Here is a 138,864-nt window from a genome sequence, read left to right as displayed (position 1 = left end):
TCGCCATTCCTTCTATCGTTGTCGGTGCTCGGTCTTTTGTGGCTCACAGCCATCCCATCAACAGGATAGAGCTGTTGGCCATTCAACTGGCACTTTCATATGCTTCTGTTATGTAGTCCTCTGCTCCGACTCCAAAAGCGCCCTTGCGATATTACATAAACATACGCGTTCTAATGATCCGGTACTCACCGCTATTCATGACTTGTGTGACAGGTACTCCTACTCGGTGACTCTTTTGTGGTGTCCGGCTTATGGTAGGCAATGAAACAGCGGACGACACCAGTCTTCCGCGCCCCTCCAAGGTGTACTTTTCACTCCCGGCTACGCTCAGAACTGAAATCTGCGTGCACTGTGCAGTAAATTGGTTACCACTACTGGGTGGGATTCCTGGCAGGCGCGCGTCTCGTCCTACGCGCTCAGGGAGGCGAAACCTAATCCGGGCTCTCGCGAGATTATGCGGCTTCAGCTCCCCAGGCGGGAAGACACTCTTCCGCTTTAATTGGTGTAACTCAGATACCGCGGAGCACATCCTCCTCGACTGTCCATCCCAAGTTGCAGCACGGCGAGGTCTTCTTAGTACTTTGAGAGCGATTCACGCTGGATTTTCCGAAGTGATCACATCCACTTGAGTCATACTTCGCAACGCTGTTCGGACTTCATAACTATTCTGTTTTCACCTCACCTAGGAGGGGTTATACAATCATTACCTCTCCGAGGGGACAAAGTCCTCTAGGAGGGGTTATACAATCACCGTGTCTGTCTGTCTGCGAACGCGTTCGCATTTTCCGTGCAAAGGTTAATCAATGTACGCAATGTCTCGAAATTTCTGCGTTCGCAGTTTTTCGTAGTGTTGGCAAAACCACAGTGTGACGGTGAGCGTTAACGGATTATTTTGCGGTTTGGTTGGTGTTTTTTCGCTCACCGTCGTGACGGTTTGGTGTATTACGTTTTTGTAATGTTTATGCGTAGGTTGTGAATGTTGAGTTCGTGTTATGACAGTTGTGAGTGTTGAGTTTGTTGTGTTTGTGTTTTGATGGTTGTGCATGTTGAGTTCGTGTTATGTCGGTTGTGGTGTGTCTGTTTTATGATGGTTGTGGATGTTGAGTCTGTTGCGTTTGTACGGGCGTTTTATCTCCAACTTCTTCTTCAACTTCTTCTTAATGACTTTGGGATGGACCTTATGCAAGAGATTTACTCTAACCACTCAGCCACCAACGCTTGTTAAATTGCGGTGTTTTTCTAAAAAACAGCTTTGGCGAATGTCATTTACAAAGTTATAACGTTAGGTACTATAATTTATTTAGGGATGCACCGATATAGGTACAGCCGATATATCGGCCTAGAATAGCCGATATATCGGCCGATATTAACAAATTAACCTATCACAATATTATGCTTTTTTGTTTACTCTCGTAACCACCTGTTAAAAAATGATATGATCTTTTGGAGTCTAAAAACCACTTATGATTCCTGACCGTTTTGGACGCGAATAATTATTTCCTACAACAGCGATCAACTGGCATTTTTAAAAGGAAATGTAAGGTTGTAGCAATAAATGTTTTCCATTAATTAGTTAGTTGAGTATCGCCTTTTTTTAAAGTTTTTCCTGAAAATATTTTTCTAATACCAGAAGTATCGGCTAATATCGGCCTCGCTTAAGCCGATATTGGCCGATACCGATATTTGAAAAATTAGCCGATATATCGGTGCATCCCTAAATTTATTCTACTTCATTTTAAATATTTATAAATTATATTAATCTTATATTTAATTAAATATTAATAAATTATATTAATCTTATATTTAATTAAATATTTATAAATTATATTAATATTATATTTATAAATTATATTAATATTATATTTATAAATTATATTAATATTATATTTATAAATTATATTAATATTATATTTATAAATTATATTAATATTATATTTATAAATTATATTAATATTATATTTATAAATTATATTAATATTATATTTATAAATTATATTAATATTATATTTATAAATTATATTAATATTATATTTATAAATTATATTAATATTATATTTATAAATTATATTAATATTATATTTATAAATTATATTAATATTATATTTATAAATTATATTAATATTATATTTATAAATTATATTAATATTATATTTATAAATTATATTACTATTATATTTATAAATTATATTAATATTATATTTATAAATTATATTACTATTATATTTATAAATTATATTAATATTATATTTATAAATTATATTACTATTATATTTATAAATTATATTAATATTATATTTATAAATTATATTAATATTATATTTATAAATTATATTAATATTATATTTATAAATTATATTAATATTATATTTATAAATTATATTACTATTATATTTATAAATTATATTAATGTTATATTTATAAATTATATTAATATTATATTTATAAATTATATTAATATTATATTTATAAATTATATTAATATTATATTTATAAATTATATTAATATTATATTTATAAATTATATTAATATTATATTTATAAATTATATTAATATTATATTTATAAATTATATTAATATTATATTTATAAATTATATTAATATTATATTTATAAATTATATTAATATTATATTTATAAATTATATTAATATTATATTTATAAATTATATTAATATTATATTTATAAATTATATTAATATTATATTTATAAATTATATTAATATTATATTTATAAATTATATTAATATTATATTTATAAATTATATTAATATTATATTTATAAATTATATTAATATTATATTTATAAATTATATTAATATTATATTTATAAATTATATTAATATTATATTTATAAATTATATTACTATTATATTTATAAATTATATTAATATTATATTTATAAATTATATTAATATTATATTTATAAATTATATTAATATTATATTTATAAATTATATTAATATTATATTTATAAATTATATTACTATTATATTTATAAATTATATTAATGTTATATTTATAAATTATATTAATATTATATTTATAAATTATATTAATATTATATTTATAAATTATATTAATATTATATTTATAAATTATATTACTATTATATTTATAAATTATATTAATGTTATATTTATAAATTATATTAATATTATATTTATAAATTATATTAATATTATATTTATATTAATATTATAATTAATTAAATATCTGAGTATTTTACTTTATTTGATCGTGTTCAGGAATTGAACTCGGGTCGCATCGTTACAATGCAGATAGTTTACCGCCGAGCCATTGACTTCCCTTAGGAATATAAAAAGTAAAGAAACCATTATGATAAGGCGGGTTTTTTACCTTTTAATAACGCTTAGAAAAAGGATAATTATTCAAAACTCCCGCGGAAACTATATAAAAGTAATAATATAGTGCCACCGTGTGGAGAACTATCAATCAAACCGGGTAAAAAATATAATCTCTTAAATTTTTCGAACTTTAGTCAAATCTTGACGGGTCTAAAAAACATCAAATAATCGTATATAAAGCCGTTGCCGTGAATATGGAAGATAGGCTTTCTTAGTTCTTGGCGGTTAGACGAACCACTACAGGACGGGGTCCTGGTGTCGGTCAAAAGTTATGAGGTAACTTTGCGGTTTTAATTAGTATGTTCGGTCTTCGGTCATTGGAAGAGTTAAATTGTGTTTCGCGTTTGGAACGTGAGTGAATGGACTTAAGTGTATGAACAATGCGTGTTTAAGACTGAAAGTGTTAAAGTAACTGTGAACTAACTCAAGTCAGCTGTAAGGTAAAATTGATTGTTATTATTTTTTGAATTGGAATAACCTAATTATACCCTTGAAATTATCAACTCAACCTGTGAGGCTAATTAAGTAGATTGGAAGTAATTAGTAGCGAACAGCTCTCAGCTGAGAGTTTATAGTTAGGTAGTTTGAATTATGTTAAAATTACTCAGTATAATTTATGATATTTACTTAAGTGTAAGTGTGTTTTGGTTTATTTTTCAATCACGATGAACTAAGACAAATCTAGTCTTGGACACTTGAGTACCAGTTCTGCACAATTACGTAGGAGGGATATATATTGTTGGGTTATTGATGAAAGTTAAATCTAGAACGTTCCATAGACTGTTCTGAATAAAAATAAACATTTATAATTTTGCATAATTCTGGTTGCCAATTTATTTCTAATCACTCGCCCACGACATTACAGTTCTGGCAATCCCGAATCAACTAAATTTGCGATATAACGGCGACGGGAAATTATACTCGTAAATTTATCGCGCGGCCTTAGGGAATATTATTTTAACAAAATTTCGATAAACTATCGTTTAATTAAAATTGGCCCGATTCCGTTAAAATAATAAACCAAAAAGCGAACGGTCGATATAATACCCTCTGTAGCTATTTCTTTCATTAAAATTTGCTTTGTATTATATTCAACTGACAAACTTGTACTGGAAAAAAGGGTTTAATTCAATTGTGCATTTTTATAGTACGTCACACTCACTGTTGTAACTACTTAACTTATGATATTCTGAATAAATTAAAATTGGTCATTTCGTCTCAATTATTATAATTAAATTTTATACCGGGCGGGATAGAACTGGGATAACATTTGTAACAAATAACTCTAAATTGCGGAGATATATCTTTAAGGATTAACTCGAGAAATTAATACCACTAGGGACAATTCTTCCGAGGAGAGGTATATTTTGGCTTGCCAACTTGTTTGGTTTTTGTTTCGTCACGTATTTTAATCTTTTGTTTGTTTGTATTTTCATTTTCTTGCATCGTTCGCTATTAGTGTTTGTTAATTTTTTATTTTCCGATTTTGAATCTGGTGCGCATGGTGTGAAGGCACAATGGGCGAGTTTCATTTGTCCGACCATATAATACACGTTACGCCGACTGCTCATCTGGCGGTTGGACGATACTAGATGCGTTTAGCTAGGTACTGTCCTCTAGGTCGCGGTTTAGAAGGCCCAGCTTGGTTATAAAGAACGGGTGAAGTGAATGCCCGGCACCGTCAGGCGCCAATACTTAGAATACATTGCCCATTCTATAAGTCAACCTAACACTAAAGACATAGCATCGGACAGGCTATAGTATAACAGTCGGTCAAATGAGCCGTTCATTTGGCCGACTGAGTAGTCGGTCAAATGGGCTGCTCATTTGGCCGACCAGAATTTCAGCTAAAAGAGTAGTCGGCCAAATGTGCTGTCGGCCAAATGTGCTGTCGGCCAAATGTGCTGTCGGCCAAATGTGCTGTCGGCCAAATGTGCTGTCGGCCAAATGTGCTGTCGGCCAAATGTGCTGTCGGCCAAATGTGCTGTCGGCCAAATGTGCTGTCGGCCAAATGTGCTGTCGGCCAAATGTGCTGTCGGCCAAATGTGCTGTCGGCCAAATGTGCTGTCGGCCAAATGTGCTGTCGGCCAAATGTGCTGTCGGCCAAATGTGCTGTCGGCCAAATGTGCTGTCGGCCAAATGTGCTGTCGGCCAAATGTGCTGTCGGCCAAATGTGCTGTCGGCCAAATGTGCTGTCGGCCAAATGTGCTGTCGGCCAAATGTGCTGTCGGCCAAATGTGCTGTCGGCCAAATGTGCTGTCGGCCAAATGTGCTGTCGGCCAAATGTGCTGTCGGCCAAATGTGCTGTCGGCCAAATGTGCTGTCGGCCAAATGTGCTGTCGGCCAAATGTGCTGTCGGCCAAATGTGCTGTCGGCCAAATGTGCTGTCGGCCAAATGTGCTGTCGGCCAAATGTGCTGTCGGCCAAATGTGCTGTCGGCCAAATGTGCTGTCGGCCAAATGTGCTGTCGGTCAAATGTGCTGTCGGCCAAATGTGCTGTCGGCCAAATGTGCTGTCGGCCAAATGTGCTGTCGGCCAAATGTGCTGTCGGCCAAATGTGCTGTCGGCCAAATGTGCTGTCGGCCAAATGTGCTGTCGGCCAAATGTGCTGTCGGCCAAATGTGCTGTCGGCCAAATGTGCTGTCGGCCAAATGTGCTGTCGGCCAAATGTGCTGTCGGCCAAATGTGCTGTCGGCCAAATGTGCTGTCGGCCAAATGTGCTGTCGGCCAAATGTGCTGTCGGCCAAATGTGCTGTCGGCCAAATGTGCTGTCGGCCAAATGTGCTGTCGGCCAAATGTGCTGTCGGCCAAATGTGCTGTCGGCCAAATGTGCTGTCGGCCAAATGTGCTGTCGGCCAAATGTGCTGTCGGCCAAATGTGCTGTCGGCCAAATGTGCTGTCGGCCAAATGTGCTGTCGGCCAAATGTGCTGTCGGCCAAATGTGCTGTCGGCCAAATGTGCTGTCGGCCAAATGTGCTGTCGGCCAAATGTGCTGTCGGCCAAATGTGCTGTCGGCCAAATGTGCTGTCGGCCAAATGTGCTGTCGGCCAAATGTGCTGTCGGCCAAATGTGCTGTCGGCCAAATGTGCTGTCGGCCAAATGTGCTGTCGGCCAAATGTGCTGTCGGCCAAATGTGCTGTCGGCCAAATGTGCTGTCGGCCAAATGTGCTGTCGGCCAAATGTGCTGTCGGCCAAATGTGCTGTCGGCCAAATGTGCTGTCGGCCAAATGTGCTGTCGGCCAAATGTGCTGTCGGCCAAATGTGCTGTCGGCCAAATGTGCTGTCGGCCAAATGTGCTGTCGGCCAAATGTGCTGTCGGCCAAATGTGCTGTCGGCCAAATGTGCTGTCGGCCAAATGTGCTGTCGGCCAAATGTGCTGTCGGCCAAATGTGCTGTCGGCCAAATGTGCTGTCGGCCAAATGTGCTGTCGGCCAAATGTGCTGTCGGCCAAATGTGCTGTCGGCCAAATGTGCTGTCGGCCAAATGTGCTGTCGGCCAAATGTGCTGTCGGCCAAATGTGCTGTCGGCCAAATGTGCTGTCGGCCAAATGTGCTGTCGGCCAAATGTGCTGTCGGCCAAATGTGCTGTCGGCCAAATGTGCTGTCGGCCAAATGTGCTGTCGGCCAAATGTGCTGTCGGCCAAATGTGCTGTCGGCCAAATGTGCTGTCGGCCAAATGTGCTGTCGGCCAAATGTGCTGTCGGCCAAATGTGCTGTCGGCCAAATGTGCTGTCGGCCAAATGTGCTGTCGGCCAAATGTGCTGTCGGCCAAATGTGCTGTCGGCCAAATGTGCTGTCGGCCAAATGTGCTGTCGGCCAAATGTGCTGTCGGCCAAATGTGCTGTCGGCCAAATGTGCTGTCGGCCAAATGTGCTGTCGGCCAAATGTGCTGTCGGCCAAATGTGCTGTCGGCCAAATGTGCTGTCGGCCAAATGTGCTGTCGGCCAAATGTGCTGTCGGCCAAATGTGCTGTCGGCCAAATGTGCTGTCGGCCAAATGTGCTGTCGGCCAAATGTGCTGTCGGCCAAATGTGCTGTCGGCCAAATGTGCTGTCGGCCAAATGTGCTGTCGGCCAAATGTGCTGTCGGCCAAATGTGCTGTCGGCCAAATGTGCTGTCGGCCAAATGTGCTGTCGGCCAAATGTGCTGTCGGCCAAATGTGCTGTCGGCCAAATGTGCTGTCGGCCAAATGTGCTGTCGGCCAAATGTGCTGTCGGCCAAATGTGCTGTCGGCCAAATGTGCTGTCGGCCAAATAGGCATTCGGACACATGAGCAGTCGCCCAAATGCACGCATTTTTGCGTCTCATCTCTCACTTCCCCAAGCACGCATTTTTGCGTCTCATCTCTCACTTCCTCAAGCACGTATTTTTGCGTCTCATCTCTCACTTCCCCAAGCACGCATTTTTGCGTCTCATCTCTCACTTCCCCAAGCACGCATTTTTGCGTCTCATCTCTCACTTCCACAAGCACGCATTTTTGCGTCTCATCTCTCACTTCCCCAAGCACGCATTTTTGCGTCTCATCTCTCACTTCCTCAAGCGCGCATTTTTCGCGTCATTGCCTTCCCTCCCCCACAAATTTCTACAGAAAACAACCCTCAAAGTTCAAAATTTGTTCGAGCCCTTTTAAGTTTTTGGAGAAGCGCTTGTACATTATACATGACCCACTGACGAGAGGGTGGTTTTTTCAAGAGAAAGGTCCCGCTTAGAAGCTAGAAACACCCCAAAACGTTTATAAAGTGAAAGTAGGAAGATTCAACTGTCGGTTACCTATATTTTTTTAGCGAAAAAGATAGCCCCCCCCCCCCCTTCATCTTTTTAGCTCCTTTAGCTCAACCAGCCAGTAAAATAACTATTAACTTCTCATTCGAGTTCGCGAAGAGTCGAGTCTTCTCTTTGAAAAAAATTGTATACTTTTAACAATAGGAACTCGAGTCGAAAGGCTACCGGTTTATTGTAACTTTATTTTCGAGATTTTGTGTTATTGTTTGGATAGTGCGTATTTTTATTGAACGAGGTGTTGTTCGCGGGGCACCACAATGACGTTTACGTGACGTATCGGGATTACCCTCTCCTGCAAAGGGAGCGGGAAATCAATACAAATTGAACTCGTTTTCCAATTAACTTCTTCGGAGGCGGTGTGAAATTGACTTCATTATTTCAAGTTTAAATTGAAATTTAAGAAAATAGCCGCCGTCATGCGTCGATATTACATTCAACCTTCGGTTCCTTCGCATTTAATTTCCTTTTTACCGTTTCTAGATATTTGGAGGTAAGTTTAAATGCATGTTTTTTATAAATATTTGAATACATTTTTATGATTTTGAAATGGAAATCTTAAAATTGTCATCAGGGTAGGATTTTTTTTATTTTTTTAAATTAAAGTCAAAATAATAATCTTTTAAATTCAATTTAAATCAGCCAACCTTGATTAGACAGGTTAAGTCATCCGTCGAAACGTGAATAGGTAAACTTGTAACTGACAATATTGAGTGTAGACGTAGAAGTTCCCCCGTTCACGTTTTCCAGGGATGGCTTAACCTGTCTGTTGTCAAACTTGTTCTTTCATTGTTAAAGTCATTCATTTCTAAGCGAACCAAACCACAAGTCATAACTAAATTTAATTAATATTATCATTTATTTTAATTTGTGTTTCCGGTGCGCATGATTTTTATCAATCAAGAAAAATAAATGAGTTAAATATTAAAAAATACAAAAAGTACAAGAATTTGAAATCAAGAAAATATTAAAAACCATTTAAAATTAATAAACAAAGAAAAACATTTAAAATTAATAAACAAAGAAAAAACATTTAAAATTAATAAACAAAGAAAAAACATTTAAAATTAATAAACAAAGAAAAAACATTTTAAATCAATAAAAGAAGAAAATCAATTTTAAATCAATAAAAGAAGAAAATCAATTTTAAATCAATATAAGAGGAAAATCAATTTTAAATCAATATAAGAGGAAAATCAATTTTAAATCAATAAAAGAAGAAAATCAATTTTAAATCAATAAAAGAAGAAAATCAATTCATTTAAAATCAATAAAATAAGATCAATTAATTTAAAATCAATAAAATAAGATCAATTAATTTAAAATCAATAAAATAAGAAATCAATTAATTTAAAATCAACAAAATAAGAAACTAACAATTCATTTAAAATCAACAAAATAAGAAACTAACAATTCATTTAAAATGAGAAAATCAATAAAATAAGATCAATTAATTGAAAATCAACAAAATAAGAAACTAACAATTCATTTAAAATGAGAAAATCAATAAAATAAGATCAATTAATTTAAAATCAACAAAATAAGAAACTAACAATTCATTTAAAATGAGAAAATCAATAAAATAAGATCAATTAATTTAAAATCAACAAATAAGAAACTATCAATTCATTTAAAATAAGAAAATCAATTCATTTAAAATCAACAAAATAAGAAACTATCAATTCATTTAAAATGAGAAAATCAATAAAATAAGATCAATTAATTTAAAATCAACAAAATAAGAAACTAACAATTCATTTAAAATGAGAAAATCAATAAAATAAGATCAATTAATTTAAAATCAACAAATAAGAAACTATCAATTCATTTAAAATAAGAAAATCAATTCATTTAAAATCAACAAAATAAGAAACTATCAATTCATTTAAAATAAGAAACTATCAATTAATTTAAAATCAACAAAATAAGAAACTATCAATTCATTTAAAATAAGAAAATCAATTAATTTAAAATAAGAAAATCAATTAATTTAAAATAAGAAAATCAATTAATTTAAAATAAGAAAATCAATTAATTTAAAATAAGAAAATCAATTAATTTAAAATAAGAAAATCAATTAATTTAAAATCAACAAAATAAGAAATTATCAATTCATTTAAAATAAGAAAATCAATTAATTTAAAATCAACAAAATAAGAAACTGTCAATTCATTTAAAATAAGAAAATCAATTCATTTAAAATCAATAAAATAAGAAAATCAACAAAATAAGAAAATAAATTAATTTAAAACCAACAAAATAAGAAACTGTCAATTCATTTAAAATAAGAAAATCAATTCATTTAAAATCAATAAAATAAGAAAATCAACAAAATAAGAAAATCAATTAATTTAAAATCAACAAAATAAGAAACTGTCAATTCATTTAAAATAATAAAATCAATTCATTTAAAATCAATAAAATAAGAAAATCAATTCATTTAAAATCAATAAAATAAGAAAATCAATTCATTTAAAATCAATAAAATAAGTAAATCAATCAATTTAAAATCAATAAAATAAGTAAATCAATCAATTTAAAATCAATAAAATAAGTAAATCAATCAATTTAAAATCAATAAAATAAGAAAATATCAATTAACTTAAAAGCAATATGGAAAATCAATAAAATAAGAAAACTATCAATTAACTTAAAAGCAATATGGAAAATCAATAAAATAAGAAAACTATCAATTAACTTAAAAGCAATATGGAAAATCATTAAATAAGAAAACTCAATTAACTTAAAAGCAATATGGAAAATCAATAAAATAAGAAAACTATCAATTAACTTAAAAGCAATATAGAAAATCAATAAATAAGGAAAATCAATAAAATAAGAAAAATTATTAATTTAAATAATTTGATTTCTATAAATGGTTTTTATTGAAAAATCAACGCTTTATCTGATATTTTTAATTGATCAAAAATTTAACTTCATCAACTGGACCGATAACCTCTCCAGTGCCCAAAACGATGGGGGACCCCTCGCATAATAATTGTACATCCCCGAGTTACGTCGATTTTTTATGTTCAAACCACTTTCCCTAGCATTCCAACAACCCGTTTAACTCGGCTTAAAAAATTTATCTTTACCCAAATATCTTTATTTTTCTCTCCGACGCGATGTCATCGAACATGATAAAAATGGGGTCAAGCGCCCATATTCCGGGTCAGCCCTCGCTAGACCCAAAACGATTGGTAATAATGTCGACAGAGGGAACGTACTATAATGACAAATCGCTAACCGTCATCATACTTCTTAAAATACATACGGGAGACCAAGAATGTATTTATTTATACTCAGGGAGAATGAATATGTCGAGACTATCGACGGACATGTTCAGGCCCTAACCCCGTCACGCTAAGGGGGGGGGAGGGAAAAAGGAGGCGGTCTTATTTTTTGCGTCCTCGCAGCAGCGTTAATCGCGTCGAAAAACGTAATTTTTAAGAACCAATGAGATTGCAGTATTATTTGATTTTATTAAAGCGGAGGAGCATACCGGGGGGCACAACGGGTGGAATTAGAGAAACGCTAAAAATAATCTCAACATATTCATTCTCCCTGAGTATAAATAAATACATTCTTGGGGAGACATTGTAAATTATCTTTTAACGTGAAAGAAAGAATGGTACAATGATCTCTTGTCTCGTGCATTGTGGTTTAAAGACTAAAATTAACCCTGTCCTCAGCCATTTCAGAGTTTCCAAGGATCACGAAAAGATAAAAGGCATAAAGAGACAGGGTATTTTAAAATACACCTAAAGATCCATGGAATTTGTAAATGGGAATAAGGTTCAGGGAATTCGAAAATAGGTATAAAGATCCAAGGAATTTGAAAATGGGAATAAAGGTTCAGGGAATTCGAAAATAGGTATAAAGATCCAAGGAATTTGAAAATGGGAATAAAGATAAATGGAATTTGAAAATGAGAACCAAGATCCATGGAATTTGAAATAGGGAATACAGATCCATGGAATTTGAAATAGGGAATAAAGGTCCAAGGAATTGGAAAATAGGTATAAAGATCCATAGAATTTGAAAATGGGAATTCAGTCTATAGAGCCAGGGAATTTGAAAATATTTTTATGGAGTCCGTTAATTTGAAAATAGCTCTAAATTAGTTCAGATGTCTCAAGAGTATAACATTAGCAAGATGTTATATCATATATATATATGATATATACATTTATGTTTTATTTTTTAACTTTTTCAATATATTTTTATTTGTAAAAAATATTTTAAACTTTGGAATTTAAAATTTTAATTGAGCTTTTAGCTGTAGGTTCTACTATTTTGAATTTTTATTAATATAATGAATAATGACTAAATGATTTAATGACTCGTTTTTCTGCTGACTATACTATGTTATAAGTTGCTGGAAAATGTATTCTGTTTTATGGCACAATAAACTCAATTTCAATTCAATACATAATATATATATATATATATATATATATATATATATATATATATAGATATATATAAGCAGAGAGTTAAATCGCTGTTTTTTAAAAAAACACACTTAACCTTTGACACAATTTTAACCTTTAGAGTAGAATAGGAGACCTCTCTGAACATCCTCCACGAGTTATATTGATGCTATCTTAAAATTGCGTCCATTGTTTTACCTAACGTAATTCTAGCCTTTTTTCGTTAATTGGCTGAGTCAATGTTATACACCTTCGAAAACATTCAGTTTCGTTTACTTAAATTCCGGTACGGCATTTTCGGTGGTCAAACTAGTTGAACCATCCTCAGGTATACTTCCTCGTATTTGGTCCAAGGCCGACCACCGGAGACTCCTCCATCTTATCTCGAGGACTTGAAATATTTCATTATTATATTTTCGTATTGTATCGGTTTTGCGGGATTTCGTATCTCGGAAATTATCATAACGGAACCATTATTAATTAAACGCGAGTCCGCATTCCTCGGCCAATATTTAATACTAGTATTTAGTTGAATCAGAAGTACATAGCATTTTTGTTATAAGAGAAGGATCGTGGCGGTTTTCAATGGGCGCTAATAAGTATACTTATTTATCTGGCATAATTATTTTTATCAAAAGGTTAGTTATTTATACTTTGGCGGATTGACTGCGTTGAGACGACATTTTTAAGTTAAACAACAGCAATTAAATGAAATTAGGGTTAATTTTAAATTTTTCGTCGTCACATTTTCTTCAATAACTTTAAAAGTTCGATTCCGATTTGCAAAATGGAACTAGATCTGGTTTTTGAGTATGTTCACGCGGCGAACAAGCGTAGGCACGATATAATCAAGAATGTATTTATTTATACTAAGGGAGAATGAATATGTCGAGATTATTTTTAGCGTTTCTCCAATTCCACCCGTTGGGGCCCCCGGTATGCTCCTCCGCTTTAGTAAAAACAATTAATACTGCAATCTCATTGGTTCTTAAAAATTACGTTTTTCGACGCGATTAACGCTGCGGCGAGGACGCAAAAAATAAGACCGCCTTCTCCCCCCCCCCTTAGCGTGACGGGGTTAGGACCTCAGCTAGTGGTGTGTTTCGAGGCACTCTTTACCCCATAGTCGAACCCCCCCCCCCCAGTAAGGCCTCCTCCCCCTTTTTCCCAGGGGATAACTTCCATGGTACTCTTTCCCCTATAGTAGAACCCCCCCAGTAAAGCCTGCCTGCTCCCCCTTTTTCCCATGGGATAATTTCCATGGAACTCTTTTCCCAATAATAGAACCCCCCAGTAAAGCCTGCTCCCCTTTTTCCCAGGGGATAATTTCCATGGTACTCTTTTCCCCATAGTAGAAACCCCCCCCCCCCCAGTAAGGCCTCCTCTCCCTTTTTACAAGGGATAATTACGGCCAAAAACGTTTGATCGGGACTGTACCTGCGCAGGCTCCCGCTGATTTTTCAAATAAACGTTTGGGAAGAAAAATGAGTGTCGAGCTTGCGAAGGTGGATGTTTCATTGAATCATTTTAATGACCTAGATGGATACTTCTCTCGTAAGATATATATTATAAACTTCCGATACTATTTACTGGTTGAATCTACGTGTCCTTTGTACCAAAAACACATTATCTGTATAACCGTGAATATAACTTTAAAAGTTCGATTCCGATTTGCAAAATGGAACTAGATCTGGTTTTTGAGTATGTTCACGCGGCGAACAAGCGTAGGCACGATATAATCAAGAATGTATTTATTTATACTAAGGGAGAATGAATATGTCGAGATTATTTTTAGCGTTTCTCCAATTCCACCCGTTGGGGCCCCCGGTATGCTCCTCCGCTTTAATAAAAACAATTAATACTGCAATCTCATTGGTTCTTAAAAATTACGTTTTTCGACGCGATTAACGCTGCGGCGAGGACGCAAAAAATAAGACCGCCTTCTCCCCCCCCCCCTTAGCGTGACGGGGTTAGGACCTCAGCTAGTGGTGTGTTTCGAGGCACTCTTTACCCCATAGTCGAACCCCCCCCCCCAGTAAGGCCTCCTCCCCCTTTTTCCCAGGGCATAACTTCCATGGTACTCTTTCCCCTATAGTAGAACCCCCCCAGTAAAGCCTGCTCCCCCTTTTTCCCAGGGGATAATTTCCATGGTACTCTTTCCCCCATAGTAGAAACCCCCAGTAAAGCCTGCTCCCCCTTTTTCCCATGGGATAATTTCCATGGAACTCTTTTCCCAATAATAGAACCCCCCAGTAAAGCCTGCTCCCCTTTTTCCCAGGGGATAATTTCCATGGTACTCTTTTCCCCATAGTAGAAACCCCCCCCCCCCCCAGTAAGCCCTCCTCTCCCTTTTTACAAGGGATAATTACGGCCAAAAACGTTTGATCGGGACTGTACCTGCGCAGGCTCCCGCTGATTTTTCAAATAAACGTTTGGGAAGAAAAATGAGTGTCGAGCTTGCGAAGGTGGATGTTTCATTGAATCATTTTAATGACCTAGATGGATACTTCTCTCGTAAGATATATATTATAAACTTCCGATACTATTTACTGGTTGAATCTACGTGTCCTTTGTACCAAAAACACATTATCTGTATAACCGTGAATATTTATAAATCGCATACATAATTTTACTGGCATAATATACTATCATATGTAACATAATCACTCATAAGTATGCCATAAAAGCCTTTTCGCTAATGAAACCTTGTTCACGGGATATGACGTAAATTACGTCACTTACAACTCCGTGACGAAATACGCGTCATCAACTTTACTGACGGGAAACGGAAGTTAGTGAGAATTCCTCGCGCGTTTCTGGTTTTGCCCATGTCAAGTTTAGCTCGTGCCTCGCGATCACATGATTTCATTTCCATGGTAACCTCTTCAATAGCGCAAGGATTATAAGCATTTTTGCACTTTTGGGTCCGCTCAATGTATGTTCCGCGTGAAACAAGGTCTCATTGATTTTTTTTCAATGGAAATGTTATACAGAGGCATACTTATGAGTAATTATGTTACATATGATACTATGAATAACCACGGGCAAACTACTCGTAGTTTTGCCCATGGCCTAACTCTTACTTCAAACGGAAACTCCATTTTTCCAACTATCGCGCCATCTAGTGTCGGGTTTCAGAACGTTTTCTTTTACCTTTAGACTAAATTAGCATCCATAATTAATTAATTAATTAGTTTGAATTTATTTTTAACTGAATTTAACGGTTTATTTTTAATTAATCATAACTATCAAAATATATAGTAATTCTCAATTATAATCTAAAATAGTAATATCTAATAATAATAATAATAAATATTTTAAACAGATGGCGTTACTGTTTCTATTTGAATTAGTGTTACAGCATACCGACCGACTCGTACGTTCTCAGTAACATAGAGAGACTCTAGGTTCAATAACTTTAAAGGAAGTATGGAGCTCCATATTTACGGTGAAACAACGAATTTTCTCATTCCTGCCACCAGGTCTAACAGAAGCTAGGGGTGATTGGCGCTAGTTACGTTAAATACGAGCACACGATTTTTGAGTTTAGTTTTTACTCCCATTAAATAATTGTTTTGGCAAAAGGAAGCCTTACGTGTTTAGAAATAATAAAATTTTAAAATATTCCCCCGTAGTTAAAGGCGTCACTTTGCGCATTGTGACGCCAGGGGGAAATGGATTACCCAATTAAGTTGAGGTCCCCTTCTTCTTCATTTTTTGTAGCCAAAGATGACTTGGAGTTGAGGAAAGGGAGAGAGATATGAGAAAATGTTTCAGGAATGAAGAAAGTGACACCCCGAGAGACGAACAAAAGGGTTCAAACGACTCGCGACCCAAATATCAATTTTAATCTGAGTTGTTGAAAGCATAATACACGTATGTCTAAGATCGTATTTAGGTTTGCTGAGACTCTACGAGTCAATCTCTTTTGACTAATAAAAACAATATTTGAATAGGCCTTTCCTTAAACATTTCTACTTGCTTTCACTGTTTTTTTCAACGTCACCCACCACCAATTTCGCTAAAACTAAACGAAACGTTGGCTGTACTTTTTGCATTTCCCGGTAAGATTTCCCCAAACATTTTACACGGAGCTCGGGTTAGGCTTAGTGACTTCGGAGTTCAAACTGATATTAATTTATTTTCGATAATAACTAAATTAATTATTATAGCAATACTCATATCAACTCTGTGAAAGTATTGTTAATACTTAGATATTTATTAGCTGGTATTTTATGATAAACAACAATCTTTACCAGATACACTACTGTGACTGTCAATGAAATGTTCACAAGGCTATAAACATTAACTGTTAAACATCATCGAAACCGTGCTAAATTTTTCGTTATTTTAAATATTTAAAACCTCTCCTTTTATGATTAAAACAAATACTTTTATACTTTAATAAATTTGTTATATCAAATGTTTAATATTACTTGGAATATTCTTAATCCGCCGTGTTTTGTAAATACTTACACTCGGTAGCAGACGACATACCGAACTCAAGAGAGTCAAGACCATAGAGATAGAAAAGAAATAGAGGGGAATATTACCGCGTTAAGGCACCCCTGTTTTTGACCGGGAAAATTCATCCCCCCCACCGCGCATGTATGAAAGCGGAGATGGGCAGAATTTGCAACGCCATCTATCCTTCCTTTATTTACATCAAATGACAGTTGATTTTCAAAAAGGCATAATGTATTTCATTTCACCGCGCGTCTATGGCGCCACGTAATCTGCCCATCTCATGGCTTCCTACATTGGCGAAAAGGGGGTCGGCACTCGCGGTCAACTTCGCCAGATACAATAGTGCCTCAAGAGTCGAGCGAGGGTAAAAACAAGGAGTAATATAGCATATATAACGTTGATCTAAATCATCCTTGCAAAAACAGTTTTCCTTCCCCCTCTTACCGTAACCAGCTTGGTAGTTTGTCGATGCCGTAACGAACATTTTATTGAAAAGTCTATTTGTTTTTTGAAAGAGCTATCGTAAGTAACGTAATTCTGTAACTATGACAAAGAACGTATATAAGTTGGTGAGAACGTTAGAGTAGATCTGTTCAGACAAGTTCTATCATAATTAAGTAACATAATACCATAGTTATGACTAAGAACGTACGAGTCAATCTGTTTAGAGAAGTACTATCATGTGTAACATAAGTACTGCCTAGGCTTGACTGAAAATTACAATTCAAGTTGAAACCTTAGCGCCATCTTACGGGAACTGGTTTTAATTATTTTTTCATGAGACAATTAATATTTGAGGTTCTAACAACTGTTTTGCTATTATTGATGAATTTATAAAAATAAATAATAAAATTCCGCTTAAATTATAAATGCAGGAACTAAAGGAAAATATAAATTGAAATTTTCCATAACATTTTTAGTTAAAAGAAAACTTCCTTGCGACCGATACTAGATGGCACGATTCAATTGGGGAAAATAGAGGGTTTCCTTTTGAGAACGAATTTTAAGTACGTTCTTCCCCAAACGATGGTTTTTGGAAGCTCATCCATTAATTTGTATGGCATTTTTTAAAATAATTCGATAAATTTGTAAATATAATTTTTGCAATTTCTAACAAGTTTGTTTTTAAAATATAATAGTAATTTTTGTACGTTATTTACATTGTGTCCAAATTTATTTGTTTTCGAAGAAATTCCTGCATTATAATTTTGTTTATATAGAGCCACCTAGTGGGCAACGCTAGAAGCTCACTTAGATTTCTTCCGCTAAGCAAACGATTTGTGTGCTATCCACCAGATAATGAGCTTATCACCATGGCCACTACGTGGCTCTATATAAACTGAAAAAGGCAATTGGATAGCGAAATAAATTGTGTAGTTTTTAAATAAAAACAATTTGCTGTACACTGACAAAGGAGACTACTACTCATCGATTTTGTTTAAATTCAGGGATTAAGTAGACCTTCATGTAACTTAAAATACCCCAAAGGGAAAAAATGCGATGGGCTTTAGTTTTACCATGGCAACCGAAAACGTTTTTGACAACTAAAATATTATATTTATCTATGTAAATTAACCCAAAATTAGACATTTACCCAAAATTAGACATTTACCCAAAATTAGACATTTACCCAAAATTAGTCATTTACCCAAAATTAGACATTTACCCAAAATTAGACATTTACCCAAAATTAGACATTTACCCAAAAATAGACATTTACCCAAAATTAGACATTTACCCAAAATTAGACATTTACCCAAAATAAGACATTTGCCCAAAATAAGACATTTGCCCAAAATAAGACATTTACCCAAAATTAGATATTTACCCAAAATTAAATATTCACCCAAAATTAGATATTTACCCAAATTTAACCACCTTTGTTTTAAAAAAAAATATTTAAAATTTTGAATAATTTCATAGAATCTTCTTGTGCCATGTTAATTTACATAGATAAATATAATATTTTAGTTGTCAAAAACGTTTTCGGTTGCCATGGTAAAACTAAAGCCCATCGCATTTTTTCCCTTTGGGTTTTAAACCCTGAATTTAAACAAAATCGGTGAGTTACACCTCGGGTAGTCTCCTTGTGATTATTTATTTTAATTCGCAACTTTGCTAGGAAGTGTTATGCTTATGGCTCAAAGTCACTGTTACCTTTGACCACTACCATAAGTTAATGGCGGGGATTTTTCGGAAATATAGTCCGTTCAATAAAGTGATCTTTATATAAAATATTATTAGATTAAAGTTAGGTGAAATTTATTGTCTGTCACTAATATGAAATAAGAGCTTGAAAGACAATTAGTATTTCCATAAAAATATTTTTCCACAATAAAATTGAATTTAAAGTACCTCAACAACCGTCATTCAAAATAACATCCGCCTCTACATTAAAATGATCATGGCAACCCTGTTTTACAAGATTTTACAATTTGCTATCGATATAAAGACTAACAGAAAACTGCAAAATAACAAGATGATTTTTTCGAGCGAGCTTGAGTGCAAAGTACGTAAGTTGCGACATGGATTAAATAACCTAAATAGGTTATTTAATCCATGGTTGCGAGATGATGTTTTAACAGTTTTATCGGTGGGTGGTCTTATTTTAAAATTGCGCCGTTAAAAAACGGAAGAGGACTGCGGCCATCTATTGATCAGATAATGAAGTTACTCGGATGTTTATTAATGTTAAATAATGCTTTAGTTATCTCGGGTAACATTGATTTCGAGTGTAGTTTGTATTATATCACTTATAAGAGAAGTATTAGCCTTTGCCATTAACATGAAACATGATTACAATGGACACGAATTTCTAGCCGAGGGGTAAGACAGTCTCAGATAATCTGTACACCGAGTTCGTGCATTTAGCACTGTTAAAGGTACATATTTTCAAGAGTTCGCGAGTTCCATTTAGCACTGTCAAAGGTACGGCAGTGTACACCGAGCTTAAAATGTAGCTCCTGTATAATTACTTCGCCTAATGATGTAAAATGTAAAAATTACAACGCGTATTGATATTAACTTATTATATTGCCTTTTATAGTTATAGAACCTCAATATACGATGCATCTGAAATGTATTTTGAAAAATATACGAGAGTCGGCGAAAGTACATATTAATGGGAATAACATTAGAAGTATAGAGAAAATTATACTTACTTATGCCAAAACCGATACGTGGAAATATATTTAATAATAATAACAACAATTTTTGTGTTATTGTTAAATATTTTAAGCAGAATTTAATAATTCCTCTTACGACAAATTTTTTATTGTAGAAAGTCGATTGAGTTATTATTTCGTAAGTTAGCTTTTGGCTTATAGATGGCAGCCGTATCTCTACAATCGAATAAAATCAGAGTAAAAGACGAAATCTTAGCGGGCATACAACTTGTTTTTACTAAAGATTGTCTGTCTACCCGTCTGAACCGAAGGGATTTGGATTTCAAGCGATTTCTTTGTAGTAACCATGGTGATGGTTTGCGGAACCAATGCTTCATTTGGTCGCTTCTCAGAAAACAACAAATATACACTTTTTTAAAGATAATAATAATCAGCTAGGCTTATACCTAAGACACAACATTAGGCCCAAGTCATCTATCCGCCGCCGGGTTTCGTTGTTTCCATGGGTAGGAGGGTGGAGGTCAGGGGTCTGAGGGCAAACCCTTCATGCCAACAGCTGGACTCTTAACTCTTACCACTAACCTTAAAAAGTTTTTAATTTGTATTCGCTGACTGAAGTATTATAATTTATAATCATAAACACATTATAATAATAAATGATAAGAATAATATAATTTATAGACTGCATTTTCCACGACTATACGAAAATTTCCTGAGTTTGAGAATATATAATATCAGGAAACTATATAGGTATACACTTGGAATGTCTAAGGGAGATTTTTATGGCCGTGATGAAGCTCGTAGAAACGGGCGTGTCTTAAAGCGGGAAAACTCACGAGAAAAACTCTCGCGCCTCGCTACCCTAATTCGACGAAAACTCGTCATTAAGCCTAGTCATGGTTATAATATCATTAGCTTACCTGATTATCTCTTTTATAACCATACAAATACCTGAAATTAGGTATCACTACACTTCTTTTGCGAAGAACATTATAATTACTTCAAAATATTAAGTACGATAGCAAATTGAGGTTCTAAATCCATTGTTTTATAAGCCTTTTTAGCGCGGAAAGATCGCCTATTTGTTACCTTGACGACGCATTCTTTTCGCGTCAAACCTCGAGCCAATGAATTTGAAATATCGTGTTACGTCTTACACTAAATAAGTTAAGCCCCGCCTTTTTCTCGACGCGCTTTCGTATCACCGTCCCAATGGAACCTTAGACATTCCATGTGTATACCTCTATAGTTTCCTGATAATATAATAATATTTTCATAGTTCTTATTTACTTCTATAAGTTCTTGTTATTATGTAAAAAAAAATTTGAACTACAAACCAAATTCGACTCGGAAACAATAAGCCAGTTTCAATAATATCTGACACATGTGCGCAGTTAGACGTAAAAGCGGACGAGAATGTTACTTTGACGTCACACCTCCTAACCTCGGTGACCTATGACGTCAACTTAGGCTTCCCTTTGTTGTGACATGGCCAACTTTGACACTCTCGCAATAGCGGCCAACCACGAACAAGGATTTTCCCGCTATAAACCATGCTATATAAACTCTAGGCGTTCAGCGCCACGCTCGTTTTTATATTGACTTCAATGCAAAAAATATTCTAAAAATAAGTTTCCGCTAGGGGTGCTCAGAGCCGAGAGATATTTTTGTTTGTAGGTTAAAATAGAAACTTCAACGAATGGGCTGGTGAGTGTCAAAGTTGGCCGTGGTTGTGACAAGTATCATCCTAATAGTTATGTTTAAAGCCGATAGATGGCGGTGCGTTTATTGAAACTCTTGTATTAAGTTATTAAGCAAGAAAAATATATGTTATTTTAATAATTTTAAAATATCTCGGTTTCAGTCTGTTGACCAAGGCTCGGTGTATTTAAAAATCTGCCTCTGATGGCATTATATCTTACTTAACAAATGTGTATTTCTATATTTATTAACGTTACTGTGACGAAAGAATGCAATAAAATAAAATGTTACTTATTATTCCACTTATGCTTTTATACACAAGCCCAGTATTCCGAAATCTCGCCAAATTCATGGTACTCTATGGAAATGCCCTTATTGTAAAGGGTTCATCCACAGGCCACCATTCATCACCAGGTGTCAAAGAACCCTTTTTTCCCGTCGTTTCTCAACATATTTTGGGTTATCATAAGTAAGGGGGGTCTGGAGCGTCCCTTGTCATATACTTTGATCCATCGTCGTCATTTTACGCCCAGGCTCTTGGCGACTACATACATTTTTCAACGGACATGATTTAAAATGCGAGTACCGACAATTTTTAACCAAGGATTTATGATCTTTCAAAGAGTCTGTATTTTTGTCAGCTTTATTAACCATTGGTAAACCTTTTAAGTCCTTTCCAAATTTATGCTATTTTAGAGGTAGATTTTGAGCTTGGAGTGTTTAATATTAGTCAGGTATTAGGGGAGTAGAGGTGGTACTAAATTATCGACGACTTTCTAAGCCTTTAGCGGTGTTGGGCATTTTAAAAATATTCTATATCGACTCACAAAGTGGCTCGTGTTCATTTCGAACAATTCACGTTCACGCTCTTTTCAAAGTGGTTTTCATGTTATCGCTCATTTTTAGTTATTTAATCTTGCTCATTTTCGCCTTGAATGTAGCTAAATTTATCTCGTGCTCATCTTAATTATCTACTTTTAGTTTCTGCTCGGCTCTATGGCAAGCTCAAATTTCGTCAAACGGCAACTAATCATGCCAACATTATCGGAATATTAACTAATTTTAACATATTTATCGAGATATTTAAGATAAATAAGTGATTAATGTAGCAAAAAGAACTAAACTATTGGTAGAAATAAACTAATTTGGCTACAAACCTTTGGATAATTTGTTTATTTCTATTCATTTCATTTTCGTACTGCAACCATTTATTTTCGTAAGTTTGTAGCCCAGGTGCAAATAACATTAGTTATACGTGTGTGGTAGTAAAAATCAAAAGCTCATCATTTAAAACGGTTATGTGGCTCCACCCATACAAGCAATCGAATATTTATTATTATCATTAACAGCTCTCAAACCCGTTCCAAAACGAGCTACGCCAGCCTAAGCCTGGTCAATAAAAGGAGGATTGTAAAATGTAGCCGTCAATATACCGTGATAACAATAAAAGTGAGCTCGATCCTCATTAATCAAATTTTCCTAATGACAACGTATTAAAACAGACATAGTCTCACGTTGTAAGGCGTTCGTACTCACGTTAGTATCCTCCCCCTTCAATCTATTGTTAACACACTCCCACCCACAAACCATTATTATACTTCGTTAACTGGTTGATTCATTAATTAAATCGTCGATTTATGCGACTATGCGCTTGAGCCAGAGGCAAAAATTTTCGTTTTCGCAAATGTCGTTTTGAAAAATTAGGAATCGGGGTTTCCAGGCAAATTTTTCTAATTTCGTATTCACGCCTCCCAATTAAACAGGCAAATTTGAAAATATTTCTCCGTATCTAGTTTATAATCTTCACCATTCAATAGCTATGATTAACGATGTACTTTAATAATCTATCTTATACCCAATTTTTATTATAAAATCAAGGACGATTGAAATGTTATTGTAATTCGGTTTTAGGCCTAAGGACCAGAGGTAAACGAAATTCAGTGTTCAGGTAGTTTCTTTTCGCTGTTTAAGGGATTTCGGAGTGGGTAAGAAGAGTAATAGCGTTTTCCATTTGATTGCTCAAGATTCGCTCTGAATCTGTCTCTGACGTAGTTGATCTCGCGCCAATCGACTGAGTTAAACCGCAAATGGAACATTCCATGAACATATTCCCGCGATTTGTTGTTTTTCGTCTGCTAGGTAGTAATTTAAATTTTCCGGTCTTGGAACACGCGAAACTTGATTGGAGCAGATCCGAGCACGCTAATGGAACATAAAATGTTGATCAGAGCGATCTAGAGTGCTCGAGAGCAGTCAAATGGAAAACGCTATAAGGCTAGAACGTCATTTTACTCTGATTCTGTGGTGGTGAGTAAAAACGTTTTTCGAAAAAATGGTTGCCTGTGGCCTTTTTAGCAGATGATTTCTGGCTAGTAGACGACAAAATCCGATTTACTCCTTTACACCTCCTTTTCAGAAGGAGTAAAAAGAGTGGCCCTAATACTCCGGAACAAGCGAATAGATTATGGGGCAGAGTAATTCTAATACCCGGGGCAAGCGAATAAACGAGGGCAGGTCACTCCCATTTTGGGTGCATATTAATCATAGTAAAATGATTAAATCGGGGTAATCGTGATTAAATCAGGTTAATCAAGATTAAATCAGGTTAATCAAGATTAAATCAGGTTAATCAAGATTAAAAAATCTAGTCAAGATTAAAAAATTTAATCAAGATTAAAAAATCTAGTCAAGATTAAAAAATCTAATCACGATTTAATCACTAATCACGATTTAATCAGTCTAATCACGATTTAAACGAGATTTAATTATTCCAATCATGATTTAATCTTTTTAATCAGAATTTTATAATTTTAATAAGATTTAAACATTTTAATTAGATTTAATAATTTTAATCACAATTTAATAATTTTGATCACAATTTAATCATTTTAATCACAATTTAATCATTTTAATCACAATTTAATCATTTTAATCACAATTTAATCATTTTAATCACAATTTAATCATTTTAATCACGATTTAATCAATATAATCGGTCGAATCGAAATTTTATCGAGCGTGGTAAATACGAAATAATAATTCTAATCACATATTAAATTATTCTAATCAGCTCGTTCTAATCATGCACAATTATAATCATTCCAATCACCAATAAAATCCTTATGATTCTCGTTCTAATTTATAATCGCGATTTAATCATACTAATCACGATTTAATCATACTAATCACGATTTAATCATACTAATCACGATTTAATCATACTAATCACGATTTAATCATACTAATCACGATTTAATCGTTTCAATTAGGATTTAATCATTTAAATCAGATTTAATCAACTTAATCATGATTAAATTGAATTTAATCAAAATAATCACAATTAAATCGGATTTAATCTTTCGAGGGGTGCGTCGTTAACGAGGTCGTTAATCAAGGAAGTGACCTGCCTCTCGCGAATAAAACGATTTAGGGTAAAAAGAGTACACTTTTAGTTTGAGAACAGGCGAAAAGAAACCACCACTGTTCGAAAGTCGAAATTCCCATTGCTGGATAGTAAATTTCAAATTTATCACGAATTCGAACACCCCTATTTAGCCCCACCCCAACGAAAACCAACGGAAAACATACCATAATTTTAAAAACAATTTGGAAAATGAAATTTTTAAAATTAAATTTTTTAAGCTTCGTGCGTATGTTGGCCACAAGTATCGCCGCCTACCGACTGAGTTTTAAATGGAATGTGTGAAAGCTGTCTGCTCATTCAAAATTCTCTCGATCTAAAAGCTGAACGTTTCAGTTAAAAAACATTCATATTCAAAAGTCGTCTGCTATTTCTTCACACATTAAGTTGACAGGTATTAAAGTAGATGGCGCTATCTTTTCTAAGCTCGAAGCCTATTGAAATTATAATTTTTAAACATTTTGGTTGTTAGGCCTATACATTGTTTGATTGTATTGGGAGGCGCCTCCGTTATATTATTTCTAAAACCCCAAGATTCACGAAAATACACAATTTAACTGCTGATTAGATATATCAGTGGGTGAAAATTCGGTTCACCGTATCAGATCTTTTGAAGACTCAAGATTGAATTTCGGAATTTACCTATTTTTACTTAGTTTGAGTACACGCTTTGCGGTATAGATGGCGCTAGCTGTCCGTGAAAAACCGAAATGATGAGAAATTGTCATTTCTTTCTGCAATCAAATTTTCCTTCAACACACTGAACGGCCTTATGACATTCCTTTCGCGGTGAAAGAAAATCTGAGTAATTAAAGATAATTTAGAGGTTCCTTCCCACCCGAAAGAACTATTAGTATTAACTTTTTCCCATTTCTATTTTTTTTTTGCGTTTCGACGTCCCGGTTGCAATAACGTCTTTTTAGAAGACAAGTTTAAAACTGGGTCAGGACATGTTTTCACTTTCTACCTGTAATTTTATTATAATGACAAATAATTTTCAAGTACAGGGATCGAACGAAATGGTGTGTGACAAGTGTGATTTTTTTCCTTGCACGGGGGGGTGTATATTCTTTAGGGTACCCCCTTCATTCCTATTATTGGGGGGCGGGAATTGTAGAGGCGTAGCACTTTTCGATAAATCTGAAACGTTTTGATCTCCGGATGGTGGGTCTGAATAACCTTGAGTCGACCTTGTTAGTTTTTATGTTCTTTTTTAAGAATATAATTAATATTCTAATAGAATCACGAATACACAACGTTTACTCTATATAAACAAATTTAAGTGCTGTCCGTGATTTTACTTATCATGCATGGTCTTCCATTTTACCCATTCTGGAGCTTGCTCACAGCCGCTATAGAGTGCTTTCGTCTGATACGATTTTCAAAACTTGTAACGTCACAAATGTAGTGTTAATTGTGGCCGCCATGACAGTTACCGTTTTTTATCAATAGGCAAATTACATTGGTGACGTCGTTATGTTTTTAAGCTCAGCGTTTAAATGGTTAACACCACAACGACCAAATGGCTGTTTGGTTCAAAATTGTTGTACAGAAAGAATTTTGATCAAACAGTCGACTTTCCAACATTCAATTTAAAAATCGTTCACCCAGCGGCGGCACTTTTGTTGCGGAGTCTTAATTGATAATTCAACAAAATAACGGTCGAAAAAGCCGCCCCGACCAGCTAAGAAAATGATTTCGACGACGCAAAACTTCGCCATTTTCGTTGTGGATAAACTGCGTTGCCATGCAAACGTTTCTCAGATGGCCAAAAAAAACCAGTTTGCAGTGCAGACAAATTAAGCTAATTTAAATTAAAATGCAAAGAAAATGACGGACACTCGTTTTCCCGCCAAATATTATATAATTATTGATTATTATTATTATTATTATTATTATTATTATTAATATATTACTTATTATTATTAATAATAATCAGCTAGGCTAATATAATATAATACTTAAGGTAGTAGGTACCAGGTTGCCGGGTTACAATGCGTAGGAGGGTGGCGGCAAGCCCTTCACGCCACGCGAGCCAACAGCTCCCTACACTAACTATTACCGTTAACCTCAACAAGTTTTTATGGACGGGAAACCGAAGAGCTCGCGGGAAAACCCCTTAAACCAGTGGGCAGGAAACTTGCAAACTCAACGCGGAAGGAGTTGTAACGAGTTTTCACCCAATGCCACAAGCTGTGATCGAGCCCGGCTCCTCTTGCTGCGAGGCGAAAGTGCTAACCACTCCGTCACCCCACTTACTTATAGAGTGTTGTCGTCTGAAACCCTGCGACGTCACCATTGTAATTTGTCTATTGATAAACAAGTCGGCCCAGGCCGTAATATTAGTTCCACATCAGTGTATTAGAGTGGACAAATATATACACCCTTAGTAGACACAGGTAGGCAAACTAATACAAAAGCTAATGAGGCTACGTGATTTATTATATTTTTATAAATAAATTGCCACCCTAAGTGAAAGAGTGGATGCCGCCCACCATCAGCTGACCCGGGTGGGCAAAGTAATAAAAAATCTGTTGGGCCCATGTGATTTCCTATTGTTTGATATAAAATTCACCATCCTATGTTAAAGAGTGGCCACCGCCCATCCTCATGAAATCAACTTTTTTTTCGGTAACTCTCCCTTTAAGGGGGTTGGTCGGAGGGGGCGGAAATTAACGGCACTGCGTGCGCGTTAAAGAGTTCTATCGAATGAGACCAACTGTTTTTTTTTTCGGTCACTATCCCTTTAATAAGAAAGTGCCACACTTATTTATTACTTCTGACCATACACGGTTTCGATAAGAAAGTGCCACACTTATTTATTACTTCTAACCATACACGGTTTCGATAAGAAAGTGCCACACTTATTTATTACTTCTGACCATACACGGTTTCCATAAGAAAGTGCCACACTTATTTATTACTTCTGACCATACACGGTTTCGCTAAGAAAGTGCCACTCTTATTTATTTCTTCTGACCATACACGGTTTCGATAAGAAAGTGCCACACTTATTTATTACTTCTGACCATACACGGTTTCGATAAGAAAGTGCCACACTTCTTACTTTTGACCAAACACGGTTTCGATAAGAAAGTGCCACACTTATTATCCCCAGTCCGACCCGCAGACCGCACCGTCAGCGGGGGCTCGCGATTCAGGGGCGAGGGAGAAAATTGTCGGGCGAAAAAGCCTATGTGTTACGAAAAGAGAACGGAATATGGTTGTCCGCAAATCCCCAGTCCGACCCGCAGACCGCACCGTCAGCGGGGGCTCGCGATTCAGGGGCGAGGGAGAAAATTGTCGGGCGAAAAAGCCTATGTGATACGAAAAGAGAACGGAATATGGTTGTCCGCAAATCCCAAGTCCGACCCGCAGACCGCACCGTCAGCGGGGCCTCGCGATTCAGGGGCGAGGGAGAAAATTGTCGGGCGAAAAAGCCTATGTGATACGAAAAGAGAACGGAATATGGTTGTCCGCAAATCCCCAGTCCGACCCGCAGGGGGTCGAAATTAGGGCGGGGGGAGGCGAAGTTTGAGGTTAGCTTGACCCTAAAACGCCGTAAATATACGTAAAAAAACCCGGAAAAAGGAACGAGAATTGCGACAACTTAACTTGACAAATCCCCCCCGCGTTGCAAGGAAAGACTAGATTCCCCGAGTAAATTTTGTACAGAGCGGTGTGGCGCAGTTGTTAGAGGCGTCAACAAACACACAAACAACAACACTTATGGACAATCCGTCCATAGCAATAGTCCCACTTCGATATATATATCTCGATGTGGAACTAAAAACGGTAACTGTCATGGCGGCCACTATTAACACTACAGCTGTGACGTTACACGTTTTCAAAATCGTATCAGACGACAACACTCTATACTAGTATTAAGTATAATAATAATATTTATTATTATTATAACATTTATGATTATTATAACATTTATTATTATTATAACATTAATTATTATTATAACATTTATTATTATTATAACATTAATTATTATTATAACATTAATTATTATTATAACATTTATTATTATTATAACATTTATTATTATTATAACATTTATTAGCGTTTATTTAAGATTAATTGTCGAAACAGTTCAAAATAAATTTATAGAATACTTACACACTAATTTTTTTAAATGCCACATTTACAACTACAATAAATTACTAAAAGACTTGCAAATTGATCAATTATCTGTAACTCGCGAAAAATACAAGCTTATTTTCCTTTATAAATTGTTTAAAAATCTGATCCCCATGCAGTGAGGATTTACTTTGTAAGATCAACTTTTTTGTCCCTAACTATTATATAAGACATTTCCAACTATTCAAAACCTCTAAAAGTAATTTTAACCCAATTAACAGAATTTTAAAAACCGCAAACAATTATTCAAATGTTGTTGATATATTTAACTGTAAAATATCTGATCTGAAAACTTTACCAGCCCTTAACATATAAGTCATTCACTGTAATAACATTTCACTGACATTTCTCTATTCTTATATCATTACCTAATGTTATATAATTTATACCGCTAGTGCATCGACTAGCTGATACTGTAACAGGTGTTGTTTCATTATTATAATATTAATTATTATTTTAATTATTATTATAATTATTATTATAATTATTATTATAATTATTATTATAATAATAATATTAATTATTATTATTACATTAATTATTATTAATATTTCGCTCTCCAGTATCTACTAGAACTATATTTCAACTATAGGCACTAGTCTCTGATATTTTAGCTTTTTCCAAGTTCATCAACAAAACGCATTAAACCTTAAGTCTGATTTCGAAATCTGGTAGTATATTCCACGAAGTAACCTCGCTCGAAATGTTAATTCTCCGTCCAAGTTCTACGTCCTCGTAATACTTTTAAATATTAATTACGCATTTCGTAACACACCTCAGTTTATTTAAATTTACATTGTTCAACATCGTACACCCAAGAAGATTACGGTCTACCATTTTGCTTTTTTTTAGTAAATTTCGTAAAAGCACCGCAGAATTACGACTTAATGCTAATTTAAAACGTTCTCCGCGGCTCGTTATATTTACTCAAATGAGTTTCAATAGTACGACTAACTACGTAGAAATTAATGAACAATTACAGCGTAGTTACGTACTAGACGGGAAGAGGGTAAAGTTCGTTGCTTCTAATATAGAGGAGGAGCCCACCGCTTACATCTTTTCCAGTAAATATGAGAAATCTTGGGAAAGTACAGTCTATTTTTTTGGCAAGTCGTAAATTAGTAAGACCCCACCTACGCTTTACGGAATGAACTTTCAACCTTTTTCACTTTTCATACGAGGCGGGCTACACCCGAATTTCACCCCACCCTCCACCCTTCCACGTTTCAATGCCAGATTTCAGAAATTTTAATCCGTATTCCTGGTAGACACCCTAATATTCGTTACGTATCTTTATCACAATTGATTTTTGGGTGCCTTAAAAAGGGGGTAATTTATTGCTGTAGGTATTTTGGGCTGGATCTATCCTATTGTGTCGAAGCGCCCAGTAACCCCCATCCGCAGGGGCCAATTTTACAAAACGTCCCGTTGTTCAATCGAGGTTTTTTTTTTCATTATTTAGCGGTCGAAGAATTTTCTTGGCGTGGTCGATTTAATAATTTAACAACGTTCTTTTTGCGGGCGCTTTCAATCAATGTCGCCCCTTTTTGTAATCTCAAAGGGTGCCCGATTTCATTTTCACCCGGAACGTGAACGGATTACCTAAATTTTTCCAATTTAAATTTAATAATATTAATTTATCAAATTTTAAATTGATTTTGGTTTTTAATCGACTATGAAATATTAACAATTCAAGCCGATTGAGTATTACTTTCTTGATTATTCTAATTATATTCTAATGACCTACGTCCGACCATAAGTTTATAAGTATGTTTCACATAAGTATGTCCATACGTAAACTAATTACTCATAAGTGTGCCTCTGTGTAACATTTCCATAGACAAAATTTCAATGAGACCTATAAGTGGACCTAAAAACGGAAAATTCTTATTCTCCTTGTGCTATTGAAAATATTACCATTGCGCGTTTTCCAAAACCGTTTCACTAACTTCCGTTTCCCATCGCTTAAGTTGATGACGCGTTGGAAGTGACGTCATATCCCGTGGACAAGGTTTCAATAATGAAAATACTTTTATGGCATACTTATCAGTGATTATGTTCCCTAACTTGACCAAGGCAATTCTAGAATGACCATACATTTTTTTGATTTATCGTAAATTGTTTTCATATTTTTCTCGCTAGAGGCGCTATTATTTTGAGTATGACATCAATTTTAAGTCAAATACGAAGTCTAATTAGTCTTTTTGTATAACCCTTATAATTTTCATTACAATTGGTCTTATTATCTGTTTCAATTTACATAGAGTCACGTGGTTTTATTCGCCTGTTCCGGGGATGATAATTACTCCGGCCGAGGGGCTAACCACTCTCTGATAATCTGTACACCGATTACATAAATATGAAAATGAGTACAGCCTTTGGTAGTGCTAAATCTGTACTTACTTACGTAATCATTTTAGTGCAGTCAAAGCTACAGGCTTGTACACCGATTACGGGGAGTGATCAGCCCCTCGACTTCGGCCCATAAACTATTCGCTTGTTCCGGAGTGTTAGGCCTTTTTAGCAGATAAATCCTGCTTAGCAGACGACAAATCTGATCTACTCTCTTTACACCTCCTTTTCAGAAGGAGTAAAAAGACTATAGCCCTAATACTCCGGAACGAGCGAATAGTTTATGGGCCGGAGTAATTCTTATCCCCGGATCAGGCGAATAAAACGTTTTAGGGTAAAAATAGTGCACTTTTAGTCCGAGAACAGGCGAAAAGAAACCACCTATTATGTAACAAAAACAAAATTTATGTTTTATTTGCAATGAAATTATTTTACACACTTGTTAAAACCAAGGTTTTGACGGCAATTGAGCAGGGCGTAGCTGTCTCCAAATGTGAGGTGAAGTGGAAAAAAAACCCGGCAATTGACGAATTCCGTTACAGGTGTTGTCCAAAAGAAACGCAATTAGAAATTTACGGTTAAAGTTGACCAGGTTAGAAAATGTGAAATTACTGTCATCATCCGCGAATAAAGCGGGCATGCGTGTGACAAATAATATCACACTTTACAAAACGAGTTTCTTCATTTAAGGAAAAATAATTTCATCTCTGGCAAATGAAGCGTGTACAACTTTGGCTCATAACCAAAGCGTAATATTCCCGAAATTAGGTCCCCTTACCCCCCAAAAAATAAGAAACGAAAACTGGATGGAGGTAAAACTGGAAGTACATTTTAGTAGGCCTTATATACACGAAATTCTGAATAGGAAACTGGTTGTTGTCATTATCAAATTTACTCAACTAACGGTTATTTTATTTTCACTATAATATACCTGAAACTATAAGGATGTAAATTCACGTGTCAGATCCCGCGTGATCGAAGACACTTTACCTTTTCCATAAGTAACATAACATCTAAATGTAATAAGTATGACTAGGAACCAGCCAGATTTTCCAACGGTTTCTTCTTTTTTGCCGCTTAACAGTTCTAAAAGAAATAATTGTTTGTCACTATATTACCAGGAAATTATGTATGCATACACTTGCAATGTCTAAGGCCAAATAGGGTTGTAGTACTTCGTAGCTTTAGCCATGGCTACCATGTTGGTGTACATTTTTTATCTATACAGTGATTTCAGTATCACGTGACACGACGTCACCTATGCTTTTTCCCATAGAGAAAAAATCCCGCACAAAATGGCGGCCATAGCCAAAGCTACGAACTGAAACTACTCTATAGGAAAAAGAATGGGTGACTTTCTATGACCTCATAGTGCCAAGTATTATTGTTACCACGCTGTCAATGCAATTGGGTGGGGCTTAAATTACGTCGAATGTAAGACTTAACTCTGGGTCGTCGTCACTAACATGTAAAGCTTGTTTTCCACTGGCGCGCGCAACGACGCGTTTCTCAGCTTTGAAACGTTCAAACGTTTTTACGCGCGTAAAGAAAATAACATTATGACGCGCGCTAGTGGAAAACAAGCTTAAGAGTAAAAAAATGCTATTTATAAATTCTCGTATTTAGATGGAAGAACCAATTAGGTAAGTGAACGTCTATTCGAGTCGAGCTTAGCTTACCTCGGCGCGGAAATCTCAACTGTAAACCACTAACAATTATATGGGTATCAGCGGACATTCAAAAATATACAAATATACAGTTATTTTTTGTTCGAAAACTTAATTTTCTTCAAAATCTATAATCGGTAGAATTGAGTGCTAGCAGTTGATGCGTTTTCAAAAGTTAGTGACGTCACAGCCGTAGCTTCCGTAGTGGTTGTCATGAAAACTCGCGTTTTTTCTCAATAGACGTTTAACATTGGTGACGTCGCAGGGTTTCAAGCTGCTGGCACTCTATATTGAAATTTTTATGGTTCGTTATGCATGATGGGGACACTGTTTTCTGAAAACTCATCGATTTATTTCTGCAAATATTTTCACAATTTTCAAAATATTTTTTTCATTACTAGGTGCTAGATTAAATTTGCCAATGATAAAGTTGTAGAGCGTCATCGGAAACGTACGAATATCGTTAGTTCGATGAAAAAAGACCAATTTTTTCAATGACTTTTGGCTTGTCAATTCTTTTCGATTTCACACTTTTACTAAGAATCATTCTTTCAAACTCCTTTTTCGAGAGTCACTTAGCTATTTATTTTACAAATAATATTTGTGTTCTTATCGGTTATGTGGTTGTATTTTTCTTAAAACAACGACTCCTTAAAAGTAGGTATTGAAAAGTAAGTTCATGAAATAATGATATTGAATTTGATCATATACTGGAAAATCGTTAATTTACAATTTTCTTACAGCATTTTACAGCAATGGTTCAATTATCGGCCCATTGACTGCCACACAGGCTCGAGCTCGAACGATCATGTTATCAAAAGCACGTTCGATCATTTCTGGGGTTACTTCACGGCCAGCATCTTTGACGAAGTTCTTCTTGACTTTGAACCGGAGTTGCGTAAACCCTTTCTTCGAGAAATCCCCAAAGGAAAAAATCCAGATCTGTAGCCAATGAATGGCACCGTTTCTACCGATCCAACGTTGAGGGAACTCGTGCTTTAGGAAGTTGGTGACGTCTCTGTGATAATGAGGCGGGGAACCATCTTGTTGAAACCAAAGTCTTCACAGTTGAGCTAAAGGAAGGTCGGCGATTTCTTCTGCAAGAAAAGCCAGTAGTTCTGAACGTTGAGGTTTCGAGGTAAAAACACTTGACCAATGAGGCGATATCCCACGAGTCCAACCCAAACATTGAGCGTTCAAACTACACTTGGTGATGTTGTGTAAATTCCCAGTGAGGAATTTCGTCCTGACATTGGTGATTATTTTGATGATTGGAATTTCCATCTTTTGCAAATGAACATTCATCTGCGAACAAAACGTTACGGATAAACTTGGGATCGTTGTTAACAACATATTCTTAGTCGATAATAAAATAACGGTCAAAAACGCCGCCGATCAGTTTAGTAAGAAAGGGCCCCCTATTTTGTGAAAATGTAATGGGCCCCCCCGCGGTCGCGGGCTCTGCGGGTCCCTAGTTACGCCACTGCTGGAAGGCAGGCAAGGCTGCCAGATTTCGATAGACTGAAAACGGCCAACTCTCTCAAATGTTTTCGTTTTCAAAACGAAAATTTTGCGGCGTAGCTATCGACTAAGACTATTGAGTAACCATTTGCAGAAATTGAATCATCTTTCGAGATCTCCATCTCCTAGGCATTGGTGCAGCGTAGCTCTGTAGGGGTGGTAGTGATTTTTGCGTTATATTTTCCAAATACGAGATTGACTACAACCCAAATCATCACTGGCTGTGGACCAGCTACTACGAGGGTATGCAGCAAAATGCGCAAGTAGTGTTCTCAAAGTCAAATTCGTGTGGTCCCATTACCATAACGCTCAAAAGTCATTGACTGCTCGCCATACTGCGCTTACCGATGGTCTCCTATTTCAATGCCGTTCCAAAAAATTTCGCACACCGTGGTTAGATTTTTTCCACCCTCTACATAATACAGAGCAACTATCTCAGTGTGGTCCGCTCTATAATAAGGTAGCATAATTAGAAAAATTCATTCATTAAACACAAAATGCATACCATTTTATACTCAATTTACATGTTTTTACTAACCTTTAGATATTTTTTTCTAATTAGATATCGTTTTGAAAACTTTGATGTTTATTGGTAAAATAATTAGCATATTGACTCCCTAAAAATGGAAATCCAACAGGGTTGAGGAAAAACATGCTTTAAATAAAACAAAACCACCTGCAAACTTTTAAAATAAACCAACCTTTAAACTATGGGTTAAGCCACGCTACCCTGCTAAATTCCAGTAAAAGTATGCGACAGCATAGAATTAAAAATGTATTTTGGCTCGCCCAACTTGTCAATTTTTCAAGTCGTGTTTTTCAGTTAAAAATTTTTCTAACGATATTCGTACGTTTTCGATGACGCTCTACAACTTTCTCATTGGCAAATTTGATCTAGCACCTAGTGGTGAAAAAGTTATATTTTTAAAATTGTTTTTGAAAAAAATTAACTTTTCGACCATAAAAAAAACCCTCTGTATAATTTCCTCTTATTAATCACATTATAATCTATTATCTAAACCCAAAAACCTTATCCCGTCCAAGCATTTGAGTATTTTTACAAGAAATCCAATTGGGAAATCGTCCAATTGGCAGCTTTGCAATCAACCACTCCCGAAAGAATTCTTTCGGGATTGAAGAAGTAGTTTTCCGGGGTTGGGGGAGTTCGGGGTCTTTGTCTAGCCTACGTTTCTTTCGGTGACCCGTACGAAAGGAATCTCGGATTTTCCACGGTCCCGCTAGGATCCCCTCTGGCGTCAGCAGCTGGCTTTAGGGCCCCAAAGGGACTGACTAGTCATTTTCGGGACTGAGAGGAATGTTGACAAACAATAGGCCACTTTCTCCGACGGAGAGAGAGAGAGAGAGAGAGAGAGGGGGGGGGGAGAATTGGCCAAGAGTTCGTTACGAGAATTTAAGTCAGTGAAATATTTGGAGCTCATTTTGTCCTGGCTCGGTTTTTCCCGACAACGAATTGCAACGTAGATTAACCCCCCTTCTTACACCTGCAAATTATTTAAGTTAAGAATACACCATTTTCACTGGCAGCCATAATTGGCCTCCATTGCTGAGAGCCATGTGCCCTGAGACATGTGCCTACGGATAATGAATGGGAACCAAATCTGGAATCTGTTTAACACGTGTATGTCGCGTAAATAGTGATGGGTATACAAAGACCAATTTTATTTTCAAGCAGTAAAAACGCCTAAGCGATTTCATATAATAAGTATATTAATTACATTAAGTAAATAAATGTATAAAATAAAATAACTATATTTACATAATTTTCTGAGAAAGCATTTAATATTTTAAATTCTAATTTGTCAAAAAATAATCCCTCAAAAATAATTTAAACATTAAATATATAAAATTACGTACATTAAAAATTAAAACCAAGTAAATTATTTACATACTTAAGTGTTTTTAATTAAGTAAATATATTATTTCTTCATTAAATTAATTAAGCAACATGGCATATTGATAATACATATTTTCGCCGCTGACAAATAACAATAAGTAGATGGATTAACCAATCAATAAATCGTGAATATTTCTATCTAAGTGTTTTTTTTAAAATTGCTCAATCAAGAAGGTTAAAATAAAAATTGAAATCTGGCGTATTAAACAATTAACCCCTTTGAATATGTTTTCTCATTTAAGGACCTTATTTGAATATCATCATTTTTCTTCCACCAATTAAATTCTTTGCGATGTTTTTGAAAATTCTTTCTACGACTCGTATAAGAGCAATTAATTTTAATTTATTAAAATTGACGAAAATTCATCTGCGTACTAATGAAGCGAAATTCCAGAATAAGCAATTGATTCAGGCATATACTGTCAAGAACTTATTTAGGTTACTTAGAACGTGCCAATCTGCCAACCCGTCACATAGCATATGATCTATTACCAGAAATAAATGAACCGAGGTTATCGAAATAGCGCTCAGAGTCAGAGGGCATTTTCCTTATGAAAATGATGGAAAATGATGAGAAAATCGAGTCAAATAAAAGCTAATTTCCATCCCGGTCTTTTGACGCGATAAATTGCACTTGGGAATTGTGGTTATAGCTATTTCTATGTATAAAAACTGGTTTCATAAAAACAAAAAGTTTTTTTCGGCTTAGGAGCGCGCAAAATTTCAAATTCGAGTTCAAAATGTAAATTCAGTAAGGAAAACGCCTCCAACATGAGGAGTATAGCAGTCTGATAACTTCGGTTCATTTACTTCTGCTATTACCTAAGCTACACGTTCTTTTAATCTTTAGAGACAGCGTACATAATTTCTTACCGAAATTTGGAATTAATTTTTAAACTAGTTGTGCAACGTTAGTAAACACTGAATTTAAGTATTCAAATTCGATTTAATTTAATAAAAGCTGAATTTTACTATTTAACTAAATTTAATTTTTGAAAGTCTGAATTTAATATAATAGAAGGTGAATTTAATTATTTAATTAAATTTATTTTAATAGAAGATGAATTTAACTATTTAACTTATTAATTTAAATAATCATAAATAACGAAATAATTGGTGAATTCTCAAGTATTGCCTCAAGACGGCGTTATTATTTCAATTTTTAATTTGCTATTTCTAGTCAGACGTAGGTAGTACCTCTGGCACGTTCTCAGTAACCTAGGTACGTTCTCGCGTATATACCGTCCAGCCGATATCATTTGATTTAGAAAAGTGTATAAGCAAACTTATCCCAAAAAAAGGGAGGGCTACCCGCAAAAATGTTCGAGAAAGCTTGTGTTTAATTCCCGTGGACCGATCTACAATGTAAGGGTAGGGGTAACCGGGGGGATAAAAGAGATTTTAGGAATAATAAATTTTTACGTGTCCTCGGGCAAGGTCGCCTCTGTTTCTTGAGAGAGACCGTTTCTCGCCACTCTCTCTCTTGCTATGTCTTATCTCACGAACACGCCACACCCTGCTCGGAAACAGTCAAGAAAATATTAAAAAATATTCCGTAAAACCCATTGGACTGTAACCAGCAACTTTGCCAAATTGGAGAAATTTCGTATAAATATTGTATTTAACTTTTTTTGATATTAGAAAAATGAATTGAGAGAAAAGTAGTTTTAGCGTTATAAAATTGCGAATTTATATTTAAGGAAAGTAAGCAAATATTTTAACCGAGCGTAGTGATCGAGGACTACCACTAGACTCGAAATATTTGTCTGTTTGTGTGTTTCTCCGAAAAGGTGGAAAGTCTTAGTAAATACCATTCTTTGCTGTATAGTTTTTAGTGTAATTCTGTACCATACGTTTTGAAAAACTGAAATAAAACATTTGTGCTCGTGAGTGTAGCCTAGTTTCGTTGTCATGCTAACACGTTTGTGTCGGCCATGACCCATGGTGGGTCACGTGGTTAATTTCTAAACAGGATCGTGTGGTATTTTGCCTCGTGTTTGGTGACGTAGAATGATGTCATGGCGGGGGATTAGCAACGACGCTACGAACCAGCGTAAAAATAAGCTTCTTCGTCGTCGTAAGATCAAAGTGTAGTATCGTAAACATTTCCCATCACGTCCAGCATTAACAGTGGATCGATTTACACGATAGAAACTTTATCGTAGTAGCGTTGATTTAACTTAACCCTAATGTTAATAACAGGTAACATTGAGTCTCAAATTAAACAGAAAACGGTGAATTACTTTGTGAAAATTTTAAAACACATTTTTCTTACGAGTTTGTATGAAGAGTTTCGTTGATGATACTCAAAAAACCAGGGCATGATGGATGACCCTCTTTTTGTAAAATTTTGACACTCTTCATACCCTCGACATGCCATATAGACGGTTATACCGTCAACGATGGTTCAATTTCAACTTACTAAAATTCCTTTGTAAAATATTTTCCTGTTACTTCTCAGTGATAGGTGTTGAACTCATCTCTAATCATAATTCTATTGTCTATCTTGTTACTCAGAATTTCGGTGTTTGAAGTATAATTCTAGGCATAAATCTCGCTTAATAACAACATTCCTCACTCATTGTATTCCTTCAATCTCTCTAACCTCGTTTTTCGTTTATGAATTTACATTATTTAAAAAAATATATATAATAAGCTCTAGCCATTGTCTGATTCTCGGGGAGTTTCACAAAATTTCTTCTGAAATATTTTTAAGAAACATACGAGGAATTTCGAGGAAACAATAACCTTTCGCAGTCGTGAAAGTTGAACCGAAAAACCTTCGAATTTATCGACAAGACATTTGTTACGAGCTCGTTTTGACAGGGTCGATATCTTTAGCCACGTTTTCCTTTTCAATATCGATCCATCATCAAAATTACGTCAAAAAGGTTTTAAAATTGACATCGTTTTTCATTGTATTGGAAGGGGTAATAGATCTCTCATGTTCGAGATTTTCGTTTATTCAATTTATTTGAAAAATTCGACAACGCATATTTTAGATATATTTGGCGAAGCTTAATTTTAAAATTTTTAATTCTAATTTGAGTTTTGTGTGGCTTACAAATTTGAAAACTACCGCTTTAAAAGTAACCATTTTCATGATTTTGTGGATCAAAATTCAGTCCTTCTAATTGTTGTGTACGTTTTGGTGTCATTCTGCTATACTTTCATTTGTACAAAATAAATTAAATGTTTTTGAAATGTAAAACTAACCTTCATCGTTTGACTAAGAACAAACTGTAGTTTTTCCGTTTCAACAAAATAGATGACTTTGTTCGAAATATTTTTTTTGCAGTTCAATGATAGGCTTCTTCATTGTTTGGCTAAGATCAAAGTGTAGTAACTTTAGGTATATCTTGCCATGTAGATCTACACAATACTCGAGCCAAAGGTTATATCAACGAAAGCGTTGTAAATAGATTTACATGGTTTGTTCGACGCTCATTAGATGCGGGTAATATTTGGCCTTTTCCGTACCCTAACCCCCTAATTAAAATCGAAAAATAAGAACGTTTTCGCCCATGTTATTTTGTACCCTTTCATTCAATACAAACTCGAGATTTTTCGCTAATTTGCCCTGAGGAAGATAACGATCTGTTTCGTGAGCTTTTCGTATACGGTGTTTCTCTGAAATGGTAGCCATGGGCGAGCTTTCATTTTTTCCTCGTTCATAATACTATTCCGTTTCCCCTGACGACTTTTTAATTTAGTGGGTTTAAACTCTGGTCCGCGATTATGTAAATATTAATTTCTTCAACCTTTAAGAACGAAAACCATTAATTCATTTTTCGCCGCCAACCTTTTAAAGCGCGCACACACACACATATAGAACATCGTCTTTTCTTCGTATAGACGGAGCGACCTTGAACAAAAATTTCAAGGTGATACGAATTGCTTACAGCCTTCGCGAATACAGATCACCAAACGTATAACTGCTAATACTGATAGATATAATATCTAAACTTTGTTTCACGCCACAAAAGGTGGGTGTCGCCATTTTGAAAAAAAAAAGCGTGACCGGCAACGCAGATATGATAGTGGTGTTTTTACCTCTCCGAGGGGACTTTGTACCCTAGGAGGGGTTATACAACCACCGTGTCTGTCTGTGGGTGGGTCTGTCTGTCTGTCTGCGGGTCTGTCTGTCAGGCCTGCGAACGCGTTCGCATTTTCGAGCCAAAGGGTAATCACTGCGTACGCAGTTTCTTAGAATCAGGGAAAAGGTTTTTCCAAAAGCGCCCTCTCTTTGTCATTGGGTGTAGTATAATTTTTTAATCGGTCGGGATTCGAACCCGAGCCATCTTGCACGACAGGTGAGCGTTCTACCGCAGAACCACGGATACAGTTACGCTTCATTGAAAATTAAAAACTCTTCCGAGGAGAGGTATATTTTGGCTTGCCAACTTGTTTATATTGGCTTTCCACCTAGTTACAGAAGGAAAAACACCATCTCCTTATTTGATTTGCTATAGGTTCTTAAGAAAATTTACAAGAGGAATTGAAACTTTCAGAAGACGGTAAAACTATCTTAACGTTTAAAAATTATTGCTTTTGTTTAATGAACTTATGGTTAATATCTCAAGGTGAAATTTCTATTCCTCTCTCTACTTTCTATGTTGAATTTATCTCGATGTTCAAAAGTTAGTGCTTTTGGGATAGGAGCTTCCGGTTCTAAATATTTTAAAAGACGAGGTTTAATAGAGTAATATCGGCGTGACGTATGTCGACGTCACCCATGCTTTTTCCTATAGATAAAAAACTGCGCTCAAAATGGCGGCCATAGCCCAAGGCTACAGAGCGATACAACTCTATTCGTAGTATTACCGGAAGTGAGAATCATTAACTAAACCCGAGATGTTATTTCTATTCCTCTCTCTATTTTCTTCGGCATCTTCTAAATCGCCAACCAAAAGATCAATTTGTTTGTAAGGTGGCCTACGTGTAGAGAGTATATTTATAGCAATATTATCATAAGTAAGATAATTTCAAATAAGTATGACACTATCTATTGTTGCAGAACTAAACCTTGGTTACGCAATAACTCTGAAAATAAGTTCGATGACAATTTTGCTAATGGCCATACTTATTTAAGTATGTTACTTAAGATATTATGTTACTTATGATATTATGTTACTGAGGATGACTGTGACAGCCTTGGAGAGATGTCCACCAACAATCGGGTCCGGGTGATGGGGAATGTCCAAATCGGTTTAAAAAGTTTTCTTTTCCATATTTTTAACTTAACGGTTTTCATTGTAAGTTGAAATAAACGATTTTCTATTAGATTAACTTAATGCTTTTGATATCATTTTAATTTAATGCTTTTGATATCATTTTAATTTAATGCTTTTGAAATAAGTTTACCTTAATGCTTTTGATAAAGTTTTAACTTAATGCTTTTGATATAGTTTTAACTTTATGTTTTGATGAGTTTAACGTAATGTTTTTGATATTAGTTTAAATGAAGGTTTTCATAAGGATAAATGTTTTCAAAGGATTAAATTAATGTTTTCATAAGATTAAATTAATGTTATTGATATAAGTCTAAATTAAGATTTTCAGAAGATTAAAGTAATGCTTTTTACTTAAGATTAAAGTAATGCTTGTTTTACTTAAGATCAAATTAATGCTTTTTTACTTAAAATTAATTAAATGTTTTTTCTTTCGTAGCTATAAATAAACTTGTCATTTTTAAATAAAACAGTCGCATTTGGTGGTTTTTATTGAAATTTTTTCATTGGTTATTAGGAATATGATTATTTAAGAGAGATTATATAAAGCTTTAAACGATATTTATTTCCTATAGATTTCTATCGAATCGGAATCGAAAAAAGCGGTTACGATGATAAAAATAACTTCCATAAAACAGGATAAAAAGTTTAAAATTATTTAATATTCAAATAACCCGAGGCGGAAAACATTATCCCCAAAATTATGCTTTTTTTAAATAATGTGGCAAAATACCGATTAATCAATTTTTTCCAAGGGAAAATGAAAACGGGTTAATTTTTCCAATACAATTTCACCATTTTTCGTAAAAAATAGAAAGAAACTTTAGAAAAAGCTATCTTTAGTTTTTTTTAAATATTTTCATTGTTACAAGTTTGATGATTTTTTTGCGAAATCAAATAGCAAATAATGAAATTAGGTTTTATTATTATTATCGAAGAAAAGAACATTTTTTTTAATACGAAAGTTTCACGCCCTAGAAATCCAGAGCGTGCTTTTTACATTTAGCGTTGTCTTTGAACCGTATAGAGATAAATTATGGGTTTTATGCCTAGTAATATTTCGAAATGTCTCAGCTTTAATTTTTTCTACTTTTAAGTTGCGTTCTCCTTAATTTAAAGATTTTATTAAAATAGAGTGTTATTGGATCGACCATTAGCTTGTTTTCTCGCAATTAGCCTTTTCAGTTTATGTATAGGGCCACCTAGTGGCCAACGCGAGATTCTCATAAACTGACGAATTTTCGTCTGCTAAACAGACCCTTTTTACACACAATCCTAAGGATTTGTGTGTATTAGTCTCACGTACAGTGTAGCCGCCGCCGATGCCGCCGATGCCGCCGTGTCGCGCATACCTCTTCAACGGTTATGGCTAGAAGAGTCAATGATATCTCGTTCGAATGTACATATATCGCCATTGATAACCTTTTATAAAGTTTTCAAATCGGAGCCCAAGAAGTTGGGCATTTGCCCAATTTACTATTTTCGGTGATTTCCTTTATGTGGTAGATGTTTTCTTTAAAATTAAGTCCGATAACGTTAAAAAAAATATTATTGGATAGGTTAGGATTCAGTTGAACTACAACTTCGGTTATATCAGTAAATATTAAATTTAAGTATAGTTTTCGGGGTTATTTACCGGACCCCAATGTTCGTGGTTTTATATTTCCGCCTGAAAGTTGACATAACGTTCCTTACTTTAAGTCCGATTTTCATGAAAGTTATATTTTTGAATAGCTGTTTACATATAACCTAGGATTGCAATTTCGTTGCTTAATTTTAATTATTAGTAAGGTTTTTTGGACAGCGTATACGTACCCCCCTCCACTCCAACATTGGAAATACGTGTGATTATAGAGACTTTACGCGAATTTCCCTCTGGCATTTTCCAAGGCCGTTCTAATATGACCAAAATCTACAAATAAGTGTGACACTTATCGGAGGCCGTTCTAATATGACCAAAAGTAACAAATAAGTGTGACACTTATCGGAGTATTATGCTTACAACGTATCACCCGAAGTAACAATTAAGTGTGACACTTATCGGAGGCCGTTCTAATATGACCAAAAGTAACAAATAAGTGTGACACTTATCGGAGTATTATGCTTACAACGTATGACCCGAAGTAAGCAATAAGTGTGACACTTATCGGAGTATTATGCTTTCAACGTATGACCCGAACTAACAATTAAGTGTAGCACTTATCGGAGGCCGTTCTAATATGACCAAAAGTAACAAATAAGTGTGACACTTATCGGAGTAATACGCGATGCTTACAACGTATGACCTGAAGTAACAAATAAGTGTGATACGAAGTAAAAAATAAGTGTGATCAGAAGTAAAAGAAATCTTCGATGCTTTCAAATTATGAATAGAAGTAACAAATAAGTAAATAGGTGTTAATACAATTATGTGTGGCCGTGGATATATATTGGTTGTGATATCGGCGTTGCAGGCTGCTCTGAATAACTCAAACAAACTTAACACATTAGAAGGATTGTGTGTATTCTGACCGTCGTACGTCTTGTTTATTTATCACCCGCTAACAGACGAAAACCCAGCAGTTTATGTACTTCTCGCATTTCCCACTAGGTGGCTCTATTTAAATTGAAAAGGCTAATTGAAAATGTTAAAGAAAAACGTAAGCATTGTAACCCGGCCACCTGAATTAAAGGCTTCAAAAGTCGCTTGATGACTTAGGCCTAAGGTGGTGCCTTGGGTATTAGCCTAGCTGATTATTATTATTATTATTATTATTATTATTGCAGTTGAAAAATGTAAAAAAATGAACATAAGCTTCATTCTTTCTTAATTAATGAAAACTAAAATTTTACTGGATGGAAGTAAGCTTACTTCGTGAAAATTAAAAAATACCATAGCTAGAACTATAAGTTTTTCATACTAATTAAAATTTTCTATGTAAAAATGAAAGTTACCAGGGATTTCGACGCGCGTATACATAATTTATCATACGGATTTTGGTTGTCTGAATTTTATAAATGATCACTTAATTTCGAAGCAAAGCGGCCCCGGGGAGACATATTGTCTGCTCTCAATTAGAATCGTGGAGCTTCAGTCGGATTTTTGGCGATATCATATATATTCCACTAAACATCTCAACCTTGTTTTACGACACGTCTTAGACGCTGAGCCGCCTACATTGCATTTTTCCGATACGCTTTATTGTTTAATCGAAAGTTTATATTTTGACGCTGTTGTGTTGAACTTGCGCAGAATTGACGATTTTGAAATCGTAAGAGATATTTAGAAGCGCGATTTGCGTACGAAGTGTCGACTGCTTAAACTAAATAAATTATTTGAAATTATTACTAAAATAATATAATTACAAATATGGGCTTCTTATTAAATTAAAATTTAGTTTGAATATTAAATATTTTTATTATACACTAACAAGGAGACTACCCGAGGTGGTTATCTCCGATTTGGTTCAAACTCGGGTGGTAAGTAGACCTTCATGTAACTTGAAAATCCCTGAAAGAATGGACAAGAATGGGCTTTCGTTTTGCCATGGCAACCAAAAATGTTTTTCGCAACTTAAAAACTGATTTTCTCTATGAAAATTAACATGGGAAAATCGAAGATTTTAAGGGTCCCCCTAACAATATTTTTGAAATAAAATAAAAAAGGTTCGTCAATTAGATACATAATTCATATCATGGCTAAATCTGATACATTTGGACCAATATACGTCAATTTTGGAAAATATGAGTAAATATACATATATTGGGTAAATACGAGTAATCAGTTTTTAAGTTGTGAAAAACATTTTTGTTTGCCATGGCAAAACTAAAGCCCATTCTTGTCCACCTTTTTAGGGATTTCCAAGTTACATGAAGGTCTACTTACCACACGAGTTTGAACAAAATTGGAGATAAACACCTCGGGTAGTCTTCTTGTAAGTGGTATTATTTTCTTTCATTTATTTATTTATTTATTTATTTAATATTAAATATTTTATGAATTAATATGGATAGTTATATTTAAAAGGCACATTAAAAACTTACATTGTCGTAATGAATATTTTTAGTGTCGCGTTGGTGCCATAAGTGTTTTGAGTTATGAGTCATAACTTATGACGAGAAAAAGTCCCACTGGAGGTCTCTATCGAAGACATAAATATCTATTGGGACAAGTATGAGCGCTGGCGAATGTAGTAGCTTAACCGACTTGTTATTCCTTAATACAAGACACCAATAAATCTCAACTTTATTCTACGATAGCTGGTTATACGCAAACTTCGGGAAAGGTTTAGTATTCAAGTCCGCCTAAATTTTCCTAAAATATCAACATGTCTGGCGTTCTTTCGTTAATAGCTAGTTTTGGACACTGCGTTTGACGTGTTTTCGCAATTTTAGACTAAATTTCCTAATATTAATCATGGTGTAGCAGCTTCTTTTTACTTTGGCCAAAACGAATGGGTTTTTGTTCTGCGAGCGTGGTTGCAAAAGGGTTAACCGTGAGTAATATATTTCAATTTGAAATTTTTTACTTTCATTCGACAGGACCATCGGGGTTGGGTAGACTATGCTCGGAGATCGGAGGGGTCAGAACCTCAATTGAACCCGACGCCGTAGTTCAAATTCGGGTTTTTCTGATTTGATTTCTATGTAAAGACAAAAGTTTATCATATATTATCCATCTTAAAATGAAACACGCATTTTCACAGTCTTGAGACACTTTTTATTCGCCTAACGATGTAAAATGGAAAAATTACACTTATATGTAGTAGGGATATTTACTTATATAATATGCAAATTTACCATATTTGTTCGCGTAAAGTGGGGTGGCGGAGTGGTTAGCACTATCGCCTCGCAACAAGAGGAGCCGGGGACGATCCCAGCTAGTGGCACTGGGTGGAAACTCGGAACCACTCCCGCGTTGAGTTTCTAAATTTTTAAAGGGGCTTTCCCTCGAGTTCTTCAGTTTCTCCTTCTTTTTAGAGGTTAACGGTAATAGTGAGTGTAGGGAGCTGTTGGCTCGCTTGGTATGAAAGAAAGGCATGCCACCATTCTGGCCACATGTTTAAAGGCATTAAAAGTTGCTCGATAACTTTTGGGTATTAGCCTAGCTGATTTTTTCTTCCGAATCCTATTGCGAAAAACCGAATCTAGTTTTGCATTTCGCTTTGGCGGTTTCTTTTTAATACGATATAACTAATTAGCGAGTTTCACTAACCGCACCGCCATCTATCGGCTTTAAAAATAATTATTGGATTGGTACTTGTCACAACAAAGCGAAGCCAGTGTCAATTTGAAAAATGAAAGCGTCTATTGGAAAGGAAAGTATCCATAAGTTTCCCCTGGTAGGAATAGAGGCTACTACATACGTTTCATCCTAAAAATCAATCAACAGCGTTCCTAGCGGATAAAACGAAAATTCGTTGATCTTTCATTGTACGTCCCACTTTCTACTCCCTTTAATGTGATATTTATCTCAAATAACCTTTATCGGGACATTATGAGTGTTAAACAAACTAAGAATCATAATCGCATATTATACATGTATATACGAAACAATAGAAAGAGGCTTACGTTTAAAACAAATAGCTTCATCTAATACGTTATCATCGTGTTACAAAACACCTTCACACATTAGATAAAATTACTGTCATCACACTCCCCCAAACTTCCCAGTACAAAGACTAGTAAAATTTTTAAAGCCATTACAAAGTCATCTAGAGAGTAGGGGAGAAAATTATGTTGACGATGAAAAACCGCTTTCAAATGTATAATTTTCCTTCAAACCGATGTTGGTAAATCGTTTTAAACTAATGATGCCTTAAAATCTCGCCCTGAAAAGTGACACTTACTTTTTTGTTACTTTTATAACTAACCTCACCTATTTATTACCGAGTACGAAAAAAAAAGGTTTATCTAGATTTAATACAGCGTGTGTTTTTTTGGTATCCGTTCAGAAAATTTCCCCTCTGGGAAGGTCACCCTCAACTTTGGGCGTCCCGTTCGGGATATCAGCTCGTGATTGAAACCCTTTTTGGCAGCATCCTCTGCCTCTTGACGTGACACCAAAAATAATACTGAATAGACAGATTCACAAATTGCTTACGGGGAAACAAACATTATGTAGCCTATTCACACTAGCCAATATTTGTTGGCCAACATGCGTCGCGAATCGAGTGGCTCGTTGGCTCCGTGTGAATAGAGAAAATGTCCCATAACGTGCAGGCTCCCACTGATTTGTCAAAAAACTTTTGGGAAGAAAAATTAGTGCGGGGTGAAGACTGTCATATATTGATTTTATCATTCTATTTTATCGGTGAAAAATGGTTTATCAGTAGCTAAATATCGCTACGCGTTGAAAATTTTTCATTTTATATCTTTAAGCGAAGTAATTGACCCGGTAAATTTTAAGCCGTGATGCTAGATGGACACTTTCTCGGAAGAGATATTTTATAAACTTCTGGTCGCACTGACGTTTTTGTTGGGCAGGTCATGAAGAACATCCGGTTTTTCTGACCGAGGCTTAAGTGAAAATATTTAAATCTACTAATCATTTTATTACGGCAAACTCAATGATTTTAGTAATATAATACCTTTATTAATTTAAATTGACTTTTAGAACTATAGTTTTTTATAAGAATTACGGGTAATTTTCTTTTACCAGCCTACGCGGGAAATCTCGGCAACTTGAGGTGGAGCCTGTGAACTAAAACGTAACGAGTTTTGCGAACTCCAGTAGAAAGTGGAATTTGAATCCATGAAGTTCCATATTCTTGAGAACCTGAATTTTGTTCTTAATGAACATAAATTTAAATCTACCATTCATCTATTTTTTATATACAAATTATTAATATGAATAATTGACACTTCAAAAACTATGACGATTCAGGTCTGGTTTTAGGCTTTAAGCCGTGACTATAAGCGTCGACGAAAAAATTCCCCTTAGGATTAAGCTGTCTATCGCGAGCATGAACGCAAACAATTAATAAGGCCTAAAGCCCCATTTTCATGCTCGCTGGTAGCGGGTAAAAATCGACAAAATCCGCTTTCGCTACACACTTTTTCACTTTCCGCGTCGATCTGTTTCAAACAGATATTTTAGCTTTATTTTCACGCTTGCGAGTGGCGGATGCGAATTTTGACGATTTTTATCCGCTACCAGCGAGCGTGAAAAAGGGCGTTTATGCTTTTTTTTGAGATACACAAACATCGGTGTCGATCCGAGGCCTTAGACACCAGCACACACACAATAACTGATTAATCAGGGTGAGATATGTGTAACGGCCACGAAAACGGGGGATACATTTACTTGGGGACAGGGGTGGGGACTTAAGGCCTAATGCTTGTTTTCCACTGGCGCGCGCAACGACGCGTTTCTCAGCTTTGAAACGTTCAAACGTTTTTACGCGCGTAAAGAAAATAACATTATGACGCGCGCTAGTGGAAAACAAGCTAAGCCCTCTCCCCACTTGGCGCGAAATTTAGTTTTCGCGAGCCAAATTGACGTTTGCGAATAAAATTTACAAAAGCGTAAAGCTACGACGAAAACTAAATTCGTTGTGAAACCACCGTAAAGTCGCTGAGTGGGAACTAGGCTTAACGGAGATTTTTTTGCGTCAAATCTAGCCGTCGCGACTTTTTGATAAAGTGAAAACCAGCCTATACTACTAATATTTTTTTTCGCGTCAACGGTCGCCATCGCGTCATTTTAGTCCTAGTGAAAACCAGCCTTTAGGCCTAATACATTTTTTTTTCGCGTCGACGCTCGCAATCGCGGCATTTAAACACAAGGAGAATGCAGCTAGCCATTAAACACGCTAACGCAGTGTTGTGTTCAAATTTCATTGGACGAACCTTTACGCTGAACATTTTACGAAAAGGGGGAAGGCAATTTCCAAACTTTCCCCTTCCGACGGCAGCGGGTGCTAAAGCGTCTAACCAATGAAAACTGTACGCAAGAAAATGCACGACTTTTGACGGGTTGCGTTCTCCTTGTGTGGGGTGCTGTGTTTTATTACTCTCGTTAATTTTCTTTCCGTCGGGTCGAAGTACTATTTTGGGGCCCAAAAAATTGAAAACGCGCCTTACATTCTTAAATACATTTTTTTTAATCGAGAATACTTCAACGAATGTATTTCGTTTTTTAATAACGTCACGCGTCAGTTCTACGAGACTTTGGGTTCCGTAATTGAGAAAGGTGGGGATAGTTAAAGTAAGTCAAGGTTAACTGGAATCCAAAATTACTCTTCGCCACCCTTTTTACTCATTCTCTTTCTGTCGGTTACATATTCATATTTGTATTAACCCAAAGTGCTTCAGAAGTTTTGCTAGAGAAATAATGTTATTTGCTTGGAACATATTCCTTCGTAGGTTCCCGCTGATTTTTTATAAAGATAAAGTAGTAGCGGAAGTATATTATATATTTTTTTAAATTGAGAAGTATGCATCTTCTTCGATCTTCTTATACTGCTTGATTTTCAAAATACGTTTTGGTCTTTTGGAAAGAAAAATAGCGCAGTCGAAATACATTTCGTAGTGATATAATTGATATTAAAACTATTACAAAATCAAAATTTGGTTTATAAATAAGTAAATATGCAATAGGCAGATTAATTTTCACATTTTACACGCTTCCATTGGAAACTGTCTCGAACCAAGTTTCAGTTTTATGGCATAGACAGACAACTATTATACATTTTTTCTTTATTTATATTAACTTACCGCAGAAATATATAATATATTTCAAATGAGTAGTATAATATTATCTTCGGTAGTAGTATAATATTCTCCTGGGTAGTAGCATAATATTATCTTGGGTAGTTGTATAATATTATCTTGGGTAGTAGTATAATATTCTCTTGGGTAGTAGTATAATATTCTCCTGGGTAGTAGTATAATATTCTCTTGGGTAGTTGTATAATATTCTCTTGGGTAGTAGTATAATATTCTCTTGGGTAGTAGTATAATATTATCCTGGGTAGTAGTATAATATTCTCTTGGGTAGTTGTATAATATTCTCCTGGGTAGTAGTATAATATTATCCTGGGTAGTAGTATAATATTCTCCTGGGTAGTAGTATAATATTCTCCTGGGTAGTAGTATAATATTCTCCTGGGTAGTAGTATAATATTCTCCTGGGTAGTAGTATAATATTATCCTGGGTAGTAGTATAATATTATCCTGGGTAATAGTATAACATTATCGTGGGTAGTAGTATAATATTATCCTGGGTAGTAGTATAACATTATCCTGGGTAGTAGTATAACATTATCCTTTTTAGTAGTATATTATTATCCTGGTTAGTAGTATAATATTATCCTGGGTAGTAGTATAATATTATCCTGGGTGGTAGTATAACATTAACCTTTTTAGTAGTATAATATTTTCCTTGGTAGTAGTATAATATTATCCTGGGTAGTAGTATAATATAATCCTTGGTAGTAGTATAATATTCTCCTGGGTAGTAGTATAATATTATCCTTGGTAGTAGTATAATATGAATAAATATCCTTCATGGTAGTAATTTTTGTAGCCTTCGGCCTATTGAAACAGTAGGGGGCTTTGTTCTGAACTAAAACATAATGAAGTAATAGCTTGGAAAATCAGTTCAGTAAATTTTTTTAATAATGTCATACTTATCGTTATTGTGTTACTTATGAGTTAAGGCTATGAGTTTCTAAAAATTTGAAATCGAAACAAAATGTCAAAATGACGCAGTGTAATAATGAGCCATGATGCGGTGTACACATCCGCGGTTTGGCGGGAAATACGCGCTTAACAGAATCTACGTCGAGCCTACGAAGGAACACGTTTCATTTGAAAAGCCTAGATGGATCTAGGAATATGAATGACCAGTAACCATCCTCCTAGCGGTAGCGAGGTTTTCCTTTTTAAAAAAGTAACCTTTTACCACTGATTGCGCAACAATGAAATCTACAATTTCCGAAGTAACTTATCAGTGTTATTAAAGGCGGGAAAATGTCATTAGCGCTTTTAGGGAATCTAGAAAGTGAAGCTCAAATTGCCCCCCCCCGTCATGTTATCCTCAACCTATTTGATCACCTTTAGGCCGCGGGGTTAAGACACGGTAATTTAGAAGTAACCTTCGTCCTTTTCATTTTTAACTGTGGAAAAAATAGCGCGCCCCCCCTGAAGGGTGATCTTTCCCTGGCGACTAGTTCGGTGACTTTCCGCCGCGGAGGGAAAGTGCGAGTTGCGTCTGTCTCTCTTTCGAGGTTGCTTTCGCAGAGTCGTTCATCGCCCCAGTCTCTCTCTGGCAGTTTCGGACGGACCAGGGATCCGTGTTTCTTCTCTATTTTCCTCCGTCCGCGTCTCTTCCTCCGACGGTAACCCTCGGGATAGTTCGAGAAATGCCTGGTCCGATTTCCAACAACGCTAACAATAATGGATCTTCCAACGGTACCGCGGCCTCCAACGTCCGCTTTCAGGTCGGAGGTGATCCGGCTAAAGCCAACGGAAGGTAGGTTGACCAAATTCAATATTCGTTTAATTGTTGGACGCGTTATTCTCAATCTGCGGATTATTTATTGTCGTCTGTGTTCGCGTTGTGGCTTCAGTGATCCGAATTTTGTCATCCGTTTATTAAATGATGTGAGCTGAAGAAATTTATTTCGCGGTTGGTGATTTTGGTTTCCGGTTGATTAAGAATGTATTAATTTCTATTCTGTGGTTCCTGAGGGTCCGTGTGTGACCCGTAGGACCCTAGTCTGGATTTTTTATTAGCACGAATCCTCTGTCGGTGGGATGGCTATCTTTTTTTTGGTGAAAGGACCAATGCTAATCGCGTACGCGTAGAAATCTTTTAAAGGGTTTTAAATTTCTGCACGTTTGGATTATCTTACAAAGTGTCTTTGGATGACTAGCGGAGTTTTTGTTGAGGGTAAGAAATGTGAACTGGTGTCGCCTAAAATGCGCTAGTTTAACTTTGTCTTCGCGGTGACGTACGCGGTTTGCGTATCTTTCAATTTGGATTATTAGCTAGATTTCTGTAAAGCGTTAGAAACGTTAAACGTATACGCGTAGAATACCCTTTGATTAAAACTTTCTTCACGTAGGCCTACACGGTTTGGATTTCTTAAAAGTGCATTTTCTTTTGGATGTCTGAAGTGCTTGAAATGTTTAAAACACGTACGCGAAGAACGGTCTTATTCTAGGCGTAGACGGTTTTACTTCAACAATAATGATGTTTTAAAGGAATAATTAGGGATATGAACGGGATTCTGAAAATGCCCGATGTGTTCTATTGTGGTTATATTACTATTTCATAACTAAATTACAAATCTAATGAAAAATTAACTCAACCTTGAAAGACGATGTCTTAATCTTAATACGCGCAATATTGTAATTTTGATTAATTTCTAATTATTGCTAATTTAGGTCTAGGTGTTCCTTTACCCACGATCTCGCAACGCTAAGCCGCAATTTTCCTTCCTACGTGGATATTAAAACAAATTTACTCCGTTATAACATAATCCAACTCAGACGCGAATTAACATAAATGAAATTAAATCTAACGGGAGCTGGGCGTGCTTGGTTACCAAATTTTGTCTCTCTACTTTCGTCAACCCTGCACCTTTCCAGCGTTGCTTTAAATCTTTCTCAGCAACTGAAAAAAGATTTAAATTTTCGTAAAATTGTCCGGCGGCTCTATTTTAAAAAAAATTATCGGGAGAACGGTTTTAACGAGTTTGTCGCAAAGAGCGCTCTTTTCAAATTGGGTAATTTCTGTCGCAGTCGCCCGTTTAATTACTTCCACTTTTTATACGCCTCCTTTTTACCGAAATATGTAAATAAGGCGTCGCTAAGGCTTACGTTTTAGTCACGGTTGAAAGCGGCGTAGATTTTACCCCGTCGCTAAGTTTGTTAAAAGCGAAATTACCACCTGGTGTGTAATAGCAGAAGTATATAGTATAACTTAAAAGTATCCAGCTAGGAGCTGAAAATGAATATTGCGCTCCGTCGCAACCTCGAGGTAGCTTCCAAATAGCTGTTTCAGATTATATACAACCACGTAGCGGCCAAAGTGAGAAGCTTCTAAACTGCTGGATTTTCGTATGCTAAACAGAAGCTGGTTTTATAAGATGAAAATCCAATGTAGAGTTAATGAACTTATGGCGTTGACCGTTCCGTAGCAGCACTTATGTAAACAGAAGCGGATACCGCGTAACGGAGGAACACTTACTTCCGGTATTACTTCACCTGAGGATGTAATATTAAAAATTCCACAGCGTAGGTACATTTACTCATTTATAAATTATTATTTTCCCGATGTAATAGCTATACCAAATCGATACTCTGATGTATTTCTCATCACACTATTCTTACTTCCGATACGTTACGAAAAATCAGCCTGGGAAGGTACATATTTCAAGGAAATAATTTTAGCGTTAAAACTAAGCGAAAGTTTTAAGCGTGTAACATTAGTCATATAAGGAGATAGATACTTATCTAGTAAAAAGCATTTTATTAGTTTCTGTTAAGGGTAATTTGCATATTTGATTCTGGCTCATTTAACCGAAAATTGGGGAAAGTGAAAGAACCAGTTTTGTTCCTCGCGTCGCCCCATTTCAAAGATTCCACATCGCTTTTTTATTTTTCTATTTATTGTTACATTTCCCTCATTTCCCCTAATGTCTAAGCTTTGGCGTTGTTTTGACACACATTTCTAGCTAGCTTTAGAATTATTCTTATAGGTCAGACTTCTTGTCCCCAAAACCTTGCCATAGCGTAATGTTTAAGATGCTGACTGATTCCAAAGGCAGGTCGTGATGGCGGGAAAATGGTTGACATCAGGCTTCCACTGTATGGATGGTCACGTCACGCTAAAGCTACTTTTAAAATCAATCCAAAGAATCAAATTTCTTACCAAAGAAATTAATGTAGTTAATTGGAAAACGTTATTTTGATAAATTTAGAAATTTACACTTTTTAAAAAATCTAAAATACCACTTTTTAATTCTCAGGTAAATATATTAAATATATTTATAAAATATTTAATGTAATACACTTATTTAATGTAAATAATATACTTGGGTTTAATTTATTTGAAATAAATATTTAAATTTAAAAGAATATTATAAATATTTATGTAAAATGGTATATTTAGTTTTTGAGTGGATTAGGTCAATTGTTTAAATTTAGGCAGTTTGTGCCTTTGTGGATGACATTTTTATAATATTTTATTACGGTGGCTTTTTTTTCGTGTGAAAGTAAAATTGAACTATCTTTAGGGTTGCGTGATAAGACACCTGTTATACAGTCAAGATATGGTTCCCATTCAAAATCCGTAGGCACATGGCTCTCTACCATGGACAATGAAAGCCAATTATGGCTGCTAGTGAAAATCATTCGCAGGTGCAGGAAAGGGGGGGAATTCGTTGGCGGGAAAAACCGAGAGAGGACACTATGGGCTCGAAATATTTAACTGACACTTATTCTCGTTACGAACTCTGGATCAATTATCTTCCTGGAGAAAGTAGCCTACATATTGTCCACATTTCTCGCAGTCCGGAAAATTACAAGTCCCTTTGTGGCCCTAAGCCCGACCGCTGACACCAGAGGGGATCCTAGCGGGACCGTGGAAAATCCGAGATTCCTTTCGTACGGGTCACCGTAAGAAGCGTAGGCTAGACAAAGACCCCCAACCCCGGATAACTACTTCTTCAGTTTCGAAACACTTCTTTGGGGAGTGAGTGGTTGCCTGGTATGGTTCTGTAAGTCGCAAATATTTGGATAATGTTTCAGAGTTATTTCCTTTTTATAAGGTCTATTTTTTCATGACTTATTATTTCCCAGATATTGCCATAATTGTTTTAACCCAGCTCTCGAAAATTTCGAAGAATCGAATTGACATGTTCCGAACTCTTTTTTCTTGGCTAAATGAAACTAATCTATACAGCGTTATACAACGTCAGCATCGTAATAATTTACTAATAATAGCTGAAGTATATATGTTATCTTCGCATGCTCGTGGCAGTTTTCAAAGGAACGGATTTCCAAGTCACGCATATCACTGGTGAAATTTAACCGCGTAAAATTTAAATTTTGATGAAATAAGTCTTATAACTGCGAAGGTACGTAGTTTCAAGCGAATAATAATAATAATAAGTATAGTAGGCGTTCTGAGATATATAATTTTGTTAATAGCAAATACTCGTTTTAATATTTAACATCATTTTCCAATTATGTTAATATAAAAATATTTGCATGTATGAAATGCTGTTTCAAAGTTAGGCTTTAAATTACGGAAAAGCATCATTTCCACAATTTCTATATTCTGGAAAAGGCGTCGTAAACTAGGGTTATAATAAAATCGTTAAAATTAAGCGTAGAAATGTAATATTTGAATGGATTTTGGCGAACAGCACCTGTCGGATTTCCTACCTCGAATTATTTCCGAAATTAACAAAATATCTCAATACATTTTTTTAAAACATATTCCCGAGTTGAATCTGACGTGCTTTCAACTATTTGATTTGATCGTGGTTGAACAGCAGGGTGGGGTACAGAAAATTAGTTTCGGTAACATTTCCCCATTTCAGATGAGAGACGGAAAAAGCAAATTTGACTCTCTCTCTGGCGAAAAATGTTTTTGGGTGTTGGCTCCAATTCCAATTAGCCCGGGAAGGGGGGGGGGGGGAGAAAGACACGATTTTTACCCTAAGAGTTGATCTACAGATCCTTAAAAAAGGAATGTTATGTTTACTCACTCTAGTAGCCGTGGTAGTTTTATATTGAAATTAACAACACTTTTTCTGGGTATGAATTTTGGTGATTGCGCATATCTGTTATCACGAAGAAGCCACTGGACTATTGTAGAATTTTTCCAATGGTACAACGGACCTTTATAGGTCACCAAACATTGCCCTTCTGGCAGTAGCTTAGCTTTTATTAAATATACTACTGTTTAGGAGGTACTCTTCGTAATTTTGTAATCGTGGGGCACCCTGTAACGTATAATAATTATAATTAAAGTTTATTGTTTTCAATATTTTCTACAATAACACAAAATAATTCATTAAAATGGGTGATTAGTTACGATAATATTAGTCTCATTTTACAGCCATTTAAATTAAATTTGAAATATTTTCCTAGGCCATAAGACGGAGCTTAAAATGTTTTTAAATTTATCTGGCGACTCGCAATTTATCGTAAACTTTTAAAAGTATGAGACTGTGATGTATAAGCTATATTAAAACAAGGCCACCTTATTATAAACTCACTATATACTTGGTAAGATGTGAAACGGCGTATCGTCCTTGATCACAATTGTTTTCCTAAAATTTCGATATTACTAAATCCCAGTTCTATCCGGGAACAAGGGAAAGCAACATTTGGCTTCAGAACAATTAACGCTAAATAAACCGTTATTTCTGCCACGAATCTTTCCTGGCCGGTGCGAGGGGGTGGAAGAATCCCGTTAAACTTCTGTACAGCGTTAGAACTAATTTACTCCCCCCCCCCCCCGTTTACGTTTTTTTACTCCATTCGGGTTTTTAAAACATTTCCCTGTTTAATTTGGCTTGTGTTTTAGGCGTAATAAAATTTTTGGGGAGAAACGATTAACATAACTCAGTCTTTTCTCGATCGAAGGTGAACCAGTTTCGTTGCTATTTCCCATTATTTTTAGTTTGAAGGAACAGCTCCCCTCCCCCGTTCGACCTCCCTCCGCATTGCCATGATAACGGATCACCAGCTGCCAGAGGGGCATGAATTATTTCCATTTTCCTCCAACAGTTTTATTTTTAATTTTTTTTACCCGAAAATGTACCGCTATCGTAAAAGTTAATAGTTTAATCGAGTTTGATTAGAATATTTGAAATATGGCTGTAGGCATTTTGGCCATTTTGATATACTGTCGACATCTGGCGGCAAAATATCGAACGATAATGTATATGGGTGGGGCTATTCTAATTAGATACGTCCTTGGGACTGACTTTTGAGCGACAGTTTGTAATTTTATTAGCTTATGGTATTAATGATCTATTAAATTTTAAACGTTCCGTACCCGGTCACTAGTACTAGCGCCATCTGTAGATTTGTTTCTGAACTATTCTAGAATCGGTCGTGTGCATAATCGTGGTTTTGAAACATTTGAGAGATGGCGGATAATTTGCAATATTTCGTCTGCTATAAGACTAAGTATTTTAAGTTGGTTAAATCTCTCGAAGCTAAATAATTATTTAGATATTGGTCGGTGTTACACAATATTTAATGACTTATCAAGCATATATTTTAAACCGTTATTAGCTTTTAGAAATTAAAACTAACTAGCGGAAAGTAACGCGAAACATTTAGAATTAAAATTAGAAAAAAATCTTTCCGTTACGTAAAATAAGCGGCGAGCGTGGATGAAGTGTCAAACTTCTATTGAATTGTTTATTAACTTTTGGTTCGCTTAAGATAAAGGGTGGTAGAAAAAGGCGTTTCAATGTATTGCAATCAATACAAATTTTAATCCGGCTAAGAAATCATTTTTAAATAGATTTGAAACGTTCCAAATGTGAGCGTCAAATGGGCGGCCAACCCGAGCATTGTTCTAAATTCGCTTCCTAAAAAAATATATTTAAGTAGTTCACGAAATGATTTAAAAATTGGTCGCCCATTAACAGGGTGATTACGTGGGCGTTAGTGGCGATCTGACCGTTTCCGCCGTATTGGGAAATAGCGCTATTGTTTTTTTTTCTGTTAAGAGCCACATGTCACAGTCAATCGCGAGCGGGTTATTTCAAATATGTCGATTACGGAGAGCGACTGTTTTCGGCGCAAATCGGGGTACGGTGCCACCCTCATTCGCTCTTGGGTTTCCGGACACCGAAGCTATTGTCTGCGCGAGGATATGGGTCGGCAAACGCCCAAGTAATTGTTCGAAAATGAACTTTACGTAACGATGCGCTCGATTGCCTTCTTGGAGAAACCGAAAGTTACTTACTATTATAGCTTATTGGTCTAAGATTATAGTATTTCACACCCTCCCGATCGATACTAATATCGATTTTAAAGAGTTTACTTATCGATATAGATAACATAGTAGGACATGTCTGACTTATGGGATTCTTATGTTTACTGTTTTTATAAGGAAATCGAAGAATAGATTTTAATTTAAATCCGATCTGATTTTATTTATCTTTTTAATATTTTAAAGCTTTTTTCCCCTTGGAAGCTATTTTCATGTATTGTTAATTTAATTTGAATTAATATGAATCAGACTTAATTAGGAATTTTATTAACTTTTTAAATGTTTATTAAAAATTTAAATGCTAACGAAAAGCAAAATAACTTTTTCTTTGACAAAAAATTAAGTAAAATTTACTATTAAGACTAAGTTTTATTTCTGACAGTAGTAATTTTATAATTTTAAATAAGCTCGGATGATTTAAATAAAATCTAAAAATTTCCAAAAGTAAGTTATATCCAGAATAAAATTAGTTGCAAAAAATTTTTAATACCGAAAAATCTTAATACATTCTTAAAATCTACCTATTTTGAATACCAACTCTGTCAAAGGTAAATCTATAGGTTAGATCAGAGTTTGGAATGATAACCGGGGCTAGAACAAAACGCTTAAGGTGAAACTATAGGATTGTGGACGTAGTATCGTTGCATTATTTTTCTATAGCTCGTGCTTCACCCGACCATTAAATACCTGGTTAGCAATCGCGCGTAGTTGATAATTAAAGAGAACAATAGGGGTGTGACTGGCGTTATGAAAGCGTAAATATTAAACGACTCAATTGGGCATTTGCGAAATAATATTTCGCCGGAGAATTATAAATATTTGTGCTAGGTCCCGCAACCTCTCCGAGAGTATCAACGACCCCTATCTTCATTCCAGACAATTCGCGAACAAATGAGTGTAGTTTTGTACTGGCCCATTGCACCGCTGCCGAAAAAGGTCGAAAGATCAGAATTGTCTCGCTTCCTTTCACGGCTCCTTTGTTCTTTAAATTTGCTCTTGATTTGTTTTCATTAATTTAATTCCAACCCCCTTTTCCTTCCCCTCTGAGTCGCCCCCCCCCCGTGGACTGTAGCGAATTATTATTGAAAGTCTGATACAACTTGACAATGCAATGTGATAATATTTGATTGTCCATGAACCCGTATTTTCGTTATATGGGACGATCGTATTACTCGGGGAGGTTTTTCAATGAACTTATTCCCTCCCTATTTCTTATTCGGCATCCTACTTCTCTCGCGCCAAACGCGGACAATTGAAAGTAAATCCAAATATGAAAGAGTACAGAGCTTGTCAGCCGGCATTTTTGTTATCAATTTCTTTAATGATTTTGTTAATTGATAGTTGTTTATCAGAAGTGAGTTACATTTTCCAACTTGTGTTTAAAATTAAATCGTCCATTTTAAACATTTAATTTAATTTAATATTTTTTAAACATTTAATTTTATTTGATATTTTTCAAACATTTAATTTAATTATTTTTAAACATTTAATTTAATTTAATTATTTTTAAACATTTCATTTAATTGGATATTTTTTAAACATTTTATTTAATTTGATATTTTTTAAACATTTTGTTTAATTTTATATTTTTTTAAACATTTTATTTAATTTGATATTTTTTAAACATTTTGTTTAATTTTATATTTTTTTAAACATTTTGTTTAATTTTATATTTTTTTAAACATTTTGTTTAATTTTACATTTTTTTAAACATTTTGTTTAATTTTACATTTTTTTAAACATTTTGTTTAATTTTATTTTTTTAAACATTTTGTTTAATTTTACATTTTTTTAAACATTTTGTTTAATTTTACATTTTTTTAAACATTTTATTTAATTTTAACATTTTTTTAAACATTTTGTTTAATTTTACATTTTTTTAAACATTTTGTTTAATTTTAGAAATATACTTAAACTGAAAGAACACCGTGTACAAATCTCAAATGATACCCATAATCAGTATAATCAAGAATGACTCGGGTGTCGTGGTCGAATGAGGGGCGAGGACAAACGTCACCGGCGAGCGCTTCAATCGCGTCGGAAGGCGTAAGCTTCAAAGAACCAATGAGATCCCGGGCTAATTTAGTTTTTGGGTGAATTCGCGTATTGTTAGAAGCAACTCTAAAAATTATCTTAAACAGTCGTTCTCCTTAAAGGGACTTTCAAGGGAGAGCTGTTTGGGGGTTGAAATCCATTTAAAATAAGTCCCTTTAAGTATAAAAAATCTTGGTGTAATTCATAATGAAAATAACGGAATTTTTTCCCTTAGTAATAAACTTGAGCATTATCAGTTTTAACCCCTTTAACGGCCAAAATACCAAGATGACTCTTGGTCGCACCCAAATTTTGTAAGTCGATTTCGTCATTGTTGTTCCACTTTCCCTTTTTCCAAAATTTCATGTTGCCCCTCTTCGGGCTAATTGCTACTTCCTGTTCGTGAAATTTCACTTCGGAAGATTCCCTTGCCGCTCCCCCCCCCCCCCCTTCAGTGCAGCTTCCAAATTTCGGAGAAGATGACCCCTTTTTCGCGCTGGCTATAAAAAAATTGGGCTTGGTCCTTTCCGCAAGTTTTGATCCGAATTTCGATAAACTCTCGAGGAGAGAGTGATTTCAGCGGAATAGCGTAATCTCGACCTCGTTTTAATATCGAAAATATTTGGACCATCTTTTGCTCCTGACCAAATGTTTTTATTCCAATTCTCACTTCGGATTCAATCTCAGTTGCTTTCGGTTGAAGGAGTTGATCCAAGTTATATTATAAGGTGAGTTGAGTTACAATCAAATTGGTGTATCAATATCGATAATATAATTTTAGTTTTTTTTTCAAAATGTAGATTTGTTTTAATTACGGGTTGATGTTAATTTCTAATTAAGATTCAATTTTTAAACTGTAGCAAATGTTTAGATTTAAAATAAATTATTTCTTTCTTATCTATGCGGTAATGCACTTTTAATTAAAAATTATAATATTTAACCCCAATTGGAGTAGTTATAGATTTTTAATTTTACCTTAATTGTCGTGGTTATTTTTTGGGATTTTATTTAAATTTATAAATTAGTAGATAAAATGTCATTGACTTTGAGACAGTTAATTTAAATTGAAAAATATTACGCTACTCCGTTGAATTAAATGTAGTAGTTCCGAGAGTCTCCCGCAGATAGCGCCACGGTTCTCCTCTTGAAAGTACCCACCTGCCGTGGGTATTTGTGTCAAGCTACCTGCCACGGCTGTCGGCTTCTTTTTTAGGCCAAAGCGAAAGAACTTTTTCTTACTGCGTAGCTAGTAGTGACGTCACTCGTTACGTCGTCACTGTCTGGATCTAACTTCCAACCCCCCCTCCGGTTCCTACGCACCGTTGTTAACGGTTGAGATCCCGGGGGGCAAGGCAGATGCGCCAATTTCACTAGCGTGGTTAGAAAGGGGGGTGGGGGGGGTTGCCGCGGCCAATGGCTCCGGGACTGGCAACTGGTGTCAGTCGTCCGCTCATTTCAAGCGAGAACAGACGACGGTGGTTCGGGTTCTCGCGCCTCTCACGGTGTGCTTTTCATTGTTTCGTCTAATTCGTTGGTCGCAATTTGTCCATTGAACAAAAATATTTGACGTTATCGTATCTGTGCGCGTGTGGTGAACGGGGTCCCGAATGTCCCTTTGGATTAACGCGGCCGTGAACGAAGGATTTGTCGAGTCGGTGCGCGCTTGTTTATCCTAGCGCCGCTGTTGGGTCGCTCTTAAATGATTCGCGGTTAATTAACGCCGCTGTCGCCGAGTTGATTAGCCTTCTTTTCACTCCTTCTTCCTTGTGGATTTATTTATTCTAGCTTTTGTTTAGAGGTAAGATACATCGACCCCACGTTACTTCGGATTAATCCAAGATTTTGTTTACTGGTTGACGCCGGGTTTATCATATAGTGTCTGATTTATTACAATGATATCAACGGCTAACTCTTTAATGCCCAAAATTAAGGGGACACTGTTTCTATCGATGGTGGCTAAGTTTGCCTTCTAACAGATGCGTTAGAATATACGGATACTTTAAATCAACTAGTTTATTCGATAAACCCATATAGGTTGACAGATTGTAGTTAAATTCGTTTTGAAACCGATTGGGTGGTATATAAATATTAATTAGTAAAATCCTGGGAAATGTTTTAACAATCAGTAATCAGGTTTAAAATATTATAACCAGTGATTACACCCTCGTAGTGGTGGTATGTACAATGTTCGTAACCTATCTATTGACATATAAGGCCTTAAAGGGGCTTAAAACAACCTTTTGTGGGCATCTGTACCTGGTGGGCAGTTGTGGAAACTGACCGTTCTGAGATGGATATACTCTTACGATTTTTTATATAACGCTATAGGATAAACGTATATATTTTTTGCTAATGCCTGCAATGTTTTTTTTTGGTTTCAGTTGTGGCCCGGAGCCGAACGGTCCAATGATTAGCCGTCGTAAAATTCTGTCCCGTTCTCGAGATGAACTCAACAACGATTTCCTCATCGAGGACGAGGAGGACATATGGTACCAGAAAGAAAAACTATTTAAGGTAAGTCGGGGAGTTATTTTTGGCTCCATTGTTTTTATCCCCGGTGGCGGGGTATATTACAGCACCATCTGGAAATATTCCGTCATTCTAAACCTAATAGGTTCGGTTAAAACCGGAGATGTTAAATTGAACGGAAATTATTATTGATCAACAGTCTTTGGTCTCAAAAAGCGCGGTTGTGTGACACGGTTTTCTTGCTCCAGTGAGGTTCGCAGCGCGCCTCTTTTAGAAATTACATCCTTGGTAGAATCCCGAAGTGCAAAATTATCTTAAAAAAAAACCTTAATTACAATTTTCAAAACGATATCCCGAGAAGGTAAAGGTACGCTGGCTTTATTAGCGGCGTACGTATGACATTTATTTGGAAAGTAGCCCGCTGAGACTTAACCTAGTATAATACGCCTTCTTCATTTTATATAATATTTAAATATTTCCTCCTTTTAAATTATAGTACCGCCTAATGAAGCAAAATTAAACAAATGTTTTGGACACGTGCCGATATGTAGGGGTTTTTTAAACTCGTTAGTTTTAAATAATTCTCTAAAAAAATCCTTAATTTGTTTTATTTCGGGTACATTAACGTGGGTGATCTTGAATTTGTTGGATGGAGCTAAGAAAGTATTGTAGGTGTTTTGAGAATTCCTTTTGGATTTCCTTGTACGTCTACGTCGTCACGTATTTAAATCCTTTTCGGTTCTAAATGTTAGCTTAAGGTGACCCTTTGAACTCCCCCTTCTTTAAAAGTTTTTGCTTTGTCTGACTGACATAACGGTTTTCTTTATAACTGAATATTATTCTGGTAAATATAGTTACGTTAATTTTATCTTTTGTAGATAAATTTTCGGTGTATGTTATGATAGAATCAACCGGATCACTGAAGCGATACCTTCCCAGTTTATTCGATAATATTACGCGCAACTTCGTACCTCTCGTGTTTAGTCAATTTGGGTCATCGGCATACGGAATAGTTCAATATATTTAGTCTTAACATTATTAAGAAAAAAAATGCATTTCCCCATCGTCCATTTTCGCTAACTTCTATTTTTCAGCCTAAAAGAAAAATAAATGAACAATTTCTGCGCACTAGATTTTGGGTTTAAATTGTGACATAAACATGGACGTACGTTAATTTATCGGTACGAGAGTATTGACGATAAACAATAACAAACGGAAGCCCCCTAATAAGAGATTGAAGTAGGCGTGTCACCCAAAACAATGTTGCACTAATTTATATCGATGCAGGCTAATTTGCGGTCTTATCGGAGATCGAGGGCTGATCTCTTGAAAGTAATTATTCTTAAGCACCAAACAAATGGAAGCCTTCCTCTCTGCACAAAGACGTGCGCTGCTTTATTTTACTTTCTTTAAATCTGTTTTTTGGTATCTTCAAATATGATACTTTTTTTTAAGATAAATCTTTTTCCGTAGCTAACCCATTGCTTCTTTACCAAATATATCTTTATCAGATATATACATTTTGAAAAAGTAATAGTGATATACTTCAAACCTCCACCCACAATTTTGTTGATAATCTTGGCTCGTTGTCGTAATCGGGAGACCGTGTAAACTCGATGACACCTCGAGATAATGACCCTTCGTTTGGCGTTATCGCCTGGACGATTCGTTAACGGCGTTTACACGCTTGGGCCAACTGAGTCTTTGTCCCCCGCTCTTGGAAAGAATGTTACTGGTCAACCACGATTGTTTTCTCCAGGTATGGAAGTCACGATTATCCCCGACAACGTGTTTTAGGTCCCAGACATCTTTTAGCGAGATAAGCTTCGCGTGGAATGTAGTTTTACCGCCGACGCAACGACGGAAAAGCTTTTCCTATATGGTACATATCTCACTGGTTTCACTTTTGACACGACCACTTTCCAGCTGCCTGAAAAAGAAACTTCATGGGTCTAATTTACAACCCTTTTGTATTAACGCGGCTTTGTCAGGTCAGTCAACACCCATACGCTGACGTCAAAATTAAGAAAATTTTAAAACTGAAAAGATCTATAAAATACTAAAAAAATAAAATCCTTAATTCTCAATCTACGGGTTTCTTGATTTTTAATATTTTCGATGACAATGGACTTGTAGGGCTGTAAACTTAAGAATGGAAATTGAACAATAACAGGGTTCGTACAGAACCTGGATATCCTGGAAAACCTGGATAAGTCGGGGATCTGTAAAATGGAGGAAAAATGTTAGGGACAAGTCGGGGATTTTGACCTAAAATAATTTAAAAAATATCCAAAAATATAACCAAAAAGGTCAGGAATATTGGCAAAAATTGGTCAGGGATAACCTGGAATAGTCGGGGATTTTAGATCAGAAATTTTCGTACGAACCCTGAATGAGCTACGCTACACCACCAAAGGTTTCCGCTACACGTTTTCGAGGGTTGGCTTAGCCTATTGTCATCCAAAATAATCTGAATATAAATAAACATTATTTTGGGTTTTGGAAATAAACGTATAATTAACAAATATTGATAAATATCAAAATTAGAAAAACTCAATATGACAAAATTCAAAATAATCCGAACAGCATAAAATTATGAGAATAAATTTCACTGCTACTGGATCTTTATTAAAGAAAGTAGATCTTTTTCCGCTGCGGTTGACAATGCTATAAGCTTGTATGGCGAACCGGTTTCGCCCCCCCCCGTCCATATAAAAATAGTCGTTATCCGGTTTTAATTACGCCCCTCAACATCCCACCTCTTATCCCGTAATCGTGTCTTTTAGCTCGTATTTATTTCCACCCTCCTTAAGAAACTATCCCCCGTCCTGAAATCTGATGAGAAACAACAAGTTTTGTAGTTGTTTATTTTTCCGAAAAAGGCTGGGCGTTGGAGCTTTGGGAAGTATTGTTTCGTTGTCGCATCGCCTCCCTCCAAATTTTAATGTCTTCTTTAGCTTTCTCTCAACGATTATTAGAATCTGAATTTCCGTTATAGGAAAAAGAGTGAGTTTAACTTCGTGACTCTGTTGCTCTCGCTTATGGCGTTGGTACCCGAGGAACGGATAAACCAGTTGAAATTGCCCTACATTCTGGTCCCGTTACCAGTACACCCTTCCATTACGCGTTCAGGGTACTTTTTTCCACCAAAAACTTTCTTTTCACTGGATGTCCTTGTAATGCTAAAGTAATTTTTTTTTAAAGATTTCCCCCTTCTCGGTTACCCCCCTCGGGATTTTTGTTACAAAATGGGGGATTATTAAAGGACTAACGTCGCTATTTTGAATCCATAACCCGTATGTCTCGGTTTTACCTAAACAAAAGGAAAATCGTGTGAAAGGGAATTTCAAATTACCTGCGCGTTCAAATTGTTGAATTGAGAGGGATTGATCATAGCCTATATTTCGCAATGGGATGTCCAATACTCTGTTACAACTTTTGAAATTGCTTGTAAATAAAAGGCTGTTTACATTACTTATCCGGATTGAGATAAAACACTTAAACAAATGATATCTTTGCCCAAATTGTGCAAAATATTTCCCAATAATAAAGGTGTCTCCAAAGTCTTATTTTTAAAAAACTGAAAAAAAAAAGATGCAAATTTAGTATTGATGATCTAAAATTTCGAATACAAATTTCCGCATTCTGTCTTTGAATTTAAATTTGCTAAGCTATGATGGCTCTTTAAAATAGCATGGATATCGGAAAATATTTTGGAGAAAGCATGAGGGGTGGTACTTTGAAACACTTTGGTATTGGTTTTATTCAGATTTGATCTTGATTTTTAACCGTTAAGGGTGTCCCAGTAAGCATTTCATAATTTTAGTAAAGCTAGTGTTCACTTTACAAATCGTATTGATTTCGTAGCAATTTTTAAAATTTTCCTTCTTCAATACGTGTTTTGAGCAGTTGCGCGGACTGGCGCGAGCTTTATCGCTTCAGTACGTTTTCTGGTCGTGCAAGTATGCGTTGACCCGTCGACCTACGCACAATTCCATTCTTATGCAAATGATGTAGGACTTATCCTTAAAAAAGGAGAGATGAAGTTGAGTGGAAATCTTGATGACCATCGTCGTTTGTTCTCCATTTCCTGCGCGAGTCGTGGATGGTGTCAAACTGATTTGTCCACTGATTAGGTGAACGCCCTTAAGCCCCGCCATTGTTCCAAGCGATTCCTTTCGTGGTTATTACTCTCGAGTATTTAGGACGCGGTTAACGCCTTCCTCTCTCGAAGACCATATCATTCCGCGCTATCCTCCGTGGCCTCCTAGAACGATAGGGAAAACTATTTCATTAGAATCCTTTCTCGAATGTCGTGTATGGTTCAAAACGCGAAATCCTGCCGAAACGTTTTCAAGGTTCTACCGGGTTTATGGTGAAAGTTTAACTTAACACCCCATTCTAGTGAGTGAATAAAAACTACCATTAACGAAACATTACACCCCCGTTTTCTATAACCCATTGCGTATTTTTTTAAATTTGTATTGGGGAGTGTAAGTATAGGTACCAGTGGCTGAGAATGGGCGAGGTTCTTCGATTTCTAGAGGGTTAATACGAAGAAATGATAGCGTCGTTCTTCATTCTTCCGCGTATTATTTGATATTTAAAAGATGTCTGTGGGCTGACGAACAATATATCGTTAAGAGCGATTATAGTTACCCCGTAGGACTGTAGCTTTTTAACAGATGGTGGCAATCGAGCTATGGACAGAGTTGAAAGTCCCTGTAATGGTTATTTGTAAGCGACGCCGCGGGTGCCCTTTCGCTACTGACTAATAACAATGGGTATGCATATGTATACGTAGGAATCGAGGGACTTCCCTCGTGTATCGTTGACTCAGCCATTTACATTATTCGAAGACACCTAGTGTCGAGCGTAGGAAGTAATTTCTTAGGCGATTCCCCGAGAAATAAAGTATACGTCACAAAGTTTAAACTAAAGTTAATTCCCGCCTTATATAGTGCTTTGAAGATGAGTCTTCTCTTTCTTTGTCGGTTTGAAGACATATTTCTAAGGTTATAGGAGACTATGGGCGAAGTCACCATTAGGTGGTTTCTTTTCCTTGTTCTGCCACCAAGTTTTCACTTCATTACTATAAATCAGATGATAACAATATTGGTCAAAGCAGCGGGGATTTGGGCTACACTTCATTCTCTCGCTCAAAAGCAAAAGCAAGGAGTATTCGTATTGTAAAGTCTCTGCTTAAAGGCCGACTACATAAATCTTCGGTTTACTGTCTTTCACTGGAAGTCGGCTGACTGCATGGCACACGTGAATTGCAGTCAGTGAAAGACAGAGTAACCGAATATTTATGTAGTCGGCCTTTAAAAGTAGTGTGGTACACAGTTTATTTTAAAGGCACACTTTAGTCCCAGCCTCACTTATTCTTGTTGGGAATCTCCATGTTAAATCAACCCGAACTGTTTGCGAGGACATAATTAGAGTAGAATGACGTCAAAGGGCTACAACAGGTACACGCTGCCTCAAAATTCTAGAACAGCTGAAAAGTATCCACCTATCCTATTATTTAGTGTTCGAAATATGTTCGGGCTCCGGTTTTGCTTCTATATCTCGAGGGCGAAAATGAGCAGCACGATTTTCGCGTCCACTTCGAGTAAAGAATCTTCTCGCCCACGGATTTCTTCCCGGTTTTTAGCGTCCTTTCTAGACTGGTCAGATAGGGTCGTGACTCATTTTCGATCGCTCTCTTCCAAAAACGGCTGAGAATCGCTTGCCTTTTCGAGGTTATTGTTGCGGTAATCCTGCTTGATTACGGAGATATGCATTATGCGTTCAACGTTAACACGCGAGCTTCGTGAATGCTTTTCTAGACTTTGACGAAACAGCTTCGGCGGAAGGTTTCTTATTTTTGTGCCAACGTGTAGTACTAAATTTCGTTAACTGACGCGCTTACGCTTATATATGTATGGCGCTAACTATTTCCTTCAGCCGTTGTCCCTTGGACATAATAATAAACCAATAACCTTGGGCAAGATTTTTTTTAAATTTTATACAGTGTTTTGGTCAAACAAATTCAGAAATCAATTTTTTTTAATTGTCAACAATGCCTGAGTATCATTTCAATACCATCAATAATTGCGTGCTGAATTTGCAATACAGTAAACTGTCCATTTCAAGTTTTACTCGCACGCTTGTTTGTTTGTTGATTTTTTTGGTTCGTGAAACAATCGACCTACAGCAACTGGAACAATGGCCTCTTTTAGCATATATATTTTAAAATGTCAATTTTAAAAATACCAGACGCTTTTACCACAATTGATATTTCGAAAGTATACCGCGCTAAACAATAGGTATTATTTACATCGCTCTAAATATGTAACGTCGTAAAACATTTGACGTTGACATCTTTAAAAATATATTTACTTTAAACCCTAGCACGAATATATATTTTAAAAAGGCTTGAGTATAAAAACACGCACTTTCGATATCGACCAAAGAGACTGGTAATAACTGCCCTAATAACAAGACTTCCGCAAAGTGGGTCAGTCAGCGCCGCACAATGGAGTGAAATTGTCTTCGGATAAAAACGCGAAAGTTTAATTTTAAAAACTCTAAAATCAAAAATGAAAGTTTTTGGGAATTTTTTAACTAAATTAATATTTTTTCTTATGAAAGATTTTCGTTATTACGCAGGAGGTCGACGGAAAATAAATCTTTTGTTATCTCTGGTTTCGATCGGTTTCTCGTTACCTGACATTGACTACGATAATGGTAAACCCATTTCTGTAGAATTACCTTAACCGTCCGCTTACGTTAAAAATTCCCAAGTAGAAAAACAATGGTCGCTTTTGTGCGTATCGAAACGGTGCCCGTTGCTGACCCAAACAGGTACTCTGAGGTACCAAACACCTCCCATATTTTAGCTGTAACCAAAATTAACCGTTTCGCAGCGCGCGCCAAAAGCGGCACCCCGTGTTCCCGCGGGTCAGGGCGAGAACCCTATACACGCCCTTCGATAGAACGGCCCGTGAAAATTCCAACGCGGGAGACAATGGCGTGTTTAAGACCTTTAATTTATTAGTAAACTCGCTGGCTGCAATTTTTCATCGCATTGATGGAGACTTAACTTATGACTTATTCGCGTTTTGTTTGTTGTTGCTTATAATAATGGTTAATATTGGAACAATAGATAGTTGCTGAAGCTTTTGTTACTCGTTATATTTTAATACGTTAACGTGAGGTGTATTTTTTGTTTTCACGGATAGGTGTGTTATTACGATTTAGGGTGTTTTCGCCCGACGGAATTTTAAGGATCGAAAATGGTTAACCTTACGAACAATAGATTTCCATTTTTGTCGATATAGATATTAGATTATGTTTCGTAATATTTATCTGGTTATTAACCGATTTGAAGTTGATCTATATAGTCCGCGTTATAATTCGTAAAATGTTACGAGCGAAAACGCCTATTTTAATCTACATTTTTATGGGTGTGGATATGATTTTATTTTATTAATATTTTGAATGACTTCAAAGTACAACGGTATTTTCTTTTATTTGGCCCAGATTTTGACATTTTATTGTATCTGAAATTTGGCCTTTTTTACTTAATTCTACCCCCGAGGTATTCAATTAACAAGACAATGTTTCCCATTTTCTATTGGTTTTATGTAATGCTAGTTTAGCAAAACTAGGCTGTATATCAAATGTGTTGGTCTTGTTGAATAATTCCAATTTCAAACCTCTATTTTACAATGTCAAATCTGACTTAAAGAAAATAAATCAAGCTATAGCAGAACCTTCCATCTAGGCCACTAAATTAATAGGAATTTATAAAAGTAGGAATAGAAGCTCCTAAAGAGTTTTCATCCTAAAAGACAATCCTAGCAAAAACAGTGTAATTCATTGGCTTCCTATTTTACAGTAAAATGTCTTGATTGGGAATTTACACCCCAAACCCTTTATGTATAAGTAAAAAATGATATTTTGTAATTAGAGCCATTCATTTTAAAAATAATTATTTGCATTTGAAATAAATTATGGAAAGTAACTTTTAAATTCTGCAAATTTCTCAGTTGACCAGAAAACTAGTACGGCCCAACTTTTGTTATCGTTTTCGGTGCATCCCCAAATTTTGCCTCATTTCCAGTTTACTGGCAAAGGCCCCCTGAAGAAGACATACAGATAAATGACTTTCCATACCTGGGTCCTCCCTCGGAGAAAGCTCAGACCTCTCTTCCTTCTCTGACCCAATTCCGCCTGTAACAGTTTTTTGTAAAGTAATATTTAGCGACACACTGTTTAAGAAATGTAGCGAGCTAATGGCGAGAACACCTTCGGTTGACAGTCGTAAATAGAGAAACTGCGCTAGAAGGTACCTTCGAGTAAACAGTCAATTGAAACTTGGACTTCGTTTACGAGTAGACAGTATTGAGGGAGTTAAATTAGCGGTTTTTGGTGAGCGCGGAAGAGCCAGCATTAAAGATTTATCTTCATTGACGCCCCGACTTGGGCGTATTTAAGAAAATATTTTCTTTAAAACGTATATCCCTCTGTTTACCGTTTGGAAGAGCAAAAGTTCTAATTTGCTGGAGGGGGTGGGTAACCATGGTCACGATATTTCGGAAGAACGGGGTTACGTTCTTTTTTCTACGGATATTCCTTTCATTTGGACCAAAGAAGGCGACAATTACTGGCAGGCTGGCAATTATAAACTAAAATCTTAGAAAGAAGTTGACCGTAACGCTCGATTCGCTTTGATATTAGTGTGAAACTTAAAAAAAGCGACGCGCCCCAGTTCCGAGATACGTGAAAACATTTTATAAGTTTTCTCCGTTGTATAAGGTCTAATTAATTTACTCAACTCCTTTAACTTTTATCACGACTGATTAAATCAAATAATTTACCTCGGTTCTCTAAGTTAACACATTCGCGAAAGTATCTTTCATTTGGTTATTGCTCAAATACATAACACAAAAAAATTGTTAGAATTATAATTATTTTGAGCTAAATCAACGTGTTTTTTCTTAAGTGACAAATTAATACTTGCAGATTAATTTCCTAACGAAATGGATATGTATTTACATTACATAAATACTATATATACTATATATATTTTGTACACTTAAAATGTTAGCTCATTTCTGTGAAAAACTTTAAAATTTAATAAATTATCATTGTTTTAAAATTTAATTTATTTAAACAAATACTAGCAATAAATTAAAAAAAATAAGTTAATATATTTATTTATATAATTTTCCTGTTTTAATTTACCTAGATACCCAACACATTTCGGAAAAAAACTAGTTTCGCTTCTTTAAAATTCCGAAGTTCGAAAGCACCTTTTAACAGGTTTTACTAGCTAATTGCGAATTCAAAAAAGTCTAGTTGGAATCGACTTTACCATTTCTCTTGAACCATCCGCTATAGACAGATTATGGAAAAATGCTATTCGAAAAAGTACATTTTTGGGTCAGTGGGTTAAAAAAAGTCTTAACTTAATAGAAACTTTCCAAGACCCGAACTATACCGAACCGTTAGAATGAACGGTGAGATTTTGGCATTCTATAGAAGTTCCAAAATAGTCTTACTCCACCTGTATTTAGAATTAATTTTTTGGGAGTAGCGAAAAAATTGACAATTTTTCTTAGACCCAATTCTTTTGTTTTGAAAATAATCATTAATAACGCGTAGATTTTTTCAATTGTTTCATAGCTTGCTCGTAATTTTTTATTCAAAATATTTTTCTAAACTTAGTGGAAATTTTCAATGCCTTTCTTATATTGGGATTAACAATTTAAAAAGTTTTAATTAATGTAACGAATCTATTAATGTTTTTATCAAAGTATCCTAGTGTACGAAAAATATTCTGATTGAAATAACCAAGAATATATTTCATTCAAATTACGCGTTTCGAAGAGCTTACTCTTAATTAAGTGATGCTAGGGGAGAATGACTGGAAACGATTTATAGCGCTTCTCGCAAGTGATCTGACAGTATGCTAGTCCCCTTAAAAAGGAATCAAATCTGTTCCCTAAAAACTGAGGTCTTCTGACGCGATTGAAACTCGCGGGTAACAGTTTCTTCCCCCCTCCTTACAACTAAGCATAAATATATTATATATTAAACTTATTATTTACCATGGTGAATATTAGTAGAAATTATGTTTAATTCAGAGAAAACGGCATGGTATTAGAAGATAAAACTTATTTTATACAAGACGTTTCGAGCCGAGGCTCTTCTTCAGTCGTTCGTTAGTTTTAACATAAATATATTCTTGAAACAATTGTAGTAAATAATTAAATTATAGCTGTTGTAACATTTCCAGTCTGGTTGTGTTTATACCAACCTCGCAACAGCTAGAAAGTCTGATATCAACCTGTCTGGAAGGTATCAATTAAAATGATTCAACCCGTTGGAGGGGCCTTTATTAGCGCGGTGTTTTATGTAGGTTACTACAGACAAGTCCAGGATAATTAACATCATTTAGAAGAAGCTCGCGTCCGGACCCATCCTCGCGACAATTACCTCTCAATTACTTCCTCAACGTTCCAACCCACCCTTTTCAGCCGTCATCTCGTGTGTCTTATTGTGTCCGTTAGAAATTCAATTTCCTTTTAAAATAATTCGGTTAATAGCTCCTCCTGACGGTGACCTCAAATAGCGCGCGTTCTTTAATCTTTAATTTGGAAAAGACTTAATTGTAATTAAACTCCCCCTTTTGGCGATTATTAAATTAATAAATAGGAAAACCACCTCTTCCAAACGCTGTAGCGGACGAACGCGGTTACGTGTCGCGTGCACGAAACAATTTCCTTTTCCGGTTTCGATTATGTGGGTCAAACTGGTCGTATCAATCTACTTCTTTCGTTGGTAAATCCGCGTTTCCGTTTCAATGGAATATATGGAATTTTCAACGCGTGTTATGGCGGAACTTGTTCTTTTTGAAATAGAGGAAGATTTCTTTAGCGTCAATGGTAAAATATTAAGAGTCGGGTTACTTCTAGCTCCGGGCGGTTTTTGTTCGTCTGTAAAGACGAGCACCCGAAAAAATGCCTTTGAAAACAACAAACTGAAGATTGAGAGGAGCTTGTGGGCCAATGCCTGGAAGATCCAACCCAAAATATATCGCTGTAAACAAAATCCACTCTATTTACGAAGCTTTTGTCTTTTTAAAGTAATTTTCTTTTTGGTTTTTAACTTCGCAAATGGCTTCAGTTCGAATTTTTCGCAGAGATAGGTATATAATAAGTTGGACAAGTGCATTTTTTCTTTCGTGAAAATTATTATATAGTTTAATTTTATTTAGTGAAAATGACTATATAGTGCATTGTTTTTGGTAGAAATGATCTTAAAACTTAATGAATCATACGTTTTTATTACATGAAAATTATATCGTGTTCGGGTTTCTTACAAGAAAACTCATATAAATTTGATTATAAAAATCGTTCAATACAGAAAATAAAAACCCTTATTTTTGAACAATATGATATCTATAATACTAGTTGGCCCAGCCTTAATTGGAACCTTCCTCAAAAAACAAAAGGCGGAAATGGGCAGAATCCGCTCGGTCGTTTCGTCAAATCGACATCAAAACAAACAGAAATCCGAAGACAATTATTATTTAGATACCCCAGTTTTTATCGCTCTTCAAAATTTCATCAGATTGTTTTTATAATAGCAGTTAATCGAATCGTATGGAGTTAGGATTCCCCATTGACTTAGTTTTCTGATTGTTGATAGAAAACTTTCTGGGACGGTCTTTATTTTCTCATTGTTGATAGAACATTTTCTGGGATGGTCCGTATAATTGAAGGTTTTCTTGGTAAAACTTTGGCCGTAATTATATAATATATAAGAAAATGATAACATTTTACGCAAATTACCCTCAAATTAAACTCTTCCCCAGTTTTTATTGGCCGAATAAAATGAAAATAACTGTTATTACCTCATAACCAATTAAACCTTCCCAAATTTTAAAACTTTTATCCCCATTTTTTAAAATATTTTTCCCTCATATTAAAATAATTTAATATCATTTGTAAGTCAAGAGACGAAATACGCCTTAACAAATTACAGAAGTTTAAACGTTTTTCCGTACAAGTTTTATTGTCGACCTTAATCTCTTTAACATTTAATTTGTTAAAGTTCGAATTTAGTGTTATAGTTCGTATTTAGTTTTAACAAGAATACGTTTATTTATACTCTGATAATAACTGTTGAGACGATATTTAGCGTTACTCCCAATCCACCGCCATAGAAAAAAAAACATTGGTTCCGTATAACTGATCTTTTCTGATCATACCAACAGTCACAGTCTTATAGTCCAATTTTGATTTTAATTAGTTCAAGATTTTCAAAACGCATAAATTAAAACGTATTAAATATAATGGATCATATTTAGCTAAGTTTAAGGAATGCACTGATTAAACTTAATATTTTAGACGGTATTCCTCTATGTTTAGTTCATTGTCTTAAGCTCGACGCTCTAGCACATGATCTAGGTCAACTTAACGCATTTAGTTTTTGCGCCAAGTGGCCATGAAGAGGCTCTTTATATTTTCGCCGTTATCTTTACGGATTTCGGTTCGCGATCAATTATTTAAATGTAATACGTTTGCGTTATCGCCGTAGCTGTGCCCTTAAGGCCCTTGGATAGAGTAATAACGGTTCTTTTATATAGTATTCTATACGATGCCAAGTCTTAGCTAGTTTATGTACAGAGGAAGTTTTCGCGCGCGTACCGCTCGAGTGGGGAAATTTACCGGTTAGATTTGGGCCATTCCTTATTTGAACGCCAACGAAGTTAAAATACATTTTTCGAAATAAAAAAATCTGCGGAAACTTAAAAAATTTAGGCCCGGAGCCATTTTTTCTACTGAAGTAATTTTTGTGAACGGGAAACTTGTTATTAAAGTAGATCGTGGTTTTGAGTTAGTATATGACGGTGTAGTGGTTTCTGCGCGTACAGGGAAAATGTTCGATTTCATTAAAGTCGGTTTCGATTTTTCGTAAGACTTTTCGTGTACCAATAGCCTAATAGGTCTCAAATTTTCACTCACGACTGAAATGGCATTATTTAAATTGTTGATATATTATTGAATGGTTCTCCATTAAAATAGTGTAAAAACCATCGAAATTTATTTACTAGGATTTAGAACGATACGTATCTTGTTTATCAATCCAATTTAATGGTGAACTTGCCGAGAATTTTCGCCATTTTCCTCTTTTTGAACGGGATTTTGGATTTTTGAAAAAATCTAGGTTTTTTATTGTGCATTCGTGACGTAGTCTATGGCAGGGAAATTTTTGGATTTGGGTATTTCAGGGCCCCAGAGGTCCTTAAAAAACTATTTTCAAAAATGTCCTATAACATCCTATATTTTTAGCAAAATCTCCCATAAGTCCTATAAAATCCTATAATTTTGAAATTTAAATCCAACCACTCAGTTAAATTGCTAGATTTAGATGTACCGAGTCATTCTAGTCTATACTTTTGTTATTGCTAACATGGTTAGCTACTAGTATATTTTTGTGATAAAATGGTTAAATTGTTTCTATTTTTAAGTGAAAATCCAAAAGATGTGGTTTTTAAACGAAAAAAGTTAGTAAATCAAATAGCATAAATAGTCCTATAAAATCCTATATTTTTGTAAAAATAGTCCTATAAAGCCATATAATTTTAGAAATATAATCTTATTTTTCCTATAAAAAAATTTAAGATTTGAGTGGGGGCCCTGGTATTTTTATCTACATTTTTGACTACAGTTTAATCTTAGTTAAGCGAAGGAACTTATTAAATTTAAAAAACGTGCTACTCGATAATTTTACTATTTAAACTGTTAAATTCTAATTTAAAAAATTTACAGAATTGCACCAAACACGTTTTTCGGTCCAATCTGGTGTTAGTGTCAGGAAAAAACGTTGGCTAATAGAAGTCCTTGCTCGGCCAATAAATTAAAACCACCTAAATCCTGTAATGTAATGTCGGTAACAGGTAGAACCTATCCCTCAACCTGAAGTTGTGTGAAAATGAAAAGGCACCTTTCTTTTATCGTCCAATCCAGAAACATTTTCACGTAGAAGTCGAGAAAGTTTAAAAGTAAAAATTGTTTGTCCAAAGATAAAACAAAAAATAGATAAGAATATTATAACAGTTGGCGCGCGTGCGAAATTATAAACAAAAGGAAAGAAAAAAAAACTCTTATTCTCTCGCCTTCATTGTTTACGATCCAGTTTCTCCTGGGAGCGTTAAAACAAAGCTTTTCCGACCTAGTCCCGGCGAACGGCAACTCCTCAACGTATATCTTGTCTGTATTTTAAAGCTTGACCTAGCGTTCGGTTTGGGGAGCGTTTGCACTTCCGTTATCGAGATTATTCAACTTTTAGTGTATTTGCGTATTTTTTATATACGAGTATGAATTCTCGGTTTTTATCTTCGCGTACAGACTTTTCTGAACCCCTGGCTTTGGAAATAAACGTTCAACTTGGATCTATTGTTAAATTAGCCAGAATTTTTTTTCTACAAAGTGACGTTTTTTCATTGTTTAAGAAATGCGAATTTTATAGTGGGATATTTTTAGTTTCTTAATAAAAAGTGACTTATTTTCCGGTGGTTGGTTCGTATCATTAGGCTCCCTTGAGTGAAGATAGTATAACGGAATTTTTAAAATTTTCTAAGTGAATATTTTTTGACTGTTTTTCTCGTATCGCGGGTATAACAACGTAAGATATTCACCCGTTAGCGGTCAGTAGCTCAGAAGGTTCATTACGTTCCCCGGTCCGATAAATTGTTTCGGGGCGTGACCAAAAAACCCGAACGTCATTCCCATAATCAGAAGTTTTTTAGTACTTAAGACCGGTTGACCGATTTTGGTCCACTCCGGTGGAATTTGATCATTTTCCCGGTTCTATTTCGTGTATATATCTATTGTGCTTAAAGTCAACAAGAATTTACGCGGGACAATATAAAAATTCTTACTAACTTAAGCTCGCGTCAAATATTGCTCAACTTGAAAATTTATTATTGATGTATCGTAGTAACTCAATGCTCTTAGTTGAATTGAATTTAAAAAAATATTAAGTACTTAAGCTCTCCTCTGTTTGCCTTAACTATAGTTTCATAACATTATTTTGGAAATATATGTACTTAAACCTAAGCTAACCTTAATTTTAAGGTAGCCCAAACAAAACTATAACCCAAGCTGTACCTTAATTCAAATAAAATAATTTTTATTAGTAGTTCAAAACAATAAACTTAATTGTTGGGCTAAGTCAACAGTGATTTGTGAGCCCTTCCGAGGTAACCCTAAGTTCCTAATCTAACCCAACTTAAATTTAAGGTAACCATAAAAAAACCCAAATTGCATTACGCCTCACCCAAATTCCCTAAATTAAAAAATCATTTATCATCGCTCAATTACTGTAGATTTCATCTGGGTCAAACTTTCTCTCTCTTTGAACTCTCATTTATTTTTCAACATGAAATTGTCCTCCCATCCCACTCAATTTCCGTCGGCGACCCTTTAGTCCCTTCCTGAGGCCCCCCCCCCCTCTTCCTAATGAGGGTGAACCATTGATTATAGACCTTAATGCCACCCCCTAGAAACCACTACACCGAAAACGGCGCGAAAGAAATTAGGGGAAAAATCTAAATGAAAAGGCTATATAACTAACGTCTCATCAGTTTCACTTTTTGTCTCTTCGTTTTCGCGGTTCGCTTTGTCATCGCCAAGCTGGGTGAACTGGTCGTGATTTCCATTATGGGCTGGCGAACCACCCCTTGTCACCCTGCGTATCCAGGTTGCCCCCAAAAAAAAGGCCCCTGGCGAAGGAAGTCGGCTCTATCCGCGAGGGAGGCTGATCGAATCGCCCCCCCCCCCTTAGATTGAATGAAGTATTTGGCGGATGACCTAGTTTTAGGGAACGTCGTAAATTTTAACCGTGTTACTTTTTTTACCTCGATAGTTTTAATATTTTATTTCGTTGTATATAAAAAAAACTTTCGCCTGGATGTAGGCTCAAGGCGATCTCCCGTGTATTGGAAAGATTCCTGATTTTGATAACGATATTTTAGATCGAATACCCGTTCAGACCCGGTTTTTTTTCAACGAATTTCGCATACACCTGTACAGAAGGGTTTTACCATACCTCATTTATGAACTAAGTGGGCTATTTATTTGTCATTTTTAAATTTAACAGCTATGCCGTAATTTGCTTACTTTATGGGGTACCTGTAAAAAGTGTTAACCCTAAATTGCTAATGGTGACGAATTTACTAATCTTTAAATATAACCTAGTTCCACGATTTAGTTTGGTATTTAATTACCTTTCGTTTGGTTTTGGTCTTCAGTTACTTTGCTTTTAGTTATGTGGTATAAAATCAAATAGGCTCCTAATATAAAAAAATCTGAGTTATGATAGCGCAATGGTGGTTTTCAACATACTATCATATTTTTATATTTAGTTATTTACAGTATCTATTTAGAATAACTACAGATTTAAGAGACGTTTCGTTCTTAAAAAGATAACCATCTGTCAAAGGTTGCGAGGGCGCGATGAAAATGATATTAAAATTAACGGTTATTTTGTGGGTCGAAATTTTCGAGGTCAACCAGTTTTTCCTGGACGGTTTGCTTTTTCATCCGTTGAGAAGTTTTACTGGCGAAAACCTCAAAATTTACTCTAAAATGGAACATGTACGATTTTCCATTTCCTCTTACTGGGTTAAGTGTCCCTTCTTTATAAAGAATCTCCAGCTTTATTTTTAGAATATATTCAAGCGTCTGTTTTGCAGATAAATTGAGCTTTAACGTTCACGAACAAAACTCCATGTTTACCTAAGCTAAGGATACTCATTTTTATACTAGACCTTTCAATCTGGTAAAATCAAACTAATATTTGTGAAAAATGAGGTATATAATGAAACTTGTCAAACGAGTTCGCTATGGTCCATTTACGTTGTTGGTTAGAATTTTGGTACCATCTGTTTTATCAAAGGTATATAATATCTCTTACGAGAGTGAGTATTCATCTAGGACGTAAAGCAGGGCCCCCAGAGGTCCTATAATTCCTATAAAATCCTATATTTTCAAAAATGTCCTATAACATCCTATATTTTTAGTAAAATCCCCCAAAAGTCCTATAAAATCCTATAATTTTCATATTTTCCCCATTTCAAATCCAACCACTCAGTAGTTAAATTGCTATTTTAGCTATAGGATAAATTCCTATACCAAGTCATTCTAGTCTATACTTTTGTTATTGTTAGCATGGTTAGCTACTAGTATATTTTTTTGATAAAATGGTTAAATAGTTTTTTTAAGTGAAAATCAAAGATTTCACTAAATATAGATTTAGTTTTTAAATGCATAAAGTTAGTAAATGAAATAGCATTTATAGTCCTATAAAATCCTATAATTTTGTAAAAATAGTCCTATAAAGTCCTATATTTTTAGAAATATAATCCTATTTTTCCTATAAAAAAACTGAAGATTTGAGTGGGGGCCCTGCGTAAAGATGAAACTTGTATTTTCGCATGCAGTTTCCATGGCAGCGATTTTGTAGCCAACCGCATCACGAATTAAAGGGCCTAAAATGAGTGTGAATTTTGAATGGATTTATATTATCACGAGGTTTTGGTCACCCTACGGATGAGGAGCTACGTAAAATTCTACCCGAATGCTTACAACGAATTTGACGACCTTTAATACTTCTACGCTGCGAAGGGATATTTATGAGCTAAATGTTTCGACGCATTTCACTAGTTTTCTTTTGAAACTTATTTTGAAAATGTTTCAAGCGAATAACATTACCAATAGGAAGGTGGCTACTTCTCCCTAGGATATTTTATTTACTTCTGGTCTTACCTTTCAAATGGATGGCGTTTTTTTTACCGTTTATGCAGGCGCGTGTAGAACACAAGCTGGGGCTTCCGGTGGCGCGGGGGGGGGGGGGGGGGGGCAGTGAAAGGGGGAACAGTTCGGCGTCCCACTGATTTTGGGATTCATTACCAAAAAAACAAGCGTTGGAGCTGGATAATCTGGAGGCTTTTCCGCTGTATTTAACTAGTCATCTTTGGTGTATTCACTTTGGCGTAATTATTATGCGGTAATGAAAATACGGGAAGACGTATTCTGAAGGAGTCTGCTCTTGAACTTGAGAGAAACCGTCCAAAGGCAAAAGTTAACTTCGTATTAAGCCCGTCTGAATGTTTTACCCTTCCTTGGCCCAAAATAAATATTCAACGTTTTCTTATCGTAGAAAAAATTTTTGGTTAAGCTTACCGGTTTTGGAAAAAATATTTATTCGCCTTCTTTATCAGTTTATTTGGAAACACATTCACCCTGTTTGAGACAAACCTAGATTTTTGACTAATATATCCGAAATTCTCAACATTCCATCAACAATTTAATTTCATTTGACAGGTAATATAATGTTTTTCGACGCGTATATATTAAAAACAAAATTTAAAGGGAGTATGATGATGGTCGATGAACGAAATTCATATTTTTACTACTAGGAGCGCTGTTGGTTTTTTTAGCAAAATTTGGAACGCGAGATGATTGGGTCAAAGAAGATTCCGCCTTAAGTTCGAATGAGCGGCGTCAATACGTCCAACTGGGAAACATCAAAAAGTGTTATATCATTGTTTTGATTCCTCCGGGGATAGACCGCCGTTTTAAAATGCTAATTGTGTTTGTTCTTAATAAATTTCCAGTTTTTCCTTGCGCGGTTTTGCCACGTACTTATAAATAATTTCTTGTTAGGATGGTTTCGACTCGAAATGAGTGAAGAGCCTCGCTTTTAGGGTCAAGTCTCTCTCATCTCCCAGACTGACAATCCCTACGTACGTCAGTCCATCCATCACGCTTCTCGATAGGTGGCGCTTTTGTTGGGATTACTTTTGGGCTCGTATCAACCCTTTTTTCTTCCCAACCTATCCCAGTTCCCAAATCAGCCTGTATTGTATTCTTAGAGCTAATCAATAACCATATTATAACACGCCGACCAACCTTGGTAACATTCCTATAAAATTGCAATTTAAAAAGTTAAACGCAACTTGGATGGATTATGACTTAAGACTGGAATTTGCTGGAAATATTTCGTATTGGTGTCAGTAGGGGTGCTGTTTGTAATTTAACGAATTTATTGTGATGGCGGATAATGAGTGTTAGATTTTTACTGTGGTATAACCATTAAATGACCCGAGGTTAAATTTAATTCCAACGATGATCTTGGTGAAATTAATGTTAGTGGAGTTAGGCGGCTAACACTCACTATCTTAGTTTTTGACGTAACTAGCGCCAATTGCCTAAGCTAATATTAAACCTGGTGGCGTAAATTTTGAATAACGTGGTCCACCGTAAATAGATTTTCAATTCTTTAAGATATAGTCGGTCACAAATATTTTGCAATAGTCGTTAATTTATATTGTTAAATATTTAAAAAGTTCATTGATAGCGAAACCAAAATGAAATGTTTAAATAAAATTGTTGACGAACATAGGAAAAAAATACGTTAAAACTTATTTATAGAACATGCTGGTGTAAACTGGTGAATATTGTAACTAAGTAACAACGTCCATGTAAAGTTGATAACCCGAAAATTCAAATGAAAGGATGTTTATTTTAAATTTTCTAACTTTACGAACAAAATAGTCTATCTTTTACGATAAAAAGTAATTTTAAATATACCAAAACAACGCGTAGAAAGATAGTAAATTACGAGGTACATTATAAAAAATAATATACTTTTATTTCCCGGTTAAACCCCGTACAAACCCCTTTACGGTAATATAACAAAGACCGTTAACCGAAATTATAGTACTTCTAAAAAAATCTGATAACATTATTTCGAATTAATGTGCTAAAGAAATGAGATTTTCGAGTATTGAAACGGCCCTGTCTTCTAAACCGTTTTTGATTGTGGTAAAGTTACATAATGACATCAACCCGGCGCGTCTAGATTAAATAACAGTCCCGGAATACTGTTAGAAATAACATAAAAAGTAGATCGTTGCTCAGCCCGAAGGTGTGGTTGCGCAAATGAGACGTGAAACGTTCTTCCCTTTTCTGTGTAACATTGCCCGTATTTGTGCCTTTAGGTGCGCCGTTTTTTAAGGAAAATTCTACCTAAAATGTTTTTTCCACTCATTCTAAATATAGTTGGTTTCCAAAAATGTGTTGAACCGTAAAATCTCGCGTCAAAGTTACTCAATGGGTACTTTGAGACAACTATTACATTGCTACGATGTAGGCAAATTTGTTTTGAAAGAATATATAATTATAATGAATGATTATAAAACGTGGAAATATTAGGGATTTACTGTTAAATTGGGTAATTGACCGCGATGTTCACAAGACCGCCGATTGCCATTGTTTTAAAACTGTTTCTAATTTTAAGAAAATTCATATGTAAATATTTATCATTTATTTTGACTTTTTGTTTAGTTTGAATTATTATCGAATTGGACCTAACGGTAAATCCGTTAGTCCCGTCATTTTTATATATTATAAAAAAAAATTGTATTGTACATCGAAAGGGGTGGAGAAATTGAAACTTAATTCATGGCTTAATTTAGATCCAAGATTATAATCGAATCTAATATAACACATTTTAGATGATAATTTAACCAAAAAATTTTTGATAAATTTCTGGATTAAATTGATCCACATTTTTCGTAAGGATTATTTTAAATTATTCTAATGAAACTTATAATTTATTTCAATTTGACTTGGCCATATTTTATTGCAATCCTCATTTAAAATTCGACAAAAGTTAATTTAAGAAATTTGAATCGGTATTATAATTTATATAATACCTATTTACAAGTGGATCCAAATTAGACCACCAATGCGCCTCCGGCTTTCCTCTAACTCTAGCCGTTAAAAATGCAACATATTCCTTAATATAATATAACACATCCAAAAATACCTTTGCGAATAATTTTCCGTCTATACAATATATTTAATATTTCTAATGAAATATATACGGTGCTAATGACAATTCTGTAATTAAAATGTCATTTTTACTTTTTCGCGTATTATGTAGTAAGAGAAAGATGGTACTTTGAATATTGTGTTAGTTGACCCTCAAGATCTCCAAGAGAATGGTTTTACAATACCGTTGATCACGAGTGTGCGACTGTTTTTGGGTCACGTTGCCAGTTAAAGAGAAAGTTGTTCCGGGTTGAGCTAGCTAGCGAGTAATAAGAAACCACATTTTTCTGAATTTTTCTTTCTGGTTAATTTAATATAAAGACTCCCTTTGATGATATTCGTATTAAAACTTGTCAGAGCGTGATGGCCAGAGAAATGATCTTTCTTCTTCGACAGTTCCGAACAAAACGCCTGCTGGCTTCCGGAAAACAGCGTCGTGAATCCACTGTTTGCCACCTTTGCTTTTCAATACTCCGAGAAATGAAATTGCAGACTTCTGTTTCGTTCCTTTGTCAATTTCTTACGCTCTCTGATGTAACGGTTCCGCGCGTGATTCCCATTTTTGTTGTTGTATCGAATTTTATAGCTGGCTCGGTTATTTTGAATAACGATTATTGTAGCTTCAAAACATAAATTTCTTCTGCTTGTGGTTTGATAACGGGTACGCGTTACGTTGAAGGTTTATAATTTACTTGTAATGCTAATTTCTTTACTACGGTTGTTTCTACGTGACTTCTTCTTATCTGGAGTAGAAGGCTTGTAGTAATTTGGGGGAAAGGTAGATGACATGTCTACGAGCCATTTACCTCCATGTTGACCAGCGAATCTTGCGCTTTTTTTGTTAAATTTGAATTTCGATCACGACCTCGGGCATTCTTAGAAGAAAACAAACTTGAAAACTGGATGTTTTCGAAGTTTTTTTAAAATAGATTAATTTAAAAAATGGCTGACCCCTTAATTCCAACCCTATGTCACTGATTCAGTATCGGGATTTATAATTAAAAGCAATTCAGAAAATCTTCGAACCTATTTCTAATGTTTTCAATTCAGACCAAACCAATGGTCTACATAAAGCGGCGTTAACACTAAGGTGGGATGGGTCTATTGTGTTCCATCTTCCTTGGACATGGCATTTATTTCTGGTAAAATAAAAGCTACGATCGTGATAGTACGAAATGTAATGTCGTTTCAAGTTTCTGAAAATAAACGCGACAAGAAACTAAAAATACACCTTTCTAAGGGCCATATGAAACATCTGTGATAAACAATATATTACATTTCGGACAACCGATGATTAGGCGACGAGCCAGGGTACGTTCACCTTCCCGCAATCTTCCGTTAATAAGTACCTTCGGAGACACCTCTTCTCTTCAGACGAGCTGCGCAAATGGACGCGCGGAATTCTTAATCCGAATCGCTCGTGACTTCCCAATCGGACTTAAAATCATTCCCGAAATTATAACGGCCACTGGTGTGTCTGGTACGTTCGCGATACATCGTCACCCGCGATACCTACTTAAATATGTCAACGATAACTTTACCCTATACCCCACCTTTTAACGTATTGTTCGCTTATAATATTTGAGCGATACGGTAGCTATATAAGAAGGCTTTCACGCGTGAGTAGATTTTTAAAGATCTCTCGAACTTCTAAAGTCGAAATAAGCCGACTATCGCACTTGGCACTAGCTTAACGTATTGGGATTTCGTAGTCTACCCGCTTCAAATTTACAAGCGCCAATCGTAGTTGCCGGTGTAAGAATAACTGTCGAAGTTGGCCCCTTCGACCCGCGCGCCGAAGCCCGATTTCTTATAAAACTGGGTCGTTCGTGTGGAAGGTGAACAAACCCTCTCGATAAATGGAGTACGCAGGCTGCTAACGGGTTTACCTCGTACTGAAAGGGAAGTTAGCCGACTATTTATACTTTACGCGTTTTTGGTATCAAGTTTCGGTCGATCCGTTTGGCGTACATTTGCCTCCTTATACGTGTATACGTATCCTAATAAGGTATATGTACCATACAATAGGTTTTAATTGAACGAAGCTTGCTTATCACAGACTCGAATGGTGAAATGTTTGTCATCGTCGTAGGCATAGTAAACAGTATAACGATTTTAATGACGTTTTAAAGGAACGGGGTTCGCATTTTAATTTTACATTAGGGCTGAGATATTCAAGGTTAAAGTTCATAACACGGGAGTTTATGGGAACCTATATAATACCATTTGAAGAACTTTTCGTCAACAACGAATATATACATACATTTATCGAGATTTTATGTATCCATTTCACGTACGGTATGGCATCACTTAAATAATAGGTTTCATTAATGATGCGATTGATATTCGTTAGCTACAGTGTAGTGTAGCTAGAGAATACCTAGTTAATTTTAATTAATAATTATTTATAATAATGAAAGTGTTATTCAAAGTTTTCAATGTGTATGTAGTTATAAAAGCATTATTCTAGAAATTGCACTTCACTTTGGGTAATTACTATTAACAATTTGAAATATTAATAAGAACCCGTTAACTTTGTTGTCAGACAAGCTTCGTTAATTACAGCCCCCGAAATCGTTTCAAACCAGCCCTTGGGACTACACCCATATTCTATATAGTTCACTTTTGCCCGAAAAAAATCAATCAAATATGCCCAAAATACCACCCAATTCTCGTTCATTTACTTGTAACGCTCGACGCGAGTTTCGAAATTCGACAGAATTGCGTTTTTAATCCTTATACGTATGTATATATTCCAATTAAATTCTTGAACGAAATTTTGTGGGTCAGCGCCTTTTTCTAATGGTTTACGATATTGCTTAACGGTTGAAATTAATTATATGGTTTTGCTCTCTCGAGAATTAGTTATGTTTGAGGTGTAAAATGGATTGTAAGAGTAGTTTTCGGGGTTGGTTTCGTGCAAGGGCGTTTTTTTTTCTCTTTGGTTATGGCGAATTTTTATTTGTTACGGTACGCGAAATCGCGGAATGTATTACAATTAAAACCTTGAACTTTGGCGTTGTTTATGCAAAAATTTGTAGTGTTTTTCGTACGGGATGAGCATGCATGGGTACACCCGCAAAACTATATCCATCAGCAGTTATTGAATTTTTACCGCCATATTGACTAACCGTGCCCAAAAAGAGAATTTCGTCTAATTTAATTGACTTCAATGGGATCTAGTTTGGAAAGCGATTTTGACTATGAACCAGCTATTTCGAATTTCTTAATACTAAAATTTCGATGTCACTATTAGAACAAAAACGTATCGTGTATTGGTTAGACGCTGTGGGATATTTTTATTTACACTTTGATCTTAAGCAAACTAAAAAGTTGTTTAGTTCTTTTGAAAAAAAAAATTACCCAATTACACAATACTATACAGCAAAGGAAGGTATTGAAGTTTTTCTAAAATTTAAACCTTTTTGGCGAAATAGTCAGAAAAGAGACGGAAAAACAAAAGTTTGTCTACTTTTCCTCTTTCATTCGATCGGTCACCAGGCTTTTTTTAAACGCACGTTAAATATTAGTAAAAAAATAAGCGATACTAGCTAAACTGGTTTCCATCAATGGCCGATTGCTGGAGGCATCTACGTACAACTATGGAAATAAATGGTGTAAAAGTATTATAAAACCCGCTTGCAAGAATCTTCCGTTATGTTAGCTTTCCGTTACTTTCTCAAACTCATTGAACGCGTCACAATGGTGAAAGTGGTACCGAGTGAGTTAGAGAAATCCCATAGAGAAGGAACATTACGAAAACAAACTTCTCTATGACTTCAAAAGCCGTTCCTTGTCAAGTTTCTTTTGATGCTTTCTGAAGAGCATAACGGGTTTTGCTTCGAAACGTACGAATTTTTGGATGTATCTTTCTATAAATTGCTTTAACACCGTCGAAGGAATGTAATAACGCAGTGGGTCAGTCGTGTCTACTGACAACTGAACCGAAGTATCCAGACGCGCGTGGGTTCCTCAAGAACGCGTCCACCTTTCACCTTTTTCTTGGCGCGGAAGGCGAAAGTTCGCGGCGTTTCGCCAAAGGGACCCGTAATATATTCTGGGATGGTTTGAAATATCTATCGCTTTCGAACTAGTTGGAAAACTCCCCGTAGGTGGGCGCCACGAGCGTGGGCAGTTTTTGACGCGTTATTGCCTCGGGGGTAGTGACGTCATCAGTGTCTTTTGGTAGATTTTAATTAAAGGGTTCGTTTAGTGGCGCTAATAGTATGTGGAAAATACTTAAACCCTATTTTATTAAAGTTATTCTTGTAATACGTGGATAAAAATTAATGGTATTATTAAGAGTGATTACTACAGGGTGTGTCTAAGATGGTACTTGCATCATCGGTCAAGTTTGAAGTTTAGAAAGTTAAAAGGAGCTACCTATGGACTGCATTGTAAAGGATTAAAAAATTAGCGAATAAGTAGATAAGTCCATTATGAAAAGGGATAATAAAGCTAAACCCTACAAATTTGAAGAAATCTAAAAACTTACTAATAGCTCGAACCGATAGGTCTTCGAGCGAATAAAAAGACGCGAAACTCGGACCAAATAGATCTTCGAGTGGAAAATTAAATTAAATTAAATAGCCAGAAATATAATCCTTTGGAGTTTAGAATCCCATGATTAATTTAAGAACTATTTGAAATGTCACAATATAAAAACAATTTCAATTATTTTTATTACTTTTGAAATTTGAAAAATAAGAATCGTATCAAATCTAATTGATGGTAATTCCATTTAAACTCAAATTTTCGGCGGAATAATGACTTAGTATTCCTCCTCAATTTCCGCGCCCTCAAAAAATATCTAGTTTCCTTGAAGAATCGGGATAATTTTTAAAGAAAGGAGACCAAAAAACCGGGTTAGTGGGAAAAACTAACGAAATTTCCCCAAAAATATTGGTTGAGGAATTCCGGTTTCCGTTTGGCGCGGTAATGAAATTCCACCCTCGTATGTCTGTCGTTGGTGTTCAAATAGCGAAGCGCATCTGATGATACGCTATTTTACCACCAATGTTGCACCTTCTCTTTGTACGCGTTTCGTTGTGTAGATTTTAGACGTAAAAAGAAAAAAAAATAGGGTTTTCGTAAAACTAGACCTATATATTTATGTCTTAACAGCTCTTCACAACAAAAGAGTGTTGTATATATTTGTACGCCCTCTAGTGGCCGTGAGCTTTAATTACACACTCTCTCCAGTTGTTATCGTTAACCCTGGCCCGCATTTTAAGCGTATTTTTGTAAAGCATCGGGAAAACCGACTCCTCCCATAAGAACGTACGCTTAAATTAACTACGAAGGGAATTCGGTTCGTAGCTAGCAACTAGCTCCTACTTTTTTAACCCTTTTTAAAATTAAACCGAGAAATTTGTACTTGGAACTTCTTCATTACTGTAATTATCCGTTCTTCCACGTGTGACGGCGTGGATACTTTCAAAGATACTAACCCTAAACTTCCTGCGCTAACATTTTTTAAACTGAAAAGAATTGAGCGATTGACTTACAAGCGTGGGTTAAAAACGTATTTAGCTTTTATCGAAATTAAATAGCGTCAATTTAATATTTTTCCATTCATAAAAGCACGGTGAAAGTCTTCCCAGATTTTTTTTGGCCCGAGCGGGTCACGACTTACTTTCGGTTAATTAATTTTTTACATCCAGATGTCGTTTTTTTACGTAGGGATAGTGAGGTTAGACGGTAATTATCTTATATCATGACGTTAATCTTTTCATTAATAACGTGATTAACGTCAGGTTTAATCAAAGTTGTGTGCTCATCTTGGCCTTTAAAAAGTCCCACCTATATGTGATTAAGGTTTATTTGAGCACCAGGTGTATTGCGCGTAAGAAATACTTTACAGTTTTACTAAGATCGGGAAGCTCGTAAATGTAAAATTTAAGTGCGTAGGGATAAACCAAATTTCCCCCGAAATATTTAATTTAATTATTTCCCGTACAATTTTTATACCCAAGTGTTTTCAAAATCGTTAGCAGTATAGGAAGATAAATACTTCTCACACCAGATTATATACTTCTGGTGAAATAATTCAATAGAACCTCCCTATATTCTACATAACTAAAAATGTTAATTACTGACAAAATGGAGGAACATTTTCCCGATATCTTTAATAAATATCCAAAATAGGTCATAACCTATACGAATGCGGGCTTTTCCAAAGTGTTTCCTTTTTTAGGGCATTATTGAACGTAACGTATACGATTTTGTAAAGATAAATGCCGCTTTTGATCTATATATATATATTTATCTCAAGATCAACAGGGCGAACTTCTGCTAAAAATTAAGAACGTAAACAACACGTAGGAAAAACTTTTAGGTTCTTTTAAATATTGAAGGAATTTTCCTCGTATAATTTTTCGAATCAAATGCCCCGATTTTAATTTGCCAGTCAATCAAGTTTTTGTTTAAAAAATCCAAACCGAGCTGTTTTTAATATTCATCTTACCTCCACGAGTATTTTTAACGGACTATAGCTATCCTAGATGTTTTGATAGTGTGTAGCAATCAGAAGCCTAATATCCGTGACTAACGTTGCAAAGAATGTATTTAGGCTAACATAGAATGTGCGACTGCGACTACAGACTCTGTATTCATGATTCCCGTAAGATATTCTCCGCCTACAGCGTGAAAAGATCATGATTCTCGTAAGATATTCTGCCTTATAGGGAAAAAGGGGGAAGAGAACGGGGGGGAGTGAAGGGGGCGTGGTATTTCATCAGGGAATCACGAGGCGGGTATTCTGCCCGCAAATGATCACTCGAATATTCTTGACGTTCCGTATCGAAAATGTAGCTTAAGGCCAATAATTTTGGTTTCATTGCGCAAACGTGTAGTGGAGGTCGAAACATCTCGCTAAGGTGGTGAGGTCAAGTAGTTCGAGGGTGAAAGTGTGGGAAAGAGGTCACTTAACCTTGGAAAGGGAGAGTGAACTATTTTATCTTACGTAAAATGGCGTTTCACTTTCTCCCGTAGAATGTGGCACTTCTTTTCGTTGCTTTTCGCGTAGAACCGCGACCTTAATTGACCTACCTTTTTTAAAAAGCGTTTAAAACAAGTATTTAATATAATTACTTAAATACTCTTTGAAAAGGTAAATAAACCGTGGTGTTTTAATTATAATTACACGCTGTTTTTTCTTCTGAAATGTCTCGATTGTCTAACAAGCGAGAGGTCGAGATAATTAACCTCCAGCGTTGTATATTTGAACGTACCCGGTTCGTTGAGCGTAATTCTAGTGAATTTAAAACATCTCTCATTTAATATGTAACGAATTGAATGCTTCGTAGAACAATAGGATACCGTTTTACTCGTGTTTAGTTGCCAAGTGTAATTAAAACTACCCGTATTTAAATATATAAATCTGGATATTTAACGTTATCGGTAACCCGTACCCTCTAGCGGAACCATCGGGAACTAGGTCTTAACCTCTGTCTCTCTTCGCTGTATGATAAAAATGTATAATGTCGAGATTTTGTTTCGTTATCGGCGAACGCGACTGGTTATGCGGGCCAAGGTAATCCTGGAGAATCGGTGTAGTTACTTGCTCGGATAAAAATGATGCTCACAATAAAGTTGTCCTGTCGACTTTTCCAAAGAAACCCGCTGGAGAATGAAATCTATACTTCATACCTGTAGCCGAGTTGCCAGATAATTCTGCTTTAGAATACAATACTTGCACAAATTGTTAAGAATTTCCGTTTAAATTAGTGGCGTAAATTTGTTAAGGTAAAAGTTCAGAGTAGGCGTCGAGAAGGGGTGAAAATGAAGTACGGTCGCGGAAATCCTCCCCTTGTAAAGTTGTATACGACACTGAACTATATAGGATTAGCCACTTGTTCTTAGTCTATTGTCGAGATGTTTATATCAACTGGAAGTACCCCACGCAAATCCTCTAGCTTCAGTAACTAGATACTGGCTTTGGTAAGGCTTTAAAATGTCTCTCTTCCTTTTGTGTATTTTCTATGGAACACCAAGGGACAATAGTGACATGACTCTATGACGTCACCCATGCTTCCTCTTATAGATCAAAAATTGTATACCAACATGGAATATTTCTATTTATGTAGTTTGATTTATCTCGAGCAGAACTAAAATTATAATTAGGAAAACTACATTGAAATATTTTCGCCACATTCAGCGCACATTTGCGCGCAATTGGGCGTTTTTTTCCTTAAGAATGGTAACATTGTGCAGGCGGTAAGAATTATATAGAGGTATATTTGGCCAAGGACAGTTCTTGTTCCTATCGGTTTTGTCGAAATGTCACCCCCACTTAAATATCTCGCTCTGGTTTTCGCGTGGAGTAAAATCGTTATCTGGTAATTAATTTTCATCACGCGGCTAACAATATTTCACTTCCAGTCTGTCCGAAACCCTCCTTGAAACCATTAGTTTATCAAACCGAAAATGTAATATTCTGTTGAGGCGACTTCTTGTTTTTGGCTTCCGTCGCGACACATATGAAGCGAAAAAGAAAATACGTTCTAACGTGGAATAGGGGTGCCATAATTTATAGCTCGTTAACTCCGGAATTCGGTCTACATTTAGGGCTGAGCAGCAAACCCGTTACCTACTTCCAAAGCGGCTCGTGCAAACGTTAACTCCGAATTGCCGATGGACCCAGTTCCGAAGAAAATAAGAATTGGCGCGAAAAATTGTAAAGGTATATATTGTTACCCAGTGGAAAGAAAGCGTTTTAAATTTCATTAGATTATTTTTTACTTCGATTTAGACGGAGCCCAAATTCGTTGTCTGAATACTAAATTCCGAATATGTTTTCAATCGAGATTAAATCCGACTTGACTCCGCGAATTCGTCTCATTAAAATAGGTGTGCAAAAATGCTTTACGGTGTCTGAATACGAAATTGTTAACTTAATTGATCTATTGAAATTCCGCAGATTTTTGGGGGTATATAGTTGGGTTGGGTCGCCATTTTGTCCATAGAAATATTCTAATTAGTAATGGAACGACAAGTTTTAATTTAGATTTGGGTTTGCTTAGCTGAATAACGTTTTATTTCGGGTAGGTTCAGAAATTGCTTTCAAATATGAAAAAATTAAACCCACTTAGTTGCCGAATTAGCTAAAACTTCCTTAACCAAATTTGTTTTTACAAATTAGATGAATTTATATTTAGAATGATTATGAATATTTTGATTGACGTCACAAGAGGATTATTTAGAAACATATTGTCTACGGAAAGCGTTTACTTTCAACCTCGCTTTAACCCATATTTCCGAAATTCTTAATTCTCAATATTGACAAATTCAAACCGGTTCAATTTATAAAATAAAAATTATTGGTTTTAATACTTAAGTAAAACTAATAAAGCCTCATTATTTTATTGCTTTACGGTGAAAGAGGAAACGAGCTTGGAAAACCCGCTTTACAAATACGCGAAAAATTAAGAAAACCTCAATATCCAATTTGAACAATTTCAAGGTATTTTGTCGAAATAAAAGAAAAGCGGTCTTCTTTTAACGCGAGCTCCGTAATTACTGTCAACTTTCGGTGACTACAATGGCCTACATTCTTTCTTTTCCTCCGTCGATTAGACCCGTAATTTTATTCGCGAATTCAATACGAGAACTCGCGGAATTTTTCTTTCAAATCGACCAATTTAACCTTCGCGGAAACTTCATCAGTTGTCAACTCTGGATTGAAATCGATAGGTATATAAAAATGGCGATCTTTTTGCCCCGTCTCAAAGCGTGCCTTAAGCGGGTTCCGCAATCGTCCGCTAGGGTGTGTCGTTGTATGCCAATTTATTCTTTGAATAACCGCTTCCACGGTCGGCCGATCTTACGTCGCTTAGCATACTTGCCTGGTAACCTAAACCCAGACTTTTTTCATTATTTCGCTGATATCCCTTTCGCTGATACCAGTTTTAGGGGAATACAGTGTCTCTATAAAACCAATCCCGTGTTTATAATTTCTTCGCAATTTGCCCGAGGCTGAAATATTTCGCCTTAAGATAATAGCGAGTAATTTAGACCCTCCAACCCTTTTTTAAACCATTTTATAAAATGCCTTCGTTATATTTTCGAACGCCAAAATTTAATAGTTGTTTGCCATCATTAGCGAAAAGTTGTGGAACAATTCATCCCCCCCCCCATTTATAAATGACTTTCAAATTAAGACGATTCTGCCATATCTGTTAGTAAAGCCAGAATCTATTTTGGTTATTGAGAACGTACGAGGTTATTTTCCATACTTATCCTTCATACGGAAAATCTTGGCTTTTTCAATAGCACAGCGCCATCTAGTATCGGTCGTAAGAACGTTTTCTGTCTGTAATTAGTTATGGAAAAGTTCAATTTCACTTTTTAATTGACTTATAAATTAAGTCGGTAAATTCAATTTTTATTAGTTAAATTAATTTGCCAGGGCTACTTACGTTCTCAGTAACCAAATACGTTCTTGATTCCGTTAAAGGTTAATTTTATGAATTTAACTAAGGATTTCTTACGTTCTCGGTAACCAAATTACGTTCTTGATCATTATGTTCGGCTAAATTTCATATCAATAGATCAAAGAATGGAATCTAAATTAGACCGAATCAATTGATTTGGTCGATTTCTCCGATGTTGATTTCTATCTGCCGTATATTTTGAAAATCAATGAGCCGAAACGCAGTGTTTATTTTAAGATGGGAAAGTAATGTGTAAGCGTACTTATTTATTGTGCGCGATGAATCTGTATTAAATAAGATAATTTTGATAAAAAATCACCCCTTTCCAAGTGCTATTTTTGCATTTATTACACCTTTTTTAATTTAAAACCAATTTCCAAGTAAGTACATTATCATTTGAAAAGGAAGTACAGAAACTTTCTTAACGTAAAAAATTGTCTTTATATGCGGGAAATCAAATTACGGTTTTTTATGGGGCAGGTGTACCTTAAAATAGAATATTCTATTACATTTTAAATGGCGCATTTAATATTATTACGTCTCAACGTTTAGGTGTAAAAAGCAGACCAAGATGGTACTTTGAAGACGTACTCTATGACCTTTGTGACCTATGACGTCCGATAAAGCTTGGATCTGAAAGGAATCATATTAATATTTAATTTTAAAGGGATAATTTTGAAAATATCTTTATTAGGCATTTGTTTAAATTTAAACTTTTACCAAAGGGTTATTCATCTTGGGCGTAAAACTATGTACCGTCGTGGGTTCAAAGAATGTGGCTCAAAATTTACTATTCAATGAAATGTAAAAATCACCCTCCAAAAGACATTTTTTGTCATATTTAGCAATACTTTCAGATAATTAAAATATTATAGGAATTAATTCTCAACTTTTAAAAAATCAGCGGGAGCCTGACGAAGGTACACTCTGTTCAAAAAGTCTTTGCCCGTGGGAGATTTCGAACATTTTCGCCCGTCATTTCTTGTATAGTTGCATCAAGTCGAAGCGGACATCGGTAATAGATTAATAAAATGTTTAGCTACAAATTGGCCAAAATCATTTTCTGAATAGACTTATAATTTGGCCTATTTTGGCCTAAAAGAGGGGGTGTCAACTTTTTTATTTTTTATCTCAGGTCATTTTAAACCCGATTTTCGTGTTCTCCGGGGTTGATTTATATTTAGAAAGTGTTGCAATTATTCAAATCGACGCATTGGTTCAAAAGGTATTAACCAAAGAAGTTTTCACAGAAATTGAGAAATATCTAAACATCTCACCAAGCCATTTAAAATAATAAATGTTTTCATGTGCTCATTTGAGAAACGAACAGGGGCGACGCCAGAAAATATTTATGTTAACCTTCAATTTGTTACATATTTAGAATTAAACAAAAAATATTACTTCTAGGAACTATAGATGGCGACAAAACCCGTCAACATATATTATTTTAAATGTATTGGTGAGATTTTTAGATATTTCTCAATTTCTGTGAAAACGTCTTTGGTTAATATCTTTTGAACCAATGCGTCGATTTGAATAATTCCAACACTTTCTAAATATAAATCAACCCCGGAGAACACGAAAATCGGGTTTAAAATGACCTGAGATCAAAAATAAAAAAGTTGACACCCCCTCTTTTAGGCCAAAATAGGCCAAATTATAAGTCTATCCAGAAAATTATTTTGGCCAATTTGTAGCCAAACATTTTATTTATCTACTACCGATGTCCGCTTCAACTTGATGCAACTATACAAGAAATGACGGGCGAAAATGTTCGAAATCTCCCACGGGCAAAGACTTTTTGAACAGTGTACATATTAACAGCCTAGCAAGAAGAATACTATATTAAGACTCAAATTATTCGCTTTTGCTGTTACTCTATATTTTGAGACGAGCCAAAGAGCATTTTGCGAATTTTTTGACCCCAAAAATAGCTTTTCCATTTTTGTGAATTCAGAATTCTGAAATAACTTGTGTAAAACGGAATCTACTCTTAAGTTTTTCTCATCATCGCTCACTCATATTTGGCGAATCGACGCCGATCTGTTAATTTCTAGTCACGAATCCTAGTTCCTTCGTGTTGTTACCGTCAAAGGCCAATAACCTAAAAACCAATCGTAGAAACGTGTCTATCACGATTCGGTGTTGGAACCCGAAGGAACCGGCGATTGTTATATTTTTTGCATAAATACCGGAAACGGTGACTTTTGTGATCTTTTTCCTACATTCAAAACGAGGCGGAGTTCAGGTTTTTTTCTAGAAGGAATAAAATGAATCGCGGCAACTTATTGAATTGGATTCGGAGATGGAAACAAAAATGCTGTGTGAAAGTAGGTCCGTACCACTTCGCGTGTTTTGGGAACTGTATAATTTACTGCATTGGACAAAAGGCTCTGTCGTATTAAATTTAAGAGCCTAAAAATAACGCTAGAGGCAGCTGTTGGTTTCAACTTTAAATATATTATTGAGGGTGTAATTCTTTAAATTATACGTTTGAATTGATGACGAAGTTCAAAAGATGAAAATACAAGTTTCGTGTTAGTGGTTGCTATCGAGGACTGCTAATTTAAATCGGGATTTGCGCGTTTTGTCCTGATACAGTAATTAATTTTGGTGTATAATCGTAACGTGAACATATTACGATTTTAAGTTAAAAGAAGTAGAATATAAATCTAAAAATATTCTACTACTTCTTGGTTTTAAGCAGCCCTTGTTGCTGTTAAACCCGTTGGAAGAAATGGAAAATTGGTTTATCTACCATATATAGGAACTTCATATTACTTAAATTGCTAGTCCAACCACTGAATAAGGTTAAGTTCAAAGTGAAGTATCTTCTCGCGCGAGCAAGCTGTGAAACATATTTATCCACGCCCATTCCTTTTAGATCAATCTATACCACACAATTGCGTCATTTGATGAAGCTAAATCCTAAATTATTTTATTTATTAGATAGTTTAAGCAAAGCCACGAAATTTGTTAGTTTGTTATCTATCACCAGGATTATCAGCTTTGAAACAATTCCAGTATTTTAATAAAACGTCGGCGCTAAATATGGTCGTTTTGTTTTTCGGCCTCGTGACTCTCTACACGAAGTGTTTCCTAATTGCAATCGCCATTATAGATTCTAAATATTACTAACATATGTACTTAAAGACGCAAATTAAGCCCCTGAAAAGTGAAAAACCAGTAATATACGTGAAGTTTCGCAAATTAATTTTTCGCTGTTCGCGATCTACAATTGGTTCCGCCGTTTTCCTCTGAAAAAATAAAACGTGAACCCTTTCCATTCTTAAATAACACTTCTGAATATCGGGAAAGGGTCATTAGACTCTATTCGGACGTAAGTAGAATCCGGAATTAGCCCTAGACACTTTCGTGGTGGCAAAATTTGCGTTTGCAAATTTGTTTCGCCCACTACGTTCGCGAAAAATCTCTTCCCCTTAAAGTAAACATTGGAAAGTTAGTAATTATCTTTGCTTCGGTACTGACGTGTTCCGGTAAAGCTTAAGGAACAGTGAACGGTGAACATGCGAATGATTTTTCCATTCGTTTTATTTATCATATTTCTCATCGGAGAGATAAAAGAAAAAAATCCGAAAAAAATCAAATCGATTTTACGCATCGGGGGATTTGTAATATTGCTGCTCTGATTAAAGTTAATATCTTTATACTTCTGCGTTTTGGGAATTGGGCGTAGGTACGCGCGGGTGGGACAGGTTTGGTTAAATAATTTTACTTCGATATTTCACGCTTCACGGAGATTTCGCGGGCGTATTTTAGGTTTTTTCAACACCTGTTGATTTCAATTGTGATTTGATTCTTAAACGCTACAGATTCTAATTACATACGTCGCTATGGGATAAATGTGGGAAATTACATTCACCTGTTAATTTCCATTTTATATTTACGTTTAGTTTTGATAATAGACGACGATAAGTTATTTTTCCCAGCAGACCCGCCGAAAATTATTAGAGTAGAACCGAAAAAAACAAATAATTTATGTTATTCTGTTATAAACTAATCTTATCTTCTAACATAAAGCTAATTTTATAAATTTCATACTTAATATTTTGTTTAAATTTTGTTCAAATTATAAAAATAATTTGTTAAAAACAAAACAGGTACGAAATGAGGGTATTCATTTTCGCGTCTTGATAAAATGTTGATCACTACAACAACTAGCAACATTCATAGCAGTAATTTTACTCATTTTAATGCAAAGTTTTAAATTAACAGGAGTCAATTAAACCCCGTGGCGAAGCTCTAAACGCTAAACAATTATATAAATTCGCCCTTATATAAATAATAACTGACATTAAGAAAGATAAGTTTAAAATTAGATTAAAGATGTGACAAAACAACAAACGAATTAATATGAATGCCGAGGACAGTCGTGACTTTTAATAAATGAGATAAAATTTAATTTCGATGATACCGCCGTAAGAATGCGGGCTCCATTCATTGTGGCGTACCCCCCGTACCCCCTATAAGGAAAAGTTAACGATTTAAACGGTTGAAAGGGAAAACAAGATACGACGATGCTGGTAACGAGCGACCATCAAAAATAGAGCGAGCGCTCCTCAGGATGAAATGCCTTCATTCTATTTCGACTAGATAGTCTTTTATTTCAAATTTAAAGGTCGGTTATTTTGGGTAACAAACAGACGGGTGATTCGATGCGTAACATCTCCGATCTTCAAATAGTCCCAATTTGATAAAAGCCCTCCTGTTAATTTCTTTTCTTTGTTTTACCTTTGTATAACTCGCGGTAATTTTGGGCAATAATGGAGCGATGTATCAACTGTATTCGGGGCTTTCATCAGCTTAATTAGATTTACAGGTAAAATGGGAATTTGTTGGGGTGTTTTTTTTTTACGATGTTATCGTCTGGAATTTTGCTTCTACGTCATGTTTAAAGCTCCCAATTTTGGCCAAAAAAATAAATCTTGGCGTATTTATAAAGTTGAATTTTCATTCTGAAAGGAATAAATAAGGCGGAGTTTCTGACTTGATAGGTTTATTTCAAATATTTGTAAACTATACACGGGACTTATATAAATTTAACACGCCAAATACGCCTGCTAAGTCACGATGTAAACGCCAAATAAGTTTAAAGACGGTTGTTTTAAAGGTCTTAAATTTTGAAATCGTGATCCGGTTATGTCTATACGCTTGGATCTAAATAAATTTTTAAAGTTTATCGATTGGCTAAAATCGGCGTGTTAGCTTCTTCTGTATTCTCAAATGTTCAAGTAACCGGATATATTCAGATGGTGCTAGCATGAGGGGTAAAGAGAATACTCTGGTATAAGTGTTATTCTCGTGATCCCTATGAGATAAACCACACCCACACAGCCTTTACCCATGTATACCTTCCCCCTTTCTACCACAAAGAGGAAAAGAATCGAAGTTGCGTTCTTTATGTAAGCGGATGATAACTGTTCACCTTAATACATTTTCGATGCTGAGTTTTTAAATAAGATGATTCTTTTAATCATACCTTAATTATTGAATTTTTGCAGGATCACATCCAAGAAGTTTTAAATAAATGGGAGCAAATCGATGACGAAATATGGGCCAAAATCATTTGCATGGAACGTAACAGAAGGGTCGCCAAGGCTTACGCCCGAGCGCCAGTTCTAACCATCAATGGCTCTGACGACGGGTTCGATGGATACAGGTATACTTTCTACATTTTTATTTAAATTAGTTTTTTTATGAATTTGTTCCTTGACTATGATATGTCGTAACCGAGCGACGCGACGATGTCTTTCGTAAAAACCTAATTAAAATCCGGATGCTTCGAGACCTTTGATTCCATCGTCGGCGCGTTGCTTTATAAATTATGTTTCGATAATGCATTTATGTTAATGATGTCACCCTTTTAAATTTAATGCATTTAGGGTGATTGATTTCCAGTGCGATTTATATTCAATTTAATGCTTAAATGGTTATTGGAAGAAAATAAGGCTACCGATACTAAATAAATTTCAAACAAAATTAAGATTGGTAGGGTCAATTAAGGTCAACACACGCGATAAATTCTTTGGTAATTGAAATTTTATTTATATTCTAACTCGTAACTTAACTATTATGCCAAGTTTTTATTCCTCTTTGGAGGAAATAATTTAACTGCCCTCTGGTGTAGTTTTAGGTCAATTTGGATCGTTAATTTTTCTGATCAGTCTGTAGAAGAAATTGGCAGTGGTGTAGCAGTCGACAACTTAGGTTATACCCTTTTCAATCGGTGATTAAAAAATCCGGATTTAGTAAAAGGTCATTTTGTCGCACGTTATTTAAATGGTTAACTTTTGGTTTGATAGGAGTGTAAGCCCCATTTTCTAAGCATCGTCTGAAAAGTGTATTAGGTGATGTGAGCCTTAAACAATGTTTTGCAAACATCTGAAAAGTGCATTAGGCTAAATGAGTCTTAAATCATGTTTTGTAAGCATATTCTGAAGAGTATTAGGCCAAATGAGTTGAAAATATTTTGTAAGCATTGTCTGAAAAGTGTAAGCGAATAGTGAGAGGGTAGTGTCCATTTAATTTTCGGAACCCGGTCGCACCTCGGAGCGATGGCCGCCATCTTGACCAAATTTACCTAGGAACGTTTCTATAGAACCTGTTCGGATTTCGGTCATTTGTGGCTAGCTTCCATTTGTACGTTGCCTATGTTATATTTAAGGGATATAAGAGCAGTATATTCCGTAGCGTAACGTCATCGTAGTGAGAATTCGAACAGACTGTTTTTATTTTTATTTTATTTAGCTTCTGCACGATGTAGTTGACCTTTGGAGGTCGTCTTTCGCTTTTTGTATCCGCGTGCTATTTTAAAAGGGGATTTAGGTCGTATTCGCACCTGTCAATTAAATTTAGAATATCGTTGGTTCAATTGCGGTACGTCACCTGATATTTTAGTTGTACTCGAAACGATAAGGTTGTTTATGTACCTTACTAGTTTTAGGTTAGTCTTAGCTTTTACTACTGGGTGGCCCGTTCTAATGTTACGACGATAAGACGATGGTAATATGAAATATGTTTGTGCGAATAAGATTCTCATCTCGCTTAGAAAGGGTTGTTCACGCTTTCTCGCAAGAATGCTTCATTCTCCATTTTCTGCTATCGTGGTATCACACCGTAGCATCTGTTCGCGAGAAATTAATTTATTTGAAAGAAAAATGGAGATGAATTCTGATAGTTTATTCACCTACTTCTATATACATACATAATCGTGAACGTTGGTCAGCGTCCGAGCCAAACCCAAACCAGTTTCTTATGATAATTTTTCGTTATTTGGGGGAAATATCCTGTATTAAAAAAGGGGTTAGAATGTCGGCTGAATTTAAGTATGTATATGAAGATCTCTAGTCTCGCGTGGTTTCTTGTTTTAGCTTTAAAGGGAATTTAACCTTTAGTATTTATCAAACCCTTTAGAACATTGGCTTACGTCTTTTGAGACGTAAATTTATTTGGCTTATTTTTATTTTTCAGAATCGGTCTTTGCGGTTTCGACAATCCAATGAGAGATCCCAAAACAGAAGACGTCAAACGACACATCGGACATGTACGTTTTTGTTTTAAATATTTTTTTAAATATCGAAAATACATTTTTCCTCCTCAGTCTATTTGAGCTTTCTTCCCCATCCCTTGAACCAGCATTTAGTCTCGTTAACGGGGGGTGTAAAAAGGGCTGTTCGATGAAAACAAACTAAATTATGGAAGAGGAAGGGATGTGTTGACCCCATTCGTTACCTTTGAGCCTTTCCCGGCATCCCCGTCAACCTAGACATTCGGGATAACAATGGTACATCTTTGCGCAATTGTCCCAGTTTTCCAAAAATATTTCCGATTATCAAAACTTCCCGTTTAATGAAAGGTCATTTAAGATAATGAACCAGGAAATTTCAAGGCTATATTATTTCAAAATCCTCGGTTCTTACGCGAAGACTCGGAAGCCACTATCAAAACGACAGTTAAACCCAATTACTAATTAGTTGTTTACCGCGCGATCAAAACGAGATACGAAGATACTAGTTATAAAGCCGGTTCTGCAGCGTTGTTTCGCGAACTAGCTTCGACTGGTAATTCTGATGGAGCGTATTTTATAGCTGTTTGCATAGTCCTTTCAACATGCTATATTTAGTTTTCAAAACCAATTTCAATCGCCCTGTTTATATTCGCACAATAGCATGAAAACTAAATGCAATGGGACTATACCATTTTGGCGGAAATTAGTCAGTACGGTTCAAACCTTTCTATAAAAAAAAACATTATAAATTTGAGTTAAAAAGCTTTAACGTTGAGATTTAAAAAGTATTTAACCTGTCCAAATTATATAATTTTAGATAAAACAAAACTTAAGTTTCTATTTGAGTAATAACAATGTTATTGCACACTACACAAAAGACTCAAAGGTTAAAGTTCACGCGTCGGTGACATTACCGAATAGCTACCATTTCATTAGTTAAATATCTCAATGTAAAGTTAAAAGGAACCACCTATGGACTGCATTGCAAAATATGATAATTTAGCGAATATGTAGATTAGCCCATTATGAAAAGGGATGAAAAAGCTAAACCCTAAACAATTTTTTTATCCCTTTTCATGATGGACTAATCTACATATTCCCTAATTTTAATATCTCAAAAACCAATTGTACGGCTAAAAATGTAACTATTTTTTTTCGAATTTTATGTAACTTTCTTATGGTGTAATGTACCTTTAACCTCTTCATGGTATGAGTCACTCCAGATATAATTCATTCACGCACTTCCGTTTACGGGTCGTCACCGACGAGAAGGGATCCCTAACGAGCGACAATGAATACGACCATAGACCGGTTCTAATTAAACGTATACTCTCTTTACTGGAAATAGAGAAAGAAAAGTGCCGTTGTGTTTACTTTATTGCCACCGAGAACAAAATTATCCTCTGGATGAAGCGTCGAAAATCCAATATAAGAAAAAAAGCCAACCCTGACATCATTGCGTAAAAATTTCTAATGTTCCTTTTCATATGGTCCGATAAAAAAATGTGGTATACCGTCTCAGTCTGTATATAACCGGATGTATAGGTACCACGGCTTAGAATCACCCTTTTTCTAAAAAAGGTTATACCAATGAAAGAAAGCTATTCAATCATGCACCGAAATTCTCTTGCGCAATTTGGTTGTGAGGTCATTCCTGACAGGGTTAACCTAACATTTCCCATCTTAGTTAACAAATTAGGTACAGCCTGTAGACTTTAATTCGCGCTAAAACGTGGACCTCTCCATCTTATTAAAAAAAAACGACTGGCAACACTATCATTGTAGTATGCGGTAAATTTAACTCGCGGTAAAATTTAGATAAATCTAGGTAACCATAATAAAATAAATTTTAACTTTTCACTTTTAACTCATTTTTTATCGGGATTGATTTGAAATAAACCGAAGAATAACTATTCCTTTAAATATAATTATAATAATGTAGGTTGAACTTAACTTAATATCTGAAATGTGTAAAGAATCAAATGAATGCGCAATGCGTCTAAGATTGTACAGGGTATGTTTTAAAAATCACTAACTGTAATAAGATACTCTGAGAATAGTGAACAGTAATGACTTTTTTTTTACATTCTAAAATCTATTTCGGTTAAAACATTTCTATAATTGGTATATTAAAAACAACTGTTAAAAGTCGATTACGAGGTAAAACGATTCGTACTACTAATTTTCTGCCCTAATAAAACGTATTTGTTGGAATTTCCAAAAAAACGTGTATAATTTAAAATGAAAACTTGGGTTTTATTTCCCCCTTTTTAACTTTTCCCCTCATGTGAAACACTCTTGATTTATTTACCGAAGGAATTCATACACGCGCTTAAAATTCATTAGTTCCTAGGAATTCGTAAAATTTATTGGTCTCACGAACGAGTCTTTTTTAACGCTATATGGGTGCAAAAATCTAATATTTGTTGGTGGAATCGGTTGATCAACCTCTGAGGTATTCGCCAAGATCCGCGCCCCTGATCACGATTGAAATGTTTCTTCGCCACTAACACCCACACCCACGTGAGCGTGTTAACTAACTGTATAGCTGGCGAAACTTAAAAGAAGCAAATTGGGAATTAGTTTTTTCGAGCTCGCGTGCATAGGCGGACGTATTTGTTCTCGGGAGTTTAAAATTTGAATAAGTCATTAAAATATTGTTTACACCCTTTTCAAAGAACTTTCCTAGAAGGCTACAGACCCCAAACACCAACTCTCACCTAACTTAACCACATTTATATACCTCTACGTCATAATTTCCGTTTGCACCCCAAAGGAGGCATCCGAGTAGACAACATTTGGTTTGCTTAAGGCTTTGTTTGAAAAGTTCCATCAGCAAGATCTCTAAATTTTTTGAGCTTAATTAATTTATCTAATGTTATTTACCGATATTACCACCAGGTTCGCTAAATAAAATAACGTGATTGTAGGTTATTCAAAAATACTAGATTTAAAATTGAAGGTATAACCTCATTTACGTTCCTGAAACTTTCATTTGGACGTCACTACTAATTACCGGGGTATTGGCATTGGTAACCGCCTTGTAATCTTTTCCTTATAATTGGATGGTTTTCTTTCGGTGGGAGGGGGGTATGAAAACCAGCTTTCTTAATGGGTTACAAGTGCCCCCCCCCTTTAAATTTCCAAAAATAATAGTGGGCGGGAGCTATTGACCCGACTGTTTTAAACAAGTAAGAAAAGCGGGCGAAAAAAGATTTCTATCGCCTACTAGCAAATATCTCTTCTTTTTTGGGTGCGAATTAGAAGAAAAAAAGGTTTTGAACTTTCCCGCAGCACGCAGGGAGCCAAAAATATTTTATTCAATTTAGTTGTAGAGTAAGAAATATCTTATCGAAAATATTTCACTCATTATTCAAAAAACGATGAAATTACCATAAATTTAGAAATAAGAAATTCCCGCATTCAATAAATTCCTGACGGATTTTATTTCAGCCTCAGGCTGTGGAACATTAAACAAGTCTAAATGGGACTTTTTTTAATTAGTTTAAGAAGACAACGCTAATTTTAAAAGTTATTGAATTATAAACCAGATTTATAGGTGTAAACGTTACCGTATTGACAGCTTTATATTAACTATTAGTTATACTAATCGAAGACACCGCTTTGACTGAACAGCCAAGGGTTACTTAAAAGTAGATTCGTTCAAAGGTAGAGAAAACTTACTTTGATAAACTAACGAAATTTTTTTGACGTAGAATCAAAAATTGAATATTTTAACCAATGCTTCGTTTATGAATTTGAGACTTAAACGTATTTATGGCCATAATTATGAATAATAATTACTTGATAATTTTGACTAACAAAAAGTAAGACTTTTGTTTTAGATTAATTAATCAATAATACACATGGAGTTTTCGTTACTTACGCTATAACGCTTAAGAAAAGTTAAAATCGTGTCTATTTTTTCAGAGTAAAATTTAATTCTAACGATTGGTTAACCTTCAAAATTACCTCTGGCGTAATTCACTAATATAAACTGACTATAGGTGTCACTACAATCATTAAAGGCGTTCTGTATATCATTTCGATTAAAAAAAACGTTCAAGGATGAAATTGACATTACGACAACGATCGGAATAAAAAATCAAGGCCTAGTCTTAATTTAAATACGGCTACACCCAATTCATTTCTAGCGATACAACATTCTCTAAAATGTTTTCAATATTGAATCGGTAGTCGTGGTTATATTTTTTGCGTCAGTTTGGGCCAACACCCCTCGTTGTATCACGGTTAAGACTGCTTAAGCTGAAATAAATTTCACTCGACCAAACTGTAGATTTACCTTTATCAGAAGTTCAACATCTTAAACGAGAAGTATCAAACTACGCCATAAATATGAAACTTTTACCTACGCAGGCTCAAAACCATTTCCCATGAAAGCGATTTTCCTTCCCCCAAACCCCGCGGATGTATACATCGCACCACGGTTGTACATTTGCGGTTGTATCCATGATAAATGTAAAACTTACCCTGCGTAGGGATACGCACTTTTTTAATGTAAAATTCCGATGTAATAATTTGTCATTATAAGTATGTCTTAGCCTGCGAGGGTAAATGTTTCAAGTGAATAACGTTAGCGTTACTTATCTCGTAAGATAGGTTTACTTATATCCTATATTATATATACTTTTGCCGTTATTGACTTGCTTAATATTACCAAAACCTCTTTGATAAACTTGCGACTTTCGCCTACGTAAAGTATTGAAAAAACTATTAGTCCCTAAAACTATTAGTCCCTTATCCAAAAATCTATCGCGAAGTAATTGGACGGGTTTTCTTATAAATATAAATTTTATATCAAGACTACCGAAATTGACACCATGTCGGAGAATTTGAAAGAAATCCCCCCTTGTGTCACGTAGAACGGCTAGCAGAGCTTGAAGGTCACTTTGGATGGTACCAGGAGGAGACGGAGCGGGTGGGAACCGTAGCCACCCTGATATGGATGGGGCCATCAACCCTTTTTTCCCAACTCTCCCCTTTTTTTCGCGTAATATACAAATTAGCCCTCTTTTTGGCTTGTTCAGAATTTTTCGTCTAATTTAAAGGCTTTCCGACGCTGTTTTTTTCTTAGTGGATGACGAAAATAACTTGCCATCTGTTTCGATTAAAATATTTGGCCTTTTTTTACAAATTCGATCGGTATCCGGAGCCATTTATCGCCCAAAATTTAATACGTTTCTAATGTCGCGAGAAAAGCCATTCTAAATAAAAGCTTGCAATTTTGACCGGTAGATGGGTCTGATGTCAATTGAATGCCGAAATCTCACTACGACTTTTCCCAATGGAAATAACATGTATTAAACACGTTTAGTATTATCAGAAGTATATAATTTATTTTATAAGAAATAGTATCCATCTAAGCTTTAAAGACCTTAATTTAATTACACTTTCGCATGCTCAACGTAGGTTCGAAGGGGATAGGCTCTAGCCAAACTGCGAATGGATACCGCATCATGGCTAAAAAAATTACCCCTTCCCATTATTCTAAAAATGTATTTCAAAGATCTAATACTATTAACTATGTAAAATGTAAAAATTACCCTGCTTAGGTCTATTTATTTATATTAAAACAATTTTCCCATGATGAAAAGTATAAATTTTTTTTTGAAGCCAAACTGCGAATCTGAAAATGCGAATAACATGAGCGGTAGAGTGAGATGAATCCATTGGAGATTTTTATATACTCTCGAGGTTAATTATTCTTGTTACCATAAATCGTATATGTAATAGCGATATATCACTATTTTTGAAAATAACCATTATTTGGGAACCAGATGATTCATCTCCAGTTCGTAATATCATCAATTCGATGATACCTATAATTATCGCCCATCTCATAGCTGGCATTTTTATCATATGGAATACTACGTCAAAGACCTTCATTTTTACATTTATGAGAGGATCCCGAAGTGAAGATATAATTCTACGAAATTCCCGATAGAAGAGTGTATGCGCATCTGTTCGACCCACGTTACCGTTCGGCCCCTCCCCAAAATGATTTTTAATGGAAAATCATTTTGGAAGGGAACCAACGTCACGCAGTGTCACCGACAAATATTTTAATGCGTTACTCTAATCATTAATTTCTTAACCCTTTTTTCCGTCGGGATGAATTAGAAAATTCGCTTCGGGGCATTTTTTGTCCCCCATTCCTTATACCGAGAGGTGTTTGACGATTCTAATTGAGACTAGGGTACTGCCAGAAAACCTCATTCTATACTTACCGAGTTAAAGCAACCAAACCCAAAACAAATTATATAGAAATTGCAACCGTGAATTTTCAGTCTTTTTGGTTGGCATTTTCGAAATCGCCAAACAGATGTTAGTGTATATAGCGGAGGTAAACTACGTTAAGATTATTTATCTAAATTTACAGCAATATTATCGAAGGAATGTTTTCACAATCAATGATGTCATTATTTCACAGTGTACAGGGATTTGTTCAAAAATTTAAACAATAAACGAGTGAGATGTTGTATTACTATAAGCAACTAGGTTTGCAGAATTGCCAGATAAGTGAGAACTGTGATATCTTTCTTTCCAAACTTCCCTGGTTCAAGAAACATCTGGCCAAACCCTAGTCTTTTCATACTCAAAAGGAGAATGAAATTATAACTTGTGTAGTCCCAAAAACCATTTGTAATAGGAGCCAAAATCCGCTTTAATTTTTATCTCTAAACTCTTCACCACAACGAATGATTCTAACCCGTTCGGTTTTTGCGGAGGACTAACCCATTGCCATCAGCAGTGGGTATTTGGTAAAAGTGGTTTATATATGTATGAATAATTGCAAAGCGGATAGAGCGTACCAAATCCTTAACGATTTATAACGCCCTAGATTTTTTTACATTTTTGTAAAATTTAACGCCAAGGCGGATTTTTTGCAAGGTGAAATGTATGTTTTTCAAAGTAATTTTCTCCTTCGTTCTTACAAGTTAAATCGAATGGTGCCCAAAGGCTAAAATGAAATTATGTACAGACCCACCCAAATTGTGTTAAAGAGAACAATTTTTGCAAACTTTAGACGTTTAGTTGAGTTTTTTTTGTTTAATACGAGGTCCTTAGCCTTCAATTCTACGGAACTGCGTGGAATTTTAACGTTAAGGTGTTAATTTCCACTGGTCAAAATATTTTTATTCTATAGATTACTTTGTTCCTAGTGCTTAAATACTTTTCACGATTTTATATTCCATATTTAACTAATACTAAAACTATTTTAAAGGTATTATAAAATATAATATTTGTAATATTTATGAATTATATTTTTACAATTTAACATTACTGATAGCTACGTTAACAAGTTTGCGAGTAAATGGTAAATCAAAGATGTGAACTTGAAACTAATAAGACCTTTCTTTAGTACCTACTACCTTGGCGTCGTAAAAGTTTAGGCTCGTAATAAACGTAGTCTGTGGCGTCTACGAGAGTACATGTTAACTCCTATAGATTTATTCGTTAAATGTCCATAGTTAAATGATAGTGAGATTAAATATTACGAAATAAGACCTTTCTAAAAAGCAGATGTGTTTTATGCCTTTGCGCCATCGGCTAAAACGCACCTGAGGGCATTGAAAGGTAGCAGTACTTTCTTAATAATAATAATTTAATAACTATCATTACGGACAAGTTTTTGACTCCCCGCGGGTATAGAATATATAGCGATAAAGGTTCGTAATTAAGAATCAGTTAGAGCCCTTCAGTGCTCATCAAAATACAAAACTGTCTCCGAAAATGATCTCCTTCAAAGAAGTTTGAGATCTTGACTCTCTCATTCGGAAAGTTGAATGAAGTCGTGATTGAGTTAACATTTCTTTTGAACCAAATGTTTGGGATATCGGATCAAATGGAAAAAATCTTTTAGTACGACGCAACCTAGATGACGCCGGAATTATACTCCGATAAAAAGACCAATTTTATAAATTTCGTTTTGGTTTCCCGGCCCTTGCATATCTGCAAACAGAGTACAGAGGGCTTCGCGGCCGACTGTACTGGAAACATCTAGTGGAGTTGGAGGCTGAACTTATAAGCGTTATTTTTTAATTAAGATAAATTAAAAATGATTTTAAATGTGTTTATATTTTGAGATAATGACTATATTGAGACTATTTATAGTGTTGCTAAAAAGTAAGCTACTTTATCTAAAAATCCCTTCTAGTGGCAGGGGGGAACTCCGATTGTCTCATCATAGCCATTAATTCGATTTCACAAATGTAGATGGCAACTGAAGCCCCGGAATATATTTCGCCTTTTTCACAACTTGTTCGTCTTTTATTTTGGTCCACCTGTAGTCGCGTTCGTATCCAGTTTTTAGTTCACGATTTTCTCCTTTATGAATACCGGTTCTATCTTTCGTGAACTAAATGGAGAGACCCTAACGGCGCCATGGTATATTTGTATTAAAATATGGCTAATGACAGTGTCGGGAACGAAACCGGTCCCTTCCCCTTTATAACAGAATTGCGTAAAAAAAAGATATTAAAATACTTCTGGCATCACCTTATGGGTCGGGTATCGCGCGTTACCTGATAGCAAAATACGGAGACACCGATACATTTGTCATTGAGCGGGGTTATCCGAGATTATAAACTTGCGTGGGCTGGTATGCCTTGGCCCCTACCTGTGTCTATGCCTGCGCGTTAATACGACACCCTAATTTTAACAATCTCATTGAGAATGTCTGTAGGCGGCTTTAGCCGCTATTACTATAAGTCTATAATCATTTTTGGTAAGTCTTTAGTTAGAGTTGGCTGGTTTAACTGATGAGAAGAACCGGGTAAAATCGGCAAACAGTCAAAGCCTGACCGTCATTAACCGATATCGTGCAGTGTCACACTTCCTGGCTATTTTGTTACTTACACTATTCAAATAAGAAAACCAGAATTACTACGGTTAATGTACCGAAAGTATATCATTATTCTATACGTGTCATTTAGTGAAAATAATTGCTGGTAGCGATGTATAGCTTGATGTAAAATCAGTTATTCCCAAAAGATAGGCGCCCTCTAGTGAGACAAATACGCAACTTACCAATTATTCCGCTCACTATGACAACGATGCAAATGGCGCCTCTTAGGCCTAATGATTTAGTTGGTTCAGAAATTTGTCATTCTAGAAATGACTACGTAAAAATTTTACAAGCGAAAGATAGACAACTGACACACTTATGTAAAACAAATTATGAACTTATGGTGTTACTTCTTAAAATGGATTGTGGATTGTCGATTTGATTAAAAAATGCGTGTTTGTTTGCCCGAAATTCCATTAGTAACCATTTCATTTTGGGGTCGCGCCTCGGTTTTCAGTAGGGGTTACAATAAGAATATTGTAAATATCTCAAAAGATCTGTATAGAAATTTTGACCTAGATAAATTGTTCTAAAGGCTTAACTTCAAACCGGGTTTAACGGAATTATCGTTAGAATTCCGGAATGAAAACAAATAAAGGGTGGTTCAATTTTCATTTGTATTTTAATTCGGAATACGAATGTACCGTTGACCAACAATAGTATTATTTGTTTCGGTGCTTTTTTCCGTAAATTAATTTTAAAACATTTTCGTATACGAAATGGCTCCCGAAATTTGCTTACGTGTGACCCATTTTTATTGAAAAAGCGCATAGGTATCGTTAACTGGCCATAGTGTAGTGACGGCCTTGACTTTTGAGGCTTTAGAATGGCTTTCTGAACTGGATTATATAGTTTTTTCGAAAATCACGAGTTTAGCCTCTATTATTCCTATTGCCTTAAAAATAACTTGTTTGTTTGGTGACAAAAGGCTATAATAATAATAAATGGTTCAGCGTTTCTTTATGTTTGTTAATTTCATAATATTTCCAATTTTTTTGTCTACAACTCGGGGTGAATGATGATAGTTTGAAATCTCGGGGTGACACTAGAAAATAGGTAAAAATCTCGGTGACTGATGCTAGAAAATAGATCGAAATCTCGGGGTGACTGATACCATCTTTCAGGGCTCCTATATTTTCGATTTCGGTCGAGTTTTTCTTTATTGATGCTGTTGATTTTGAACCTGAGATTAATAATTGGTTTTTGGATTCTGCAGGGTGTTAAGATCAAGATGGACGACGCCGGTAACATCATGATTAAGCGAGTCAGCAAAAGCAACGTGTACATCAAGGAAGTTCATCCAGAAGACAGCAGTCATTCGTCCGACGTCATTCGACTCAACGGTCAACTGGAAATGGAGAAACCAGTCAAAGTAAGAACCCAAAGGCGTGACCGATAAATATTATACTGTCCAAAAATAACGTCCGAAAACGTCTTTTCTCGCCTGACAGCTTTTCGACATCAAGAAATTCCAGAACAACGTGTCCCGGGAATTGCGTCGCGCTTACCCGGATCGACGAAAGCTGGAGAGTCAATGCGTTTGCATCGTTAATTTTGTCAAGGACGCCAACGAACTTCTCGACTGCCCCTGTTGGGTCATGATCATCAACATCGTTGCCCTAGACATGCTCAAATCCAAGCTGCCCATAAGTGAGTACTCACTTCATCAAACCAACGCCATTAAACCGCCATCAACCATCTCCCCGTCAACTCCTCGCTACATTCACTCGGAAGAAATAATGATTATATAAACGATTATTACAATTTGGTTTGGTCCCTTTCTTAATTTCAAATTCCCATCTCACACCCTGCACTATGATGGGGTTTTCCCCAAGATTACACAGTGAGTTAAGAAGGTTGGGAACCCGTTACATTGGCTTCTCTAATCCTAGTTTCGGTACAGCCCTTTTATTTTGACATTCAGATTTGCATTTTTAAACATTTTTATTTATCTCTAGTGCTTAAAATAGTTTTGTTAATTTTATATTCAATAGATAATTATATATAAGAAACGGAACTAGTGTAGGTAAGGAAGCGATACCCAATTGGATTTCTATAAAACTAACATTTAGACATCTATGCTAAATTAGCTGATCCACTATAAATATGTAATTTTATATTCCCTTGAACGGCCCTTTAAATGGCAGTTGAACTGATTCGCTTCTGCTATCTTTCTCTAGGCTTATAAAAATAGACCCGCTTTGTCGAAGCATTGACCTCTATCTTAACAATGCTTTTTCGTTACTTGGCGTACGAATATAATCCGCCTCGATGGCTAAGTCATTAACTGGCTCTCACTGACGCCTTTTTATGGTTGTAATTAAGTAATGAGACGCTTCTCTCCTCTTTGTCCCACAAACCCGCATTTAGCGCGTGCATACTCCCGTTTAAAGTCTTCCCAAGTATTTTCTTAAAACCCGAGAATGGCCATTAGTTTTAAGTCGCTATTCGTTATATCGTTCCGTTGAGCGCGTTGGCTGGCAGATACTATTTCCATTCTTCGCGTACATTCTTGCGGGTGAAAGAATGCTGCATTATCTGTTGGTAGAATCGATCCTTTGGCTACTTGGTGAGATGTCTGCTCGTTCCTCTCTCGCGCTGGCTTTGGTACAAGTTCATTGTCGTGACTAGCAGATGAATATCGGGCTATTTTACTTTCCTCTGGCTGAAGATGGGCCAATTTTGAAATACCTATTCTTTTCGGGTGCTTATGGCCCCGATTTTAGCCGTTAAACCCTATTTAACGATTCGCTTTAGTTTCTCTACAAGTCTGCAAAATATTCACGCGTACTTAGAAGCTATCGTTCTAGATTCTTGTTGAGACTGATCCCCGTAATCCGCATTGATATTCTGACGAAAATAATGCGCGCTTTTGGAACCGATAACTTCAAGACGCAAACTAACGGTTCCTCCGTTGTCTACCTGTTAGAAATGAATAGCATTAAATATTTTCCATAGATATTTGGTTTGCGTAATAATTTCAGAATCGAAAATGTAACGATGTTTCTGAATGGGAACCGGTTAGGTTAGGATACCAGGCTTAGGTAGCTATATGTAAGGTTAAATTAAGTTGATTTATAAGCGCAAGCATAGTTATTATAGCTTTTTAAAGGTAAATATTTTGGTTAATATTATGCAAGTTTTTATCTTTTCCTTCAAGCAATAGAATTGTAAGTTTTCAGAAATTTGATGAAAGAGTCAAAATTTCTGGGTCCAAATATCCGGGCGTCTAGGTGACGGCGTCTGAATGTCCTGAACCGGCGTGAAAAAGGTTATCGAACCAATGATGCTAATTTCTCTGGTATTAAATCAAATGAAGGAAGCGCTCCTAACATGTATTTATCGTAGTGTCAATTTTCCCCCGAAAATTCTAGATAAATATTTACCCCTTAAAACACCATGGCCAAATGTGACTGTCGTGTTTTAGCGATTATCGGGTCAAAATTGCAATTCTCCTATCCGTATTAAAAAGCTTGTAGCAAATAAAAGGATTTAAAAGTAAATTTGGTAAAATCCCTTTCAGTCAAAGGTTTAATGTACCAGTAATAACGTCTGCAAGGAATACTCGCGCTCGCTGTTACGTATAGCTTTCACCTGACGTCATCGTCTGTATAGTAGAAGCCTAATTTACCCCCATGTTTTAACTTTGAACCATGGCCGCCATCTTGACCAAAATTGCTCGTGAAAGCCATTTATAAACCGGATTGAGTTGATTCAACCCTTTCCCCCATTTTATTTCTGTAGGTTCATGAATAATTTATAAGCCTGGGCTAGAGATACGAGCGCGTATATAAAGGTTCGGTTGAATCCGTCTGTGACCTTTCTTATTGCGCCAATTTGTTCCAAAGAGGACCACGTGTAAAAACATGGAAAAAAATCTCTGGAATTCCTTCGGAAAAAAATGTATTCTTTTTCACTTTCGAAAAATTAAATCTAAATTATCTAAAGAAAAATGCGCCACATCAACTCTGTTGGAGTTTTGTTGGAATAGTTGTTTTACCAGTTTTGCGTGGGATTTTTAGAGGGATTAAAGATTAAGAAGAGTTATTTGGTTTATCCTTTCAGTTGAATTTATGAATAGAACTTTTTCTTCAAAGAATAGTGTTCTGTGTTAGTTTTGAGGCCCACCACTGACGGTTTCAAATATAGCTTCCGAATTTTTGCGAAGCATATACGGTATACTTAATTTCTGGTTTCCTCCTTTAATGGATTTTATCCAAAGTGTGTGGGTCAACCTCGAGGAGTCAACTTTTAGTCCGGTTGTATGGAGATTGTTTGACTATCAAGGATATTTGTTTATAAAGCCATACTTTGTTAAATTCATTAAACAAATATCATCATAACATCACAGTTTTATTGACAAACATTTTGTTCTTTGAATTGTTTCAGTTTCAAAACGTCAAAGTGCCCCGAATTTGGCCCAAATATTTGAGCGTCCACGACTTCCGGTACCGGAAGAAGATCCTTACAGCGTTCCCGGAAGTGGTTCCACGACCGCTTCTTCCCGGGCTTACAATTCCTCCGCCTCGTCTCCTAGAGACACCAAACCACCTCAACTGCCACCCAGAGATCCGCCTCAGGCGCCACATTTCGCATTGCCTAAGGTAAGTGGGACATGGACTAATAGATTTGTATACCCCCGTACCGTAAATAGATACATACCTTAGTCCATATTTCCCCGGATCAACGCTTTAGACAGATACACATTTCCCAAGCAAGAAAATCCTTTCACGGAAGTAACGCCATTAGAGATTTTATTTACGCCAAGTCCTATCAGATGGCGCTAACAGCCTGAAACGTAAAATTTACAAAACAGTGGAAAATACTTAATCGTGAAATTTTTATGCAGATTTTTTTGGAAAGTTGAGCTTATGTTGATAGTTTTTACGCAAAATAAAGTTAAATAATTTTAGATATTTTGAATTTGCGTCATCTAGTATAAATAAAAGAATTAAAGTTATAGGTTTGTTTCCCTTTAAGCAATGTGTGAATTTCGTATTATTTTGCAGCCCGACTACGAAGACGAACGAAACAACCCTAACTTCAAAATTCCTGCCGTCCAACAGTCCAGTCGCAAAAAGCATCCTGTTCGTCCAGGTACGTTGACCATTATTAGAATTCAATCATTCTTTCGCTAGAGAATCTTACGCGTTAAAAAAGAAACAAAATTACAACTCGTGAATATCGTTAACACCTTCGCTCGTAAAAAAGAGTACCTCATTCCCCACCGTCGTAAAAAAGGAAAAACCAGTGGAAAGATTCCTAAAAGACAAGGCCCTGAGAAGTTTGGGCTTTAAAAAAATGGTCGACACCTTTTCACTACTAAAAAAAAACTACTTATATAAATATAACTTAAAGGGATTTCTTCAAGGACCAACCTTTGTATTGACTAGGGTTTTTTCAACACGCTATCCCTGATTAGTATCTTTAATTCCAAAATAACACTATTCGCGTTCGATTCTTACATATTTTTTTCAAAGTAATTTACAAGTACATAACAAATACTTTTCTTTTTGCAAAAGTACTGGAATGCGCCACCTTTCTTTTGGCTGGTTTTTACCTCTATCAATCTACCCACATTACTCCCCAATTTTTCAGTGTTCACTTCCCTTAACTGGTTCCTTGTAGAAAGCGCGTTTACGTTAACCTGGGTAGGTAGTCCGTAGATATAATTACATTTACAAGTATTGCGCGGGTATTTCTGTATAAAAAGCAACGGTGAAAGGCGCGTTGAAAGGAGGCCCCGGCCGTCAGCGTGTACCTCCTACGGACGGATTATTTTTGTATTAATAAAAATATCGTTTATTCGCTCGCTAAAACATTGACATGGCGTGCTAAGCGGAATCCTACGCCAAAGAAAACGAAATCTCCATAAAGCCCCCTCTTCCCGTAAACGGAAGTTTTCTGAAGAAAAAAATTGGAGCCCCGCATCTCAAATATTTTCTTTTGGGAATCTGCCGTAATAATGTCTGGAATGACGGCTTTGGTAATGAAAATGTTATAGTGGTTGAGTCTTTGAGCAAAGCGGAAACGCCCCGTTCGAATCTGCCTCATTTGAGAGGCCCTTATTGTGATAAGCAATATTTTCATTTAGGCTCGGCATATGGGTCACCAGTCCGTTGTATTTTCCTTAATACACCGACCCAAATGGTCGCGTTTAAATTTACTTCTGCAGTCTGAGATATTAGAGGTGACAGTTTGTGACAATGGTCTGTCAATCGGCGTATTCGGAATACAAACATATTTCGCTGCATAATCAAGAGGAAAGCGATAAGTAGACTCGGAATTTTTGAAACAATTTTATGAACCTAGCTATCATTCAGTGTCTTGTGTAATAATAAAAAAGGTTGTCGTGTGCTGCCAGTAGCTCCGTGACTACTTATCCAGTTCAGTTTGGTCACGCTCCTCGTGTCCGCGGGCAACGACATGACGGATAATACGTTAACGTAATTAAATAAGATTGTTAAATGAATTCGACAATTCTTTAAACTGTCGATCAATTTTTTTACTCTTAACAAACATGTTAAGAAGGGAAATTTCGCGAGTGATGCTGAACCTGCGAGGATAAATTTTCGCGTCTTAGAACACATCTCGATTAGTCGTTATCCTTGAACCCGCTGAAGGGTTGAATCGGAGCCAATTACTTCTTTTGCAGGATATATCTTTGCGCGAGAAAGTGACCATAATCTACATACGGAGCGCTTGAAATGTCTATAAAAAAGATAAGGGCAAGAGAGAAAAACTTCAAATGGATCCCAAGATTCTTAACGAAGCCGCCAATGGTGATCCGAAGCGTGTGTGTGTGTAGGCCCCCTGGCCCTCCCTCCGCGCGAGCGTGCTTCGGTGTTCAACGGGTTAGGAGGTGTATTGCTGAACGAAAATTGGTGGTGCAAATGATCGCTTCGGGCTAGGGCCTATTTCGAACATTATTTTATTTTAAGAAGAATAAAAATGTATGGGAGGTTGATGGACCCTAGTTGAATAATAGATCTCCCGCGTTCACCCACTGAGATTTTTGTTTCAACGTTGAGCATCTGATAATTTCTTTTTTTAAACTGGAAGCGACCATTAACGTCCGAATCCGTGATTAATGGTGGATAAATTATAAAAAGGGTTTCTTAATTGAAATTTCCCGACGCGAAATCGGGCTGATATTTCTCAGCGCGGTTTGGGGCCACTGGATCATTAGGTTTGCGAAGCCCCGGGGCATTGGGCATGAGCGCCGTACCCTAGTGAAACTGTTAAAACATTTTTCGATCCAACCCTTTCCATACTTAAGTCTACGTGTCAGAAATTTCAATCAAATTTTAATAAAAGATATTAGTAGCGGTACGATTGTTATTCTAGAAGACTCGCCGTTAATTAAAAACTTGGTCCTAACCTGATTTTGCATACGTATCATTCGAAGGTGGCCGAGGATTCTTTACCGCTACTGTTTTTAGCCTATGATGACCGATGTTGTTTTACCTTTTTACAGATGATCCTTACTACTGCGGCTTGAGCGCCAGGGTGCCGAACTTCGCGGCCAAACGTCCTCCGCAAACGCAGCAGATGCCGCCTTCCTCGCACCACCACATGGCTCTGCAACAACCGCCCATGTTCGCCCATTCCAACTTTGCCCATATCTCCGCGGACGCCCATTCGGCCCTCCGAAAAAGCCACAGTTCCGGCTACTTGAGCCTTCTCAGAAGCCAAGAGCGATCGCCTTTCGATTCCTCTCTAGGTGGTAAGTACGTTTTTTCTCCGCTTGTATTAAGCGGGGTCACGTGTGACTTTTGGTGGCCTGTGTTCCCGTGTGGGTTATTGGGTTGGTTCTGGTATGGGTTGACGGTTTGCCGGTACCAGTCGGTTTCTGTGCCAGATAGGGTTTTTGTAGCCTGTTAGGGTGTAGATTCCCGTAAGAACGTTGTTTTCGGAACTGGTTTTGGTCGTCGTTTAGAACAAGTTGTTTTCGGAACGGGTTTTGGTCGTCGTTTTGAACGAGTTGTTTTCGGAACGGGTTTTGGTCGTCGTTTTGAACGAGTTCTTATCGGAACGGGTTTTGGTCGTCGTTTTGAACGAGTTCTATCGGAACGGGTTGGCAATTGGAAAATGCGATTTTTGGTTGTCGTGCCCGGATTTATCGTCAGCGTTCAGCAATTATTTTCCCGCATAGTGTACGGCGTCATTTCTCGTAAGAACCGGGGTTCACCGATAACTGCAGCATCCGGCGGCGGCGCTTGTTCCCGTCAGAACAGGTGTTCACCCGTTGCCATCTATACCGAATTAAGTAAGGGATAGATGACTGTTCTGTGACTCGAGGGTTAAATACGGAAGATTCCTGCTTCTTTACTCGTGAGAACGTACTTAGGTTTCCCGAAAACCTACGCCCTTACCTTGATTAACTACCTAAGATTATCTCTCAAACGAAAACCGCAATTTTTCCAATCTAGTATCGGTTCGTAAGTAGGCTCGTTTTTGAGAATGCCTACGAAAATGGTTTTAAAATTGGATTCCAAAACTATATCCAAAATTTAATAAATCCCAATTAGACTTTTATCGATAAAATGTAATATTAATCCAAATACTCTTCATTCCGATCTGATCACCATTATTTGATCCAAATAGAATTGGATTATAATTGTGTGCCTTGACTCCAGTTGCATATAAATTTCAAATTTGATAGTCATTTTCTTTAGATTATTTACGGGAATTAAATTAACTATTAATTTAGTTTACGCATCTTTCACATATCTTTAAAGCTGAACTTTTAATTTAATTGTCGAATTCACCATAAATAGCCTAGTTAAATTTTAAATGATAAAAATAATTTTTAAACTAGTCCCCAACAGATGGTGTTACCATTTGAAACGAGTTTTTCTTAGGTAGTTGATCTTGCTTCAATAACCAGGTGCGTAGTAATCCTAACTACGTTCTCGGTAATGATTTCCATTTGACCGCTTGACCGCCAAATGACAAGTTTGTTTTCTGTCTCCTTCAGAATCCGATCCTCGTTCGGGCTCCAGCGAAGAGGAGTACGGCCGAATTTACGGCAGAATTGGCCTTCGTCCAATGCCGGCCATTAACAACGTTTATCGACCACGTCAAGTTTACGTTGGAGAGTGGGAATAAACGGAACACGTTTTTAAAAAACTCAATTAAAAATGAACAATTCAGAATTATTTTTTCTACTTGAATACTCTTTTTTTCCACTTACTCCCATTCCCTATTGCCAATTCAATTGTGAAAAACCTGATATTTAAAATACTTAAAATACTTGAAATGAATGCAAAAAAATTGAACCACAATTGTTCCCCCAAAGGGACCGTCACTGCCTTAAACTTTATTATTGTATTTACAAAATAACAACGGCGTTGCTACGGGCGACGTTCGAATATTTTTTTACGAACCCGAACTTAGACATTTTTTTAGACTTGTAAAACAATTTTCAAAAAAATAATAACTGTTTATATTTTTTTGGATAAATGAAAAAACAAACTTTTGGAAAATCTTTTATTTTACCCTATTTTATTGAAGATATTGTATTTTTCGAAATATATTGTGTATAAAAGAATAAAAATGAGGCCGACAAATTTTATTTAATTGATTTATAGGATAAAAAGTATTTAAAAAAACGAGATTTTATGAAAATGTCGGATGTGATTAATTTGGATGTGTTATTTTTCCCGCGAAGTTGATGACGAGTGCCAATAAGATACTCTATATCTAAACAAAACCCAATAAAACATATTTGTCGCGTCACTCGGGAGTGTTTTTTCAGAGAAAACGTTTTAGGCTAAAGCTAACCCGTTTAAAGAGACTGAAGATAATTGAATGGTTTATTTTTGTTTTCGTAATTTATGAAAGATGAAAATTTCGTTCTAATCGCGCGTGTGTGACGTCATATTTTTTTAAGTAACCTGTTGATGCTTGAAGAAAAAAACGATATGAAAATGTACATAAGTCGGTTTTTTTTTGTAATAACGTTCATAGGGTAAAATGTTTTTTTAAATAAAATGTTGTTTTTTCTTCTTTAAATTGGACCTTTGCATCATTTATTTTTGGTAACATAGTAACGATAATTATGACACATGGAAAAGTTCACGGGGATTTTTTCTTATTACAACGAGGAAATTATATATACATACACTTGGAATGTCAGTCTGAGCTGACACCGTTATACACAAGCTAGGCGCCGCTTCTACATAAAGCTTTGGCTCGAATAGAAGGTCGCATTTTATTTGCTCTGTTTTAGCCATCTAAACCGATGAAGAACGTTGTACATTTTCTGGTAAGTTGATTTTCCAATTGAGCGTCTCCGGATGCATTGACAGGTTTAAAGGTTTCTTATTGCCGTAATAACAAGAATCCATTTAGGTACCATAAGAATATGGGAGTACCGCGATTCAATACCCGTCCTCGAAAACTTTGTAGCGAAAGTTCGTCTGCTTCGATATTTCGAGTAACTCACTCCTGCCATCTATGGTAAACCCGCGCTACTACACGACCTTGACATAGTATTTTTTGAAAATGGAGCTGACCAAAAAAAGAGCTACGCGTAGAAATGTTAAAAAGAAAACGAAATCAAAAGCCATTATTGAAGCAAATACTATTTATTAGAGAAAAACTACCTTCGGAATTATTATTTAATAACAAACTAGTATTAAGATCTTTCAACCCATTGTCGTTAATAAAATTATTTACACTAATTTCCGCCAAGGAAGAGAATAAATCCGATTTAAACCCATGATTTTTGCAGATATTTGCTTTTTCCGCCATTTTAACGAAATGAAAAAAAACCGCCAGATTCTAACGCCTGAGTGCGCTGTGAACGTGGTGTGAAAATTGCAGACGAACTTTCGTTACAAAGTTTGCGAGGACGATACCAGAGGCTAAAGCTATTCTCCCATATTCTTATGGTACCAAAATGGATTCTTGGCAGGCCCGGACTGGCCATAAGGGCGATCGGTCGCCAAGGGTAAAAAAGGGCTCGGCGCCCCTAAAATGCCAAACATAGTTCCCCCGATCGCGGATCGCCCTATGGTCAAAAAGGTTCGGGCAGTGAAAATATTTCACTAAATTTCGAAAATAATAAAACATAAATATCAATACATCCGTATTAGTTTACCTCAAACGTGACTTATTTTAAATGATGTAGTAGGGTGCACGACCACACAAGACGAAATAATAGTTTGTTTAGGTAATACTAATGTACCATGTTACCGTTATACAGGGTGTTTTGAATTGCTCTGACTGGGCATTTTTTGAAAAAACAAACCGTCCGTAGGGACAAAGAAATCACGTTACAAGATTAAATTCCTTAAATAAAGTACATGTAATTTACCAAAACGCTAATCAGGCTTACAGTAGGCCTAAAACGTATCAAGAGGCCAACTACGCACAAAGGTCAAGTTTTCAATTACTATTTAATGCGAAATCTTTGTTTTCACCATTCTCTAACTTTATTGAGTCTAATCAATATGTCACTTAATTATTATCGTAATCAGCGTGCCAATCGTAACACGCATAGGGTTAGTGAATTGTTCACTGTTCGATATCCTGATAGAAGACCAAGCCACAACACCGTTCTTGTAGCTGTTCGTGACTTTCAGACTTACGGAAAAGTCAATCCCAGATTTCGTGGACCAGATCGTCACAACATCAACATGGAAGACACCGTTCTAGCCTACTTTGTTGCGTATCCTCGAGCAAGCGTCAGAGGTGCAAGCGATTATCGACGAACTACGTGTGGACCACTCTTCACAATCACAACTCCCATCCGTATCGAGCGACCCTCCACCAAACTCTGCACGAAGGAGATATGGAACGTAGATTTGATTTCTGTAACTGGCTAATAACCATGTCTGATGATAACCCAAATTTCATCAATCAAATGCTGGTGACCGACGAGTGTTCCTTTGGGAAAGATGGGCCTTTCAACCATCAAAACACCCACATGTGGTGTGACAAAAATCCTCACTGGAGTTTTCTTCACCATCATCATCAACAACAACTCCGACTGAATGTTTGGGCGGGTTTGCTCGGGGATCGAGTTATTGGCCCATTTTTCCTCACAACTCATCTTAATGGACATTGGAAAACGCTACTTGGCGCTTTTGCAGAACGAAATAGCAGACGCTTTAGAAGATATTACGCTGGAAGCTTACAGACAGATGTGGTACCAAGATGACGGCGCACCACCCCACGTACCTAGATGTGTAGTGGAGCATCTTAACAACGAGTTCCCTCAGCGTTGGGCTGGCAGGAACGGTCGCGGTTCGAAAGCCCGTGAGGTCTTCGAACCTAACTCCGATGGACTTTATCTTGTGGGGGTTGAGAACATCGAAGATTTGCGTCACCGAATCATTGCAGCCTTCGAGCTTGTCCCTCCTGATATGATCAGACGCTCGTTTCAAAACATGCTTCATCGTGCCCAAACATGTATCGTGGCAAACGGAGGTATCATAGAACCTAACTTGTAAAATTCTTATGTTTATTCGAATAAAATGATCAATTAAATCTTTCAGACATTTCTTTCATTTATGTTCAAAATGCGAAGGCTATTGGCCCCTATGGACAGCTTGTTTTTTTCATAAGCTCATATCTTCGTGAAAAAGTGTTCTTTTAGAATGAAACCAATTTCCTTGAACATTTTCGACAGCACTCTACTACTTTATCATTGAAACGTTTTTTCTAGCACCTACCGGTGAAAAATAGTTTTTACAAAAACCCGAAATTTAAAGCGATCCCACACTAGAAATAATACCCTGAAAATTTCGCAACTCTATCTTTTGAAGTTTCTGGCAAAATGCCCAGTCAGAGCTATTCAAAACACCCTGTATTTATAACCAGTTTAATAAGAATTAAAAAAATATATATTCAAAAAGACTGGAAATAATTTAGATCCGTAACAGCAGAAGTCTATAATAATTTAATAATAAACACCTTTAGGGGGGAGGGGTATAATAGAGTTCTGATCAAAGATATTGGCGCCCTTAGCTTTTCCCGCCCGGTGCGCCTTTTGATACCCAGTCCGGGCCTGATTCTTCGTAATAACAGTAACTCTTTTGGTGGATATCATTCCATGATGTTATATAATGAAATTCACTTCAGTAAATTTAGGTTTGATGTTGATAAACTCAGCGCACACGGAGTTTAGATCTCGGAATATCAAATTGGTTTTTAGTCACGGCAAATACTAAATCTAATATTTATGCGTCAAATACTGTGGTGAACTATTTCGAAATGAAAAAACTGGTCCAGTTATCTGATCGAATACCAAATAATTTAACGTATTTGGTCCTGTTATGGTCTTGGTTTTAGAGATTTTTGTACGATTCTGCTCAAGAAAATTCTAGAGCAAGCCATATCTTATTTATAAAGCCAATAAGAGACATCCCAGCTGACTTGAGTACACGTACAGGCCTACATTGTTACACTTCAGAAAAAGGAATAAAAGAAATGTTTCCAATCATGACGATTGCAGTGCCACACCACCCGTAGTAGATTTTTTACGAAAACATTTAAGAAATTCCATTCAAGAAAATCGATAGAAATCCCAAGCTGTTATTCGACTAGTTTTGCAAATTTGAAATAACAAATATCCCATTAATTGGGCTGGAATAATTGAATATTGGCCTCAATTTTCAAGATCTATTCGATTTGGTATTCCATCGAATTTAGTCTAACCAAATATTTTGCGCAGCCGTATTAAATTATATTACGAGAGCAATGAGAGCTCTCCCAAATCGCTATCAAAGAGCTATAATTGGAATTAGTATTTAACAATATACCACTTATAAGTTGTCCGAACGCGAAAGTATTTATATTAAATGGCACTGTTGTTGAGCTATTTAAGCAGAACTAGTGAAAGGTTGGAGAGAAGCATCCATATAAAAATTACACTCTGAATTTACTTATACCATAAGTAACATAATAGCTATAAGTCGAATCGGAATAGTTTCGAAACTGATTTCACTCGAATCGGAATAGTTTCGAAACTGATTTCACTCGAATCGGAATAGTTTCGAAACTGATTTCACTCGAATCGGAATAGTTTCGAAACTGATTTCACTCGAATCGGAATAGTTTCGAAACTGATTTCACTCGAATCGGAATAGTTTCGAAACTGATTTCACTCGAATCGGAATAGTTTCGAAACTGATTTCACTCGAATCGGAATAGCTTCGAAACTGATTTCACTCGAATCGGAATAGCTTCGAAACTGATTTCACTCGAATCGGAATAGTTTCGAAACTGATTTCACTCGAATCGGAATAGCTTCGAAACTGATTTCACTCGAATCGGAATAGCTTCGAAACTGATTTCACTCGAATCGGAATAGCTTCGAAACTGATTTCACTCGAATCGGAATAGCTTCGAAACTGATTTCACTCGAATCTGTTGGACGGAAAATAGTTTCGAAACTGATTTCACTCGAATCTGTTGGACGGAAAATATTTATAAAAATTATTCCCCTCAAATCATTAATTAAAAAGTTATGGTTACTTAAACAAAAGGGTAACCCCCCCCCCCTGGGATACAAAGACTATACATTGGCACATTGGCGCCGCGCACTCACTTCGCTCGAGCGCTGGGGGCGCGCGGCGCCACCCCAACCCCGTTCTTGCTATCACGATCGGCCTTCTGTAACACGACCTAAAGGACAGTACCTAGCCTTACGCACCAAGTATTGTCGGGCGTTATACTTTTTACTTGGGCGGACCGGCGCCACCCCAGCCCTGTTCTTTATTGTTTAAAATAGCCATCAGTTTCGAAACTATATTCCTATTCGAGTGAAATCAGTTTCGAAACTATTCCGATTTGAGTGAAGTCAGTTTCGAGAGAAGTTATAAGTTTCGAGTCTATTCCAGTACCGCACAATGAGCTTTCGATACTAGTCAGTTTCGACGCTAATCGGTTTCATGGTTATTCATATTCGAGACTATTCAGATTCGAGGCTAGGACACTTTTTACAATCTTTCGGTGTTATTCACATTCGAGACTATTCAGCCGCCCCAAGAATATTGATTCCCCCTCCCCCCTCTCGTGCCGGGGGAAATTAGACTATGATGGCCGGAGATCATCGCAACAACATAGTCTTTCTCCGTAGAGACATCAAATAAATTGTCTAATCTCCGTAAGGATAAATTACTTACATTATTTCCCCGATATAATTGTTTTAGAAAGCACCGTTTGTAAATAACAATAATAGGATAGGGACACTTATCTCGTAAGAACAAATTATTTACTTCTGTTCATGATGACCATATAATTGGCTATGAACCAGTAAATAGAGATATTAAAGAGTTGCGGTTCTACATGTGTTTCCAAAAAGCGTGAGATACTTTGCGTATTTTCTAGACCATAATGGTTTCTTAACCTCTCTTTCGGATGAGGGTTATTGTTTCGGCGCTTGGGCTTAATAGTTTGCGTTAGATAAATTCCGGAGATACTGGTCAGTACGTGGTTGCAGCGTATGGCGCTAGCTGAGTACGCTGACACGTTATTTATGGTGTTCTTGGACTCTGATCACGAAACTGATAGCGGACTCCTTTAACTCGCGGAGTAATTTGACCACGTATCGGGTTGGTGGCCAAAAAGGGTTGAGATGGGTGTGCTTAGAGTGAGGAACCGTGACCACCCCATTATGGCCGCCACTGCACGGGGCTGGGACGAACCGGCAACCACCACCTAGTACTCTAGTTACGTTTTAATATTAAAGTTACATTTGAGGGTAACGTACTAAGTCTGTTGTCTACAAGATATTCAGATACTAACGGATACGCGTTAATTTTTCAACCTTCCCTGAAGAAACTTAGTATATCCCTACTTACAGGTATACGGAATTATGAAAGTTAAATAAATTAAACAAATCAGGCTCCAAAATTTTAGACCTAACCCATTTTTAAAACCACACAAACACGCAATATTTCAATTCTTTTTTTAATTTCCTGGTTATGCTAGCCATATTCACGGATTTTTGATCCGTTTATGAAATAAAATAAAAGTATTACTTTATTAAAATCTTTTTTTATAATTTAACGAATAACATATTCATGCATTTTAAGCCTTTTTTTATTCAAATGAATTTAAACAATTTCATTTAAATCACACAATTTTTTCCAATAGATTAAGTATTTTAATTTAATACTTTTTTAAATATAATAATATTAATTTAACAATTTGTTAATTTAAAACTTTATATAATTATAATATTAATTTTACAATTTAATTAATTTAATACTTCATTTTATTAATTTAATACTTCATTTTATTAATTTTATACATTATTTAAAAAAATTTATACTTAATTTAATTAATTTAATACTAACAATTTAATTAATTAAATACTTTAACAATTTATTTAATTTAATACTTTAACAATTTCATTATTTTAATACTTTAACAATTTAATTATTTTAATACTTTAACAATTTAATTATTTTAATACTTTAACAATTTAATTATTTTAATACTTTAACAATTTAATCAATTTAATGCCTCAACAATTTAATTCATATAACACTTTAACCATTTAATTCATTTAATACTTTAACAATTTAATTATTTTAGTAATTTAATTATTTAAGTAATTTAATTATTTAAGTACTTTACTTATTTAAGTAATAAATTTAATTTAATTTATTTTATTTTAGTAATTTGAAGCTTGTACATTTTTTAATAGACGTTTTATCGGATATGCCCATAAATTAATTTGGAATATAGCATGTTAAACACGTGGAGCAATTTAAATGATTTCTCCATGGCATTTCCCGCCTTAAGTCTATCCATAATGACTCCACTGTGTACACCTGCTCCGCTTCAACCATGTTGACCTTTTAACGAATGCCAGAAAAGTGAAATCTTCTCCTATTCAAAACAAAAAGTAGAAAATATAACAAATTTATTTTTCGGAGGTAATTCTATTCGCGCGTGCCCAAAGAATGAGAGGTTAAGCCAATTCTTGCCAACGTTTCAAGGATAACTTCGTAACGTTTTTAACAGCACTGCCACCTTAGCTTTGACGAAACGACAGCGAAGCGCGGAGGAAGGCTAGATTTTCCCGTTCATAACTTCGGATTGCTAACTTCTCTAAAAACAAGGGTGTATTTTTATAGAGAAAAATAAGCCGTTCCTCTCGTTATTCGGTCAAGGTGAGGTTAGTACTGGTTAATCCTCCCACAAGCGCAAATATGTTAACGATAAGGTCTAGGCGGTTAATGTATTCCGCCCGTCTAAGCCTCTTAAAAATGTAAACCTATAAATTTTGAAAACATTCGGAACTATTATATTTTTATTATTGTGCACGAATTTACCTAATTTAATAATTTGAAACCAATTTAATTACGTTTTTTTCGGTATATAATATAGGGTAAAATATTTTGAAAGTCTGCGCAATGTATCATAGGTAACATGATAAGTAAGTGTGGCATGTCACACTTATGCAGTATGTTAAAAATAGTATTTATATAACTACTACGACACTTATACATCATCAGGTCTTGATATAATATTAATATTATTTTTAAAATGATATTAATATCAATATTAATATGATATTAATATTAGTTTTATACGATGTTAATATTAGTTTTAAAAGATATTAATATTATTTTTAAAATGATATTAATATCAATATTAATGTGATATTAATATTAGTTTTATAATTATATTAATATGATATTAATATTAGTTTTATATTTATATTAATATGATATTAATATTAGTTTTATAATTATATTAATATTAGTTTTATACGATGTTAATATTAGTTTTAAACGATATTAATATTAGTTTTAAATGATATTAATATTAGTTTTATACGATGTTAATATTAGTTTTAAACGATATTAATATTAGTTTTAAAATAATATTGATATTAATATTAGTTTTAAAATAATATTGATATTAATATTAGTTTTAAAATTATATTAATGTTAATATTAGTTTTAAAATGATATTAATATTAGTTTCAAAATGATATTAATATTAATTTTTAAAATGATATTAATATTGTTATTAGTTTTAAGATGATATTAATATGGTATTAATATTATTATTAGTTTTAAATTTATAGTTTTATTAATATCAATATTAATATTTGGAGTGTTTACTAATCGTTTCTAATATCGCAGCCAAGTTAATGGTACCATTAGGTTAGGATATTAAAATTTTACAGTATTCGAAGGAAATTTGAAAACCCCCTTCTCGGTGGCCTAAAACCAAACCCTGGCGGTTTCCAGATATGCAGATTTCTCTTTCGTTTTTCCAGATAATATATTTAGGCCCACGTTTTATTTTTCGCTCAAAGGAAAGAGGGACGAGAGAGAGAGAGAGAGAGAGAGGGAAAATGTAATGGAAGATAATTTAACATCTGAAAAGATAATGGCCTGGAAAATATTTTATTGTAGAGGCCGGTGCAGATGCGATTAATAATGGTCTTTAAACGTTCGAAACCGTCATATGTTCGAACGTATTTAGGTTACTGAGAACGTCGGAGTCATTTCTTCCAGCTCCACCAGCATCATGTTTCCAAAATATTTTTACAGCAATATAAGATAATTTAGTCATTTGTTGCTACTTGTTAAATTTTGTTAAAACAAGGGTATTTATTTTGGCAAATAAAAAAAACTGAAAAATCACAAATTTCCGGATTATTTAAACCATTTTTATAACTTGAAGGAAAACCTTTAAGGTGGGATGAAAGACTCTTGGAACGTCACAAGCTGCGGAGAGAAAGGGAGAAGAGGCTGCTTGCGTGGCTACTCGGCATCTTGTGACGTGAACAGCACTTTCGCTGTTTCAATTTTCCTTTTCACGCTCAAAATATACCTACCATAGGCTACCAATCGTTAGCATATTTTACTATCCAAGATTATCCCTTAAATTGAAAATCCAATTTCTTTATGTTTAGGTCTATAAGAACGCTGTATAAGATGTAGCGCCATCCAGTATCAGTCGTGTGAACGTTTTATTTTTTCTTTAGACCAAATGTGTATAATTTCCCAGAAACCTAAATAGGTACTTTTATAACTTAAAGTTGAATAATTTAATAAAAACTGTTAAGTTCACTCAGTTAGCTAAATATGTTTTTGGTTGAAAGTGCTCGCTATTAGAATAATTTGTTGAAGGAGAATAGAATTGAAATATTAGCTATCCGTGACAAGAAATATTAAAAAGAAATTTCGACGGAAAAAAAACGATTTTAAAAAACAACAAATACCAGTTTTGGCTGTAAATCTCCCACACTTTTATTGTTCCAATAATATTAAAATTAAAGAGATGAATTTTTCGTGTTTTAAGAATGTGCGAAAGAAGAATTCCGTTACGCGTTTTACTGGGGAAATACCGAATGACTGATGCGCCAAGTATTTCGCCCTAAAAAGAAACTGGTCTGTGAGTTTTTTGGTTTTTTCATCACGGTTCTTTCGTGGCTATAAAATCTAGATTGCATTTTCGATTTCATCCGACCCAAAACACTCATCTGACGCAACTATCTTTATTTCGATTTATTAATCAGAAACTTAGTCAAAAACTGGTTTGTACCAAGATAGCCGATGACTTTAACATATTACGACCCAATTTAGCGATGAGCTTTAAGATTAATTGCCAATAACAATTGTATTTATTAGGGTGAGATTAAGTAAATCGCTGTAAAGGTTTTTACAAATTCGGAAGAAACATTCTTATGAATACGGTTTCAATAAATTTTTAACAAATTTGAGACATTTTGCCAAACCAGCGTCCAAAAAAAGACCAGGAAAATCTGTTTGGACAATACTAAAACGCGTAATATTATCCTACGTGTCACATAAGCTCGACATAAATATCTTCAAGATATAAAATATCCGACTACGAAGTATTAAAGTGAGAAGAAAACCGTCGAAAATTATCCAGTGACACTCAACGTTGTCGTAGAAACAATCGACCTACTGACTAGGGCCATTAAAATACCAAATTAAATTGTACTTTTTTCGCTGTACTTAGAAGCAAAGAAAATATACTAATATGCGGAGTGGCTAGCACTTTCGTCTCGCAGCTAGAGGAACTTGGTTCGATCCCCGATTGGGGCACTGGGTGAAAACTCGGAGCTACTCGTGCATTGAAATTGTTTTCTCTCCTTTCCATAAAATCTTGTTGAGGTTAATGGTAATAGTAAGGGTAGGGAGCAGTTGGCCCGCATGCCAAGAAGGGCTTTCCCCCACCCTCCTACGCAGTATAGCCCGGTGGTCGCCTGAATTAAAAGCTGACTTGGGCCTAGGGTGGTGCCTTGGGTATTAGCATAGCTGATTATTATTTTTATTTTTATACTCTTAATAGTCAGAGTTTGTACCAAATGGTGGCGCCCAAATTTTGGAAAGAAACAAAGTCTATATGCTATGCTGGTAAAAAATATTATACCAACAAATAAGGGACTTAATAAGCGAATCTGCTTTTGGAAATGGCAACGTCTCGCAAGCGCCCTCTCGCGGAAAATATATCTACTCACGGGTCACGTGATGCCTAAGACTCTGCTAGTGAAATTAGAAACAATTTCTAGTTTTATAAATTGAACCGGAGATATACGTTTAAAATGTTTCTATTAAAAGGTTATTACAATTACAAATTATTTTATAATTATAAGAAATTTCACGTTTTGAAGATACATCATGTAGTTTCCGAAAGACGCTGGCGTCGTACGTTTTACTAAGCTAACTTAGCTCTATATCGAGTCCATAAGTTGATGGTCTAACAAAAAATACAATGAGAGTGTAGAAGATTCGGATAGTAGGCTAATTATTTCTGCATTGAAACGGGGCTGGAACGAATGCGAAAGTTTTCGAAATGTTAGTAATCAGAAACGGAGCTCGGTAATTAGCCTTTGGCTCCTCGTTTTACGGATTCCCCCAGAAAGGGAACCGTTCCACCTCGAAATGGAGAGTTCAAAGGTCAAATCAAACACCCCTTCCCCCGAGGAAGATCGGCCGCTCTTTCGGAGAAAGTTAATTGTTTTAGAAGCGTTACGAGGGTGTATCCTCGAGCCCCGAACGCCCCCGGTGTAAGGTCGAGAACCGCACGATTGTAGGAAATGTAACTCATCATTTCCTCCTCCGAAATTTGTTTCGCAGATGTGGGTTAAACTTTGTTTTACCGACTTCCTAACGGTGAAAGTTTTCTCTATACACCGGTTTTATTTATGAAACAAGTTTTTCAATTTCTCTGATTTCTTTCTTTTTCTCAGACTCCATCCGAAAACAATCCTTGAAATTTTCAACAGTTTCTTTTTGCGTATTTTCACGAGGGTGTTTCTTTCAATTAAAAGTCATTAATTTGTATATTAATTTCAGGAGGATATTATGTTGACGCTTTTAAAACAAGCGATTCGCAGAAATCTTCAACTATATGTATAATAATATATGAATTTAACTTATACGATAAGCCTTGTACCAAGAATCTAAGGGAGCCCGGAAAAGGGGTATATTCTTTAGTATTTATGTCGCCACCAAAGAATTCCAATATAAAGGTTAAGACGCCCTTTGAAAACCTGTTGGGAAAACTTGTAGAAGTGTATAGATTGCCAAAAATAGAGCGAAATCTACACTCAGCTACAAGTAGAGGTCGGTGGAACAAATAAATTAACCGCAAAAATTTCAATTAATCATTAAAATTAGTATTATTTGATTTATAAGAATAAATTATACGATTAAACAACGATTTAACATGCAAAATTAATAATTTTTTTCGAATATTTCTGAATAATTCTCGGTTATGGATAAATATAAACAATCGTATAATTTCTTATTCAAACGCCGACCTCTAGCTACAAGTTTCTTTTACACGTTTTCTATTCACATTTTCGGCTGGGAAATTACGGAAATATTTTTATTTTTAACAAACTCGGTGTCGTTTTAGCCAATTTATGTCCATCAATCTTGACTTGAAACAAGTCGTATTAATGGGTTAACTGATTGTTTTTAAAATTTAGCGCGTTATGAGATAGCCGATGACAAACCTTTACTGTTGCCATCTAGCGGTTTTTTTCCCTAATAGAATATCGACTAGACAGTGGCGTCGCTATGATTTTCATTTTGGGGGTGTTAATATAGGGGAGACATTTTCTAGAAGTGGCCCTACGTTTTGGCGATGTGAGATGAGTCAAACATTTACACCACTGTAGGAAATCGTGATTCCTTAATCTAATGCTTCCCGCTTTGTCCGAAATAGTGGAGTAGTGTAGCTAAAATGTTTCTTGGAAATGCTTCGTCGTAGTGTTGATTGGAAATGATTGCAAGAGGACGTGGATGACAATATTTTTCGAGATTGCCAGGGATCGGGAACGGTAAATGTTTGTGGAAAAGCGGCTAGAAGACAAGTGTTAACCAATTAAAATTTGCGTGGTATCTTTCCTATAGGTAAAAAATTAGACAAGATGGCAACCATGTTTCTAAGGCGAGGCGTTATGGCTCAACGGGATCTCGATCGAGCAACGGTTTGAAAGAATTTTTGGATTGCCTCCAAAATTCGTCTGTTGCTGACGTCACCCAGATGAGATCGCATTGATTTTCAATAGGATCTCATCTCAGTGACGTCACGATGTTCGTTAGCAACGAAGTTACCAACCTTAGCCCTTAGCAACCACAGCGTATCGAGGCAATCTTTTATAGCCTAAAATTTACTAACCTTGGTTATGGCTGAAAGTGGGACGACACAAAGTGTAATGTTTCGGTGTTGTATCTTTAAACGTTTTAAATTGGGCACGCGATTTTAAAAATAGTGCGCGAAGAGCAGGCGTAAGCACGCGAACTTGAAAAAGAGTTTTGGGGTTTTGAAAATAAATATTTGAACTTAACGGCTGTGTGTATTTTATATCGAAAACTAGTTAAGCCTAATATCAAGAAACATTACACAAACCTTCCACAATTGACGGATTTTGAAATGACGTTTTAGCGCGCGACACTACAGGTACATGTCTTGGGCACACAGCCTTCTATGCGTGTTTTTACACACAATCCTAAGGATTTGTGTGTATTAGTCTCACGTACAGTGTAGCCGTTGCCGATGCCGCCGATGCCGCCGTGTCGCGCATACCTCTTCAACGGTTATAACTAGAAGAGTCAATGATATCTCGTTCGAATGTACAAACATCGCCATTGATAGCCTTTCATAAAGTTTTCAAATCGGAGCCCGAGAAGTTGGGCATTTGCCCAATTTACTATTTTCGGTGATTTCCTTTATGTGGTAGATATTTTCTTTAAAATTAAGTTCGATAACGTTAAAAAAAATATTATTGGATAGGTTAGGATTCACTTGAAATTCAACTTCGGTTATATCAGTAAATATTAAATTTAAGTATAGTTTTCGGGGTTATTTACCGGACCCCAATGTTCGTGGTTTTATATTTCCGCCTGAAAGTCGACATAACGTTCCTTAATTTAAGTCCGATTTTCATGAAAGTTATATTTTTGAATAGCTGTGGTTTACACTTAACCTAGAATTGCAAATACGTTCCTTAAATTTAATTCTAAGTAAGGTTTTTTGGGCTGCGTATACGGACCCCCGCAATTTCCAACATTGTAAATCCGCGTGTTTATAGAGGTGTACGCGCCCGTTTGCCTCTGGCGTTTTTCAAGGCCGTTCAGAGTGGGCCGCACTTCAACGTATGAGCAGAAGTAACAATTAAGTATGACACTGATCGGCCTAGTCTTCGGCGTATGACCAGAAGTAACAAATAAGTGTGATCAAAAGTAACTAATAAATGTGATCAGAAGTAACTAATAAGTTACTAGAAAAAATAAGTGTGAACAGAAGTAACTAATAAGTTACTAGAAGAAATAAGTGTGACACTCAACGGCTGACTAGTAGTAACAAATAAGTGTGATCAGAAGTAAAAAATAAAAGTGACACTGATCGAAGAAATTTTCGATGCTTTCCTAGTATGACTAGAAGTAACAAATAAGTGTAAATATATGTGACCGTGGATATATTTTGGTTGCGATACCGGCGTTGCAGGTTGCTGTGAATAGCTCAAACAAACTTAACACATTAGAAGGATTGTGTGTATTCCGACCGTCGTACGTCTTGTTTGACTATAACATGTAGAGGTATTTTCACACCCAAAATGAATTTTAAAAGTCGTCAATAACGATGATAGTGTCACGAGAATACTCCCCATAAAAACTATGAGGCAAATATCGCGTATTATTAATAATGCCTCAGTCAAAAATGTGTGGTTATTTTAGTAATGGCTCTCTGTAAAATTAAACCACGAGAAAGGCAAAAACTTAATTATAAATGTTAAAGATTTTTACCATCAGAAATTCGTTTTCATGCTTAGAAAATATCTCGTGCCGGAACGTAGACAACCTCCCCTTTGTATCACATCCCAGTGGATGTAAAACCATCCGGAGGTTACGACCCTAATACCTTTGTACACCAAACGGGCGCATCATTAATTTTTACGATCGACTTGGAAAGAATGTTCGGTGGGTGGTTGGTCGTTGCGAGTTAAAGTATCGCTTTCGTGTTGCGTTCTGATTTTTTCACGGCTGTAGCTTTTAAATGTCATGTTCAAACAATTGGCTTCAGCGTTCCATCGTATCCAGACATGAAATTGTAAATTGAAAAAGTAAAAGCCTAGCGAGTGAAAAGGCGCACCTTTGCCAAAATCCTTTCAGCCATCAGTCACGGGCGATCCTGGTTCATTGCCATCTTCGGCACTGACATGATACTGCATGGTAGCCCGCGTTCTTCTAGCTTGTTAGACAAGAGCGTTAAATCACGCGTGGAATATGTAGGATATATCTATGTGATAGCGGAAGTAAATAATACTTTTCGTACTTAAGAAGTATCCAACTAGGCAAGAGCTCATCAACTTTGAACGTTGTCTATTGGATACACGACATCGTTAAAAATAATACGAATGACTTGTTTCGTTTCCGTCCCGTTGGTTTATGGATAAAAATTAAAGCTCACTGATCAAATGTCTATAATGTAATATTTTCACTGACATGTTTTATTTACTGGTAAAGTGGTGTATTTTTAATTACATTTAAGCTTCGCCGGAATTGCAATAGATTTCGCTATAATTTACACGACGTAACGAATATCTTATTGGCAATTTACCTTTTGCGCGTGAAAAAATATCGTCAACAACTTCATTTTTTTGGCAACTAAATGTAGTCGTAAATAATATAAGACTTTTGGATTTCCAGGTTTCAAGCTGAAACTTTCTAGGCACGTGATAACTACTTTTCTCTAAGACACCTGTTTATATACTTCCGGTAAAAGTCATGTCTAATGTTACGCTTGATTTAAAATCGTTATCCCTACGCGGATAGCTCAGTTATCTCGAGTCGCGTATACCATTGTTTCCCCACAGTGCGAGAAAAACGGACGCCAACGCGTTTCCCTAAGCCCCATTCGCAATGTCCGTTATCAAGTTTCGAAAGTTCATTATTCACGGTGGTGTATCCAACACTGTCTCTCTGGGGAACGTCACATTTTGACAAGTGCGGAGGGCGGCTGGACCGGCTCGTATCACGCTGGGTCCTTCGGGAGCCTCTTCTACATTTTTTCAATTACTCGGCCTTCTTAGATGTCCGATTTCCGCGGAACCCTTGGGACCCCATTTCTTTCTTATGGCCGATAGAAAAAGACATTCCCCGACAAGTAATCGCTCAAAAGGTTTTCACCAACAACGCCAGTACCGCGTTTTGACGTTTCTCCGAAGATAACACTTTTTAAAAACCGTTAAATTTATAATTACTAATATCATAAGTAACGTAATATTATAAGGTTGACACATTGGTATATGCGTAGATATGACATTTTCTTTTCTCCCTTGGATTTTTTTAAATTATAGTCCGTTTCGCCAATGACCATAAAATCACTTCGTGGCTAAGGACTGAGAACTCCTCGAAGGGTCCGACATTCGTACATATCCCGTACACTCTAGAGAAAAAATATTTTAGAAACCTCTAAATTAACTTAAAAATTTTGCAATTTATCATTAACCGAAATCATTGCGTGTCATACTTTTGTTTATTTACTTTTCTACGTATTGACTAATATTTAGTTTCGAAATTCCTTATCTTCCCTGGGTATCCGTATAATCAGGGGTTGACCCGCCTGGATGTTACGATAATTAATAAAAATTATTAACGAGGCGGCGATGGTAAACCGTATCGATGGGTCTAATCACTTTTAATTAACGCTCTGGTATTGCGACCACGAAATTCTTGTTGTATAACGTTTATACGGGTAACGCGAGTCGAAGCAACAAGGAGGCCTCTTGAGAAATGTCGACTTGAAAGTGTGCTAGTCCCGTAGATAAGGGGGCATCGGAAAGACGCCCAGGATTCGGTATTTCTTCTGGAAGCTAAGCCGAGACACTTTCGCGTCCCACGCTCTCGCTGGAAAAAGCTGGGGCCCCTAGAAAAGATTTTCCTCCAGTTTGGAGAATTAGGAGGCTAGCCCGACGATGGATAGACCATTATAACGAGAATACCATTCTCCGCCGATAGCTACCCTCTCATTGGGTCGATGCTTATACAAAAAACCCCAAGGTTTGAGACAGTACCGAAACAACGAACGCAACCTTTACCCGTCGCGCTGACTTTGATTGAACCGTTAGCTGACCTCGAGTCTTCACCTTTACGGACCCGTTGCCTTTTTTATAACAGAAGACTTAAGTAAAAAGAATGGAGATATGTGTGTAGAAATATAAATCAGAATTTTTTTGGGGCTCTTGTCTCGCGGCTCTGTCCGATCCCTGCCGAGAGAATTAGGCACAGAATGAGGCGCCATCTCCCGGGATTCCTCTCCCTCTCCTTTTGCACCCTTGATGCACGCTTAATCTTGTATCTTCTCCGGATAAGAAAACCAGGCTGCAAAGGGCCAAATATAGTCCGGCGCTTATGTTACAGTCGTGAACGAAAAACGTACAGAATGGTAGTTTAATATTATTTAATGTTTATGAAATCTAATTAATTTAATATTAATTTAACCCAGTTAATTTAATATTAATTTAACCCAGTTAATTTAATATTAATTTAACCCAGTTAATTTAATATTAATTTAACCCAGTTAATTTAATATTAATTTAACCCAGTTAATTTAATATTAATTTAACCCAGTTAATTTAATATTAATTTAACCCAGTTAATTTAATATTAATTTAACCCAGTTAATTTAATATTAATTTAACCCAGTTAATTTAATATTAATTTAACCCAGTTAATTTAATATTAATTTAACCCAGTTAATTTAATATTAATTTAACCCAGTTAATTTAATATTAATTTAACCCAGTTAATTTAATATTAATTTAACCCAGTTAATTTAATATTTATTTTATCTAATAAATTTAATATTAATTTAACCCAGTTAATTTAATATTTATTTTATCTAATAAATTTAATATTAATTTAACCCAGTTAATTTAATATTTATTTTATATAATAAATTTAATATTAATTTAACCCAGTTAATTTAATATTTATTTTATCTAATAAATTTAATATTAATTTAACCCACTTAATTTAATTTTTATTTTATCTAATTAATTTAATATTTATTTTATCTAATAAATTTAA

The 138,864-nt window shown here is 35.6% G+C and overlaps 1 protein-coding gene across 2 annotated transcripts; it reads left to right on the top strand.

The window, feature by feature from the left end:
- The first annotated feature begins 52,227 nt into the window (after positions 1-52,227).
- exp (expansion) lies at positions 52,228-121,327 on the top strand. 2 transcript variants are annotated; one of them, XM_090178142.1, is made up of 10 exons: positions 52,228-52,579; positions 63,493-63,625; positions 100,436-100,593; positions 102,405-102,477; positions 112,527-112,682; positions 112,762-112,960; positions 115,700-115,914; positions 116,320-116,407; positions 118,788-119,036; positions 120,291-121,327. In XM_090178142.1, the coding sequence occupies exons 1-10, from the start codon at positions 52,470-52,472 to the stop codon at positions 120,419-120,421; spliced, it is 1,512 nt and encodes a 503-aa protein (XP_090034268.1). In that variant the 5' UTR covers positions 52,228-52,469; the 3' UTR covers positions 120,422-121,327. The 2 variants fall into 2 exon arrangements, with proteins under 2 accessions (XP_090034268.1, XP_090034269.1); XM_090178143.1 differs by lacking the exon at positions 52,228-52,579 and adding an exon at positions 62,774-62,909.
- Positions 121,328-138,864: the final 17,537 nt, after the last annotated feature.

The sequence above is a fragment of the Leiobunum rupestre genome, chromosome 6, assembly GCF_980474605.1.
Source record: "Leiobunum rupestre chromosome 6, qqLeiRupe1.1.hap1, whole genome shotgun sequence".
Lineage (NCBI taxonomy): Eukaryota > Metazoa > Arthropoda > Arachnida > Opiliones > Sclerosomatidae > Leiobunum > Leiobunum rupestre.
This window is presented reverse-complemented; position numbering and strand designations above follow the sequence as displayed.

What these genes read in the sequence shown, in the direction of transcription:
- exp (XM_090178142.1), top strand. Translation starts at nt 52,470, where the DNA reads ATGCCTGGTCCGATTTCCAACAACGCTAACAATAATGGATCTTCCAAC. An exon ending in AGAAAGAAAAACTATTTAAG is followed by an intron (nt 63,626 to 100,435) that starts GTAAGTCGGGGA and finishes GAATTTTTGCAG; the next exon opens with GATCACATCCAAGAAGTTTT. An exon ending in CAAATCCAAGCTGCCCATAA is followed by an intron (nt 112,961 to 115,699) that starts GTGAGTACTCAC and finishes GAATTGTTTCAG; the next exon opens with TTTCAAAACGTCAAAGTGCC.